This window comes from Corticium candelabrum, chromosome 20 (assembly GCF_963422355.1).
Source record: "Corticium candelabrum chromosome 20, ooCorCand1.1, whole genome shotgun sequence".
In the NCBI taxonomy this organism is placed as follows: domain Eukaryota; kingdom Metazoa; phylum Porifera; class Homoscleromorpha; order Homosclerophorida; family Plakinidae; genus Corticium; species Corticium candelabrum.
Genome location: NC_085104.1, coordinates 5,636,818 through 5,759,297, shown reverse-complemented (window position 1 = coordinate 5,759,297; position 122,480 = coordinate 5,636,818). Strand labels below are relative to the sequence as shown.

Below are 122,480 nucleotides of genomic sequence, written 5' to 3'. Positions count from 1 at the left end.
TAATTACTTGTGTATTATCTTATTATATGTGGCATTAGTTATATATAGGCTTTACCCTTTACACCAGCTGTTTGGTTTTTGTAGGAGGAATGCATGTCTAGAAGACCACACCTACACACTGACCAACCTAGGTCTACTAGGGTTTAGGGTTTTAAGAATCTTGCAGTATCATCGAGCTCGCTGGGCTCTAAAACTTGGAAGACTTGCAGTCTAATTGTTTTGGGTGCCATGTGTGTGTGTGTGTGTGTGAGTGTGTGTGTGTGTGTGTGTGTGTGTGTGCGTGCGTGCGTGCGTGTGTGCGCGTTTGGTTTTCTATTCATCATTTTGTTTTTGTCTCTCTAAATTTTGCGCGTGTGCATGTGTTCGGTCATGCAAACTCGGCCGCACTTACGTCTGCATGTGTATTTGTATTTGTATTTGTATTTGTGCGTATTTGTCCGTCTGTTTGTTCATCTGCTTGTCTAATTTCTTACTAATCGTTCTACTGACGGTCTGGTTTTTGTTACACACACACACACACACACACACACACACACACACACACACACACACACACACACACACACACACACACACACACACACACACACACACACACACACACACACACACACACACACACACACACACACACACACACACACACACACACACACACACACACACACACACACACACACACACACACACACACACACACACACACACACACACACACACACACACACACACACACACACACACACACACACACACACACACACACACACACACACACACGCACACGCACGCAGTGAGACAATTATACACCATCTATTTACAATATACCGCAACAATATCAATGCAATCAATTGTGTTTTCGCAACGAAGTTCAACATAATTTGCGTACATCACTAATGTGTCTGGTAATAAATTTTTGTATGTAATACAATTAAAGTTTACAAATTTTACTAGGGTTCACAAACACATACTGCAAGTATACGAATATACAACATCCAAAACAATACGCAATCTTTAAATTGCATCTATAAACGTATAAAAATTATCAATAACTGTATCTCTACTGTCAAGAAGTTAAGTTCTAAAGTCGTCGTAGTATACCAGAAAATCCCTTTCCAACATCAACAGAGTCTGACCAAAACGTGATGACCAATTCTGACTCTCCTGCTCGCAAATCCTTGGGTAATATTCGTCGAGTCGCCCTTCTGCCTCGACCGCAGAATACACGCGACTTTCCCTTCTGATCGATGACATTCAGTTCTAGGTAATCTCGGTCGTGACTCTGTGGAGCGCGTTCGCAATCTTTGAAGGAAGAGAGACCGTTTGAAGGATCACCCGAACGTTCATCGAAGTCGATGCTGTAAAACTTGACTTTGACTCTTGTTTCTATTTTAAAGTGGTATTCACAGACGGTATTTGTGTGGTAGCCGCTACTTCCAAATCTGTCACAAGCAATATGCTCTGGATAAAGATCTATTATACTTATTGATATAAATTAATCTTCTTACAGATCTGTAGAATTGAGAACTTGGTATTCGTTTGAAAGAGCTCTCCGCATGTTGGCTAGCGGTTTTCCCTTTTTAAGACTAACATTTCTAAAAGATATGATAGAGTAACAAAACGCAATTTGAAAAAGTAAGATGACTCTCAAACCCAAAGGCTCCAAAAGGCGCCCAATCCACTTTCTTTTCAACTCGATAACACTGCACATAACTGAGAACAAAGAAACGCATGTAAACCATGCAACCGCAACTATAGAACCGATAGTATAGACCGACCTTCCACCACCTGAGCTAGCTGCAGCGCTTCTTCGCATAAGCACTAAACTCAACTGCAAGATACCAGCAATAGCCACAATGAACATGACCGTCGACCGAAAGATGAGCAACAAACTTATGACTACTAAGTCGGCTCTCCAGCAAGATATATGAAAAACCACACTGTGCCCAAAATACATCTGTTTGGGTGAAAATGACGTCAACGCCTATCCAACAAGTGATAGGGCGTGCATCATCGCCTTCACACACAACATCCTCGTTCCAAACATACATTTCATTCTCTCTAAATAAAAGCAAAGGTAAATGACCTGAAACCATCTCCCATTGTGAAATCGCAAACTGTCCCTTCTCTTGAGTCTGTTGTTATACACGCCACACTTTACTAACACCGACATGTAGGCGTTTGCCTCTCTTGATATAGGAGTGTTACAGAGCAATACCGAGAAGACAACATGTACAATGTGATAAACATGCACAAAATCTAGAAAGGGTTTGATGTGGTTTACCTCGTTTTGCCCCTATTTACGACCGTCTGCATGTTTACGCATATAGTGATTACACGAAGTTCCTCTCCATAGGAGCGGCAATCATTGGAATGTGATGGGTGGTATGACACGTTTTAGGAAACAAGAGCAACAGGTCGAGATAGTGTAGGAACTCGACCACGTCCGGAGCCGCTGGTACCGTGCAAATAGCAAACCGCATGCAACAGGTGACCTTTGCCATCACAGATGGAAGAACGATTGACACAAGTAACCATCTCTTTGAAATGTACTAGGACCGTCGACGTCGTTAAATCGCAGTCCTGCATGGCGTTCGAGCTTCGATTCCTCCGTGAGTCGGTATACAATGGATCATAGATAACACAGAGTGGTGCAGAGCTATAGAGGCGGCTGTCGTTCGTGTAGAAGAGTGTTCGGTCTGCAAATTATGCGTCGCCGCTGCATTGACGCAAGACTGCCTACGCACCGCCCCATCTGATTGACAATCACGTGCATGTGAGCACCATCGTTTGCACGCGTCTCAATCAGGTAGAGTGTGTCGCTTAGATTGTGCGTACGTACTCTAGGCGTTTTGTATCTAGCTAGACTAACTAGAGACAATACAAGAATGCAGACACTAACAGCTACGGTCATTTATTTAGAATCAGGGGCGTAGCGTAATCTCTAGAAATGGGGGGATAAACTTTATGATGCTACGGGGCACACCTACTTTTATAGACACACCCACTTCTGTTGGCTTCTGCTATAGTAATTGACTGATACAGTAGAATCAGTAACAGATCCAGACTGAAAAAGGGTAATGTGTGTACAGCTTTGGTCCTCACACGTATTTACAGATTACAAAATTAATTAATGTTACATGTGTACGTGTGTGTGTGTGTGTGTGTGTGTGTGTGTGTGTGTGTGTGTGTGTGTGTGTGTGTTTGTGTGTGTGTGTGTGTGTGTGTGTGTGTGTGTGTGTGTGCGTGTGTGTGTGTGTGTGCGTGTGTGTGTGAGTGTGTGTGTGTGTGTGTGTGCGTGTGTGTGTGCGTGTGTGTGTGTGTGTGTGTGTGTGTGTGTGTGTGCGTGCGTGCGTGTGTGTGTAAATGGATAGAGATGAGACATCCTGGAAGTCAGAACCCCTATAGCGTCTATTCAACACCACGTCTACCGCAACTGAAATTTCAAAATTGAGGATTCTACTACCTCTTTATGAGACGAACCATGAATTACAAAGAAAGTCGACAGAACTAGCTCAATCTATGTGCATACATGAGTTATAGGTGTCAAAATTGACTGTAGAAGAAGCGGTTCAACTGTCTACTAGACACCATTCTATCAGAATGTCTCTAGGAGTTCCGTTTTGTTTCATATCCAAGTACACCATAAAAATTGTTTCTTATTTTTATTAATTAAACAGAAATTACCTTATTAAGTTAACTAATCAATGCTGAAGACGTCATGGTTTGTTCAATCCTAGCCTGATAGTCTACCCAGAAACAGGTTCATGTAAATTTCATTTATGGCTTTGTAGATCCTACACAGATTTTGCTGTTAGCTATGGGGCGTGCCTAATGAGACGAAAAATCTTGTATCCGCGTCTACTAGTGTGCGTGCATGCGTGCGTGCAAGTGTGTGTGCGCGCCCTTGACCCCATGCATGTGTGTGAGTTTTTGTGATTGTTTGTTGTAACTACTAAAATTACGTCGTTTTCAAAAGCAGCTGTCATTAGAATAGTATGCATGTAACTCGTTGTTAATAATATCGATGACCACAAGCATGTAATTGTATATATAGATGTGCCAATGACGCAACAACACTTCAGCCTTGCCTGCATGTTGATTTCCTGTGACTCTAACTATAGATAGTCTATACATACCCAAGATTATTTGTTTGGAATGTCTTTACGCATCTTTACTAAAGTCCGTTCAAAAGCGGGTGGGAGGCATGGTTAGAGAGATTAACGGCGGAGACTCAAGGAGCAACACTGCTGCATGATCAAGCACTAGATATAGTTACCACGTACTACAGTGACTTTCACTTACAGTATCTTCTCCAGTTCGTTGATGCAGCTATACTATAAATGTCCGATGGTATTGTAGAACTAACAAACAATAATTACACTCGTTAGCTTTACAAACAAGTAAGTGAGATATTTCAAACAGCGATTTAAAAGATCTGGTAGACGACAAAATGATAACAATGACTTATTAATTAAAATTAGATACAAACAAGTCTAGATCCTGTCGGTATTCTTTTTCGCAAGCATCTAAGGCGTTCGTATAGTTGCAGGAAGCCTAGACTAGCGGATCGATGACGGGTTGTTCTGTCTAGCGAACAGGCTCCACCGAGTCACGTGCGAGCAAGTACTAAATGCGTAGGTGCTCTACACTTCCTGAGATCTGAAATGTTTTCTACGCCTCTATACATTCTTTGAACAGACTCGCAATCTATAATAAGTAATAGGAGTGGCAAATAACATCCGACATGCAGAGTCTACCCATTAAAACGTATACGCCCTTACTTGCTTAGCCCCACCTCTAACCGCTCCCACATCATTCGTCGGATCCCATTTCTAGACTGTAGAATCGTACAGTTAATCTCAAATTCACAACATTAGTATTAATTAAAATTACTCTTACACTAAAATACTGAAATTCAAAAACATGTAAAAACAACATTTGACAATTTTGTATATTTACAATTATTGCAGCAGTTCAAGGCTCCATTTATATAACTGCAACAACGACTAGCTGGTAACAGTCGTATCTCTAGCATAGGATTCAAGTTAGTAAGGTAGTGTTGCGTGGAGTGCGAGAAGACTAGGATACAACTCGCGCTTCAAACGTCTAGCCACGCGAGACTAACTCTAGAGTTAGTAAAACTAAAGAAATTAATTTTAGCTATTTACATCGCATAAGTGTAAGCATAATATCTTAGCTAGGCAACCTCTACAACGTCATTTGATTTTGCATGGCACTATAGTCACGGCACGCGGCACCTATACCTAGCTTTAATTAACACACATGACAGCAAGTGCGTTGACTGTTGTTTCTGAATCTCTACTTTCAGATGGTGCTAAAGACCCAGAAAACAGCAATTTTAGAAAGTGACTTTAAATAAAAAGGACAAGACGATGTCCTAGCTAGACACTGTAGAATACGCTTGTAACTGTATCGAGTGCTGCACGTGACACGCACACTATATCTAGCCGGTGTACAAAAGTGTAAACAACAGTAACGGTGTGAACTCGCCCTTACAATAAACCATTATCGGCACTGTGTGTCTATATGCATGTGTACAGTAACAGCGCCAGTTTCTTCGGAGGCGTGGTTTGAAATCCTCTCCTGTCACCAACATGACTGCGTGAAACCATGATGTACCACAGACTTACAAGTAGTACAGTACAGTATATATCTGTAGTCGAGTAGCTGACACCAGTAACGTGCGCTATCTTAGTTAGGATTACATTCAACAAATCAGATCTAGAGAACTGTTGCCTAGAGCAAAACGTCAGTTGAAGCGTGGTGAACTCGTGTGGCCATCTCTATTTGTATAATTGACGTTCACTGAATTCTAAAAGTTCTAGAGAAAATGTTTCTAATTAACATCACTATTTGTCTACTTTGGTCACGTGACAACCTTCAGTCAATACATAGAATACTTGTTTGTATATAGCAATACTAAAGTTATGGGTAAATTTGATTTACAACTTGTATGTCCGTATTTTCTTCTTTTACTTTTACTTCTCACTTAGTGGTAGAAACTTTCAGTGTGTGTGCTCAGAGATAACGGTTCACTATTCGCTGTCTCCTGCAAATAAAAATATGTGCAATTGACTATAGATATTTGGACAGGAACTCAACATAGACAGAAACTTAAAAAACCTTGTTTTATAATTTAGATATTGCAAGTAAGCTTGTTTAATGAAATTTTAATAATTAATATTTTTGTTAAATCTCATTTTGGTTTTAAAAGGTTTATAAAGTAAATATAATTATAGGTCTAAAACGAATTGGTGATAAATAGATATTAGATTGCAGTTCGGGAGGCAAACAGGAGCAGACAAAGAGCGTGCAGGATAAACAAAAACAGACAAACAAACGAACAGACAGAGAGACAAACAGATAGACAGACAGGCAGATAGACAGACAGACAGATCACACAAGCAGGCAGACACACACAAACAAGCAAACAAACAAATAAACAAGCTGCACTCCAACTGTTTGTCTTGTCAACCTCAAAAGTGGCTATTGTCTTTTCTGTTTTTGGCTCCGGTGTTGTTGTTCCTATTGCAGAATCTGTAGGATACATCATTTGACAAGCTGCATTCGTACTCCTGGTTATAACCGATGCGGATTTCCTGTCCGTTTCATCCATTGCTTGAGAATGGTTGCCAGTAACTATTTGGTCATCCTTCAACGGCGGGAAGTTCTCGTTTCCAGCTATAGGACAAGACTGATTGATCAACCATTCCATTAGCAGTTCCATTTCACGTGGTTCGTCCGTATTCCCATCAATTTTTTTGTCGTCTAATAAAGACATATTTAGTCGATCCATAGATTCGTCCAATGCTCTCCAGGCTAAGAACAAAAATGCAATAAGGCAAGAAAGACGATAAAGTCTTACCAGGTAACTTACTTATATTGCCAATATCGCCGCGTGGTCCAAATTTCTCATTGGGAAGGTCGTTTCGATTGGGTCTTTTCCGTAAGTTGAGAAAATATCCATCAAATCCTTCACCGGAATAGGAAGCGTCCGACCAGAACGTTATTATGAGATGATTGTTTGGTACGTTGTCTTCTCGTATTCTTCGATTAATTTCCTTTTGCGGACGTCCACAAAACACGTTGTTTGGATGGTTGATGTTCAGAGATATGAAGTCTCTGTCTTTGAATTCGGCCCGACTGACGGCTTTGCACACTTGAAGGCGACCGTTGCCGTTTTTGTCGTTAACGCCGTTGTCGAGATGAATTTTCGTGAACTTCAGCTTGCTGGTTTTGCTGACGGTGAAGTGATATTCACATACGGTGTTCATTGGATATCCATCGCGTTTAAAGCTGCACAGAGAGATATTAGACGCAAACGTTCAATCTCTAAATGAGTAGCACAAACGTACAGCTCTCTAGAACTAATTCTTTGATACACATTAGACAAAGGTATGATGGGTGACATTTGGGCACCTTTCTTTGTAATCGTCCTAGCTACCAATCTACAGAAAAACAGATCTAGACTAACCGACCGTGTTTCGATTCATTGCCAACCCGTTTCACCTGAGCTCTGGAGTAAGAGTTTTTTCAGTATGCATCGTCACCTTGAAGCACTGGACATAACTGAAACGATTTAGACACGTCAATTAAACACGCCAACATGCACATGCCCATTACACTATACTTCTTGCCGCCAGTAGGACACACGAGAGCAAAAACGGTCGCCAAAAGTAACGCCATTTCTTTGAAAGCCATTTTGTAACTAGATAACACAAGTTTAACACAATTGTTAGTAAAACACAAACATTACCGATCACAAAATATGATTAGAAAGACAAGTGGCATATGACTTCACCTTCGCGTCATCTACCAAAGCCACTAGGGTCGTTTGACTCTCTACTAGTCCTACAATTTCCGGTTGTGCAATTTGCGTTTACGCGTTTCTAGCCAAGTTCAGTTAGGTAACAGGCAGTCGTCACCGTCTGCTGTTTGTGTTGTCATGTGATAATCAGTTCTCACTGTGCGACCAATCACGCTACTAGCACATTCCAGGCGCCACTCGATGTCGTCACCCGCAAAGAAAGCGGACGAGGAGACGAAATCTGAGCTAACCACTTGAAAACACGTATTTAGGGCTTTATCGGTGTCCTATTTAGGCAATAGTTAGGTCGCACAAACACGCCAGACGTGCGAGACAAGATTGCAACGATACTATCGCTATTGGACGTCCAGCTGTCGTTCTTCCTTATCTGGCGCCGAATCGTTGGCATCTAGTCTGAGTCGTACGCTGTGGCATCGAGTATTGCCCGTTGCGGACATTCCACGAGAGTAGGGCTTCTCCGAATGGTCATGGTGTGGCATGCCGTCCAACATGCAAAAGGTCCAACACTACAGTAATCGGAAAGTATCCGCTCTCTTCCTGATACAAACAGCACATGCCAATTCAACTACCAAAAGCTACACATCTAGCTCTAGCTGTATGGCTACTCCAATCTAGGGAGTGCGAGTCGGAAGTTGTAGTCTAGCATGTTTCTAGCTCAACGGGGCAGATGTCTATCCCTATCACCCTACTCATACTTACCGTTAGTAAAGCCGCTGTCCTCTGACCTGGAAGACCTCTGGTGGAAATGAGAGAATCCAAGATACTGAACGGAAACCAAACATGCGTTTGTTCTATTAGTGACGTGCGCCACATCCTGAAGAGACGCCGCCCATAAGTCTATAGCGTGCTATACCCGGACATCGAATACTTGGCAACAGAGTCGTTTTTAGATTTTTCGAAGCTACCGCAACTATGGACACCCTTGGTATAACGTCTGTAAAACTGTGCAAATTAATCCATCCATTAATTATTTAATAAAATAATTAAATTGCTGTAAAAATTAACTGCTAGATTAGGCTACTTTGCATAAATTATTAGGCTGTTGTGTATTCTGTACCTCTCGCTTGTGTACGCAATTTTTTCCATAAAATAAAATTATTCGTAGGCTAATGTTTGTCTTTGCACAAGCATAAAGGGCAGCGTGTCTTAAAAATAGAAAACGTAAAATTTTATGACGTAACCAAACACGCCCACTTTATTAATTAAATACATAATTTTATACAATCATGCGCAACTGAACAATGAGAAAATGGCAAATGCATCTGCAAAATGTCACATTGTGAGAAAAGTGTGCGTATACATGTAAAACACTAAGTAGATCTAACTATAAGCATGTGAGATAACAACGGTACCGAGCTACATACAAACAAATATACAAGTACTTTGTCACAGTCGGTAAATACACGTCAAAAGCTGGTCAACACGTACTCAGATACGTAGCCAGTGTACCTTCTTCAGACAGTTTGCAGTTCTGGTTACAACGTCATTATGAAACTTGCTCTGTAGTTTAGTAATAATTTCATTTGCGAACAGGGTCTTACCACTCTACGTGTGTCAAATATGATAATATAGCCTAATTGATATTATCACACTTCCTGAAATCTGTGGCTGACAATAGACTTAACTATTGCTGCTGCGAAGGACCATGACAATTAAGTAATTTATTAAGTTATGGTTTGTTGGGCACAGCAGACATTTTATTGTTAACTGTTTTAGATTGATTGCTGTGCTAACGTGTGCTTGTAACATACTTTAGCTGGCATGGTTGCCTATAACTTATCTTTTTTCTTTCTCTCTTTGCACTTTACAGAATCACTGTGTGCAATCTATAATTCCAAGCAGACAATTTTTTCAAAAAAATTACTTTTACCATTGAAATGCCGCAATAGCACAAACTTTGGCTATGTATATGTATATAGACGACTAATAAATTACCTATTTCTCATTTGAATCTACAAATAACAGACATCGATTACGTCTGAGATGCAAAAACAAATAATTTCTCATTTCGAATCTACAGCTAATTGTGCATAAACATCGATTATGTCTGAGATGCGAAAAGTCATCTTAGAATATTAGGATAAACTTATCTTTAAAGCCTACTAGATAAAGTTTGACGATGAATGAATGAATGAATGGCACCATCTGTCTCAAACGTTTCTTCCAGCCACTTTAAGAGGGATTGGTCCATCCGGTTAGCTGTCTGTCTCCAGAAAGAAAACGCAGAGATGATCCACAACAAGATCATCAGCATTGTGGACAAGACGTCAATTGGCCAGGAAACTGTTAACATTCCAACTGGACGGTTTTTCGGGTTTACCACCTTTGAAACTGCTTACTGCAAAACCAAAACATCTTCAATCCAGACTGCAAGCCATCAGAAAAGACAGACAGTTTCAGAATTTCCTACAGTCCTGCCATACCAAAGAAGACCGCGCAATGCTCATCAGTAGTGGGGGTTCTTTGGCTGGGAAATGGCTTGAGGCAATTCCTTGTTCGCAAAATTTAGTCTTACAAATGCTCAGTTTCGTACTGCAGCTTTTATGCGACTTGGAGTGTTCCTTCCCCAGCTAAGTAATATCAAGAAATTTGTCAACTAATGTGGTAAGGACGTTAATCAGAAATGTTACCATCGCCTGACATGCAAGTTTAGTGGTGGCTCCATTCATCGTCACCATCGCTTTCTGGACAGCTACTACGACATGCTGCGGTCTGTAGATTTCCGTTGTAAGAAAAAGGTCACGGCTCAATTCGAAGGCAAGCAATGCCCTGATATTGCAGTTTACAACTACTGATGGCAAGAAGTTGTTGCTCGACATCACCGTGACCCACCCATGGTCAAAGACTAACTTATCAGGTAGCAGTGAAAGAGCTGGATTTGCTTCAACTGCTAAGGAGAAAGAGAAAAACACAAAATACCTGACAAAGGCGTCTAACCTTGGACACCTTTTCCGACCTATTGCTATTGAGGTCTACGAAAGATGGGGGAAGGAGCTGAAGAGACACTAAAAGAAACTTTATTGCTGGCACCGTCTGTCTCAAACGTTCCTTCCAGCCACTCTAAGAGGGATTGGTCCATTCGGTTAACTGTCTGTCTCCAGAAAAAAAAACACAAAGATGATACACAACAAGATCATCAGCATTGTGGGCAAAACGTCAATTGGCCAGGAAACTGTTAGCCTGCCAGCTGGACGATTTTTTGGTTTTAGCTAAATCGTAGTAGGGGCTCTTGGCCCTGGTTAGTTTATTTTAGACATTTATCTGTTGTGATGGCAATATCTCTCAAATATATATATATATATATATATATATATTTTTTTTTTTTTTTTTTTATATGATATATTTTTTTTTTTTATAACCGCCCAATGGACGGAACACTACTGAAAAACACCACTACAAACACTTGCTACAGACAAAACATCTAGATGTTCAGTTATCATGCGAGAGTTGTATTGCCACAGTTTCACAGACAGTTGTTCATGAAGGTTAGTAATAGCTCGGCTGAAACTGTGACCTGTAGACAGAGTAGACTTCTTGGCAATAGACTTCAGCAGATCAAGACTATGTTCTGACCAGACTCCATATGACTCAACAACCAAAGGATAGAACAAGCAACCATACGAGGAAACATTTGAGTCGTGGCGTTCGTCTTTCTCCATTTCCCCAGCTTGAGCAGCAGCACCAGCCTTTACAGCTGCATTGATGACATGTGAGGGAGAAAATGAATTTCGCACTGAGATATCAAAATAAGCAGCCTTTCCGTTAGATATATATATATATATATATATATATATATGAAATGAATGAATGAATGAATGAATGAATGAATGAATGAATGAATGAATGAATATTGTAGACATATATCTGTTGTGATGGCAATATCTCTCAAATATATATAATGAACAAAATGAATGAATGCTGTTTAATTTATCCAAAGAAAACCTTCGGCAACACCGATCTTCCAGGCACCCTGCAGAAGACTATATACATGAGCAACAGAAGCTGTATAAAAATATTTACAACTAACACTAACACTAACAGTTATGCAATTAAGACTAATTAGGAAATGAGAAGCTGTCAAAATACTTTCTCAAGTTCATTGATAATCATTGACTCAATAATCGCGATAATTAACGCGGTAATCAAATCATTTAGCAAACACTGATAACAGATTGACGTACACAAAGAATGGAGAATAAAGTGGCACGTGACCTCAATTCGTCAATTCTTGTATAATGACATCCTGCCACCTATGCTCACCTTTAGTACCGTACAGTAAGTTATTAACGAAAACGCAGAAAGCTTGCTATTTCCCACCATCTGTACTACATGGCAGCAAATATTGGACTTAATTAATTAATTAACTTATAAGAGTTCGGTATCTACTTGTAAATGTTACATGAACAAAGCAAAGGTGTTCTTTGCTTAGTTAATTAATTGCATGTGAGACCACTCAGTTTACAAACATCCTAATTACCTAATTGGCTAAGTGACTGCTCCCTTACAAATATCTATAAAACATGGAGAGACATAGCAACTTTGTGAGCACACCACCGTGTACCTGTATACAAATACAACCCACCGCATATATTATAAACCTTTATATTATACCTTTACATTATACCTTTATAATATATCTTTATATTATACCCTTATAATATACCTTTATATTATACCTTTATAACATACCTTTATAGTATACCTTTATATTATACCATTATATTATACCTTTATAATATACCTTTATATTATACCTTTATATTATACCTTTACATTATACCTTTATATTATACCTTTATAATATAACTTTATACTAAACATTTATATTATATCTTTATATTATACCTTTATATTATACCTTATAATATACCTTTATATTATACCTTTATATTATACATTTATATTATACCTTTATATTATACCTTTATAACATACCTTTATATTATACCTTTATAATATACCTTTATATTATACCTTTATATTATACCTTTATATTATACCTTTATATTATACCTTTATATTATACCTTTATATTATACCTTTATATTATACCTTTATATTATACCTTTATATTATACCTTTATATTATACCTTTATAATATACTTTTATATTATACCTTTATAATATATCTTTGAATTATAGTGAAACACCTAAATTTAGTCTTTCTTTGCATGCTGATTGTCCGTTCAACAATCCAACATTAGATAACACTGGGATCCTGACTGCAACAGTTGTAGCAACTATGCATGTCCTAGATCCATTATAGGATCTAGTGAGACACAGCACAGCATCGTTAGAGCAACCAGAAATGCTAACCTAATATATAAGCAAATATAACAACACAATGCAAATTACTTTAAGTGTCCAACAGAACAAAGTCTAGTCCTCTAATTATAAAAAAACCTGTCCAGGATACGCCTGGCGCTATATTGTCATAATCTTACTGATATTTGTTTATGTAAATTATTAGCAGCTTTGCTAGGAGTTGTATTTGGATCCAGTCTGATCCAGGATTTGAAAAATGAAATGAGTTTCTCGCTGAAGGTTCGAAAAAAGCAGGACGTCCTAAAATATCAGGATGATACAAGTCACCGGGACGTTTGTTTTCTGCACTACAACATTGTTCAATTTTCAAGCCCTTATTGTCAGAAAGGTATGTGGCCGGTGATCGTACGAGTACGTCGCGTAAAGCAATTTAATCATTATATACATATGTCAAGCCCTAGACTCTACTTTACGTTGCGTCCAAAGACGCGAGGTCTTCTAGCTTTCAACAATGGCGTCGCATGCAGGAGCAGTTTACTTCAGAGCCATATATATATATATATATATATATATATATATATATATATATATATATATATATATATATATATCTAGGGCTCTGGTTTACTTAATGGCCTCGGAGTTCTACTGCTCGGCTGCGATGCCCGATACCGGCCGGTAAGCATACCACGGTACCGTACCGTATATACCACGTATAGAGTGCATGCAGCACTTCGCGAACCTGACTTCCAAAATTAACAGGCCATAACCTATACCAATCAATTTGAGGTAGTAATGATCTCTACATTATAGTAGTCCCCAGGTCGGACCGTCCCTCGATCTCTAGCCACGTTACTGTTTACTAGACCGAAGTCAACGGAAATTGTACTTGCATGAGCTAGAAATCTTAGGTGCAAGGAGCTATAGAGCCGTTCTAGTTCTAGGTATACTGAGTTATCTCTAATTAGCCAGACAGACACAGCAGCCAAAGTGTCGCAAACGCTTTCAACAACATAGGTAATATAAACATGAAACAACGCCCTCATACAGCGTTTACTCGGACAAAAGTACATGCATGTGTACTAGTAGAAAGTAGCTATGCTTAAATTAATTAAAGCCCTAGACGATTTAAAAAGGGAGACGACCAAAACTATGGACGTCCAGGACTCCTAGACCGATAGCTACGCATCTGCTGTGCGAAATGCTGTTTCCCGTGTGTACTCACCTAATTAGTAACATACTAGTTATATACCAATAATAATTGACCGCGAGAATTGTTCGACGTCCATAAACATTAGACATACATTGCGATTACTCGTAACACGTGTCATCTCGGTAGGATTCATTGGCGTGAAAAGCGAAACGTGGGCGACACGAAGCCACAAATTGAGGTCGGCGTCAGTAACTCACGGTACAGTAGAACTAGAATAGTGTACATGCAGTATCGAGCACTTTTTCGCATCACATGATTAGGAGCGTGTAAGAGCCTAGAAAGAGAGAAGCATGTCTAATCTTCTCCCTTTATATGCTCCTGCCATGTGTCAACAGACTGACTATCGTGCGCGTCGAAACAAACCAACTATGCAAACGGTATATATCTATATGTATACGTTGCTTGTAACTTAATTATAAAATTAACTACATCCCGCCGTTTCGTGCCATCCCACCTGAAGTACAAATTACGCGCCGCTGCAAAGATCTTACTTCTATACGTTATTATAGTCGAGCGACAGTTGCTCACGTAATTAAAATTGCTTACATCGAGATTAGATATGCTTAGTACGGAACAATTCACTGAACGTGAACTACAATATCAACGTGAATCTATGACGTCACCCTTACGGATTCGTTTCGTTGGAATTAACGTCACCCACACGCGGATGTTCCATTGGAGTATTTGGAATCTAGACAGCACAGTGCTTACAACACTAAAAATTCAAGTGTCTGATCACACAGCAAGATGCTCACCACAAAAGGAGGAGAAGACGAACGTTTTGAGTAAGATTGCGATTTTCCGGTCTTTTCTACTTGAGAGCTATAGGTTTGTTTTGTCGATACTGTCTCTGGTAACCGTGTCGAATGCGTGGAAGCCGATAGGGACGGATTAGTTGGAGTAGACGTCGTAGACGACTCCTCGAACGATGTCAGTGTGTGTGCAGTTCTGTTCGACGAGCTGGTCCTCGACGGAGTGCCGTCCCACAGCGCGTGGATTTCGGAGTCTATCGAGTATGACTGAGATTTCAACCACTCGATTAGTACGTCCATCCCATTTAAATTGTTCAAGCTCTCGGTTTTGTTATCAAGGACTTTCTCCAACATTCCCCAAGCTACAACGAACGATAACGATAAATTAATACAGTCACAGCGACAATAGTCTAGTTGTTTAGACATACATATGTCGAACGTGATTCGCCCGCACGCCGTATCATCGCATTTACTCGCATCTGCCGGTCTGTATCCTCTCGGTGGTCTCTGCCTCAAATCTACGAAATATCCGTCGAATCCGTCGCCGGAGTACGAAGCGTCCGACCAAAAGGTGATTATCAATTCCCTGTTGTTGCTCTGCAGCTTCTGCTGCTTCACCTTTCGATTGACCGACCGACTGGGCCGCCCGCAGAATACACGACTCGAGTGGACGGTATTCAGCGAAATGAAATCCCGGCTTTTGAACGACGACTCACTGACACGCTTACATTCACGGAAATTGCCAATGCCGGTCGCCGGATCGTTCGGTCCGACGTCGAGATGGATTTTGGAGAAGTAGACCTTGCTGATTTTCCGGATGATAAAATGGTATTCACAGATTGTGTTGGGAGGATAGCCGCTACGCCCAAAGCTAGACAACAAAGTAGGCAACGCAAAGGGAGATGAAGTGCAAGACAAACTATCTAGAGGTAAATATATATACATACAGCTCCTCAGAACTGATTCTTTGATAGATGTTAGACAGAGGGATGGGTAGTGTAACGTTGTACCCTTTCTTTGTGACTGTATGTGGGACAAATCTAGAGAAAGGATACACTAGCTTCAGTCGAGCACTTGGTATACGATGCATCAGTGTGTGTTACTGAGTCATGCATCCGTAAACATATCATACTTGAGATCGGCGCCGAGTCGATGCTTCGTTTCCACTTTCACCCTAAAGCACTGAACGTAGCTGCATGAAGATATCCAACCATGTGTTCCAAAGATGTATCTAGACCGCCAACTTTAGGATAGTGAATGTGTGCACTCACTTTTGGCCGTGGACAGCACAGAAAAAACCGAGAAGAACCGTCACGGGCAGGAACATCATCACGGAAACATTCGTTTCTACTAAACGGCACATAGTTAATGAATTCTATGCAACTAGGACCGAAAACTGGCAGTTACCTAGAACACAAGTAGAGTCGATGACAATCAGTTACACCTAGAGTATCAGATCAGATTAAGTATAGCAGAATAGGGCTGGGGTCTTCTACTAGTGACAGTTCCAAACGGTACTGTACCAGCAATTTCACCCCACCCAACTTTCGGTCACGTTTTCTAGTATCCAGATCCAATTCAAGTTACGAAACTCTCGACTCACACCTATTGCCTCTTGTGATGTTCTCACTCTCCGAGCTATTCAAACTGCTAGCGGTCTAGAGCGCCCTCGATGACCCAAATTTAGAAATATGCATGAGATAACATAAATGAGACAATCATCCGACTATTCAAAGTCTTGTTCGGCGTTTGCTCCCTAGAGCTTCAATCGCGTCAACGGCGTTTTCAAGTCGAGAACCCAAGCAAACTGTGCCAGACAAAAGAACGATACTATCTACGTAGTATCTTACATCCTTAGGTTAACAGTAACAAGACTGGCGCCGAATGAAATCGGGGCTGCAACCAACATCATTTCGCGCAGCAGTGTTCACGCTATCTATCTCAATTTACTCTACCAACTACAACCTCCCACACACAATCATCTCCTCTGACCGACACGTCGAGATTCAACGACGAAAAGTCGGACCCGGCAAACGCAAATGACTGCATCAGCCAATTGACTGAGTCAATTGACTGACCGCATCACATGGAAACTACATGGCGCATGCGAGGCATTCACTCCTATGAATTCGCATCCTAGAACTACCTGCACCCAGAGAGAGAGGAAAGAAAGCAAAGTCGCCACAAGAGAGCGTGCTATAGCTTGTCTGACGAATTCACTACCGATGACGATACCAATTGTTGGTGTGAAACCATCATCACGTTTGTTCATTCGGAACACTTCTTCCCTCACCCCACGCATACACACACACACATACACACACACACAACGAGCACAATGGGACAAGCAACGTAACCTGAGCGAGGTAGCTACGATAACCACAAGATGTCCTTCGGTCTGGAGTAGAAGACTTCTTACTCAAACGAGAGCAGAAGAGACAGTGACGAGAAATGATGGATACGTTGCGCTTTCTTCTAATCTGTTACTGACGTGTGCTGTTCTAGCCACAGTCACGCCCACAGGGTCTAACGCGCTATGTGAGAAACAACAGTTACGGTACGACATATTATTAATCAATTAATTAAACCAAGTCTTACAAAGATTTAGTCAATAAACACACGAGTGTGACAAAAATACGTCGTTGCTAGCTACTTTGTAATTTACAAGTGGCAAGATAGCAAACACTGACAGTCAAACTGCTCTACCATCCAGTATATGTTCAAGATCTCTTACAGTCATATAAACTCCACTCTACACTTACATTACTCGAGATCAGTGAGACATCTAGATGCTTGTTATATGAGTATAGATCGAGCAATGTTCTGAACTGCTTTCTTCATGACCATTCGACTTGAGTTATCCGCTAGAAACTTCTGCAGACCTGCTCCACCACCCGATGTGTAGCCCGAGTCTGCAGATGTTTTCTCATCCTCGCAACCGTTGGGAGATGAGCTTCTCTGGCGATGTCTCCTTTGACTGTATGGCACCTGAGACTGTAACCAAGAAATAGTCTGGACAGCTTTGCCTGCAGCATTGTCTAAATCTTCAATCACAATATGACTCTTTAGACCCTCTGGAGGATGGCCAAACATGAGTGACTGTAAATTGAACTGTCGTAATGCCAGCGATCGTCGTCGATCATCAACCAAATTGTTGGATATCTCAGAGCCTGTCCAGCCACAGCCCTTCTGAACACACTGGCATTGACATCCAACTTCATTTTCATGACGAGTTGGGCCTCCGGGAAATAGATCAGACACGCCTAACTCAGGAAAATCTCGGCAATCGTAGATTGGAATGTCAGAGAATGTATCGTCAGGCAAAACTCCTTGCTGTCTCGCTCCATCGTCACTCGTGAGATGACCGAGTTTGATTGAACAGTTGCAACATTTGCCCACTTCCTTTGATGTATTGCGTGTTTCAGGTGTGCGATCTCGTACTAATGACGTTCGCTTGCTAACATCAGACATTGCAGGCGAGGGACTCTTTGACCGTCTTATAGCATCGTGGTCTCTAATAAGTGCCTGGTATCCTTGTCTGTTGGGTGTCTCTCTGTCCTCAAGCTCACAGTCAAGTGGACCATCGTCAGCAACCCTCGTAACCGCACAGAGACGTTTGAGAAGAGCAGGAGAGATACCAGCATATCTGGCAGCTGTGGAAATACTAAATGGCAAATTATTGCTTCTAGTAGCCAATCCTCTTATCTGGTGAGTACTCGATGTCGGCCGGCTTCCTCCCAAGGTCTTGTCACTGTAAGTGTTTGCTGCTATTAGAGCTGGATCTGGAGACGATGTGTGGACTTTCAAGTGTTCAATTGTCATTGGAGAAGGTGGCTCAGATAGAACATCCACTTTGATAACATTCGGACAAACAGCCTGCACATCTTCAGAGGGAAACGACACATTATGTGATGAAAAAACCTCTGAATCGAGGCCAAACTCTTTGTCTCCAACATCAACATTTGCTTCCTGCTCTACAACTTCCTCCTCCACTTGGCTATAAAGATTTGTTTCCAAAGTCTCATTTTGACCCACTGATGGCATGTTTTCCGAAGTCGGTCTGCTTGAATTTGAGTCAGTTTGTCGACTGCTGGATCTCTTTTTAGTGACAACATGATGCTGTTTGGCCTTTTGAGGATCAACTTGAGGTGCTTTTCGACGAGGAGGAGATGGGATGTTCTGAGGACGATGAGGTTGTAATGTTTGCTGTGCAGTACATAACTCGTCAACTTCTTCTGTATCACGAGTATTTTTTGACTTTTTAGCTGAACCAAAAAGTCGGCGAGCAACAGACGACAAAAATTTCGGCTTTTTCCTCTTCTCATCAGAACTTTGAGACTGCAATCGACTAGAATTGCTACAAACATCATCATCATTAGTCTGTTCAGTGACATTCTTAGGTGTGGTCGTCTGGTGCCAAACTGCCGATCCTGATGAGTAACGAATCACGACTCTTCGTCCAGGACCATCTTGCTCCTGAGATCCACGCTGGGAACCACAGCCTAAAGGAACAGGTCTCAGTGCAGCGGACCGTCTGGACACCCACCTCGCCCAGTCCGAGTCCATGTTGTCATCATCATCATCATCATCAGTGCTTGAAATCGAAGTACTCGAGCAGCCTCTATGTCCACTATCACTACTATCCATATGATGCCTCACATGCCTCCTCCTCTTACTCTTGTCTTGTTGATGACCGTCTGATGAGGGATGGTCAAGCAATTCACCCTGCCAGGACACACGCTGCTGCTTTAAACCACCCAAAGTGAAATATCCTTTATCCGACTTCCCAGCATCTTTAGCACAAGCGCGCTCCTCGCACCGATATCCGGACCTCCGATGGTGGCGCCTCCGACTGCGCGTTGAACCTCCAGATTCCCTCTCCCTCCAATTCGAGCTCACTTGCGTCTCCTTCCTGCGTTGTCTCGCCTCAGCACTCTCGTGTCTCTCCTCCCTCTCCTCCCTGCTGCGTCTTGTCGATGATTCACCTGAAGAACGACTTCTCCGCCGCTGAGAGCTCCGTCGCCTGTGTCTGCCATGAGAGCGTCGACTGACTAGACTCTTTGTTTCCTCCTTTGATTCAATCAATTCCCTTCCCTTCAGCTTGCGGCAATCCGCTTCAGAGAAAGATGCAGACCGTTGCATGTCGCACAATCGGTCGTCTAGCTGGGGAAATGAACCTGCAAGTGCATACGAAAAGAGTGAATGCGAAGTCGCAAGTGTCAATGTTTTTAAGTTCTACAGTCTGAGTGGCTTGTTTATGTTACTAACTACACACGCCCCTAGGGAACACAATGCACTAGACAATCTGCATCAGCATACCCGTGTCCCAACCAAGCCACGAGTCCCTTGAGAATAAGGTAAAATCTGTCACGCACACGAAGCGCACGTCCCATTCAAACACCATGTCTGCATGCTAGAGAAAGAAATGGCGGCTACTTTGCTGTCACGCTAATTGCCCTACGTAAACGATTGCAACAAGATTGTGTCGCATGTCCATTCTAATAACGTAGACCACTAAGCCGGGACGCAACTCTTGACGCTACGTTGCAATTACAGTGTGTAAACTCTGCATATTGAGTACAACTAAATGCGACTGTCGCTGTTGTTGAACGAAGTCGACCGGCGTTTCATCACAAATACTATGATGGAGATACGGTTTCATACAACAGCACGACACTGTTAGTAGAAGAAAACCGCCACGTGTGTATACAGTATTCTTACAAAGAAAAAGGAATCTGATTCAACTAGCCCCTCCTCGTTAAGTCACTTCATACACCATTTATGACACGACGCAGCCTAGCTAATTTGGCATTATTTCTGTTCTAACGTCTTTAGCGGTCTTCCTATACGTCGAGGCAAACTGCGCCCTATTTTGTTCTACCTTCGGGTTAGACAGCCAACTAGACTAGTCATTAGAGCGACACCTCGCCGGCTGCAGCTTCATTGGCGTAAACAGTGTATAATGTTGTTAGGGGGCAGCGTTGACACAAACGCGCCTCACGTGCGGCGAGAAACATGGCACGTGGCACGGCTAATCGGACTGATGACACAACAGCTAAACACAACACAAGTTCGAAGGATTCGGTCCGTTATCACACAGTATGAAGTCAAAAGAACATCGAGTGAGCAACAGAAGTGGTCACTGGGAAACGCTAACTACCAGAGGAAGTTCCAGCCAAATTTTGCCGTAATTTTGGTAACCGCAAGCATTCTTGGGCTCCTAACATTCTCAAACAGATTCGCGGAAGACGAACAAGACGACTCGAATTCTCAGGTTGCACTATCCCGCACCCACCTAAAAATTAGCAACTTCAACACTCCTCACCTTGATGTAGTAGACGCAATGACGGATACTCAAGTGACTGCGAGAGTGCTAGGGGCTTGACGCTCTGTATTTAGTAAGAGTGGGAGGAGTGCGACAATTACATCATCCCAATTAGCAAGTGCGACTTGAAATACAAGCGTGGTGGCAATCGCCCTGCAACCAGGAAATGCCATATCCTGGAGTCGGGAAAGAAAACAGCGCCAGCGCAACGCCACAACTGGTTACCTAGTTGGCTTGAATAGGAGCCAGTTGTCTGCTCCTACGCGCCGGTATCGCATTGGAGACGTCGCTGGGCTCGCGTCCAAGACGCCTGTCATCTCACGTGGATAACTTAGAAGTAAAGGTGAGACACCAGACGCTGCCTCTGCAACAACGAGCCTCTTGACTGACACCTAAAACCAACCTCGATTCTCAAACCACACACTTCCTACCACTTAGCCTAACAAGAACTTCGCCTGTTCCTATAACCTCATAGTGCATGATAACCTGCTACATAGGCAATAACCCTCTCCCTTCTTGCTGGACCAAAAGACACAACTGGCAGGAACAGGACAGACGGTAAGACTGGACATGGTCACCACAAGAGCAGGAAATAGTCTGTCTAGCTGGCGTCATAACGCTCTAACCACGTTGCATCTCACCGGATGTGTCCCTGGTCCAAAGTGCAGCCTACCATTTACAACGCTTCGAGCAGAAAGAACAGCGGACACGCGTTATTCTCATTTCCAATAGAATCAAACACGCGTGTGCTCAAGCACACAGACACAGACACAGGCACACACACACACACACACACACACACACACACACACACACACACACACACACACACACACACACACCAAGTGTATGACAGACATCAATGCCATACATATTGAATAGCCACTCCAGACAATTTCAATTTCTCTAACAAGTCCTTTCAGTCAACCAATCTCTTATTACCACTGGGACTACTGTTTACTGCCCTACACATCTCCTGACCTTGTAAAATTCAGCAATGGATCAGATCAGCGCTCACAGCTATCCCAATCACTGACCACCTGTAGAATGCTACTGCCCTCCTGCTATTAGTGGCTACATATGTAGAAACTTAAAAACCCTTGAGGTGGCCAGCTAGAGTCCTCCTGCTGCACCCCTCTTCTTATTCAATTGCAAATGACCACAAACAAGATGGTGTTGGACAGGCCTAAATAGCAAGAGCAATCTACACCATCATCACAAAGGCTCATCAAAGCATTATCTCATTTGGTTCAATTAGTAACTAAACTTAGTAATTCAGAATGGGTGTAAGGATGTACTCAGGTGGAAGCTCTAGCTGGCTTCATTCCTGCAGCTGCACAGGCTACACACACACATAGAAGTAAAAACCAAACTGTGGTGTGGTCTAGATGCAATACGTCAATGCTACTACACACTACATAAACTTTCAACAGTAGGTGCAATTAAACCTCCTGAAAACTGATTCATCAAAAAATTTCAAATATCCTACAAAAAGCCCGTCACAATTACAGTACAGCATGACAACAACAAACACAAGTCTCAAAAATCTTACAAATTGACGGTCGTAATGCATCATCACCCAACATTAGAAGATACAGCTTCTACTGCAATGAGTACACCACCAACAAACTCAATCATCCCAATGTATAAACCACTCCAACAAAAGGCTTACAAAAGGTTTCTAAATGCAAGGGAGCCTGGCTTACATTAGACATCCAAATCAAATCCAGCTGACCGACAAAGGCAAGTCAAGACATGTAACGCATTGTTTGGAATACCAACAGCTGAATGGTGATAAGCGATCTCCTGCATTATAAGACAAGCAAAGGAAGAAGACCAGCAGCCCGGGTGCTTACCATCTCAAGCCTTTGTAAACTAAGATTGTTAGTAATTTGCAAAAGGAAACTCATTCACCAACACAAGACAGTATCCCAAATCTAGTCTCACCTAGTCACCACCAATCAGCCTGGCTGTCTCCACTCTTATCAACTGTATGCTTATTTACTGTCGTGCTTAGAAGGCTTATGTCTTTTTTTGCTTGAATGATGCTCACTGTGTCCCCTGCTCTGCTCCTTCCTGGCAGCACTGAGATGGATGTCAGTTGACTCTGAAGAGCACCAGTCACCTATCACATCCAATGACAATATCAAATAAAGTCACATATGAGAGTCTGGTTGTCTCTGGCTGATCACTGTTTCACTAATTAAGTTGGAACTACCACCACAAACTCATCTTCACTCTGATTCAACTAAGTAAACAATAGGAACAAGTGGTTGTAGTTGATGTCAATGAAATGGGGATCACATTAACAATTTGTAACAAGAACAGCAATGTCCTAATATCACTAACTTCTATTTGCTTTTGCCTCTTGACTAGATACACTTGTTCCCAACAGATCCATGTGTGCCTCTATCAGGTCCCTCATAACCTAACAAATCAATTATTCAAATCAAACTGAGACACACGGACACGTGGTTGGGTAACCTCTGTAGGTGTTCTCTTAGTAATATGTGTATTTCTCGCTCGATAAGACTGTCTGCGTCGTCTATAATCTCTCTGCTGCATCATCTTGTCTAGGAAACCAAACGGCTGGTGTGAAGACTCTCCACCCAGCTTTGTGCTCACTACACCATAGACCAGTTGACAATTAAACTAAATCAGGGCAGTCAACAAACTCCTTACCGAGCTCCTGAGCTTGAGCAGCCTGAGACTCAAGTTGTGACAAATCGAAATTTTGACACTCTATCTTTGACCTTGCAACCTATTCAGTCACCAACTTTCATACGATAACAAACCAAAAGCCTAAGATCTACACTATTTCACCTCCGCTGAAAAATCGTAAAGAGCTCTTCGTTCTGGCACAGTTAGTTGAAAAGTAACAGCATGGCCTGACAGAGCTGGCTCTTTATGCAGTTTCTCTTGATTTGTACTGAGCCTTGCCAATGAAGCCATCCACTCTCTTGGATCAGGTTCTGAGAAAACGTCCACATAATCAACCCAATAAAACTAATAATAATTGATCTATGTGTAGTGACCAGCAGGAGTTAACAGCCGCATAAAACTACAATGTGCTTATCATGCCCTGTCTATAACACAGACTGAGACAAGAAACATAGACACTAGAAATACATAACAATTTATTCTAATATTCTTATGACAGCAAGACTGTCATATTAATTGCTAGTACTTAAATACACACCATTACTACCTCTTCATTGACTAATGTATCCTAAATCATTACACTGCTGGTAGAAATATTTATGCCTACGATAGAATAAAAAATAACATCAAAGGCAAACAGACAAACAAACAGACATACAAATATGAACAAAATCCTACATGCAATCTGTGCTTAGCATAAATATTTCAAAAATCAATAACTGTCAGCCTTCAACTTATTTGTGAAAGAAAAATTGTGTGAGGTCAAAAATTCATTATTCGTATGGTATTAATATCTGCAATCAAAGCAAGTCTGTCCATGCCAATAACTTAATTAAGCAAAATGAATGTGCAGAATTTAATTATGCAGTGCATTGCAACCACACAAATCACATTATTTTTGTGCCATAAATAAATAAGTTCTACCATGCATACCGTATAAGATGAAACATTGGTGGAAATTTATTGACGGATTCCTAAAAATTGATGGACAAAGCATATTGGTGGATTACAGTTTGGCAGTCGGACAACGTTGTTTGATAACTGATATATGTCCTACCAGTGGTTATGGAGGAATTTGTGATTGACAGCTGTGTTTGTGGCTCACATTTCCCTAACTTGTTGGTCTCCAACTACTGCTAGTATACTCACGTGAACATGACAGTCCAGCTTCATCCATAGCCTCACGGCCTCATTCATAGGCACAACAGACGGCAAGCACGGATTAGCTACCATCTTGTGGCCTCATCTGTGTGACGTACCACCACATCACCCCATATGATGCCTGATCCACGTGGGTAATAAGGTCAACATATCCCGGCAAATTTTATATTAATTTACGTAAAATTAATGGCAGATTTTATATTACCAATCGCTAAAATCTGTCAATCCGACAAAATAAATTCCCGCCAATATTTCATCTTATACGGTATTCATCCAAACACAAATCCAAACCAATCAACCAACCTACTGTACCACTGCCGTAATCATGCCAACACTCTACCGCTCACAAAACAATATACCACTCAATGATTACAAGCTTACCAACTAATGTTTCTCTGGCAGCCATGTCTGCATTTCCCAAAATTCTTGCTGTCGCAATGTCTTGCTACAAACTCCAATCATAAAATAACCTACAGCAGCGGCCACAATTAACCAACTAACCTCGCTAAGTTGGTGACGTTTCAGCACTAACGCCTCAGCAACAAACCTCCACAACAGCAACACAAACTGCCTTGTTTCTAAACACACAAATTAAAGTAAAAAAATAATATCAGAAGTGACACCAAAACAAACAAACCTTCACCAAAAAACTGGGCAAGCACTGCCATGAGTTGATCAGGCTGACACGCTTCATCACACAGTCGCACATAAATGAAGTTGATCAAGTCAATCTCACCACTGGCTGTAAACCTACACAAAGAAACCACAGTGTACTATAACTATGATCAGACTATAAAACCATTCGTGACCAACAAGATTATGAATGCTAAAGCAGATTTTGTGTTATAGCCACATAATAAATAAATTCATAGACCACTAACTGATGCACAATTCTGTGACATCTGAATAGCAGTCAAAATCTACTGTGGTCGAATTCCAAATTGAGACTCTATTTAACTACAACAAATTACATCACAAAATCCTCTATATTAAAATAATTGACAAGTGAGACCCTAACCAAAGTGTGTATGTGTGTGTGCATGTGTGTGTGCATGCGTGTGTGCATGTGTGTGTACGTGCGTGCATGTGTGTGTGTGTGTGTGTGTGTGTGTGTGTGTGTGTGTGTGTGTGTGTGTGTGTGTGTGTGTGTGTACATGCATTACACATCCAGAAACATAACCTTCTTGCCATATAATCCTTAGTTTCATAAGTAACTTTGTCTACTTTGTAAAGAAACAGTCATAACAATAAAGTACAACTATCGAAAGCCAAAGTTGATGAAGTATCTACAGTGTACATGATCGACACCGATCCATCCAGGACAACACATACCCACCTATTTATCCACAAACTCAATAAATAAAACACTACAGTGACTTTCATAAAGCAAAAAATTTGCAATAATTGGTGCTAGAAGAACTTTGGTGCCCAATTGTTGTTAACCAACTTCTTCCTCTTTCTAACAATGCATAGGAGGGTACAGCAAAATTAAAACATTTCAGCTACTGCTGACCTTATTTATCATAAAACTACCAGTGCATTACATTTCTCATGTTACAGAAAACTAACTTCTTTGAATGATTGGCAGGAAGCTTATCAATAATCCATGCTTTCACAGTGTTTGCCTCAATTTCAGACACTGGCAGATTAATATGAGACAGAGGAACACGAGTCCATGAACTGATGTTTCTGCAAATGAATTGCTTTACAAGCACATGCTATAGTCAACAAAAGCAATATAAACCTACCGAATCTCAACAAGTGGGTCAGAAGATACACTTAATTCTGATGATGTTGTTTCTTGTAACGACAACATTGAACCTCTGCTCTTTGCTTGATTTAGTACTATGCCCTGACCACTCTTTGTCGAGCTTCCATTATTCTTGCTTTGCAGACTTCTACCAGTCCACCATTCACAAATTCACTGTCTACCACCAACACTGAAAATTCACAAAAATCCAACCTTTCAATTATCTTGTCTCTTAGTTCTTTTCCTACACACAAAACCAGACATGTAAACAAACAGACTCCACCATTATAATGCCAATATTTCAATTAATGCAAAACAGTAGTCATTGTCACCTAACAACTTGCCACTATATCCTTATCACTTATCAGATCACCTCCACCAATTATATTAGTCACGCCTACTAGCTACCTACCTACACACTGTACTAACCCCTGGGGTAAACAATCATTCCAATGAGGGGAGTAACAATTCAATAAAGTAGCAATTGGCTATCATTTCTATAGCCTAATTCATATCCTACTACACAAGCTGCCACTGTAAGTCCACCTGGTCATTGAAAAGAATTAAAATGCCACATACAAAGGGTAAGGCTTCAAATTTGCTTTCATACCCAAGTAACAGACTAGTGTAAACAGCCCATTTTAGAAGTGTATGGTTGTCATCACGTCAGCATGAGACCCAACCAATTAGATGAACTAGACCACAGTAAACATCATCACGTGATGTCCACATTTCTGTCTAAGCCACAGTCTTCATTGGTAGACATCATGTAGGGTTCACAGGTCAAAACTGGTCTAATTCAGCAATGTGTCATGGCAACTGAGTCATCAGAGCCGACATTAAACACCCACCAACAAGCTATGAAAGTGCTATTGGTATGTTTCATGTGGCGCTAATTCTGTAACAGGTCTCACAGAGCTTCAGCAGCAGACTGTAGAGTGCCACCTACACAGTTAATAAAATAAAATACATCCACGCAGTCTCTCTTCATGAAAAATATAGCTGAGTAACATACTAAAAACAAAAGAAATTGCAAATATCAGCTGATAGCATATTCCACAAATGGCTCAGAGGTCCGGTGTGTTCTCTCTACAAATCAGGTACATGCAGTCCTTCTGCAGGAGCTAAAGATAACAAATCTGTAATTTTTTTTATCAAAAACTAAGGTTTTAATTAAGCAACTAAATTTACCATCACTGAAGCACCAGACAACCCACCATCTAGCAATTATTTCTTGCAAGAATTAATCAGCCAAGACCAGAAAATCAATGGAAGCAGCTAACAACTACCTCAATATGAACTACAGGTTATAGTACAGCATAACGAAATGTAACATGCCAAAGTTAGTCAATAGCCATCATATTTTTTGCATACTCTGAGATCCAACAATACTAAATAACAATATAACTTTACTACACCAATTCAGCATCTTGTGATTGAGCTATTGTGCATCTCTTCCTCATCAATGACTAACATGTCCAGTTGCTAGTAAACTAGTAAATGACAATATATAATATGTGACTACTTTCTCGTGTTTGCAGTATGCAGAAGATGCTGATTCCTCTCCTTATTCGATAATGCTTCTTCAGGCAATCCCATAAGATGCCATCAAAATGGCATTGTCTGAGGCCATCTTCAAGCACGCATGCTACTGTCACATGACTAAACCTACTACAAACCAGGTTTAGAAAAATGAATTACAATATAAGTGGTTAGGTGCGCAGATGAAACAGGTCAATTTAGCTTAATTAAACCAGTTGTTAAACTGGTTCAAGCACTAGTGGAAATAGGGCCGTAATTCACAGCTTCCAAACAAAGTTTCAAGTTCACATCTGACAAAACATCAAATCCTTCCACAATGTTCACCAACAATAGCAAGTACACAGTTCAACTATTCCAGGATGACTGTAAGACAAGCGACTCGACTTTATTCTATAGTATTCCATCTACTGTAGTTGCCAACATCATACTACAGTAATGTTATTAAATATAGGCAATACATTGAATTTAAGTCTCTTAGCTACATACAATCACTTTGGTGTGGTCTGGTTGCAAAGTTGCACAACTACGTTGTTATTAATTCCCGTAAACTTGTTCTATAGTGACATAGTTTTAGTCCATGATGCACTAACGAGCCTAACACATAATACAAACATTCAACAGATGTTATCCAACTAGTCATCATTTCCTGCAATGTTCTCTCATGTGACACTGATTACCTGTATTTGTTGATACAACACTGACATAAGCAATTGAACGATGTTATTTAAAATGTCTCAAAACTTCCTTTGTGCCACGTAGTGATACAATAAGCTAATACAACCGTTAAATTACCTCTTATAATTCCAATAGCCCTAAACTTGTACTAGAATTTTAAAAACATTTTCTTTGAAAAAGAAATAGATGTAGAGATTGTATAAAAAGTAACAGAAACAAGGTCTATAGATAATATGAACCAAAGCCAGACATCATTATTGAATCCTTCCAACCCCCACAATCCCTACATTTTACATTATGGGGTTTGGAAGGATTCACTAATGATGTCTGGCTTTGGTTCATATTATCTATAGATCTTGTTTCTATTACTTTTTATACAATCCCTACATCTATTTCTTTTTTCAAAAAAGTTTTTAAAATTCTAGTTTGGTAAGTTTTAGGAGCGCAAAAGCATAACATACCTAGGGTGTACATGTCTTCATTAGGGCCTGTAAGACTTTTATAAGCATGTCTAAATTTAGTGTGTTTTCATTAGCATTAATTAAACCTGTTTATATGTAACAGCTTTTGTTAGACATGATTCAGAGGTAGTTTACTCAAGTGGTTTATAGGTCCTACAGGGTATACATACGGTACCATGGTATCCAAGCGCACATTGCACAAATATAGATCCTAACTTTTAGTGCCTTTGCATTGTTCTTTCTTCCGTGTGTGTATAATTGAATATGCGACGGCCGTTGGAATAGAACTTGGCTTAGTAGTCAAAGCCAAAGATTATCACATACGGGATATGCGTATAAAATGCTATGTGTACATAATTATTTGTCAATTTTGCTCCTGTATGCGACGCAGATCGCAAACAATTTCAGACTAGACCGGACAATGGCAAACATGATCAAATTACAGTTTTGGTGATAAACTCTTTCACAAACGCGTTTGGTGTAGCTGATTGGCTCTTTGTCCATTGTCTCTGGTTGCCATAGACAAGCAATCGCAAATACTGCTCCGAGATTGGCCCAAACTGTGCAATAGCATTGATGACGGTTGTTGGATCAAATCTGCTTGAAAGAAACACAATTTTTAATTAACATTGATTTCGGTTTCTCTAGCCACCAAAAGAATAGAGTTTGGATAATTCTAAAGCGTTTTCTCAATTTTCACAGCCGTAAGTAACATACAAAAAGAGATATCTGTGGAGAAGAAGAAGAAGAAGAAGAAGAAGAAGAAGAAGAAGAAGAAGAAGAAGAAGAAGAAGAAGAAGAAGAAGAAGAAGAAGAAGAAGAAGAAGAAGAAGAAGACGAACAACAACAACAAAATTGGCACATGGGCATCCGAGGTTAGCAACTATTTTCTAGGTTGTTACATGATGAGTGACCAAACAAAAATAGGATACAGTACAGGACGTACAAACATTTCATTTCATTGATTTTGAGAACTTCTAGTCTTCATTTATTATGTTTTCTAGGGGTGCAAAAAAAAAACAACCACACCCCACAATGCTCCAAAACCGGGGCAATCCCTACATACAGGGTACCACTGTACCCTGTGATACAAATGCCACTATTCAATAGGCTTCAAGTTGACAGATTGCACAACAATTTAACAGCTCCTTGATCATCAGCTTGCCACATAGTTGTTAGAATGTATCACTTGGTAGTAACAACCCCTATGTCTAATTAATCACAGCATATCAAGTTTCTATTTGATGTGTCTTTAGCAACTAGTAGTATGACTTTGACTAATTATGCACAAACAAGATGTCTGATTATACGAGACCAGCCATAATGCTTTCCAAAAACATGAATCAGGTATGAAATCCTGATTCTATTTTTGCCATCACAAATTTCCTTCAATCTATAAGCCCTCTCAGTACAAATGTAATACAAAAAGTATACTCTTGGTTTCTTGTTGAAGTTGAACATGATATAGTAGTCTCATACACACTAAACCCATACTACAGTTATCACTAGTCAATTACAATGTACATTGATGGTGACATAACATAATGTCTCCTAAATCTATAGCATCATCATAATCATCTGATTATCTTCCTCACAACAACTGACTATCTCAAACTTTGGAAAAAACAAGTAAAACTTAACCTGTCATCAAACTCTGATTGTCTTTTTCTATCTAGTACTAATATGATTCTCAATCACAACTAGATAAAGTGTGATGCATGCATATACCTGTAAGCAAACCAAAAAAGATTCTACATATAGGACCAGTGCTTGAGGGAAGTCGAATATATGAATCATCAATTCAGTAAATTCAACTAACGTCTACAAACATCCACCAGACTTGCAAGACATATTGTTTTGCCAAAACAGCAATAGTAATAATAACAAAAGTAATAAAGACAATTACATATAACTGACCACCCATTTTAAAGCTCATCAGCTCTTATCAATTAACAACACATGATGCACACAGTTTAAAAAAGTCTATTCTAGCCAAGTGATATCTTAATAATCATCTAGTCGCAAGAGCAGAAGGCATTGAAACTAATCCATGTATAACAAACATAACACCAAATCAATTTGCTCATTAAATTTCCTTGTCCGATACATGAATAGATCAATGCTATATCCCATTTGCTTTGCCTGAAGCAAAATATATACTTATTTGCTAATTGCATGCATAGCAGCCATATAAATATCAGCTCACCACATATTACCAATAACACTTGCTTAGTCAATAGATCTTGCAAATACAATAACAGCTGTCCAAACATATAGCTGCAGATCTGTATATATTTGACCGCTACTAAGATTACAAAAAAAACGTGACACATGGTTTTAAAGTTCAATTTGGTCATGCCTTCTACACCTATAATCAGATCCCTCTTACACTCAGACATCATGCACAATGCAGCCAAGGTCTAAATGTTGCCTTTTCACCTTTAATGCCAACTGCTTTGCATTTTGCAGACCATGCAAGGCAGTGATCAGACATTTGGAAAACATATTAGCTTGCTTTTCTTTCTTTCATAAGTACTCCGCAAGAGGAACAACTGGCACTAGTAAATTGTTATTGACACGCATTACACTGACACATGGTACTGACACTGTTATCTATCTCAGTAGAGTTAGCAATATATATATATATATATATATATATATATATATATATATATATATATATATATATATATATATATATATATATATATATATATATATATTATTGCATAGTTTTGAAAAGGGCATTGACTGATACAAAGCCAATATTAATTAATAAAACATAAGCATGAGTTCAGTGTGCACAAACAGTTCCTCCTGTATGCACTTGATGGCCCTATAAGCATGCTGCCAGTTGCAGTGGATACAGACAGAAACTGCCTATTTTGTGCTGCCAGCTATTTGAAATGTGGGCATAAGAAAATGCATCTAGAGCTCCAGAAGTGAACATCTATGGAGCTACTAAAGAACACTTTCTGCTATGCCCAATGCTGTGTGGATGTATTTATTGACGTACTAAAAATCAATAAAAGAATGTTGACAATAATAAGTGATGAACATACTGAGTTTAGTTCTAGATCACAACGATAACTGCATTTTCCCAAAATAATTATCATCATTATTCACTAGGTACATATTTTACTAATTATACAGTGCTTATGGCCAGTCAATATTAGTTAATGGCTGATCAAACTTCTACTGCCCATGAACAAAGGCTTGGCCTACACAGTGACAAAACTTACATATTTTACTAAAATATGCAGCAAATGTCAAAAACACATGGTCTCCAAGAATTGTTTACAAGATCAGCTACCGCATATAGCAATGCATCAAAGAGATGTCAAGACTAACCTCATGTCAAATCATGCAGGGAAAACACAACAAACTGTATTTTGGTTTCTAAACTTTGAATTATGCACAGAAAAATGTAAGTAAATCAGATGGTGAGAATAAGAATAAGTAAGAAACAGACGGCAAGAAACATAAACAAGTGACCACGCAATAGTGGGTCTTGCACAAGCACCTGCAACACTACCTTCTAGAAATGACAAATACGATCTTGTTAAAAAGTACTCTACATTCACTTGTCATTAGACAAAATCTATACAACATTGTCTAGCTAATCAAACTTCGCCAAAGGCATCTGGACTTACGTCCTTGCTCTATTGTATTATCCACCATCCTCTGACTCTATAACGCACACTTTTGAACTACCATTTCCAAAAACAAATGCATGAACTTGTACTTGACATAAAATAGCACTCAAAGCTTGCACCCAACATTTGCACCAAAACTTTGAGAACAATGAAACTATGCATCCAATGGTTGAAAGAACACCACAGACATGCCTATCACCAACCTAGTTTAAGAATGTTGTGTCAGGTAATAGCAGGAATCAATAACTCAGTAATCAGCAAGCTCATCACTATAGTTTTGATTGTACACTATTTACAGTTTGTAGCAAGCATTTCTTCGTTCAGCACACAATTCTTGTGGAAATGATTATCACATCAAGACCGGTGCTTGCCGCTATCCCTGAGAAGTAATGTTCAGATATTCCTGCAACGTTTTTGGCAATGCAAGTTCTCACTTGATTCCAAATTTCAACAAATCATGTATTCTAACCTTTTGACGTGCTTCTGGACATTGTATTTCAATAATAGTTGTCACACTACAGGCCATGTGACCCAAATAAGCCTTATAATATAAATTCCACAGCAATGCAGTCATGCAAGGCAGGTGTGTAGCATGTAATCATAGTCTATTTCGTACTAGGCTTTTTCAAATGATAGTTACAGGCTAAGACAATGCTTATGTGCATAAATGTGAAACCTATCAGAGGCCTTCACAGTAGACCAGCAGCATGCAAACTGAGATTAACCATCGTCACGAGCTAGTTCCAAAGTATTTGTATTGCTATCATTGCTTACATCCTAATTTCTCACATTGAGTGGTTCAATCTTATAAAAAGACACTATCAACATTTTCTTCACATTCCAGGGGCGTAGGAAGTAAATGAAAACCGGTCCGGCCTAGCGCGCGCTAGTGGGCTGGACAATGTAGCGCACGCTAGTAGATGGGCGGGACAACTTTAATTAACGAGAACTATAATGACAGTCATGTCTAATTCTAAAACTGATACTTATTGCTGCTCATAACCTTAATCGAACTTTTCAAAAATGCGAAGTCTGTGCTCACTACCAGCCATAAACTCATTTAAGCACGAACTGATCGACAAAGTGTCTGTTTTAGACAGACAACTACTTCGACAACTTGCTAGACTCCTAATCTCACAGGTCTGCTCCTGATAGATGCGGCGGCTCTGAGATGAACGGGTCTTTTTAGCGGCCTCGGACCTCCGTGCATTACCTGCACACATCTTAGCCTCGCATCGGCTAGGTCTCCGAGCCTGTACAGTACCTTCAACTGACGTCTGGAGAACGCAAGGCCGACGCACAAAGTACTGCATGAGCAGAAATATATTACTTATTTAATCGGCTATACCCTTAAAACGGAAGTTGATGCCATTGAGCGTCTGGCGAAAGTGCATATTTCAAAAACCGGTCCGGCCATGGCCGGACCGGTCGGACTGGACGCTACGCCCCTGCATTCCATGGTTGAATTTGTACATCAAGTGTTCAGAGAATCAGTTACTGACTACGCAAGCACTAAAAGAAAGGCTTCAATTGGCAAGAAATCTTTGATAGCTGGAAGTGTTACGAAAGACGATGACACGTACAGTCTACACTGAACTGGTGTGGGTGTGCATTCACATGAATCTATTGGAAAGTCTTAATTCAATATCCCGTTGAAGATAAATATAAATGTAACTGAGTTTTTCGAGAAATTAGCAGCACGTTTCCTGCAGAAATAGATATCGGGGCAGCAGAAACCTGAACGTCACGTGCAGTTACTTTCTCACCCAGATAAGTGGTTCCTGTATTGGCAAATTTGCATCTCGTCACGCAGCCATTTCGACAATCCTGTTAGACGCCATCACTTCGAAGACGTTACTAGCTGTGTTTGTGTAGGAAACAAGTGTAGTGAACATGGCAACTATTCGACGCATGTATACACGGGCAAACGAAGGTACATGTAGGCGTATATTTAAAAGGCCCAGATATGGTCAAAAATATCTTGCTGTTATCAACGTCGCCGGTAATAATTGTTCCGTGCGTACGGTCCAAAGTCAGGAATGGCCAGTATAAATTCAGTGGAATCTGATGCGTCATATTAGAGAAATTCATGCATGAGTGGAGACTGTGATTGGTTGTCCCACAAGAACTCTGGAAAATGATAACACCTTCACTGTTAAGCTCAACCGATTTGGTATACCGAGCAACATTAGGTAGCACTGCAACTTGCGGTTATTTGGAGACTAGCTCAGTGGCCCGTTCTCTGCACAAGCAGATTAGATTATTAGTTGTTAGTTAATTAATTTAATGTTGTATGCCAATTTATGTTGTTGTATGAGTATCCTGTTGTGACAATTTATCATTAAGTATCTCGTTCACATGCATTTTTACTCCATTCTGAAGAATTAGCAGCGGGACCGAATTCTCATGAAGAATTTCTTTAGGGTTATATCCCATTCAATGATATCCCCTCTGAGAAACTAACACAAATTCCCACATATACACTCCGATTGTTGGGCAAACTTCCGAAGAATCGCTTCCTCCTAGATGAGATCCCATTCTTTGCCCAGGCTGATTGGATTATTGATTGTTAGCTAACATCCCGTTGAAGAGTTATATATCAAGTCACGTGCAGTTATTACTCACTCGTAGATTACTTGACACACGTGCTGAATGACTTCGAATCTTACTTTTCTCGCGTTTTTTGGTAGAAATCAACACTCTCCATGTGTAGCGTTCGGTGCTGGAAACGCTTAGGTCAGATTCGGTGCAAATGCAATCAGAATTTGGAGAGAAACACGAGCACTACAGCAGCAGCTTCAATTGGCAAGAAATCATCGATCGCCGGAAGCGTTGAAAAGGACGGTGACGCATACAGTCCACACGGGACTGGTGTGGGCGTGCATTCAAATGAACCAAAAGGTGTACCATTCGCGTCGTCAAGGAATTTTTGCTCGAGTCGACTCCTCAAGAGGAGACACCGTGCACTCCAAATCCAGCCACGTCACCATCAGCCCGAGCAGTTTCGGCCAAATTTGGCAGAGATCAGACACAAAGCAGCTGAGATATGCGCGTACACACAGACAGACACATAGACAGCTCTCCTTTATATATAGAGATACAAGTATTGTTATGCTCGTGTCACAAGTATAAATCATCAACTAACAAGCAATGTCATAACTAAAATTTAAAAACTAAATCTATATGGGAGAGCTCTGTGTGTGTGTGTGTGTGTGTGTGTGTGTGTGTGTGTGTGTGTGTGTGTGTGTGTGTGTGTGTGTGTGTGCGCGCGCGTGCACGTCTATGTACTCGCGTATCTCCATAACGGCAAGTCGCAGCACCACCAAATTCAGCTCGTGCACGCTGAATCCATAGAGGTCGAAAGTGAAGCTGTTGTTATCTTCCGGATTTCTCCCGCAACGATACGATTTCCAGCCGATAAAACCCATCTCAGCTCGTGCCCAAACATCTCTGTAACAGCATATCAGATCTCCACCAAATTTAAACTGCCCGTTCCCGACATCGGATGGTAAGCGTGGAGCATATATTGTTTATTGCAGGCGACATCCATAAAAGCAAGATATTTTTGCATCTCCGGGTCTTGAAAAAACGCCTACCCTTCGTTTGGCCATGTAGACAAATCGAATTCCTGTCACTTTCGATACACCTGTTCCCCGCAACGCCAGCAACATATTTGAAGTGACAACACGACCTCAAACTAGGCCTTTGTTCATGTGGGTCCTGCGTATACATGCATTTACGTTTCGACCCTTGTCGTCTTACATCACAATCGAAGATGTCACAAGAGACTCGCTGGAAATCTCAAAATGGCACCAAAACAGACTAAAGTTTTCTCAATGTCTTAGAAACCGTACGATGCATAGAACCATGCACAGGCAAGTTTCTTTCAGCGTCTAGAGCAAAAGTGCGTCATTGGGAAAGTGCGCTAGACTCCATGATCTGTGACGTTTTAGGCCAATCGAACCCACCTCCACTCGTGTGCGAATTTCTCTGAGACGGCCCATCAGATCTCCACCGAATTTAGACTGCCCGTTCCTGACATCAGACGATACGTGTCATTTAGTGTCGGGATGTCGAAAAAGGCAAGATATTTTTGCACATATCCGGGTCTTTTAACTGTCTTCAATGAAATATAACTAACAATCAATAATCTAATCAACACGAATTTGTGAAGCGGGACACTCGGTTACATGTTTTGTCTTCAACGGGATATTAACTAATAATCGATAATCTCAGAACGAGATATCATTGAACGGGATATAACTCTAAATGAAATTCTTCATGAGAATTCTTCAGAGATACACTTCATAATAAATTAGAACGGGGTGAATGAGATATACTTCATGAATGCATACAACGATAAATATATTAACTACAACTAATAATAATAGAAATTTAATAACCATTAGTAATATTCATATCTAATATGCCCTTGCAGAGAACAGGGTGGTCAGCTTAACTTTATTAATTAGAACGTCTCATATAGAGGGACACTGTCCAGATGACTGCCTCAAAGGCCCTAACAACAGATAACCCTCCCATGCAAACTTGATTTCTGTAGAACAAAATCAAGTTTCTCCAAAACAAAAAATTGCTACAAGATGAAACTTCTTAAGTAGCACTGTACTTTACATTCTATGTTCTAATAAACAAAGATTCTTAATGATTTATGTGCACAGATTGTAAAGAGTTGCACTCAACTTTAGTGTGAGTTGTTTTCAAACAACGTACCTGTTACTATTGGCGCAATAAAGTATGCTCTTGCAATAGCTGTCTGGAATTTACTGCTTTCGTTGCACAATGTAAAGACACACATGATCTAAGTTTCCAGATATATCATGACATCTGTAGCATTCTCTGCTAGCGGAAGCCCAGCAGGTGTGGCAAGCTCACACACACACTCCTCTGCATGCAAATCTCACATTTTCCTAGCAAAATATAGTGATGCTCATGCATAGACATCAGAATCCCAATGGGACCTCACCAAACTTACACAACTTGCTGGATAATCTTCATCTGAGGAAGCATTCAATAACAATGACAATGTCTCATCCATAAGAAGTTCATAATTACAGAAGAACCAGCAAAAAGGGGGCATGACTATCAAGATACACACTAAAAGAGCACTTCACCGACTGACGCACGCGCAGTAAGGCCTTGGGCAGCGGACCGAACGCTTGCTGTGTTGCGTGGCGCATTCTTTTGGTCTTGCTTTCCGAGGCCAACTATGAGAGCACACAAGAGACGGATCTAGACGCTTCAGGTGACCCTAATAGTGAAAGAGAACAAGTTACAGTTCATACACGACTCAGTTGTTTGTACGTTGCAGACTCCACATGATCGACTTGAGCGACTTGCAATCGCTCGGTCTTTCGCACTTTCCTCGTGTTTCTTTCTACGAATGGAGGCCATACTACAGTACAAAACGGCTTGCGTGATGCAAAAACACACGGAAACGTGCAACACTGCACATAATCACGTGACACAAAGTGCCTTCATTCTACAGCCAAACCATCGCCGTATGTGTGCTTTTCGCCATCGATTGGAGGTGAGTCAGTGATGCGAAAGCACATTTTACTTTCGCCTACACAAATATCAAAGTTTACACGAAGCGGTAAAACAAAACCTACACATAATGGAAGTCATTTGAAGAAAACGTCTCGTACGATGTTTTTTGCATTATCATAATGCTCAGCTTTCAAGTTTGCTCGCGTGCGCCAGCTCAGGCTGGCTCGAATCAAGTACATCGTGTAAACGCATAGCGTGCTACGAAACGAGCCGTGCATGCTCATTTGGTACTCTTGCGTAGCCAGACCCCTTTCCGCCGCATCATACTTCCGTGCGAAAATAGTGCAATAGCATGGAGCGAGACAGACTCTGTGTCTTATCCAATTTATGGAGCGACCAAGATGAGGAAGAAGTTCAGTTTTTGAACTCCGCTGCTGCATGCACGCAATATTCGCCTGGCAATAGACCATGACATCTCGTATATGTCCTACACATTCTTGATATGACTGTTGTAAAGCCATAGAGAAAAACGTAAGCAGATTGGCTTCTGTCCATTGGAAACGTGAGCTAACGCAAGCTATGTCAAGCTCACGTAACTAATGCACGTTGATGACACACATTGGCTTCCTTCTACAGAGTGCGTCGTGTAAGCACAGGCCGGAATACTGGGCTGGCACAAGTTGGCGCGACTTCGCTCGACTTGGCTCACTATGCGTGCTCGTGTAAACGGGGTATAAAGCAACTTATTTGACTGTTGAGAACAAATTAGCATGAACAGAGCTACCATTCATTGACACTATCGGAAATAGAAGCCGCCTTCGAATAGGAACTGCCCTAGAATAAAAGCCACCCTTGAATAGAAACCACATGGATTTGTGACCTGAAGAAAATAGAAGCCGCTCCTTCTATTTGAGGAAGCACAGTACTCCTCAACAACCACTCCTTGTGGTCCCATTCACTCTATTCTATTCCATTCAGAATAGTATTTAAAACTCATTAGCCTTTAAATATAAAATAAATTATAAGAAAGCTACATCCACAGAACCTGTAACACTAACCTGTCTTGATTGTCACCACTTGTTTAGACTTTTGGTAGAAGAATTCGGAGCCTTCAAGTTTAACTGACATCTAAAAATCATTGTATTACCTATTAAGCACATGTCTTTAAAAAGCAACTCTGGTACAATAACAAAAGTTCCATTAATCTGCTGTATTCAGCATTTAGTTTTGCTAACATGTATTTGTGAATACCACAGAGGGAGATGTGGCTTAAATTAATAAATGAAATCCATTTGACAACACAGTCACAAAAAAGACCCACAGGCACTATAGTGTTTCATAGCATTCACTGGGGCTTCAATGAACAACTGTTCATTCTGATTGCACAATGCAAATAGAGTACTGTTAGAGATACTCAAGTCGTGTGTATATTATTGGCAACATATGTAAAATCCCCTGCTGCTGTTGTCTGCATAGTTGACAAACAGCCAGACATAAAATCATGCACACTGAAACATTTCTTTGACAATCAGTACCATGTTGTAGGTCTCTGTAATGCAGCTAAATCTACACTGAAATAGTAGCTCAATATATGCTGACTGATGGATTAAAGTGTCCTTCGAGTTGACTTATGAGAAGCAACATAACCTACTTGACGATTCTAGTGCGTGTGATATATAGGAAGACCCAGTGAATAAACATGTACCTACAATTGTAGCACCATCACAACCGCAAATTTTGTAATATGACCAAATAATATCAGATCCATGTGACATGCATATTCAGACTATTGTTGGAGTCAAGTCATAAGCAATGAGTGTCCACCACAAACTGCACTGAATAAAAATGAAACACAAAAAGTGTACCAGATCAATGAGTCACAGCATCAGCTAAAACAACAAGATAGGGAGTTAGGATGGCTTTGAGTACATTTACACTGCCTGCAGTTGTTAAATGTCTATGTAGAGCTAAACCTCCATTGCTTGGAAACTGATAAAAATAGTCCCACAGTAAACAAGCTCAAGCAGTATACATCAATAGCCCAGTTGCATTTACAGGGTTCTCCTCAGGATTTCAGGAAAGCGTAGCACTAACCCCTCCCCTAAGACTACGTCCATCCAATGATGTCATGACAAAGTCCCAATTGCAATACTAATCTATTATCAGTATATTAGACTTGCCGCTGAAAATCGCCTATACTAGCTGTTTACAGGCTGTCGGCTATCAGTAACCCCATTAGCTGGAAGGGTACGGACATTTAGCATGGACAACTGTTGAAGATAATGCTGTGACTTGCAACCATGCATTGACAAACCTGTTCACTAGTCTACTAAGTAGCAGTGCACGCTTGCTACATACACACTGTGACACAATTAAATGCATAAACACAATGACATACTATTTCAAACAATGACTGACTTCATATCCTAAGGTTGCTGCTAAGGTAGAGAGCAATAAGCAAAACTGTTCAATCTTACAAACTGTCTGCTGTATAATTAATTATGCTGACTCTGTTCAATATTGTAATGCGTCTGTTCCTCTTGGAAGCCCACTCCAGACATGCAGCGTTAAAGTCAAAGTCTTCTAAACAAGGACCTTCAATAGATAAACAGCAGCTGCACTGTGATTTTTGTTGCTCAGATGGTTTCTCAGAGGTGTCTTTATCCTATTCAGTGCAGAAAACCCCCTCTCACAGTCAGCAGTAGAAGCAGGGATTAGCTGGGCAATGGCTGCAAGGTTACAAATGTTTGGAAACACTGGCAAAAGGTTCTCTTTCTTCACAATTGTGGATCCATCATTTCTTGTGCCCCCATGGCTTGGTATGGCAAAGAATCAGATGAGGATGCGGCACAGCATTATCTGAATAAATTCCACTCTTTTTGTAACTTTTCTTTGTCTACAATGGTAGGTGAATAGTTATCAGCTAAGGTATCCAGGTGATCATTACCGAAGTCATCAGATCATACCTCTGGCCAGCTCCTGACATAAAAAATACTGCAGAGTAGATCGATGTCAGGAAAGCATCTCTTAATATGACACATTAAAGCATCAAGAAATGGGTCATATATACCTGCTTTGAAGGTATCAGCCATTACAGTAGAAATGTCAAAGGCATGGAGATCTTCTCCACTACTCTCTGAAGTGAAGAGTAATGTTGCCCAAGGGTGGTCTTCACTTTGTCCAAAGTAGCTATTACACCAATAACAAGAAGCTTCACTAAACTGTAGTCAAGATCTTTCCTTTGGAAAGCATGCGATAAAGAAGCCAGTGGTGGCAGTACAGTTGTGGCCAAAAGTTGTCGGACACCTTAAAAATATAGTTAAAGTGAAAGATATGGTTCTCACCAGAACTTGCACTGAACATTATGACCTGCTTACTCAAAGAGAGTATAATACACCAATATTTTTATCAGATCTAGGGATGACAAAATTAAGGCCTGTCCACACTGGCAACTGGATTGCGATCCGATCGCAATCCAACCGCAATGCTGTCCACACTTGCAACTTGATCGCGATCGGATCGCAATCCGATCGCAATCCGTCCGATCCACATCGCGAGGTGGATTCGATCGCGATCGGTCGAATCCAATTAGAAATAGTGGGCGTTACCTTCATGTACGCTATGCGTGTAGTCGGAACATCTAGCACTCCTCACTCGTCTTTGTTCTCGCTCACCTTACGTCGCTGTATCAACGCTTTCTACAAGCAAAGAAACCACACATACACATCGGTCATCAGTCACGTGATAGCGAAATGAGGCGGAGGTATCGTTTTCAAAGTGCAGTGTGGACGCTCGCTATCCCGATCGGATCGCAATCCATTCTGGTCTAGTGTGGACAGGCCTTTACTTTAACCTGGTATACCAATTATTTGACCAATAGCTACGTATTCCATTACAGATGTGTTTGTCGCCATCTAGAGAATAGTCTATAAAACTATATTTAAAACCACAATCTTATTGCACAAGTGAAGCTATAAATCTAGCAGAAGTTTCTGAGCAATTTGACTCATACCAAGCTCACGATGGTCAAGACACTGAACTACACCGAGGCGGAGAGGATCAGTATCCAGGTGCTGCATGAGGAGGGTCTCAGCAGCCGCCAGATTGCTCGCAGGGTTCATAAATCCCCTGCTGGCGTTGCAACCTTGCTCCAGAAACTCCGTCAAACCGGTAGTGTGAGGGACAGGCGCCGCACTGGACGGCCACGGGTCACCACCGCTCGAGATAACAGGAACCTGTGCATGATGAGCTTGCGAGACAGGAAGAAAACAGCAGTAAAATTGCACCAAGAATGGACTAATGGTGACGCTGTGACTGCTTCCGTCAGAACAACTCGCAGAAGGTTGCTAGACCATGGTCTAAGGTCATGCAAGGCCCGAAAGAAGCCACTCATCAAACCTGACCAGAAGAGGAAGAGGCTGGCTTGGGCTCGTAGGCACAAAAATGGACTCAGAGACAGTGGAACCGTGTGTTATGGTCTGACAAATCCAGTTTCCAGTTGTTTGCAACTTCAGGGAATGTGAGGGTACGAAGAAGGCCCGGATAAGAGTGGAACAAAGACTGCATCATTCCCACAGTGAAGCATGGCTCGGAATCTGTTATGGTCTGCGGGTGCATGTCAAGTTCTGGAGTTGGAAGGCTGACTGTCTGTGATGGAACAATCAACTCTGAGAAGTATCAGGCTATTCTCCGTGATACAATGTTACCTGCAGCTCGTGAGACGTTCCAGAATGGCAAGAACTACACATTCCAGCAGGATAATGCTCCACGCCACACCTCAGTCTCAACAAGACAATGGTTCCAGACCAACAATGTTCCTGGTGATGGACTGGCCTCCGCAATCACCAGACATGAACCCAATTGAGACCCTGTGGGGCAACCTAAAAATAGCTGTCTGACATCACCAGCCAACCAGCAAGGCCCAGCTGAAGGCTGTACTCCAGGACGTGTGGCAGAGGATAGCTTCTGAGAGGTGCCAGGACCTGGTGAACAGCATGCCGACTAGGATATCAGCTCTGATCCGTGCCAAGGGACTGTGTACAAAATAATAGCAATTATTACTACGATATTGCTAATTTGTTGCTGTTATTCTTATCTCTAATGATGTCTTTTCCTACGTTACATGTTACTCCATATATTTAATGATTCTGTTTTGTTAGTTTTTGGGCATAATTGATATTTATAATAAAAATATTGTTATCTCAAATTATAATTGTTGTATTGAATTTATTACTGAACTATAACTGCATTTCTAACCAAATATGACCAATTTACATAAAACATGACATGTGTCCGACAACTTTTGGCCACGGCTGTACATCAGAGAGCATGAGAAGCATCGCAACCAATCTGTATGACTTCAAAAATGTGGACTGTCCTAGAGCTTGAGCATCATGACGCTCTGAAACCTCTCGTTCCAAGCTGGTAATAACTGCAGGCAGGCATCGACAAAGGTTACCAACAGCACGGTCATGAGACAACCACCTAACGTCTTTTGCCTGTGTCAGTTTCATTTGAGGCTCATCTAGCACATCTTGTATTTCCTTCAGTCCAGCAGTACCAACAGCAGAATTCTCATAAAATCGATACAGCTGATCCAGGATAGCTTTGAACTTCTTCGCATAAGGTATTTCATTGGCAGCTTGACCAGCTGCTAGCTCTAGCCTATGGGCAATACAGCGGTTGGCAGTAACCCAGGGTGATCTACTTTCAATAGTATAGCAACACCACCACGACCCCCAGTCATCACTGCCGCTCCCTCACTCCCAAAAGCCACAAGTTTGTGGTCAATATTAAGTTGCTCTCTGTCACAAAGCTGCCTAAGTACCCCAACAATAGTCTTGGCACTCCCATCGGAAACTTCTGACATGCCAATAAATGCTGTTTGGATCTTTCGATCTGAATCAAAATAGCGTGCATACATAATGACTTCCTTGATAACTGCAATGCCTGTTGTTTGGTCACACATTACGGCAAAATACGGTGATGCCCTCAGCAGTCAAAACATTTGCTACTGATAGTGCTACCCAATGACATGACTACTTCCTGCACAAAACGTTCAGACGTGTAGTGAGCGTTACCGCCCAAGTAGAGATCATTCAGATACGTGGCACCCAGAGATTTGGCAAGTTCAAGTAGTGGCACATACTTAGTGGCGTGGGGTATGCCTTGTTTATGTAGCCAATACAAACACTTCATGACCCCAACCATAGCTTTCTTTCCGCACTTTCTACAGCTGCAAACGCTTCCTGTATCCCTCCATCTTCTCTAGACATGCAGAGACTAGCTTCCAGCATATCAGCTGCATTATGGCACTTCGACGTTTCATGTCGTTTTAGAGTTACTTGGTCATTGTTGTACAAGGGAGGTCTACCCATAGTGCCCTTCCAACAACCGACAACTTTGGACGACGACAATGTTTTCTGCACAGTTGGGACATCATGCCTTGGCAGGCGGGCGTCTCAATGAGCTGCACCCAGGGGAACTCCTGACTCCGTGCTGGTTCAAAGCCAGATAAACTGTGATAAGAACGCTTAGGTGGAGGCGCAGTACAGGCTGGGTCACTGTTCTCTTGGAATGAATCTCTGCTTTCACCTTCGAGAGTTCCATGCTCTTCTAATTGACCGCCAATTCTGGCTCTAGAACGTGCTGTGAAATATGCTCGTATATCTGCTGACATAAATTATTATTAATGTGTGACTGGTACCGCTAGATTGACGGGTGCCTGTGCCACTCGAAAACTACAACAGAATACAAACTCTGGAAGTGAAAGCAAAACACGTTACCGTAGAAAAACTGCGGCGGCGACTTTGAAGTGGCACAGCCGTTGGAATCTGACTAGAACTATTTTTGCAAAGTGGTCAATCAATGGTCCTATTCAGTATTGGCCTTCTTCAAGCCGCCTGATTAGCAGGTAGGTTCTAAACATGCAAATTACATCATTAAGATTTACATTTCATTCACATGCACTTGCTATCCGGTATCTGGAGCGTATCTAGACAATCTCAAGTCAGTGAGCACTGAGAGTGAAGTAGAAATTCAAGCGTAGCGCTGTCAAACACCCTGGGGAGAACCCTGCATTCACGCGAGCTAAAAGCCCGGTTCACAGTACGACACTAGCACAGTGTCCTGGATGCTGACAAGGACGCTCACATCAGCGTCAGCGAAGACGCTGGCACTGTTCCATTTACAGTACTGCGTCTGACGAGCATCCATCGCACAAAGAACACACTGCCACAGTGGTCTGGCACTGCAAAGTAACCACGTGTGTACAATGTACTCGCGACAGACAGGGACGACAACGTTTTGCTTTTGTTGCTGCTGTGCCATAGTCCTAAGCGTTCTATTTCATCCTTAGGTCCTTGTTTTTTGACTGAACTTGTCAAACACATGGGGAAAACCACGCAGCAATGCACACACTCAATGAAAACTTCCAGCGACGAATCAATGATCAATGCCATGTGAACAAATAGAATATCCCAGATACGACCAGTTGCTTTGACTGACTTTCGATTGGTTGAAAACGAGCACATGATGTCATCAGATGCTGAATCACTTCCAGCTAGGACGCTCCATTACAACTTCTCTATTCCAGCGTCGAGGATGCTGACAAGTTCACAGTGTGACGCTGACTCTCGCTCATCATCAGCGTCCAGGACGCTCGCAGAACGCTCGCAGGACGCTCGTGCTAGTGCTGTACTGTGAACCGGGCTAAACTGACCACCCCGCGTGTGGAGGACATCCAGGACATCTTCGATAAGGTGTAAACCTCTTCTTCTCAGTTATCATGACATATTGTTACGTTCCAACAGCCAACGCCGCTACAATGCTAAATTGCAGTACAGTGATGGTCAAGACCCTTACGGAATTCCCCTTAGCGAGTTGTCCAAGAACGTCAACTTGTGACTGAGCAAGTACCTGCATCCACGTCGGATGAAATTTCTTCTTTGAAAGCAAACCACTTTAAAACCGAAATGCTGTAGAGTGCTGCCAGTTCCTTCTGAAGACAGTCCAATGGCTGCTTTAGCTTGTCAACATCTTCAGACGACAAGTATGTCTGCACTAGCGCTCTCCTAGACTACGTTGTCTTCAGTTTCAATGTCGCTTGCAATTTCGCTTGCATACACACTGCAATCAAGTGGAGGAACAGTTTCGTAGTCTTCTTTCACAGTCTCTTTGCATCCCTTCGCTGTACTTCAAATCCGGATTTGTTTCATCTTTTCATTGCAGAAGATTTCAGCTTATGAAGTGATTGGAACAAACGCGTGTGTACTTCAAATTGCTCTCTGTTTCAGGTCTTTTCTGTTGATAGCAGTGATCCATGTCCCCGTACAATTCTGTCAATTTTCAAAATTCCTCGCATTGACCGTCACAATTGCTGGCAAACGGAAAGAAACTAATGTTTCTGTCACAATCTGCACGAGTGCCACAACCCACAACAGGACAGAAGTTCATCATTGCGATATTGAAGTCCCGAATGTCCTCCAGCACTCGTGCAGGTGAATAGGTTCACGCCTACTGCAACCGATCTACTACGGGCAAATTCTATTTACTGCCATTTCAGGTGCTAATGCATACTCAAATGTTTTCAAGCACTAACGAAAGCACCCATCCTTGGTTAGAGGTCCTTGGTCTGGTGTTTTTCATGTCACGCTCCATATTGAAAAGGCCAAAAGCTGTTCAAGAAGTGAAAAAAGGGCAAACATAATGGTGTTGACAATGCTCAACGATCATTGGATCTTTTATCCATCCCTTAGGCATCTCTTAGTAAGGCACCCTTTAGCAACCCTGTCTGCACCTAAAAATTTTCTTGGACACTCCAATTATTGCCGAGCGTAGCGAGGCTTCTAATCCGAGTCGCACAACAGAAAGGGGCGTGGTCTTATATGGCTCTCCATCGAGCTCTTGGTATATATGTGTGTGTGCGTGTGTGTGTGTGTGTGTGTGTGTGTGTGTGTGTGTGTGTGTGTGTGTGTGTACACAAATCTCAAATTTCTCCTCCCCACGACCACGTTTCATGATAGGACCTACCTTAAAAAATCGTTTCCGTGTCCGACTACAGATGAGTCTAAGAACGATTCGTTTAAGTGAGCAAACGGCGACGAAAAAGCTTCATGAACTTCCGTCGCCCCATCCTTTTGTACTGTAGCTAGGGATTGTGTGTACTTGACAACCAAGAAACACCTTTATTAGCTGAATGCCACCTACAGTCAACTATTCACACGTCCCATACTACAATCAATTTCTATGTCAGTAAATACCATACCACTGTCATTACAACAAAATCGAACTGAGCGCATACCTAGACTGTACATTTCAATTGTCTTGATCATGATCACAAAACGACAACTACCTATACCAGGCCTATATACGTAATCTAAACTACTAGGAAGTTTGCATGTTTACTTCCATGACAGCTAGGGTTTCAACAAATACGAAGGGCTCAAAAAATAGGTCGTCAAGTCGTCATTTGACGAGTTAAATTTTACAATTACAACTAACGTTCTAGTCTAGGTCATCATTTGACGACTAGAGCAGACCAACGCTAGTTTATAATGGCTTGCAGGTGGATAACTGTACTGTACTAAAACATGCGCCGCTTTGATGCTCACATTCGGACATTTGTGGTACAATGACATGTACGTGTAGTATGTACTGCCAGCAGTGCGCCGTATGTTGACAAACTGTTCATATCCCGGATAACAAAACTGGGCGTGCAAGAGCCATCTCAGAATTCCAAAAAAGGCATGAGTATGTGACAAGGGAGCAGTAGAGACAATGGTAATCCTGTAGGTCAAAATTAGTAGATATGATTTTAGTAGCAAGAAACGGACAACTTTCGCAATGTGATATGTGGAAGTCTGGTTAAAACTCCGCCTTGTTTTGACAAAGAGAGGTGGTATGCGTTTAATCACTAATTCAATTAGCTATCACTATTGTCTTCCTTGCCTCAGTGAAGATGTCTAGCTCTGTAAAATCTAGCACATCGTATCCATTGACTCAGCGGTAATGTGTGTGTCAGTTTCATGCCATTGTGGGAATGCTGCGCTGTATGCTTACACTGCACTGAATTCTAGAAGGTCGTACAAAATGTACACACACACACACACATACTAAACACTATGATTGATATCAACATGACAGCCTAGACTAAGATTTTTGACGACCTAAGAAATTTTGAAACTCGTCAAATGACAACTAGTTGGATCGATTTTTCGAGCCCTGAAATACGTATTGTCTAGCTAGGACTCGGCGTTTCAGTAGATGGTCTGAAAACTCCGTTGGACGTGTTACTCACAAACGCGAGGCAGCTACAGATACCTTACAACTAGTTAGACTCTCCTGTGTGTAGTATTACAGTAACACATTACAGTGCCTGTTTCCCAATGCTGCTGAAAGGACCCATGGAACTAGATGCCCGCTTCCTAGGTAGGCATCCAGAGAGATATTTGTTTTTAATTAAGGGATCTAATAAAGTCGCCTCCTGGAATGATCAGAGGAGCAGTATATAGGTCCTTTGTAATATATGTTCAAGCTACCCCTACCACAAACACATAGCAATTCTCAAATTTGTAAACGCTCTAAAAATAAACCTCCCATCACATGTAACACGTGACGAAAGCAATACTCGATGGTAAGCAACTGATTAGCCATTCTTTACATGTTCCTGGTGTAACCTACCTCGACATCCGGGTCTATGCCCATACTTCTCAATCTGCAACGTTCTTCATGAACTTCTGAGCGCCTAATAGGCACACGGTGGCCACTGTTATAAGGACAAACAAGCGTTTCCTCCTACCAGAACAACATAAGAACGCGAACACACAATTGGAATGACAACTTGTCAAAACCTACATCAGCCAGCTTCTTTGCGTTCCATCCCAGTTTCTCTGCGATGGCCTTCAAAGACTGATCAGTTTTCACAATAAAAGAGCCCAAATTGCGCAAGAAAGCACTCCGTTCCATCATGAATATCAACTAGAGTAACTGGCCCTAGCGCGCTAACCAAACATAAAAATCAAATTCAAAGTGCAATTAAATTTAAAATTGCTACGTTTATAGCATACGCTAACATAAAGCCTTATAGAATGAGGAGATAAACAATATCCAAACTCTACAAACTCAAACACATCTCTTTGTACCTAGAAGTAACATTAAAGGCATCAACACACCTTCACAACTCAAACTGTACACATAAACAAGTCTGTACATTTAGAATCTCCTTTTCAGTTTTCGTCCTAGACGGTAGATACCATAGGCTGAGAGTATAACCGGACTTGCTGCCACTACGACTCCAGCGACTCCGACAGCCAAACCAGCAACTACAGGAGTGGCAGCGACTGTACCCGAGAAAATGGCACCTCGCGTCAACTTTCGTTGAACTGGCTTATCAGGTTTGTAATTGTATTTGCATCCGAAAATGCTGTATCGACTGTAGTGATCTCCTACCCATCCGAAGCTGATCATACGTTTGCCACAACGATAGCAGAAGTCACACTGACATCGACTACACGTCATGTGATCACAACCGGTCGTCCGTTGGATGCAAATATGACACTTTGGACATCGTTGAGCATTGGCAATGCCATTATGTTTGCCCTTTATCCACTTCTTGAACAGCTTCTGGCCTTTTCGAAATTGTCGACAAGACAGTTTTTCGTGCCACGGAGCGTGACATGAAAAACACCAAACCAAATCGCAAGCAGGACACACGACCTTGTGCTCATTGCTTGACTCTCTCTTGCCCTTTGTTTCAGTCATCGGCGTGGTCTTCTCTTGTCTATTGTATTCATCCCACTTGAGGATAAACGAGCACCTGGGACACGTTTTCACTCCTGGTTTCCCTTCACAGTCGACAAGAAACTGCTCATATTTCGAAACGAGATGAGTAGGTAGCAGCATTTTCATTTCTTCTCTCGAAATGAATTCGTCACAATCAGGACATGGGCACTGAACTTTCGGTAAGCCTTCCTCCACTCTTGTTGTTACAAACTGTATGAGGCAAACCTCGCAGACATAATTTCCGCAACAGTCGCGTTTTGGTATCTGTCCTTCGTCATAGCAAATGATACAGTGGGTCGAGTAGACTTGGTCGTCTTCATAGTCTGATTCCCAGTTGTCTAGATAAAACATGTGACGGGCAATATGATGTTCGTCCTCCTCGTTTTCGTCCATCTGACTGAGGGAGATGGCGCTCGACGTGTCAGAGCCACGAGAGTCGTCGACTGCGTGACAAAAATCGTGGAAATGGGAGTCGTCAGTAGCCAGAGGCGGAAGTTTGGAAAGAGCTTCCTTTGTGGAATTCTGCTGAACGTCTTCAACTTCTGATATGCTGAGTGTGCTCATTATTGATAGTGAAAAAACGACAGCGAACTGCCGTGATCCGATAGCTGACGAGTTATGGAAAGTGTCGTTAGCACTCCACCCTAGTTATAACTAGACGTCACCCCTTGTTGCTAATTTGGGAAATGCAACGTCAGGTTTTGTGAGTCAGGAAATGATGTCATCATCCCACTGTGCAGTCTAGTCTCTACAGCTTTCTGAAATGTTTTACGTTTTGATAGTAAAATTTTTCATCTGGTATACTTGTAATTGTAATTGAAAGACGTTTAATTCTTCCAGAAAGAACAAGAGGAAAGATCACGTGACATGATCTTGAGGCTTGGTTGAAGCACATCCCGGATGTGAAATCGAGGATCTAGTGGACTTGCACGTGCACGGTGGATAATTCACGTGCACGTATGGTCCACGCTCGCGTGAATCATGACTAAGTGTGTTGCTAGGCTAACAGGTCGTATGACTTGCGCTTTCTCTGCGAGCAGTTATCGCAGTGGGCGAGCCGCAGTGGTTATAGAAAAGAGAGCCGGAGCCCCAATAGGGGGATTGTTAGTTGCTACACGCCGTGTTCTTTGCAGAAATCGACTTTCTCGAGAAACAGTTGACTCCGGGAAAATTTTTACGTGATGCAGTGATCATCATACAAAATGGCAAATGTTTGTACATTTTGTTAATTAATATTGATTAATTAATTAATTAGAATAAAGTATGAATTAAAATGAAAGCACATAAATTTAGATATTTATGTTAGTATTTTGTTTAGAATTTAATTTATAAAGTTTGATGTTTAATTTCAATCTAAATATGCTAGTAGATTTATAGTAAATTTATAAATAATACCAGTACCTGTACAGTAGAAGGCAATAGTATCACTGTGGTTACAATGACATTAATTTATGATTGGTTGATATTTACAGGTGGTAGTGTACATGCATTTTAAATATTTGTTACAGACCATACAAGATAAATGAGGCTACACAATACTTTTGATTGGATAGAAGCAACGTTGATAAATTATTGCCAGTACCATACATAAATCCACAAATTTTTGTATGCTCTTATTTTGTATGTTTTGTACATTTCTGCCATTCAACACTGTCTCTTCTAAATATAACATACTGCTGAACTACAAGCAGTTTGTAAAAGATTGGTCAGATTGTTCTTATTATTAGATGGTGACACATTAGTTGTATGAAGCAAGGACAGAAAGGAGTTTCATGACAGTTAGGCAATTAAAGTGTGTTAAAGCCTACATCGTACGGTAAGCTGCATGTTCTATACATACTTACATGCATGCAAGCATACATGCATACATACATGCCCTGTGTGCACATGTGTGTGTGTGTGTGTGTGTGTGTGTGTGTGTGTGTGTGTGTGTGTGTGTGTGTGTGCATGTGCAGGTGAGTGTGTGTGTGCACGTGAGTGTGTGTGCACGTGAGTGTGTGTGCACATGAGTGTGTGTGTGTGTGTGTGTGTGTGTGTGTGTGTGTGTGTACTTGTGTGTGTGTGTGTGTGTATGTGTGTGTGTGTGTGTGTGTGTGTGTGTGTGTGTGTGTGTGTGTGTGTGTGTGTTGTATTGTATTGTATTTTGTTGCATGTTGTCAAGTGTACATGTATTCGTACCGTTGCCAGGATTATTTTTGGAGCATATTGGGCCAATACACATAGCAACGGGAATGCAATACACCTAACAATACCCGTGTATTGTAATGGTACGGGGACTTTTTATTGTTCTCTGTTCCTCCCTTGGGGAGTTGACACGTCAATCAATCAATAAATGGGATATTATCAAATAGTCTTTTCATCTTATAATTAGCTGTAGGTGGTTGTAGACTCTGATCATGCAGTACTTTTTTGTTGGCATCTAATTTTCTGACAGCAGACTGGTATCTTTGTATAAAAGCTCTGCCTCCGTCATTGGCATGTACTTTGTTGTATTCTGACACTTCGAGTGTCAGTCAGCTAAACATTTCTTCGCCATTCTCTGGGCCAATGTGGTTTTCCCTCCACTTTCTAAACAGACGTTGAATTTCTTGGCAGTTTGGGTTAACTGACCTGTCTGCAAGAATGTGTTCTAAAGTTGGAATATCATGTTTGAGTTGCAACTGCTTTGTATATTCATGCCTAGAGGCAGCTGCTGAATTTCCTGTCTCGAACAGTGTTAAGTTTTCTTGCTTGACAGCATCAGCAACAGGTCTAAAACTCAATACATGACCGCTGTCAACAGGATGATTATAAACGTAGTGCAGGTCAAAAAGACATCGATGGTTTGGATGACTTGAAATTTTCTGGTTGTCAATGGGGTAGAGACGTACTATGAGTGTGCTGGGACAGTTTGTATTTTCGTCTCTAGTAGATTTTTTGGAAAATATTTTGTCCTACTGTTACTTTGTTTTGAGAGTTGCAACACTGTTGGTTTTTTCCGCTTATGGTGACAGTGTCAGATAGTCTTGAAGAGGATTTTGGTACCAGATATGTGGCTGCCTCTTGTGATACAATAGTTTGTCTTGGAGAGGTTTTGAAAGTCTTCTATCCATTTCACTGCACCACTCTGATTGTGTACATTTGTCCATGCCCTCAAAGTAAAACTGTGCTTTTCAGAACCTAGAAATGACTCTGGGGTGTGTTCGACATAATTTTCAATAACGTATTCATAGTCTACCGGAATGATATGAGCTGGCAGAGCCTCTTTGTCGCTGATATGGTGTGCCGGTCTGTTTGCAATGTTTCTATTGTTTGTCTCGATCGTTGGATTCAGCTTAGCTTCTTCATCTACAACAGTGGAGTTAGTGGACACAGTACTTTTTGCCTCTCTGTTTGAACTGTTGGTACTGTTCATTTTGATTGCCGTAGAATCACTATCACTCAGACTGGTCGCCTCAACATGAGTAGTAGCTGTACTTTGGTTGGCTATAGTTGGGGATGACATGTAACTTGTGCTTGAACATGCTACTTTGGTGGTCTGTTTCAAAGTAAGGCTAAGTCTGTGACTTCTAATATGTCTGCTCGGTGTAGTGTGTAGGAGAGAGTTGCTACCTTCAAATACAGACTTGTCTACGATGTTTTGAATATTCATTTTATCACTGAGTAGCCAGACTACTAAGACATTTCTCAGGTAGTGTGCATAAGCACTCAGGTGAGAATACAAACTGAGCTTTGGCCTTGCCTTATGGAAGCACAATTGTGGAGAACAAATATACTGCCAAATATCACTTGGACAAAATGCTGCGACAGCTGCAAATATGAAGGCAATAACACCACACAGTGAAGAGCATGTCTGCACTGGAAAATTCAAGCACTGCCTTGAGCATATATGCTTTCCATTGGCATCAAACAATGGCCTGTGCATGGCTGCTACATGTTGAAAAATCCCGATTCGTTGATCTAGAGCACTGCCAAGGTGGGCAAATGCTTCCTTTGTTTCCACCAATAAGTTAGTGGGAATAGGGTAGCCCAAAGGATCCCCGTAATAGGAAGTTTTTGCGGTCACATCAGTAGCAAGTACAGTCCAGTGATTTACACTCATGAGTTTATTTGATGCAACAGCAGTTTGTGTGACTGCGTCAATTTGTACATTCACAATGAGGAAAATCAGTCGAATGGTGTTTCTTCCATGAAGAGCTGACATTATGGATTCTCTCAACCTGAATTTGTGAAACTCTGACAGGACAAGGCAAAGGCAGTCTTGTGAAGACCGATTGAAAAGATTGGCCAGACTCTCAACCACTTCGTCTGTCAACCATCTACTGCATGCCAGTTTAGACAGCTGATGGCTGGTTAGATCACCACATGCTGTTGCAGATGCTGGCTTATTTGATAAGACTTCTTTGAATGTATGTATTAAGTTAGGATCAAGTGGCTCAAGACTCAAGGTTTTAGGGATGTGGCAACTCCGATCGAACCATTTGTTTTCTTGAAGTACCTGTAACAAAAAGAAACTGTGCAAAGAAACTGAAATGTGCAATTGAGTCACGTGAGTTTTATCCCGTCTAAATATAGCGAATTCTGAAATGCTGGGATCCATTCAATGTTGTTGACAATGATCATATTTAGATGTCACAAGAGGTGTCCAACTCCAAATTGCATTGCAATGTTGTAAACTTGGTTAGTTGACCATTTGTGCCTACTTTTGCATTGTTGTATAGAAGAAAATCATAGGAAGAAAGACCAGATCGAGACCTAATATTGAGACTATTTCTGAATTTGTAAGAAACCGGTGCAAAACCAAGGTACAATTGTTTTCATATATGCACAATCACTCAATCACTGCTATATTTAACTGCTTTTGTTTTCACGTTTTAGAGGACTGGGATGCAACAAGCATTATCTCAAGTGCAGGCAAGACATAAGACCAATTACAAATGTTAGCCATTGTTGTTAACAATAGGACTGTAGAGCTTCTGCGTAAGTGTTTGCCATTCTGTATTTGTAAGTATTTGTTGTGATTTGTTGAAGAAAAACGTTCTTGCATTAACTCAATGCATCATGAACCCAGTCTCATAATGGGGCAACTTTCTTCTCCTTGATGTCTGATTATTCAACTCAGGGGTGTACCTGGCACATTTAATGGGTCGGTTCTAAGAATCTTTCTGTGCTCTAGTGGACCTCCCAGTCAGTACAACATGCTCTGTTTTAATGAATCTATTTATTAATTACCAAGTCTATTGGAAGACATTGGTAAATATGAATAGTATAAATGTAATGCTGATGTATACATTTGCACATTACGCAGCAAGGAGTCTTGGAGTCTAAATCTGCTTACATCGATCTAGCTACATCTGGAACTTGGGACCCTGGCCAGCACTTCAGCAGTTACAGCTTCTATATCTGGTGCAAATATTGCATGCAGAGTGGTCGTGTACAGAGGTACGAGCAGACCTCCATTTGATGTCGGTCAGTTCATTTGACTCCCCCCCCCCCCGAACCCCCATAGGTACGTGCCTGCAACTGCTGTTCTATTCATTAGTTCATGTGTTGTTAGTAGGAGATATTTGCTTACCATAACACATGACATTACCCAATTGCAGAGTGGAAAATATATTTCAGGTTTGGACACTGTAACCTCTATTACTGAGAACAGCAGCTATTTTCATAATTTACAAACAATGCCTAGGAGTAGCTGTTGAAGTTTCTGTTGTACAGCTATCAAATAGATGATGACATAGACTCTAAGAGTATCAGGTTTTGACACACAAATGTACCTACATGTATCTACAGTACCCTCCCTACACCATTCATTTCCTCAACCGTACAGAAACCGATGCAATGTTCTAAGTAGCAGACTATATGTACTTTTAAAACTTGGTAAACAATAAATTAAACTGGTACACCACTATCCCAGCTTCTATGACTAATAGTCAGTACCTGAAATGCAATTTCTTTGGCTTCATGCATTGCTGCAAACTCATGAATCCCGTGATTGTCGTAAATTCCAGAAAGGAAGCCTGCAGCGTAGGTGTTGTCTTGATTTGTCTGGTGATGACTCAGTAGTTCCCGGAAGTTGGCTAGATAGGTTTCTACAAGCTGACTTGCTAGGCATCATCGTGCTTGTGTGTGGGAAACTGAACTGGGTCGTTACAGGAACGTTGACGATCATTCCTCTTTCTGTATTGACATTTGGGGAGTCAAATGCAGCACAGTCTCGTCTGTTCAGAAGATCAATAGTTCTCTATGCAAGTGTGTAATATTAATTCATGAACAGAAGCAATTCAAAGCTGTACCTGTTGATGCCTACCTCCCTTTTGCAGAACAAATCTAAAACATGAGGCAGTTTTGAAGTCATACTACAACAGACGGTGACTGTAAGGTGCGAAACTCTCTCGCTCACACAGATGTTCATGCGATTTGTGCACGTGAATTGTCTACTGTGCATGTGTAATATATATCTGGGGTTTGACATCCGGGATGTGCCTTAACCTTGTCCAAAAAATCACACACACACACACACACACACACACACACACACACACACACACACACACACACACACACACACACACACACACACACACACACACACACACACACACACACACACACACACACACACACACACACACACACACACACACACACACACACACACACACACACACACACACACACACACACACACACACACACACACACACACACACACACACACACACACACACACACACACACACACACACACACACACACACACACACACACACACACACACACACACACACACACACACACACACACACACACACACACACACACACACACACACACACACACACACACACACACACACACACACACACACACACACACACACACACACACACACACACACACACACACACACACACACACACACACACACACACACACACACACACACACACACACACACACACACACACACACACACACACACACACACACACACACACACACACACACACACACACACACACACACACACACACACACACACACACACACACACACACACACACACACACACACACACACACACACACACACACACACACACACACACACACACACACACACACACACACACACACACACACACACACACACACACACACACACACACACACACACACACACACACACACACACACACACACACACACACACACACACACACACACACACACACACACACACACACACACACACACACACACACACACACACACACACACACACACACACACACACACACACACACACACACACACACACACACACACACACACACACACACACACACACACACACACACACACACACACACACACACACACACACACACACACACACACACACACACACACACACACACACACACACACACACACACACACACACACACACACACACACACACACACACACACACACACACACACACACACACACACACACACACACACACACACACACACACACACACACACACACACACACACACACACACACACACACACACACACACACACACACACACACACACACACACACACACACACACACACACACACACACACACACACACACACACACACACACACACACACACACACACACACACACACACACACACACACACACACACACACACACACACACACACACACACACACACACACACACACACACACACACACACACACACACACACACACACACACACACACACACACACACACACACACACACACACACACACACACACACACACACACACACACACACACACACACACACACACACACACACACACACACACACACACACACACACACACACACACACACACACACACACACACACACACACACACACACACACACACACACACACACACACACACACACACACACACACACACACACACACACACACACACACACACACACACACACACACACACACACACACACACACACACACACACACACACACACACACACACACACACACACACACACACACACACACACACACACACACACACACACACACACACACACACACACACACACACACACACACACACACACACACACACACACACACACACACACACACACACACACACACACACACACACACACACACACACACACACACACACACACACACACACACACACACACACACACACACACACACACACACACACACACACACACACACACACACACACACACACACACACACACACACACACACACACACACACACACACACACACACACACACACACACACACACACACACACACACACACACACACACACACACACACACACACACACACACACACACACACACACACACACACACACACACACACACACACACACACACACACACACACACACACACACACACACACACACACACACACACACACACACACACACACACACACACACACACACACACACACACACACACACACACACACACACACACACACACACACACACACACACACACACACACACACACACACACACACACACACACACACACACACACACACACACACACACACACACACACACACACACACACACACACACACACACACACACACACACACACACACACACACACACACACACACACACACACACACACACACACACACACACACACACACACACACACACACACACACACACACACACACACACACACACACACACACACACACACACACACACACACACACACACACACACACACACACACACACACACACACACACACACACACACACACACACACACACACACACACACACACACACACACACACACACACACACACACACACACACACACACACACACACACACACACACACACACACACACACACACACACACACACACACACACACACACACACACACACACACACACACACACACACACACACACACACACACACACACACACACACACACACACACACACACACACACACACACACACACACACACACACACACACACACACACACACACACACACACACACACACACACACACACACACACACACACACACACACACACACACACACACACACACACACACACACACACACACACACACACACACACACACACACACACACACACACACACACACACACACACACACACACACACACACACACACACACACACACACACACACACACACACACACACACACACACACACACACACACACACACACACACACACACACACACACACACACACACACACACACACACACACACACACACACACACACACAAACAGGAAGACACAGACAGACAGACAGACAGACAGATCCGAGTTACTTCGAGCAATTCCTCCTGGCAAGATTTTTACTGACTTGCTAGAGGACACTAAGAGACTACAACAAAAATTAACTCGTCAACACATGTCTTTTGCTACTGCCCACATGGTAGAAAACACTGCTTCGCCCAGGGAAAAGGTGCTGGCTCCTGGCTTAACACGATTCCAGAATCAGCAAAATTCGCACTCTCACCTTACGAATTCCGTTTGGCGTGTTTGCTGAGATTGGGTCTATCTTTGCCGGCTGTCAGATGGATTGAGCAGTGTGATTGTGGAACTGCATTAGACGAAATGGGATACCACTTGCTGACTTGTAAGAAGGGTGGTGGGCCTGTTTGGTCACACGATTCGATAGTAAGTGAATGGGATGACTGTTTGCGGCAGCTGCAGATTCACCACAAAAAGGAACCGAGGGACAGATACAATGATAGCAACAACAGACCGGACATCGCTGTCTTTGATGTTGGCTCTGGTGCCAATGTAGAACTAGATGTAGCCCTTTCACATCCATGGGCATCGGACATTGTGAGTCAGGCTGCTGAGAAAGACGGGGCAGCAGCAGCAAGAAGAGAGGACAGGAAGACAAAAAAATACAGTGAGCTAAAGCTCGCTGGAATGTCTTCAATGAGATTTGTTCCCCTCGTCATGGAACACTTTGGTCGCTGGGGTGAAGAAGCCACAAAGTATCTACAGGAACTATCTCGCCGATCATGTGATGATGCTGGCAACAATAACTGCAATGAGTTTATGTGCTTTTGGCGAAAGCGGTTTTCAATAACACTACAGCGGTGCAATGCAAAGACAATAGCAAAAAAAATTTCTATTCTTACCTTTAATAGTTGTAACACTGTAGATGACTTTGTCACACAATTTTACATACATTAGGTATAGATAGCAGTATAGTTGTAGTGGCCGCATAGAGCCTGCTTAAACTCACCTTCTCTTCATTAGCCTGTAGTAGTGTTCATGTTTGAAATATATGAGGATTGACAGACAGACAGACAGACAGACACACAGACAGACAGACAGACACACACACACACACACACACACACACACACACACACACACACACACACACCCTCACCTATCGGTTTTGTTGGTGTGAGTATCTGCCCACTAACAGTCAAATTTGATGTTCCTTTGTTGTCTGACTGGGCTGATAGAGACGTCATCCCTTCCTTTACAACTCCAACTGACACAAGAGACAAGTTCTCATTACTGATATTTAGCCAAGCAACACACAAGAGTGATTCTCACGAAAATTTGGCGTCTTCGTGTCCTGTGCTTGAACCAAGTTGGTAGAAGCACGAACAGACGGTCTGACAGCAACTGAAACAAATACAAAATGTAGATCTTTACTGTGGCGGGATGGAGGGATTGTACAGGATTAGTGTCTTCTTTCATTCATGAATCTGTCAGCCAATCAACTGTCTGTCTGTCTGTCTGTCCATCAGTCTGTTTGTATGTCCATCTTTCTGTCTGTCTGTCCATTGTTTGTCCATCTTTTTGTCTGTTTGTCTACTTGTCAGTCCATTGTTTGTCTGTCTGTCTGTTCATCTGTCTGTTTGTATGTCCATCTCTCTGTCTGTCCTCTCTCTCTCCTGTCTGTGTATTGTTTGTCCATCTTTTTGTCTGTTTGTCTACTTGTCTGTCCATTTGTCTGTCTGTATGTCCATCTGTCTATCTGTCTGTCCATCTTTCTGTCTGTTTGTCTACTTGTTTGTCCATTGTCTGTCTGTCTGTAAGTCTGTCCATTGTCTGTCTGTCTGTCTGTCTGTCTGTCTGTGCATCTGTCTGTATGTATGTATGTCTATATCTCTCTGTCTGTCCTTCTCTCCATCTGTCTGTCTGTCCATTGTCTATCCATCCATCCAAACATCTATAGATAAGTGCCATTTTGTCCGTCCCATCCGTACGTGGAAGTTACGTCATGCTGTACAGACAGTTAAGTAGAGTCAGAACAGGGTGGAGGCTAGTCACTTTGATTCTCCATCTGTCTGTCTGCCTGTCCGTCTGTCCATCTATCTGTCTGTCTGTCTATCCATCTGTCTGTCCATCCATCCAAACATCTTTGATTCTCCATCTGTCTACACGCCTTCCCTTCCATCCAATCAACTTCCCATCATCCGTCTCTTTCCCTCTGTCTGTCTATCAAGTCCAACCATTTGCCCACTTGTCTGTACATGCTGCTATCCCCTAAACTCTCCCATTAACACGTCATACCAACTGGTTGTGTCGTTTCCAACTGATTCCCCAAAGATTCAACAAGATTCCAACTGATTCCCCAAAAGGACGCCAGCTCCTTGCAGGCGTAGCTCTTGGAAAAGATTGCCAACCCATTAGCTTCTATAGCAGTCTTCACCAAAAGTCAGATGAAGAGTACTTGCAGTCCCTCTCTGTTGATATTCAATGGCATAATGAAGACATACGGCATTCTTTCAAAGAATCAGCCATGCTGGACGATGATCTGTTCCAACAGAAAAGGCAGAAAACAACCATGAAGGAGACTGAAATACCCAGTAGTGGTGAAGACAAGAATCAGACAATCGAGACAGTCAAAACAAGTCTCAATGAAGTCATGGTTGACCTAGAAACTGGACTTGCCCCCAACATGACAAATAATGATGGGTATCTGACAGCTGTTAAAAAGTTTTGTGAAAACTACTGGAAATGTCGAGGAAAATCAACACATCCACCGACCAAGCAGCAGCGTTTGGTTTCAGCATTACACACTTTTGGCAGTCATACAGGGATAACAAAGCACAGGCAAAGAATTCGGGTGCAGCCTACAGCCCTCAGCAGACAAAAACACATGAAAAATTCAAGCTCTGTTCCTGCAAACCTGGCCGCCCCAGTGTGTTTAATAGTAGGAGATCAACTCAAACAACTCCTTCTGTTAGTAGGTATGTGACGCCGAAGCAAATACAAAAGATAAAGAGACAGCACAGTCTGTCTGCCAGTATTCAGCAGAACAGCAAAAATGCTTGACAGAGTTTATTATAAACTTTATACTTAGAAAGCATGTTTACTATAGATATACAATGTAAGGTATAGATTACGTGTAAGCCCATGCAATGTTCCTGAAGAACTAAAAAGTTAATCTATGTCTACGTGACTATACGTACCGTAGTCTAGCTACTAGTAGTCTGCATATTTTAATAGATAGCTAGCTGTATTACGTGTACACCAGTTTGAAGAGGTCTCTGGTTGAACAGCTGAAAGTTGGAACAGCTCCTTTTGCGGTGCAAGTGCACTGACGCGGATTTCTGCTGAATTATGAACTAAGAAAAATAAGTTATCACAACGTAAGGTAGATGAAACGTCTAGCCTACCTGCTATAGCTACTTTGTGCGTATGTGCTTTGATGGCCCCCAAGTTCGAAAATTACGACGCAGCTACCGCTTCAGCAACGTCAATGGTGTGGCGTCGCAAGGTGCGCAGTAGTCAACGAACCCAAACAACAATACAATCATGTCACGTTCCTTCTGCCAACGTCACGTGCAGATTACAAGATATACGTGACGTTTATCCGGGTACTGAAGAAAGTGGGCCCCAAAAAAATTCACAAGACCGAGAGCTCGAAGGGCAAAGAAATATAATTGTTCTTGCAACCAAAAATAGAAATGAACCTTCAAAAAGTGCTACGGCCATGGCCGTAGCGCCGTAGCCGTTTCGCCGGGGCTGATCTAGGGTTTCGGATAAGAAGGCGGTAAGAAGACGTGACTCTAGCTAGACAACTTAAAGTTTTGCGGTCCTTGGTGGCTAAAGCTTTGGGCACCCTTGTAAGTTTATGTTGTTTCAATAATAAATGATGCTACTGCATGGCACAGAATCAGACTTTAATTAATGTGTTCTTTTATCTCAGACCCAGATACTGTACTGATCTCTATGCCAATATTAATTAATAAATTGCCATTGATGTATTTACAATGCACAAATGGGGCACGAGTCTGCAACGTAGTCAAGAATCTGCATTTAACCTAACCAATTAAATACTATCAGGGCAGTAGCCGGCAGTTTGGAAGTGGTCTGGTTAAATATTAGCAAGCAAGCACAGACGGGCATGTGCAGATAGTGACAGAATGCAACGTCTTGAGCGTCATCATGTCGTAGTGAAAAGGCGACCAGCCATAACACCATGCATTGGGTATCTAGATAGCTATGCAGAGTAAGATATATTACAGAGTTAATTCTTAGACTCCCAGAAGGTTTTCCTAGGAAACAAAGAGTTTGTGCATTGGGTCTGTGCAGTGTACGATGCAGCACACGGTTAATTCTATAGACTCCCAGAAGGGTCTCGTAGGAAACAAAAAGTTCATAGGCTGATGAGGCATTAGAGGGAGGTGACTGAGAAGCAACACCATCTGGTTCCACTTACTATATGCTATTCTGAAACCAGAATGAACAAGTCCACAAGCTGCATACGCGTTCAGATCTGTGGAGCTGCAGGCACTTGATATGAGACTGTCCTATAGTGATTAAGTAAAAAATTATTTCATCAGCTATGCCCTATTCCGGAAGTTGCCGGGAATGGTCTGTTGGTGAAGCTACAAATACTGAAAAGTCCAGTTGAAACCGGATCAACCAGACCAGTGGCTACGTCCCTGTATAGTGTAGTAAAATCAAGGTCAGTTTTCCAATATATATAATGACAGTGTACTGTATAAATTTAGAACCTGCAACATAGACATAACTTACCTATGTCATTTCCACACCTGCCAATAAAAATTGCCTTTTAACTAAAAGAAGAGAGACAGCACCAACAGCGTCTAATGTCAGAAGACAACATGAGACTTGCTGCAATTAATTAAGTGTCAGCATGCAGCCCATGATAGAGGGTGTCATAAGACAATGGCTTGTATGTCTTCAAAGTTGCTGGCTAAAACAGAAAGTTAGTAGACAACGTCTAGTCCAGAAATGTTGTAAACTTCACTGATCTCAGAGTTGCCAAGTTCGCTGATTGCTCGATATCTGCTAAAACTAGTTCAATGAGTTTACTTTACAATATCTAGCACAGCAAGCCATCAGATCGAAACCTTCAGAACAGCAACCCAACAGTATAGAAAGAATCAGTATGCTGTTTTCTAACACTAATAACCTCTAAAAACATTACCGAATACATTGTTTATCACTAAATTTACTACTTCAAATGTTCAAATAAGTTCACTTCTTACCAGAACTACGAGCATTACTTGTTGTTTCAAGAGAATGTAAACAAGCTGTAGACAGAGATGCTAGCAACAAGATTACTGCAGTTCCAATAAAGAAAGGTTTATAGGTGCCAAAAGCTGAGTAAGTCTGCTCGATAGCAATAGGTCCTAACAGACCAGCTGGACCAGCAATTACACTGAGCACGCCACAAGCTGTACACCCAATCTTATTTCCCATTATTTGGTAAGTAAGACCGACTTCAAGTGTTTTCACGGCAGGGTATCCAAACATGTACATGCACAATGTCACGATAGCTGCAGATTGTGTCCAAACTGGACCTCCTTCCATTAGCCATGGCAATACGAACAAAACCAATGCTTGAGACGTTAAAGAAATCCACCATGCTCTCTTTAGACCAATGAAGTCGCCCAAACAAAGGCAGGTCAGTCGTCCTATTGTACATGATCCAAAAACAGCTAATGTTAGCAGCATCAGTGGAGGATCTTTGCTCTTCCACAATGCAGATAAAATTCTGGCAAGTGAAGAAAAGACTGCTGTCCCAGTAAACACGTTAGCAAAGAATCCAAATGAAATTATTAGCATTTGTTTAGTTGCCAACTGACTGATAAGTCTGCCATAAGTATCTTGTTGATATGAAAGCAACTTGGGAAAGACATCACCATGGGGATACTCCAGGAATGGTATCCACAGCACCATTAATGTAAATACAATAAAACCAGTGAGAAACAGCATGGTGTTAGCCCCAAGCCTCTCTGAATCAACTAACTGAGAGAATCCAAGCAAAACAAGGCCAAATACTATTGATCCGACACTGATACCCATATCAAACACACCTCCTGAGAGACCAGATCGGCGAGGAAACCAATGCACTAGCATTTCTCCCATTGTTCTCATGGCCAAATCAGCACCAAATCCAAATAAAGTAAATGACCCAATGAATAAAACTTGCCAAGCACCAGAAGTGTCACCAATGCAGAACGAGACACAAGTACCCGCAAACAACAATGCACTGGTGCAACAAATGAGGCAAACAACCGCAAACAACTGTAACCCTGCCTTTCGAATTAGAACGCTTGGAGGTCCGCTCAAAGTCCAGCCCACCGCTAGAGCTGACGCTCCATAGACCGCTGCAGACGAAGACCAATAAGGAGAACAAGTTGCAGACACGGGTTGAATAAGAAAACTGGTTGCCATCTGAAATCCAGCCGCCAACCCTGTCACTAAACTACCGCTTGTTAGTAGAATAGCTGCGCACCTTTTGCTGCGGCCACTCCCTCGTTCACTGGCTGGAGACGAAGGAAAGAGTTCCTGCCCTAGCAACTCTACTGAATGGTAATCTTCAGCTGGAAAGCCACTGATGTGTCCCAGAAGAGCACGTCTCTCCTCCATCCGCTGAGTAGCTCACACGTACAGCCGCCGAACCGTTTCCGCTAACGTGTAGTGAAAAAAGGTCTAGTTATAACACTTGATATCGGTGCAGACACGTGCTCGTAATATTAGCTAAACCCGTTTGATATCGACTCGCAGCAGTTAGCTGTTTGATTCAAAGGTATGTTGACTAGGCATGAATAGAGCATGGTAAGAAGCCTCTCACATAACTTAATCAAGTTCTTAGTAAACTTAGATAATTGCCGAGCGTAGCGAGGCTTCTAATCCGGGTCGCACAACAGAAAGGGGCGTGGTCCTATATGGCTCTCCACCGAGCTCTTGGTGTGTGTGTGTGTGTGTGTGTGTGTGTGTGTGTGTGTGTGTGTGTGTGTGTGTGTGTGTGTGTGTGTGTACACAAATCTCAAATTTCTCCTCCCCACGACCACGTTTCATGATAGGACCTACCTTAAAAAATCGTTTCCGTGTCCAACTACAGATGAGTCTAAGAACGATTCGTTTAAGTGAGCAAACGGCGACGAAAAGCTTCATGTTCCATTGCCCCATTTTTTTGTATTGTAGCTAGGGATTGTGTGACAACCAAGAAACACCTTCAGGAGATAATGCCATCTACAGTCAACTATTCACACGTCCCATTCTACAATCAATCCTTTACTACACTGTGCTGCATCTAACACTGTTGATAGTCAATGTTTGCTGATATCAATTTCTATGTCAGTAAATATCATACCACTGTCGTTACAACGAAATCGAACTGCGTGCATACCTGGACTGTACATTTCAATTGTCTTGATCACGATCGCAAAACGACGACTACCTACACCAGGCCTAGTTAGATACGTAATCTAGACTACTAGGAAGTTTGCATGTTTACTTCCATGACAGCTAGGGTTTCAACAAAAACGTATTGTCTAGCTACGGTCTGAAAACTCCGTTGGACGTGTTACTCACGAACGCGAGGCGCCTACGGATACCATACAACTAGTAGTAATAATAACTAGTTGTACGGTATCCGTAGGCGACTCGCGTTCGTGCTAGGAAGACCGGATTTTTGGTTTATTAATTAATTAAACGCTTTACTAAAGACCAAATTGTCATGCCCCAGTGCAGTCCTATCTCAATTAGCTTCTCTTGTTTCGTAGGAACAACTCAAAGACTACAGGCAAAGGAAGCTAATTGAGATAGGATTGCACTGCGTGCTTACCAATCTGGTCTCTAGTGAAACGTCTAGGAAACCAAATCCGGTCTTTAGATAGCCGATTTCTGGCTACGGGGCGCACAGCGACATCAAAGGCTGTTCACCAGACCCATTTTTTTCGCCCGGAAGTATATATGACGCGGTGGAAAGGGGTCTGGCTACGCGAGACTAAGCACCCTAAGGCCTGGTTCACAATATGACGCCGACGCTCAGTTGAGCGTCAAACTTCAAAGAAACCGCCTCGACGTCGGCGGCATCCTTTGATGTTGACGCCGACGTCGACGCTGGAATAGGATTCATTTCTATTGTCGACGTCGAGGTCGACGTCGACGTCGGCGTCAATATTGTGAACCAGGCTTAAGGTGCTCCCTTGTTCCCTTCGTTATGACACAACTTGAAATCGTGGCACGATTTCAAGTTTGCGTGGGTGTGCCTGCGCGTACGCGGTGAATCGTGAGCGGGCACCTTTAAAGAGATCGTGCGTGCGGGGTGGGAAGTAGGCGTTTCCTGTAGTACCCGTACTTGCCACCATTTTAGAGGGCAAGCTTTCGTACTCGGCTTGTACGACATTTCAAGGACGTTCGACTGTGTGTTAGCTTAGATACTACGGCCATAATACTAGTTGCGAAAGATTTAATGCAAATTTTATCGGTGAATTCGCGAGTTTGACGTGATTTCCTAGTCTGATGGTCCAGTGCACTAGAGCTAACTTTATCTTGAATTCTTAGAATAGAGATTATGAAACAGAGTTCTCCTTATTTTAGAAGCCTAGATACGATGGAGGCTCAACTGAGAACGGAAGAGCCAGAAGTCATTTCCGACGTGAATCGGGATGTTCTATATGATAAACACACCTATATAGTCCGTATACATGAGAAGAAATGAAGGTAGGTCTCTGTATACTATTTAATTAATTAATTGCCGAGCGTAGCGAGGCTTCCAATCCGGGTTGCACAACAGAAAGGGGCGTGGTCCTATATGGAGCTTTGTGTGTGTGTATGTGTGTGTGTGTGTGTGTGTGTGTGTGTGTGTGTGTGTGTGTGTGTGTGTGTGTGTGTGTGTGTGTATGTGTCTGTGTGTACACACAAATCTCAAATTTCTCCTCCTCACGACCACGTTTCATGATAGGACCTACCTTAAAAATCGTTTCCGTGTCCAACTACAGATGAGTCTAAGAACGATTCGTGCAAGTGACCAAAAGACGAAGAAAATGCTTCATGAAGTTCCGTCGCCCCATCCTTTCCTATTGTAGCTAGGGACTGTGTGTACTTGACAACCGAGAAACACCTTCAGGAGTTGAATGTCACCTACAGTCAGCTATTCACACGTCCCATACTACAATCAATCCTTTACTACACTGTGCTGCATCTAACACTGTTGATAGTCAATGTTTGCTGATATCAATTTCTCTATGTCAGTAAATACCATACCACTGTCGTTACAACGGAACTGAGTGCATACCTAGACTGTACATTTTAATTGTCTTGATCACGATCGCAAAACGACGACTACCTATACCAGGCCTATAGACGTAATCTAAACTACTAGGAAGTTTGCATGTTTACTTCCATGACAGCTAGGGTTTCAACAAATACGTATTGTCTAGCTAGGACTCGGCGTTTCAGTAGACGGTCTGAAAACTCCGTTGGACGTGTTACTCACGAACGCGAGGCGCCTACGGATACCGTACAACTAGTTAATCAATATTCGAACTTCAATTTTTATTGAGACAATTATAAATCATTGTGCTACAGGCCTGGAAAGGAATGTTAGACGGTGACAATTTCATAATTTCATAAAAGCAAGATGGATTAACCAACTGAGGCTTCACCAATTCTGCTTCAACGATGACCTTAAATTTTGTAGTGGTGGGGAAACAAATTTTTAGAAGAGAAAGGTCTGTTCAATGTCATAGGCTATAATTTATTTGTTTATGTGAAGCAGCTTTACATATTTCTCTCTAGAATAGGTGACACCAGCTCCCGTTCAAGACATCGAATTCTCTAGAAATGCATCCCAGAGAAAGGAGCAGAAAGTAGTGAAAAGCACTAAATCAAGCCACATTCCCGAACCTTCAGAAGCAGAATTAGATACATTCTACAAAGCATTAATTAAACGAAGTCAAAACGAAGTCAACTATATATACGTAAGTTGAAAATCACACCTGACCACCCTATGCTGCTGCATTTGTTGTTGAAGACTCTTCACGCTCAAATTAATTAATTTAATAAAGTAATAGCTGATTATTATTACTATTTGACGGAGAGGCTTCTAAAATAAGGAGACTTCTGTTCCATAATCTTTTAGTCTATTCTAAGAATTCAAGACGAAGTTAGCTATATTGTACTTGACCATCAGACTAAGAAATCACGCCAAACTCGCGCATCCATCGGTACAATTTTGCTTCAAATCTTTCGCAATTAGTACTATAGCCGTATTATCCAACACACAGTCGAACGTCCTTGAAATGTCGTACAAGCCGCCGTCGCAAAAAGAAATACCTGCTGAGTATAATGGCGGCAAATACGGGTACTACAAGGAACGCCTGCTGTCTCTCTTTTTTAATTAAGAAGATCATTGATGCTAGGGGATAGCAACTGGCTTCCGCCTATTGCTCGTTATATCATTGATATTAATTTCTTTTGTTAATGTTAACGCTTGGGTACGCGCCTGCCTGATTATTGTCGTCGACTTTCATCCAGTATTAGCAATAGAAAACTGAGAACATGAGAACTGAAGGGTACACGTATACCGCTGGCGCATTTAATTAATTAATGGGTTGGTTTTTTCAGTGCGCTAAAAAGTGGACCTCCCATCAGTTCAACGTGCTCTAGTGTAATGAATCTATCTATTAATTACCAGGTTTATACTGGAAGACATCGTTATCTAGAGATATGAAATGTAATACTGATATATACACTGCGCATGCACGCCAAGGAGTTTTGGAGTCTACTGCATGTAGATCTGCTTACATCAATCTAGCCACATCCTGGGACGTGGGACCCATGCAGGCCAGCACTTCAGCAGTTACAGTTTCTACATCTGGTGCAAATATTGCATGCAGAATGGTCGTATACAGAGGTACGAGTGGACCACCGACCGAAGTGGGTCGGTTCGTTTTCACATGCACACTCGAACCCTCCCTAACTTAGCACGACAAGAAGCTGTTCCGATCATGCGAAGACGTTGTTGCGGATATGCATCTGGTGGCTAGTATCAACTAACACAAAGTGTTTGGTAGTTTCAGTGTCACAATAATTGACTCTTCAATTGTATACTGAATATAAAACTTTGATATGCATAATTAGCTCTTTTCTTTAAAAGCAGATTCCTGCAGAAATTCTAAAGATAACTTCATGAACGAGCATGCCAATCCCTAGACAGTCTCAACTTTCTAACTGTGCAATACCATGCAAGATCACCTCGAAGGCCTAAGAGGCTAAGCCAATGGAAGTCAAAAGGGGGAGGGGCTGGCTGTGCGAGACTAGTTTCAAGAGACTGCTAAGAAGAAGCAGCATTGCATGACCCCTATAGAAAATTTTCTTTTTGGACTTTGTTGCCTCTTCAAAAACCGTGAGCAAAAGAGGTGGGACTCTCGATCCAACCGTGCTCTATTCACGGATCACTAATGATTTTTCGTACGCATCATGATAGTATAGACTTGCAGTTCTATATTCTTGAAAGTTCTTTGCATTACTCTTAGTCTACAGATCGTGATTTCAAGAGGAACAAACAAGTTTTTTCTGAAGTTGTCTCACTTGGGAAGGAGCCTCTCAGACTGCAGATGCAATCTTTCTAGTACGTTCATCTGCGTCTTTAATTTCACACAACTGTTCGTCCTTGTCATTGACATTGGATAATATTTCAGTACTCCAATCTTCGGCATCAAAGTTCGATCGCGAGCTATTGCCACAACTAGCAAACCTATCACAGCAGTTTGAGGTCTGAGAATCTGTTGCTCCTGTTATTTTTCATCTTCCATTTCTGCATGGGTCACTTATCTAGTGAGATAACGAAATTGCGACCTCTGCAATGTTTGAATAAATACCTCGGTCTCCAACTAAACTTCCTTAACCTCCAGCTATAGTACACTTCTTGGGGCTTCCAAACAAGAATAATGACCGGTCCACGGAGACATTGCAGACTTTCCCAATGCACGATACAGCAGATCGGCTAATTGTACTCGAGTCGGTAGCCTCCCTCAATAGTAAAGATAGACCATGCATAACCCCAATATGGTAGGTTTGCGCATGGCCATAATTCTAGCCAAATGCATGACAAAACGACTATAGCGATTGGTCTTCCAGTTTTGCAGACCAAGTGGTTTTAAGTTATTGCTACGTTATTACTTACATAAATCCGTAAATAGATTGACTACTAGTGAGTAGGTCATTTAGATAGGATGCTCATCTTTAACTAAAGTTTTGTAGCTAGCGTAACCGTAGCTACACCCCATAGCTTAATTAATAATAGTCACATTTCTAGACCCTAAGAAGAGTAGCTGTTACACAGGCCGCGTGCATGCATGCATGCTACTCTGCACCTGTCGACCGACGTCAACAGTCTTCACTTCCTGCTATAGTACACCTGCTATACAGTAGAAATCTAGAACGCCTACCGGACAGAAACTAGAAGTGTGACCGATGTGGTGAATATGCATGGGCAGCAGACCCGAGCACTAATATTCTAGAGACAAGATCTCACAAAACGTCTAGCTTTCTCTACATCAGACTACGTATGAGAGTGCACGTGCGTTACTCTAGACTATAGCCTAACCCTAGGTTGCCTATTGTCTAACGAAGACGAATGATGGCTTACCTGTCGATTAGAAGAAAAAAGTACCACTCGTACTCCACCAATCTTCCACTTGCTATAAACAAATGACTAGACTAGATGCATCCCATGCAATAGATAGACTGTCCAATGAAGGAACTCGGATCTCGCCGCGTCCTCCGTAGCAATATTATTGTAGTTGTTCTCTAATTAATTATGCATTTTGTCTATTTTGGAACAGCGTGTTGGCATTACTAATCAAAAGGATATCCATAATATCCCGACGATCTGAACCATATCGTATGCCAATGTGACTAGACAAACACATGTAGCAGAGGCGTGGGAATTTAATAGCATCCAGGTTTGGGAGCCCAACTTCAATGCGCGGAAACGGCATTGTATGGGGTAACTTGAATGTAACCTCCGTCGACCGATTGTCGCACATGCGCATTGCACTAACGTCACTAAGTCTAAAGACGAGTACTACCGGTAATGATTCATAGATTTCCACTGTTGTCTAGTGGACCTCCTCGTTTTCTTTCACTTGCAGCTGGTTTCACGATGACCCATTATAGATAAAGTGACCATACTGCGCATGCTGATTGGGTGCCCCGTGGCCCGTGGTTTCTACGCTTAAATGCATGTGTAGCTAGATACATGTAATTACCTAAAGAAATGTGACTGTTAGGTTGCGAGACAAAATTGCACCAAAACTCTTTCAAGTTCAACATTGAGATTGTAAACCGGGTCACGTGAGTTTCTGCCTTTGTAGCGCGCGACTGCGCTCTCACATCAAGCTCTGTTTACTGTAATATCCCAGTGTCGAGATTCTGATGAAATTGTTTCATGCCATTCTTACTTGAGGATGTTTATGGTCTCCGATACAGCCTACTACCGGTCTAGATAGTGGCGTCACTAAATTATGGATGTGGCCTTTTCAACACTTGACTCTTATTAGTGCTAACCCCAGCAGCCGTGCAGCCTCTTCAATATTGAACGTCCAGCGACGTCACTGTATACAGCTCAACTTTCTGTAGAATCAAGGTCAGTTTTCCAATATATATAATGACAGTGTACTGTATAGATTTAGAACCTGCAAGTTAGACATAACTCACCTATGTCATTTCCACACCTGCCAATTGTAGTATATATATATATATATATATATATATATATATATATATATATATATATATATATATATATTATAACAGTCGTAAGCTACGTTCCAGATCAGCACAAGCTATCACACCCTATCAGTCTATGCTATGCTCAGGCTCTAATGAAACAGCAATCCAACAAGTGCTAACAGTCACTTATCTAATTACCTAAGTATAAGACACCCCAACGTACGCATGCACACCAATCTATGTACCAGTCTACCACACTCCTCTCTCCTTAGCTTTGTCTATATCGGAGGGGTTACTGACAATTAACTCGAACTGGATAACGTCAATCAGTTCCACTTGATGTTCCTCTTACTTCGGCTGTAGCTCCCTCAGCAAGAGATGGTGTGGCTATTGTAACAGTCTCACTGGACTAGTAGGTTCTGTTTGTCCTGTCTGTTCAAGTGTTGGTCGTGGATTAGAAGTAATATCTGTAGTTGCTTCAGTATCCGCCTCATCTGATGTCTCTATGACAGCAGGTACACTCCTTTCATCTCGTCTCCTGATATGTTCGATATGAACATATCGGAGGTGATTGTTCACGTCCACCATGTAGTTTGTTGGTCCCAAGCGCTGTAGGATGATTCCTGTCAGCCATTTCCCTCGGCCATCTTGACGTGTGTTGAGGACTGCCACTGTGTCTCCTGGGTTGAGATTTCTAACGTATTTTGTTGCTTCTTCGTATCTCTCACTTTGCCTGTCTCGAATTTGTCGTCCACTCTCTGGTTGTACTAATGTCAACCGTGTTCTCAGCTCACGTTTCATCAGTAGTTCTGATGGTGTCTTCCCAGTGGTAGTGTTTGGGGTTGTTCGATATTTCAACAACAGTAACAAAATCTGATGACTAATTGACCGATCTGGTGGCCTCATCTTCAGAGACTTCTTGAGCTCCTGCACGAACCGTTCTGCCTGCCCATTCAAAGTAGGGTGATACGGAGGTGTCCTTTGATGTCTAATCCCATTCGCTCTCACGAAGTCCTGAACTCTCTCTTGCCACGAATTGAGGCCCGTTATCTGAAACTAGCCTTTGAGGGATTCCATGGCAGCTGAATGACCTCCTCAATGCTTCCACTGTCTGAGTCGAAGTGGCATGTATTCCAAGCTCGTGGACTTCCGGCCACTTGGTAAATGCATCAATTACCACAAGGTATTGCTTTCCCTTGAACTCTGCAAAATCCACATGAAGGCGAGTCCAGGGTGCATCTGGGTAGATCCATGGATGTGACATCACCTGAGCCGGCTTATTCCATATACTCTGACATGCTGTGCAAGTCTTCACTACCTCCTCTAGATCTTGGTCTAGTCTTGGCCACCACACGAAACTTCATGTCAGAGATTTCATTCGACAGAGGCCAATATGACCTTCGTGAATCTCTTGTAACACTGTGCCTCGAAGCTTGGGTGGAATAATTACACGATTCCCCCACAGTAGACACCCGGCTTCAATTGTAAGCTCATCCGCTCGTCGTGCATACAGCAGTAACTGCATACTTACATTAGGCTTCCATCAACGCAAAGTGTACTCGTAAACTTGTCGTAGTATGGAGTCTCGCTGCAGTTCCTTAGCAATATCTTGCGCTGTAACAGGTAACTGCTCACAATGATCAATAGCATAGATTTGCTCATTGGGATCCACTACGTTGACTGGAATGGGTAGTCTCGAAAGTAGATCAGCTTCTTTGTTGCTCACCCCTGATGTGTATTCCAGGTTGTATTGATAAGCACTTAGAATTAGTGACCAACGCTGTAGTCGAGCCGCTGCTAGAGTAGGTACTCCCTCTTTCGGACCCAATATCTTCAACAGTGGTCGATGGTCAGTTACAAGTGTGAATGACCTTCCCACCAAATACTTATGGAATTATCGCACTCCAAAGATGAGTGCCAACGCTTCTCGTTCCAATTGAGCATATCCTCTTTCTGCCGTGGTCAAGGTTCGTGAAGCTAAAGCGATTGGTTGCTCACTACCGTCTGACAGTACATGTGTGAGACAGGCCCCCACTCCATACGGTGAAGCATCGCAAGCAAGACGTACCGGTTTCTTCAAGTCATAATGCGTCAAGAAATCCGATTCCAACAAATTCTGTTTGGCTTGCTGGAAAGCCTTTGCTTGTTTTGCACCCCATTCCCACAATGTGTTCTTCTGCAGCAGACTATACAGTGGTTGTAGCATGGTTGAGAGATTAGGCAAGAACCTTCCATAATAATTCAATAGGCCTAAGAATGCCTTTAGCTCGGTTGTGTTACTTGGCTCTGAAGCTTGTCGTATTGCTGCCAGCTTTTTCTCAGCCGGTCTAAGTCCATGCTCATCCACAACATAACCAAGGTACTCAACTCTAGTTTTCTTGAACTCACACTTTTCCCTTTTCAGACGAAGTCCTGCTTGACTCAGTCTTTTCAAGACTTGATGAAGATGTTCGTCATGTTGTTCTTCGGATTGGCCCACAATCAGAATGTCGTCTAAATAACAGGACACTCCTGGCATTCCCGTAAGAACGTTGTCCATTGCTCGCTGCCAAATTCTGGGTGCAGTCGAAATACCAAAGGGCATACGTGTGTACGCAAACAGGCCCTTGGCAGTGTTGATAGTCAAATACCTTTGGCTGCTTGCATCCACTCGCATCTGCATGTAAGCTTGTTTCATATCCAGACGTGTAAAGAACTGTCCTCCTGCTAACGATGCAAACAAGTCTTGTGCATCGGCATTGGATAATTGTCCATCTCCAGGTAGGGGTTAATTGTTACCTTGTAATCGCCACAAATTCTGATAGAATTATCAGCCTTTCTCGCAATGACGATAGGTGCTGCCCACTCACTGTTTTCCACTGGCTGTATAATGCCCTCTTCCTGAAGTTGATTAAGCTCCTCCTCTACCTTCTGTTGTAAGGCATAAGGCACTGGGCGTGGCCTATGGAACTGTGGCTTGGCATCTGCAGACAAAGTTATCTTGGCTTGATAGCCTTGCAAAGTACCTACTCCCTCTGCAAACAACTGAGGAAACTTCTCAGGTACATCAAAAACTCCACTATCAACTTTGAACAGAGAAGCCCAATCAAGCTTGAGGTTTGACAGCCAATCTCGTCCCAAGACTGCTGGCTTATCACTCACATCCACTACAATCAACCGCTCCATGGATTGTTGCATTCCATACTTGATTGGTGCAACAGCTTCTCCTTTCACCTTCAATCGTTCACCACTATATGACTGAAGTTGGGCAGTGCTCTTCTTCAGCTGTATGTGGAATAGAACTTCACTATACATCTGGGTTGGTACAACACTCACTGAAGCTCCAGTGTCCACTTCCATCTCCACATTCCTGCCTGCCACCTCTATTGTCACCTTGACCCCGCCTCTACCAGACAAAGAACAAATGAGGCTTACATCTTCTGCATCTACTTGATATGTAGACTGAGTCTTCGGTTTCCTTTTTGTACGCCAAGTGCCCTCCGTGCTATCTTTCGCGTTATCTCGTTGCTTCTTCCGACATGCTTTAGCGATATGGCCCTTCGTCTTGCAGAACAGACACGTGTAGTTTTTTAATCTACAATTGTTGGGTCATGACCATGATCACTGCAACGATAACATGCCTTATCCAAAGCACGCAACAATACCGATTGGCTGCGGCTGCTTGTGGTCGCTCTCTTGACAGCAAATGCCGGCTCCAATGTCCTGGAATGTCCACTAGCTGCATGTCGTGTCGACTCCCCACGGAGGTGTTGTGTCTCTGCTCTGGCTGTCTCTGCAGCTTGTGCAATCCGCAGAGCCTTTTCCAGCGTTAGCTCTTCCTCAGCTAAAATCTTCTGCTGTATATTCTCGTGTAGCAACCCACAGACTAATTGATCACGTAATGCAGTATTGAGCTGCTCACCGAAATGTTTGGCGAGGCGTCGCAGCTCCGAAACGTAAACAGCAATATTCTCGCCTTCCCGCTGCATTCGCTTATAAAAGCGAAAACGCTCTGCGACGACGATAATTCTCGGTTCATAGTGGTCCTGCAATAGCTTGAAGAGCGCATCCAACGATTAGTCTTGAGGAGCCGCCGGTCGTACCAAATTCTTTAGTAATGTGAACGTCGTTGTGCCCATCGACGTCAGAAGAACAGCTATCTTCTTGTCGTCGTCCGTGATTCCATTTGCCGTGCAATAGAGCAAGAATCGTTCTTTGTAGTCTTCGACATTATCTACGCCCGCGTTGAACTCGCAGAGTTTCCCGTGTCGAGCCGCCATCCTCGTCGCCAGTGTAGTATATATATATATATATATATATATATATATATATATATTATAACAGTCGTAAGCTACGTTGCAGATCGGCACAAGCTATCACACCCTATCAGTCTATGCTCAGGCTCTAACGCAACAACAAGTGCTAACAGTCACTTATCTAATTACCTAAGTATATGACACCCCAACGTACGCATGCTCACCAATCTATGTACCAGTCTACCACACCAATAAAATTGCCTTTTAAAAGAAGAGAGACAGCACCAACAGCGTCTAATGTCAGAAGACAACATGAGACTTGCTGCAATTAATTAAGTGTCAGCATGCAGCCCATGATAAAAGGTGTCATGAGACAATGGCTTGTACGTCTTCAAAGTTGCTGGCTAAAACAGAAAGTTAGTAGACAACGTCTAGTCCAGAAATGTTGTAAACTTCACTGATCTCAGAGTTGCCAAGTTCGCTGATTGCTCGATATCTGCTAAAACTAGTTCAATGAGTTTACTTTACAATATCTAGCACAGCAAGCCATCAGATCGAAACCTTCAGAACAGCAACCCAACAGTATAGAAAGAATCAGTATGCTGTTTTCTAACACTAATAACCTCTAAAAACATTACCGAATACATTGTTTATCACTAAATTTACTACTTCAAATGTTCAAATAAGTTCACTTCTTACCAGAACTACGAGCATTACTTGTTGTTTCAAGAGAATGTAAACAAGCTGTAGACAGAGATGCTAGCAACAAGATTACTGCAGTTCCAATAAAGAAAGGTTTATAGGTGCCAAAAGCTGAGTAAGTCTGCTCGATAGCAATAGGTCCTAACAGACCAGCTGGACCAGCAATTACACTGAGCATGCCACATGCTGTACACCCAATCTTATTTCCCATTATTTGGTAAGTAAGACCGACTTCAAGTGTTTTCACGGCAGGGTATCCAAACATGTACATGCACAATGTCACGATAGCTGCAGATTGTGTCCAAACTGGACCTCCTTCCATTAGCCATGGCAATACGAACAAAACCAATGCTTGAGATGTTAAAGAAATCCACCATGCTCTCTTTAGACCAATGAAGTCGCCCAAACAAAGGCAGGTCAGTCGTCCTATTGTATATGATCCAAAAACAGCTAATGTTAGCAGCATCAGTGGAGGATCTTTGCTCTTCCACAATGCAGATAAAATTCTGGCAAGTGAAGAAAAGACTGCTGTCCCAGTAAACACGTTAGCAACGAATCCAAATGAAATTATTAGCATTTGTTTAGTTGCCAACTGACTGATAAGTCTGCCATAAGTATCTTGTTGATATGAAAGCAACTTGGGAAAGACATCACCATGGGGATACTCCAGGAATGGTATCCACAGCACCATTAATGTAAATACAATAAAACCAGTGAGAAACAGCATGGTGTTAGCCCCAAGCCTCTCTGAATCAACTAACTGAGAGAATCCAAGCAAAACAAGGCCAAATACTATTGATCCGACACTAATACCCATGCCAAACACACCTCCTGAGAGACCAGATCGGCGAGGAAACCAATGCACTAGCATTTCTCCCATTGTTCTCATGGCCAAATCAGCACCAAATCCAAATAAAGTAAATGACCCAATGAATAAAACTTGCCAAGCACCAGAAGTGTCACCAATGCAGAACGAGACACAAGTACCCGCAAACAACAATGCACTGGTGCAACAAATGAGGCAAACAACCGCAAACAACTGTAACCCTGCCTTTCGAATTAGAACGCTTGGAGGTCCGCTCAAAGTCCAGCCCACCGCTAGAGCTGACGCTCCATAGACCGCTGCAGACGAAGACCAATAAGGAGAACAAGTTGCAGACACGGGTTGAATAAGAAAACTGGTTGCCATCTGAAATCCAGCCGCCAACCCTGTCACTAAACTACCGCTTGTTAGTAGAATAGCTGCGCACCTTTTGCTGCGGCCACTCCCTCGTTCACTGGCTGGAGACGAAGGAAAGAGTTCCTGCCCTAGCAACTCTACTGAATGGTAATCTTCAGCTGGAAAGCCACTGATGTGTCCCAGAAGAGCACGTCTCTCCTCCATCCGCTGAGTTGCGCACACGTACAACAGCCGAACCGTTTCCGCTAATGTGTTGTGAAAGGTCTAGTTATAACACTTGATATCAGTGCAGACACATACACGCAATATTAGCTAAACCCGTTTGATATCGAGTCGCAGCAGTTAGCTGTTTGATTCAAAGGTATGTTGACTAGGCATGCATAGAGAGCAAGGTAAGAAGCCTCTCAACAACTTAATTAATCAAATTCTTAGTAAAAAATGTATATAATTAACTTCCGAAGGTGTTAGCTACAAATGCTTTGTAGTGGTTTTCTTTTCTAGATCCCCCTAGCTAGAGGAACTGCACTATGCTCTTGGGTGCGATAGAAAATATTATTATTATTTAATATTACATGCAATTATTTAATATTATATTATTATTATTATTATTATTATTATTATTATTATTATTATTATTATTATTTAGTATTACATGCAACCAAGAATGCTGCATTGCAAACCCAGAGCGTGTTCACACAGACATCTAGACTAACTATGATTAGGCTAACTATGATTGAAAAATTGGCCTAATTGAAACATGAGCCAAAACAGGTGGCGGTACAATCCTTCTTTTCAATTTCGCTACTGCTTCTTCACATGTCGATGTCCAGACCCAAGGCACGTCTTTCCTCAGAAGTTGTCTTAGGGTGTCGTTGTATCAGCATAACCCTCCATAAATCTAGAATAGTATCCCACTACTCCTAGGAATGATGCAAGCTCTTTCGCATTTTTTGGGATTGGAATGTTTACCATTGCTTCAATTTGTGAATGAATTGGTTTATGCCACTGGCATCGATTCTGTAGCCCACAAACTCGATTTCTGTTTGCCCAAATGAACACTTCTTACTATTTAATGTTAGATGGTGGTCTGCTAGCCTTCCTAGAGTTTTCTCTAAACGGCAGTCATGTTCTGCATTGCTTGAGCCATGTATTACTATGTCGTCCAAATATAGAGTCACTCCTTCAAGCCCTCTCAAAACTTGCTTCATAATCTTTTGGAGTGCACTAGGGGCTGATGCCAAGCCAAAGGGAACTCGTCAAAATTGATACACCCCATCATGAGTAATGAACGCAGTAATGCTCCGACTGCTCGTCCAGAGGAATCTGCAAATAGCCTTGAGATAAATCCAGTCTGGAGAATACAGTTGACTCATTAAATTCTGACATTAACTCTTCTAGAGAAGGAAATGGATACATGTCCAGAATAACAGCCTTGCTTACTTGTCTTAGATCAAGGCCTAGTCGGATATCCCCTGACTTCTCTTGTACAATCACCACATTCGACATCCAAGGGGAGGTATCAATGTGCTCAATAATTCCTTCTGACAACATTCTACTGATCTCCTCAGATACTTTTTTCACAAAGACAAAGGTATACGACGCATTGTCTGTCTCACTAGAGTCACATCTTGTCGTAGCATAGGCCGGTGTGAAAATTTTTCTACTTTGCCCAGTCCCTGAAAATGTTGCTCCATTTTGTCTCACCTTGCCATCTACCATTAGTAACTTCTTTTCATTTGTCATAGTATCTACAATTTGAAATCCCAGTCTATCGAATAAGTCCACACCCATTAAGTTTGCTCCCTTAGTTGTAACATAGAATGAGAAAGGAGAGGATTGCCTACCAGCAAAGCTTACCGATAATGTCACTTGTCCCAAGACAGGAATAATTGATCCTTCATATGCTGATAGGGTAGTTGATGGCCCTAATGATAATCCCTTGAATTTTTGTTGAAAAGTCTGTTGATTAATCACTAATACCTTGTCACCCAAATCCACAATAAACTGCATTTCAACACCCTCTATGTGACAACTGCAGGTTCTAAGTTTCCCTTGACTGCTGTTAATACCATTGACCACTTCACTGTTTTGCTTAGATAGACAACATCTAGCAAAATGGTTGTACTTGCCACATTGTTGGCACCGTTTGCCTTTTGCAGGACATGTTCTACTGCCTGTAGAGTGGCCAGAAAATCCACAATTACCACACAGATTTTGCCTCTGCTTAATTAACCTCAAGAGACTGCACTTGCTTTTGCTGCTCAGTCTGATTGACACCTCTTGGATGGAATTCCCAAGGGAACCTCCTGACAAACTTTGCGGGTGTACCTGTGTGGAATATTCTAAGGATTCGCCCACAGTCCTAGCCATCTGTTGTGCTTCCGTCAAAGCATTTTCTACCCTGGCTGGCCAACTGACTCTCACAAATGACTGCCCACCCGATTTCAACAATTTTTCTCTAATCTTGCGAAGAATATTTGTTTCTTCAATTAGATGGTCTCTCACCATTTCATTCTCCATAGTCCCAAATTTACACTTCCTTGCTAATTGTCTCAAACATGCCACATATTCTTGAACCAATTCCCCATATTGTTGTTGCCTTTGCCGGAATCTGAACAAGCTACTGGTATGTTCGTGTGAGACCCAAAATGGTCACCCCAAGACTTCACCGCTGCCTCATATGTGTCTGATGTCACATCCAGTAAAGTGAAAACTCGCTGTCTCTCAGTTCCTGGACAATGAACCAATACTGAGCTTTTCCTAGCCAAAATGTTATGTTTGTAGAGATAGCCACGAGTGTAACATACACGTATAACACAATTCTGTTAGTTATTATAAAATCAAAACAGGACAACTCAATACCGGGCCGTAAATGACTGACCGCTAAACCCACGCTACCGCTTTAATTAACTATCTGTGGAGTTCACACCGCTAACTATGATTAGTAAGTCACGTGGGCACGTGAGTGTAATTAGTCTCGACAGTTTCATCCGTCATATCCGGCAAGAATTCGTGTGAACTGTCTTGACGAATCCATTGCTCTAGGTTGTGAAGAGGGAAACATTTAGTTTGCTTTCTCTAGCAGCTCCTTCGGGGACGGCAAGAAGTCGTCACATGTACAGGCACGCACGTAGTAGACATATGCCTGCGCTTCCGTATACGTCGCCATGTTGTTGCTGCGTTTGTATGTTTAATTAAACATACAACACCACATCAGAAACATCGGCGACACGCTCTTCTTTGTATACTACCTCACGTGCCAAAGTCACGTGCGCCACTAATACAGTTGTAATACTACTCTCTACAGCGTTAGAACGGCGTTAGAATGGCGCTACACTAATCAAGATTAGGACCGGTGTGAACGAGTGGCGTTAGTGCACTAACGCCAAACTAAACAAGTAGGCCCGGTGTGAACACGCTCCCACATGCACTCTCTTACCAAGCTAGCCATTGTAAAGCCTGGTTCACAATACACCTCGCGTCGCGACGGGGCGTCTCGCGTCAAAGGAGGCCGTGTCCAACGCGACGCGCTGGAATAGGAAAGAATCCTATCCAACACGTCGCGTCTCGTCGCGTCGGAAACGCTCTCCTTTGGCGCGAGACGACGCGAGGTGTATTGTGAACCAGGCTTAAGTTCAACTCTCAAGTTCTTTTGTAAATGTAGTAATATTTAATAGATCTAGAAATTGATTGAAGAGAGATTTATGGCGCCCCTTGATCTAGCAAAAATATCTATTTCTGGACGGCACCTCAGTTAGCTAACTTAGGATGGCTTAGTTCCATACAATCTTTCCAGCAGCATTGGGAAACAGACAATGTATTTCATTTATGATTACTGTACTACGCTTAAATATTAGACTAGACACACTTAAGTGTAAGACTCTCTAATTACAAGTAATTTGACATTTCTACATTAGGACACCTAGAGAGATATTGATTCAGATAGTATCATCCACACATGTAACAGATCTCTTTGGCAAGGGTCTGGTTGACACTATGACAGCGTGACGGCATGAAACATGTAACATCATAAAGTATTTTTTGCAGTTACTGTATAGTAAAGCACCCTTAGAGATGCCAACACACGATTTACTGCGCACGCGCAGCAGACACACCCACGCAAACTTGAAATCGTGCCTTTATGCACACATTATCCGTTTACCATAAGCGATGGCATCCGGACAGACATGAACTTTGAAGTTGTAGACTAGCTTATCAGTGTACCAACGCATAGCTACATCTGACTTGCAGTTGTTGAATCTCTGTAGAAGAAACACTGCTCATCGTCTCAGATTCGCCTGTCGCTAGCCAGCTCTTGTAGCTATCATGTAAAGATAGATGCGCGATCTGCGCAACCGGCGGCGTCCAGCGCCTCTCCATGGCTTCCTTCGGATGTCATCTCGCGATGCTCTGTGCTCCACCCATTTCCGGGTCACATGTAACTAGAAAATGATCGAGAAAGCGCTTTGTCGTACATAAAGAACCTAACACACTTGTCGTTAGCTTTCTCGAAATGTCGAGTACGAGTAGCGAACTGCCGTGGCGGACAAGAACGATTCGCATTCCTCTCGGTATGCGTGGACCGTAGTCTCGCGTAGCCAGACCCCTCACCGCCGCGTCATATATACTTCCGGGCAAGAATGGATTTGGTGAACAGCCTTTGATGTCGCTGTGTGCCGCGTAGCCAGAAATCGGCTATCTCTACTAGAAAGACCGGGGTTTGGTTTCTTAATTAATTAAACGCTTTACTAAAGACCAGATTGGTATACCCCAGTGCAGTCCTATCTCATAGCTTCTCTTGTTTCGTAGGAACAACTCAAAGACTACATGCAGAGGAAGCTAATTACCCGAGGCCCGGATTTCCGGGCTAAGGGTATAGTAATCGTTCGATGACCGAGCGACCGAGCGACCGAGCGACCGACCCTATATATAATCGATTAACGCAGATGCAAATGAAGCTATTCCGACCAACAGACGAGAAGAGGTATCATTACCGACCAATAGACGAACGTGGTGACATCATGAGGCTCCACCTCTCTTTGTTTGGTAGCTGCTACTAGGCAACAACTAGACGTCTAGCTAGAGAAGCGGCACAAACAACGAGACGGTTAGAAAAACTGCACAAAATACGAGACGTTTAGTGAGCTGGAAATCGGTGGTGAGTCGCTTGTTTTGCTCTACATTTGCAACATATGTTTCCCACCAACAAACAAACAATGATCGCGCCCAGCAAACCTATCACAGCAGTTTGAGGTCTGAGAATCTGTTGCTCCTGTTATTTTTCATCTTCCATTTCTGCATGGGTCACTTATCTAGTGAGATAACGAAATTACGACTTCTGCAATGTTTGAATAAGTACCTCGGTCTCCAACTAAACTTCCTTAATTAACCTCCAGCTATAGTACACTTCTTGAGGCTTCCAAACAAGAATAGTCTAGCCCATGCCATGCTAGGTCCCTGTTCTAAACCTCAACAGACACCCATGCAGAGAAAGAGACGCCACCTTTTGGAAATCTCTTTGCAGCACAGAACTCAGATCTAACACAAGGACAGAACACAGGAGGTCGTAGTTGGATTAGACTTAAACGCAGTAAATGATAAATTGCAACTCACCTCGGTATCCGGTGCACCACTGGAAGTCCACGGTGCTGTGTCAGATTCGGTCCTATTGGGTGAGTGGGAAACAAAACAAACGTTTATAGTAGCAGATATCCAAGCCAGACTTCATTGACACCTTGTCAGCGCATACCTTGCAGCAACTGATGTAATTAAGCTTGAGCTCAAGAACAGTGCGAAGCCGTTGTTCCTAATGGGCCTCCCCCCTCCCTTCCCTGCAATAAGCAATGATAGAGGCAGTTTCCCGTCGTAATGACCGGTCCACGGAGACATTGCAGACTCTCCCAATGCACAATACAGCAAATCGGCTGATTGTACTCGAGCCGGTAGCCTCCCTCAGTAGTAAAGATAGACCATGCATGACCCCAATATGGTAGGTTTGCGCATGGCCATAATTCTAGCCAAATGCATGACAAACGACTATAGCGATTGGTCTTCCAGTTTTGCAGACCAAGTGGTTTTAAGTTATTGCTACGTTATTACTTACATAAATCCGTAAATAGATTGACTACTAGTGAGTAGGTCATTTAGATAGGAAGTCCATTATTAATTAAAGTTTTGTAGCTAACGTAACCGTAGCTACACCCCATAGCTTAATAATAGTCACATTTCTAGACCCTAAGAAGAGTAGCTGTTACACAGGCCACGTGCATGCATGCATGCTACTCTGCACCTGTCGACCGACGTCAACAGTCTTCACTTCCTGCTATAGTACACCTGCTATACAGTAGAAATCTAGAACGCCTACCGGACAGAAACTAGAAGTGTGACCGATGTGGTGAATATGCATGGGCAGCAGACCCGAGCACTAATATTCTAGAGACAAGATCTCACAAAACGTCTAGCTTTCTCTACATCAGACTACGTATGAGAGTGCACGTGCGTTACTCTAGACTATAGCCTAACCCTAGGTTGCCTATTGTCTAACGAAGACGAATGATGGCTTACCTGTCGATTAGAAGAAAAAAGTACCACTCGTACTCCACCAATCTTCCACTTGCTATAAACAAATGACTAGACTAGATGCATCCCATGCAATAGATAGACTGTCCAATGAAGGAACTCGGATCTCGCCGCGTCCTCCGTAGCAATATTATTGTAGTTGTTCTCTAATTAATTATGCATTTTGTCTATTTTGGAACAGCGTGTTGGCATTACTAATCAAAAGGATATCCATGATATCCCGACGATCTGAACCATATCGTATGCCAATGTGACTAGACAAATACATGTAGCAGAGGCGTGGGAATTTAAGCATCCAGGTTTGGGAGCCCAACTTCAATGCGCGGAAACGGCATTGTATGGGGCAACTTGAATGTAACCTCCGTCGACCGATTGTCGCACATGCGCATTGCACTAACGTCACTAAGTCTAAAGACGAGTACTACCGGTAATGATTCATAGATTTCCACTGTTGTCTAGTGGACCTCCTCGTTTTCTTTCACTTGCAGCTGGTTTCACGATGACCCATTATAGTTAGAGTGACCATACTGCGCATGCTGATTGGGTGCCCCGTGGCCCGTGGTTTCTACGCTTAAATGCATGTGTAGCTAGATACATGTAACTGGAGAAATGTGACTGTTAGGTTGCGAGACAAAATTGCACCAAAACTCTTTCAAGTTCAACATTGAGATTGTAAACCGGGTCACGTGAGTTTCTGCCTTTGTAGCGCGCGACTGCGTTCTCACATCAAGCTCTGTTTACTGTAATATCCCAATGTGGAGATTCTGATGAAATTGATTCATGCCATTTTTACTTGAGGATGTTTATAGTCCCCGATACAGCCTACTACCGGTCTAGATAGTGGCGTCACTAAATTATGGATGTGGCCTTTTCAACACTTGACTCTTATTAGTGCTAACCCCAGCAGCCGTGCAGCCTCTTCAATATTGAACGTCCAGCGACGTCACTGCATACAGCTCAACTTTCTGTAGAATCAAGGTCAGTTTTCCAATATATATAATGACAGTGTACTGTATAGATTTAGAACCTGCAAGTTAGACATAACTCACGTATGTCATTTCCACACCTGCCAATAAAATTGCCTTTTAAAAGAAGAGAGACAGCACCAACAGCGTCTAATGTCAGAAGACAACATGAGACTTACTGCAATTAATTAAGTGTCAGCATGCAGCCCATGATAGAAGGTGTCATAAGACAATGGCTTGTATGTCTTCAAGTTGCTGGCTAAAACAGAAAGTTAGTAGACAACGTCTAGTCCAGAAATGTTGTAAACTTCACTGATCTCAGAGTTGCCAAGTTCGCTGATTGCTCGATATCTGCTAAAACTAGTTCAATGAGTTTACTTTATAATATCTAGCACAGCAAGCCATCAGATCGAAACCTTCAGAACAGCAACCCAACAGTATAGAAAGAATCAGTATGCTGTTTTCTAACACTAATAACCTCTAAAAACATTACCGAATACATTGTTTATCACTAAATTTACTACTTCAAATGTTCAAATAAGTTCACTTCTTACCAGAACTACGAGCATTACTTGTTGTTTCAAGAGAATGTAAACAAGCTGTAGACAGAGATGCTAGCAACAAGATTACTGCAGTTCCAATAAAGAAAGGTTTATAGGTGCCAAAAGCTGAGTAAGTCTGCTCGATAGCAATAGGTCCTAACAGACCAGCTGGACCAGCAATTACACTGAGCACGCCACAAGCTGTACACCCAATCTTATTTCCCATTATTTGGTAAGTAAGACCGACTTCAAGTGTTTTCACAGCAGGGTATCCAAACATGTACGTGCACAATGTCACGATAGCTGCAGATTGTGTCCAAACTGGACCTCCTTCCATTAGCCATGGCAATACGAACAAAACCAATGCTTGAGACGTTAAAGAAATCCACCATGCTCTCTTTAGACCAATGAAGTCGCCCAAACAAAGGCAGGTCAGTCATTTTATTGTATATGATCCAAAAACAGCTAATGTTAGCAGCATCAGTGGAGGATCTTTGCTCTTCCACAATGCAGATAAAATTCTGGCAAGTGAAGAAAAGGCTGCTGTCCCAGTAAACACATTAGCAACGAATCCAAATGAAATTATTAGCATTTGTTTAGTTGCCAACTGACTGATAAGTCTGCCATAAGTATCTTGTTGATATGAAAGCAACTTGGGAAAGACATCACCATGGGGATACTCCAGGAATGGTATCCACAGCACCATTAATGTAAATACAATAAAACCAGTGAGAAACAGCATGGTGTTAGCCCCAAGCCTCTCTGAATCAACTAACTGAGAGAATCCAAGCAAAACAAGGCCAAATACTATTGATCCGACACTGATACCCATATCAAACACACCTCCTGAGAGACCAGATCGGCGAGGAAACCAATGCACTAGCATTTCTCCCATTGTTCTCATGGCCAAATCAGCACCAAATCCAAATAAAGTAAATGACCCAATGAATAAAACTTGCCAAGCACCAGAAGTGTCACCAATGCAGAACGAGACACAAGTACCCGCAAACAACAATGCACTGGTGCAACAAATGAGGCAAACAACCGCAAACAACTGTAACCCTGCCTTTCGAATTAGAACGCTTGGAGGTCCGCTCAAAGTCCAGCCCACCGCTAGAGCTGACGCTCCATAGACCGCTGCAGACGAAGACCAATAAGGAGAACAAGTTGCAGACACGGGTTGAATAAGAAAACTGGTTGCCATCTGAAATCCAGCCGCCAACCCTGTCACTAAACTACCGCTTGTTAGTAGAATAGCTGCACACCTTTTGCTGCGGCCACTCCCTCGTTCACTGGCTGGAGACGATGGAACGAGTTCCTGCCCTAGTAACTCTACTGAATGGTAATCTTCAGCTGGAAAGCCACTGATGTGTCCCAGAAGAGCACGTCTCTCCTCCATCCGCCGAGTTGCTCACACGTACAACCGCCGAACTGTTTCCGCTAGGTCTAGTTATAACATTTGATATCAGTGCAGACACGTGCTCGTAATATTAGCTAAACCCGCTTGATTTTGATTCGCAGCAGTTAGCTGTTTGATTCAAAGGTATGTTGACTAGGCATGAATAGAGCATGGTAAGAAGCCTCTCAATAACTTAATTAATCAAGTTCTTAGTAAACCTAGATAATTGCCGAGCGTAGTGAGGCTTTTAGATTCGGGTTGCACAACAGAAATGGGCGTGGTCCTATATGGCTCTCCACCGAGCTCTTGGTGTGTGTGTGTGTGTGTGTGTGTGTGTGTGTGTGTGTGTGTGTGTGTGTGTGTGTGAGTGTGTGTACACAAATCTCAAATTTCTCCTCCCCACGACCACGTTTCATGATAGGACCTACCTTAAAAATCGTTTCCGTGTCCAACTACAGATGAGTCTAAGAACGATTCGTTTAAGTGAGCAAACGGCGACGAAAATGCTTCATGTTCCGTCGCCCCATTTTTTGTATTGTAGCTAGGGATTGTAACCAAGAAACATCTTTAGGAGTTAATGCCACCTACAATCAACTATTCACACGTTCCATACTACAATCAATCCTTTACTACACTGTGCTGCATCTAACACTGTTGATAGTCAATGTTTACTGATATCAATTTCTATGTCAGTAAATACCATACCACTGTCGTTACAACGAAATTGAACTGAGTGCATACCTAGACTGTACATTTTAATTGTCTTGATCACGATTGCAAAACGACGACTACCTATACCAGGCCTAGTTAGATACGTAATCTAGACTACTAGGAAGTTTGCATGTTTACTTCCATGACAGCTAGGGTTTCACAAATACGTATTGTCTAGCTAGGACTCGGCGTTTCAGTAGACGGTCTGAAAACTCCGTTGGACGTGTTACTCAAGAACGCGAGGCGCCTACGGATACCGTACAACTAGTTAAATCAATATTCGAACTTCAATTTTTATTGAGACAATTATAAAGCATTGTGCTACAGGCCTGGAAAGGAATTTTATACGGTGACAATTTCATAATTTCATAAAAGCAAGATGGACCAACCAACTGAGGCTTCACCAATTCTGCTTCAACGATGACCTTAAATTTGTAGTGGTGGGTGTAGTAGAGTAAGGGACTTGGGACTACCCCTAATACTCATTAGCATACTGATAGAATATGCCATTATATAGTACTGTGGCATGTGGTTAGCCAGCTGTGTGTAGTCTGGTGTAGTATTGCGTAGACACTGTAAGCGAGCTGCAATAGAACCGATATATAGTCGGTAAGGACACAACAGTGGCGACGAGGATGACAAGTGCAGCCGCGAATTTGAAACACGGGTTGTTGGGCGAATTCCGAGCAGGAGTAGAAAGCATCGACGAATACAAGGAAAGGTTCGAGCTTTACTGCCTGGCAAACGCAGTACCGATAGGAGACGAGCACGTAGCTCGTAGGAAGGCAATCTTTCTAACGTCTGTGGGTGCATCGACCTACAGTTTGTTGCGGACCTTGGTACGACCTCGCCAACCGCAAGATTTGGAGCTTGATGACATCATTCAGTAACTGAGAAATCATTAAGAGCCAAAGAAGATTGTCATAGCAGAGCGATTCCGTTATTACAAGAGACAACAGAAAGAAGGTGAGACTGTTACGGTGTTCTTGTCAGAATTGCGTTGTCTAGCTAAACACTGAGTTCGGAGACAAGTTGTCAGTTGCGTTGAGAGACCAATTCGTGTGCGGATTACGAGTAGAAGCCCTACAGCAGAAAATTCTGGCGGAAACTGACTTAACACTCGAGAAAGCGGTACGAATTGCGCAGCTTTGAATCTGCAAGACAAGAAACGATAGCTTTGCGAGGAGACACGCGCAGACACGGATCAACAACAGACACGAGACGGCATTTAGCATGCAAAGTAGTAGCAGTGGGAGGTCAAAGACAACACAGTCTGATGTGAAAGTATGCTACAGATGCAATGGCAAGGGCACGTTCCTGATAAGTTGTCAGATGACTATTTATGTCACAAGAAGGGACATATCGCAAAAGCCTGCCGGAGTAAGAAGCAAGGCGATTTCAAGAACAGGAGCGGAGCAACGGGTACCAAGAATACAAAGTACCAGAAACAAGCCACGTTACAAGTGGAAGAAGAGGAAGTATGTTCACTTTATGGTTTGGGAAGTCAGGATGCAATCAAAGTCAATATGACTGTAGCTGGACGAGAATTAGAGCTGATTGTTGACACGGGTGCAACTATTACCGTGATTCCAAGGAGACCTATGAGAAACAACTATCTCATGTCAAACTCCAGAGCAGCAACGTGAAATTACAGTCATATTGTGGACAGACATTGTCTGTACGCGGAGAAGCTGTAGTACCAGTACGCTACGGAGGTCAAGAAATACAGGTAGAGTAGTTGTCGTCAATGCTGCAAATAAGTCAGCAGTGCTTGGCAGGAATTGGTTGTCACAACTCAAGTTGGACTGGGCATCTTTATTTAGCTTGAATTTCCTGGATCCCCTACAGGAGTTTCCTGAGTTATGCAAGGAAGGAATGGAAAAGCTGCAAGGAGTGCAAGCAAAAATTACTTTGAGTGCCAATGCAAGGCCAGTCTTTCATAAGGCAAGACCAGTACCATTTGCGTTACAAGCTACAGTGTAGTCTCGCGTAGCCAGACCCCTTTCCGCCGCGGCCTCCCCGGCGAAATGGGGTCTGGCTACGCGAGACTAGCTAAAGTGGATGCTGAAATCGATCGCTTAGTCAGAGGAGTACTGACACCTGTAGAACAGAGCGAGTGGGCTTCACCTATAGTAGTGGTGAGGAAATCTGACGGCAGTATCAGATTGTGTGGCAACTACAAAGTAACCATCAATGAATATTTGGAAAATATTGAGTATCCCACACCAAATGCTCAAGATTTATTCGCTACTTTAGCGGGTGGTCGACGATTTACCAGGCTTGATCTAAAGCAAGCTTACCAACAAATGGAAGTGGATACCGGAAGCCAACAGTATTTGACTATAAATACTAGGAAGGGTTTGTTTACTTATACCAGAATGCCTTTTGGTATACGAACAGCACCGAGTATTTTCCAGAAGACCATGGATATGATATTGTCTGAAATACCAGGAGTTTGTTGTTTTTTTATGACATACTGATTGTCGGTTCAACTGATGCTGAGCATGATGCAAGAGTGAGGCAAGTATTACAACGCCTAAAGCAAAGAGGAGTCCAGCTAAAGAAGGACAAATGTGAATTTGGTCAGTCTAAGGTGACATACTTAGGTCACAGGGTAGATCACGAAGGTCTGAAACCTACAGAAGACAAGGTCAAGGCTATCAGGAAGCACCTGAGCTAAGGAATGTGACTGAGTTGAAGGCATTTCTGGGGCTGTTGAACTATTACAGCCATTTCTTACCAAATCTGTCAAATACTCTACAAGCATTGTATGAGTTACTTCAAAAAGGAAAACAGTGGAGATGGACAAGGAAACACAGGGCCGCATTCAATGCAGCAAAGAACAAGTTATTACAGTCTGGTTTTCTTACGCACTATAATTTGTCTCGACCAGTCGAGCTCAAATGTGACACATCCCCATATGGAATAGGAGCCTGTTTGAGTCACGAGTTTGAGGATGGATCGGAGAGACCGGTAGCATTTGCTTCACGGACACTGTCATCAGCAGAAAAGGGCTACGCCCAAATAGAGCGTGAAGCACTGGCAATAATTTTCGGCGTTCGTCATTTCCACAAGTTCCTCATTGGCCGAAGATTTACACTAGTGACAGATCACAAACCTTTGGTCAAAATTCTGGGACCTAAACAGGGTATCCCGGCGGTAGCAGCAGCAAGGCTGCAGAGGTGGGCACTAATTTTAAGTGCATATGAGTACACCCTGGAGTATATGGCTGGAGAGGAGAATAAGGAAGCAGATATGCTGTCCCGACTGCCAATGGAAGTGAATGCCGTAGACCCTAACCAGGAATTGTACCATGTGGATTGCTGTGAAAATCTACCTTTAACAGCAGCAGAAGTAGCACAAGAGACTAAAGCAAATCCAATTTTGAGACGGGCATACCAGTATACATTGTCTGGATGGAACTGGAAAAGTCACATGGATCCAAGGTTACAACCCTACTCACGACGGTCAGATGAACTTAGCGTTGAAGAGAACTGTTTACTGTGGGGAACACGTGTGATAATACCGCAAAGATTACAGTCAAGAGTTCTAGCAGATCTTCATGAAAATCACCTGGGTTCAAATCGAATGAAAGCATTAGCTAGATCGTATATCTGGTGGCCGAGTTTGGACATGACGTTGGAAGAATTGTGCAAGAAATGTGAAGTTTGCCAAAGTCAGAGGAATAAACCGCCTGCTGGTATTCCTCATCCATGGATGTATCCCACAGCACCTTGGGAGAGAGTTCACACGGATTTCGCAGAGTTGGAAGGTCAACATTATCTTATTATGATTAACGCTTATTCGAAATGGTTGGAGGTGCATGAAATGGGCACTAGTACAACGGCTAGTAGGACAATAGAGGTGATGAGGCGAGTTTTTACTTTTCATGGCATTCCAAGACAATTGGTGACAGATAATGGTCCACAATTCAGGTCAGTAGAATTTCAGGAGTTCATGAAGGGAAATGGTGTCAAACACCAACTCACCCCTCCATATCACCCATCGAGCAATGGACAAGCAGAACGAGCAGTTCAAATTTTCAAGAGATCTATGGAGGCACGACCTAAAGGACGTACTATTCAACATCAAATATCTATACTACTGCTGCAGTAGAGGTCGACTCCAAATACCTCAACAGGAAAAACGCCATTCGAATTGCTAATGAAGAGAGTCTTACGAACAAGACTAAGCCTTGTTAAACCTACAGTTGGCGGAGAGATTCGAGACAGACAGGAGAGCCAAACAGAAGCTGCATCCAGAAATCGTGAGATGTTACCTGGAGAATCAGTGGCAGTATGGAACCCAAGACAAGAAAGATAGTCGGGGACGGTGACTCTCTGGAACAGTAGTTCAGAAACTGGGACCGAGCAACTATCTTGTAAATGTGAATGGTCAGGCTAGGTATGTTCATGTAGACCGTATATTACATCGTGATATCAGAAGTTTTCCACAGGATGTACATCAGGAGCAAACTTCCAATACTCATGATAGTACAGCGACTACGATGCCACCACAAGCTGGGAGCTATTCCGAAGTCAGTGCTGAGAAGACAATCTCATCAACAGACTCTACCAGGGAAGACTCAGTACCAACTACTCCTAGCCACCCTGAGTTAACAGAAACACAGTCAGAACGGACTGATAACATGCCAACAAAGAAACCAATTGAAAAGTCAACAGAGAGAGAAAATCGATGATATCCCACAAGGAACAATAGAAGACCCCAGGGGCGTAGACACAATTCTAAAACTGGGGGGCTTAACCAAGAGGCCTAATTGTGCTTTTGCGCATGCGCCCAGTGCACGTTCATCACCCGACTGCATCCGTATCACAATGTCTCTGATAGCGTGGCTGCGGAAAGCGCAACAACCGGATGGAAGTGTAACTAACTATCCCACTGGCATTGACCATGAAAGCAATGTCTCAGGTGAAGAAGACGCCCAAGAGCACGCCCAAACTAGCAACGTGGCTGGACCAGCCTCTACAAGTTCTGAAAGCGGCCACCACTCTCACCAGCCCGACGCAACTGATGCCTCCGAGACAAGACCGGTTGCTGGCGCCCAGCCTCAGCCCACCTTGATGCCTTGGAGTCCTCACCAACCCTTGCTGTCCTTCCCATATCGCACATTTGCTAAGCAGCAGCGAGCATTCTGTTCTTCTTGGTATAGAAGATACCCGTGGTTGCATTATCAAGAAGCAGATGACAAAGTCTTCTGCTTCTACTGCCAGGTGGCGGAGAAGAAGGACTTAGGCTCAGTTGCTCTGCGCGCTGGGAACTTGGACGATAAATTCGTGAGAACTGGCTTTACAGACTGGAAGAAAGCACTCACTAAATTTGAAAAACATCAGAAATCAGTCTTTCATCGTGATGCTATGGATATGGTGGTTGGCAAGGAACAGAATGTTGGGCAAATGCTAGGGAAAGGTTATGCAGAAGAAATGGTTGAGAATAGGAATATGTTACAGATAATTATTAGTTGCATTCGATACCTTGCTCGGCAAGGTCTCGCCATGCGTGGTCGGTCTAAACCTGAAGGTAGTGTCGCTCTTGAAAGGGATTCCAACTTAATGCAACTCCTCATTATGCGTGCTGAAGACAATCCGAGGCTCTGGAAATGGTTAGACAAATGCCAGGCCAAGTTCACAAGCCCCTGTATACAAAATGAAATTCTCAGTATCATGGCATTAATGATTCTGAGAGATGTTGTTAGGAAGGTATCGGGAAAGTGGTACACTATCATGGTAGATGAAACTACAGATTTGTCCAATACTGAACAAATGGTCTTCTGTCTTCGATACGTAGATGATGATCTGGAAGTCCATGAGGAAGTAATAGGGCTGTATAGCTTAGACTCAACTTCTGCTGACTCTATACTAGCAACAGTTCAAGATATCCTGTTACGCATGAATCTAAGGATTGACCATTGCCGAGGCCAGTGCTACGACGGCGCTAGTAACATGGCAGGAGCGAAGTCAGGCGTTGCAAAAAGACTAAATGATCTAGAGCCCCGTGCGTTGTACACACACTGCTATGGTCATGCATTAAACCTAGCGACTCAGGATGTGTTGAAAGGTATCAAGGTCATGCGAAGTGCTCTGGAGACCGTACATGAAATTACTAAGTTGATAAAAAAATCACCCAAACGTGAAAGCATCTTCAAGAAGTTTAAAGATGTTGTCACTGCTGGCTCTCCAGGACTACGGATTCTTTGTCCTACACGATGGACGGTCAGGGCTGAGGCATTAACGTCAATATCTGAAAACTACACTACACTTCAGATGACTTGGGATGTGGCAAAAGAAGCCACAAAGGATACTGAGATGAGAGCTAGAATTGGAGGAATCGCTTTGCAGATGGACACATTTGACTTCGTTTATGGTGTTGAACTTGGAAGAAAGCTGCTGAACATAGTGGACAACCTGTCCCGATCCTTACAGAGTTCTACTATTTCAGCATGCGAAGGCCAAAAGCTAGTCAGTACTACAACAACAACTATCCAGTCAATGAGATCTGATGAGTGCTTTGATATATTTTGGAAGTACGTTGAACGCAAAAGATTGTCACTTCAAGTGCCATCCCCTACCCTTCCACGACGTAGGAAAGTTCCAAGACAATTCGAGGTAGGAGAAGGTGCAACAGTACATCCAGTAGAAGTGAAGGAGATCTATCGAAGGGCTTACTTTGAGGCCATTGACTTGATTTTAGCAGCAGTCAAAGATAGATTTCATCAGAAAGGATTCAACATGTTACAGAAATTAGAGACAGTTGTAACTTCTCTTCAGCAACCCCAGCAATCGGAAGCACTGAAAGAGATTGTCAATTTTTATGGTGATGATTTCAGTCACCCAGACCGACTTCAAACACAGCTCACTCTTCTTCATGCAGGTACTGAACAGCCACTGACGGATGTACGGTCTCTGGTCGTATACCTCAAATCCTTAAGCAGTGCAGAAAGACAGTTTTTTTCTGAAGTCATCAAAGTAGTCAAGCTCATTCTGGTAATGCCGGCAACAAACGCCACAAGTGAAAGAAGTTTTAGTGCTCTCCGTAGACTCAAGACATGGCTACGTTCTACAATAAGTGAATGTCGTCTCAACTGGTCTATGATACTCCATATCCATAAGGACAAAACTGATGCATTACCAATAAAAGGTGTTGCGAATGAGTTTGTTACACGTAATGAAAGCAGAAGACGACTATTCGGACACTTTGATTAAACTCTTTTGAATTAGTAAATGTAGTGTTGTGTTGTACGCGTACTGCCTATCCCTTAATGTATCAAAGATTTGAAATACAAGTCTCAAATTCTGGGGGGGCTTGAGCCCCCAAAGCCCCCCCGGTGTCTACGCCCTTGGACCCCCAAGAGATATCGAGAGATTTAGCGGAAGGGAGTGTAGTAGAGTAAGGGCTATGGGACTACCCCTAGTACTCATTAGCATACTGATAGAATATGCCATTATATAGTACTGTGGCATGTGGTTAGCCAGCTGTGAGTAGTCTGGTGTAGTATTGCGTAGACACTGTAAGCGAGCTGCAATAGAACCGATTTAAAGTCGGTAAGGACACAACAGTAGGGAAGCAAATTTTTAGAAGAGAAAGGTCTGTTCAATGTCATAGGCTATAATTTATTTGTTTATGTGTGAAGCAGCTTTACATATTTCTCTCTAGAATAGGTGACACCAGCTTCGTTTAAGACATCGAATTCTCTAGAAATGCATCCCAGAGAAAGGAGCAGAAAGTAGTGAAATGCACTAAATCAAGCCACATTCCCGAATCTTCAGACGCAGAATTAGATACATTCTACAAAGCATTAATTAAACGAAGTCAAAACGAAGTCAACTATATATACGGTATGTTGAAAATCACACCTGACCACCCTATGCTGCTGCATTTGTTGTTGAAGACTCTTCACACTCAAATTAATTAATTTATAATAAAGCAATAGCTGATTATTATTACTATTTGACGGAGAGGCTTCTAAAATAAGGAGACTTCTGTTCCATAATCTCAGAGGGGGTTCACCGTTAGCAGTTATTTATAGCATTACTAATTTTCTCTTTTCTAATAAAATTATATGAAATTATTGAACCACGCCTATTGGAATAAAGGGGGTTGCAACCCCTGAACCCCCGCTCTGGATCCGGCCCTGCTCTATTCTAAGAATTCAAGACGAAGTTAGCTATATTGCACTTGACCATCAGACTAAGAAATCACGCCAAACTCGCGCATCCATCGGTACAATTTGCTTTAAATCTTTCGCAATTAGTACTATAGCCGTATTATCTAACACAGTCGAACGTCCTTGAAATGTCGTACAAGCCGCCGTCGCAAAAAGAAATACCTGCTGAGTACAATGGCGGCAAATACGGGTACTACAAGGAACGCCTGCTGTCTCTCTTTTTTTTTGTGTCACCTTTACTGCAAGCCCAGTTAGTGCGCGAGTAGACTGAAGGATCCTTTTTCAGAAATGTAGTTTAACTTAATTAAGAAGATCATTGATGATAAGGGATAGCAACTGGCTTCCGCCTATTGCTCGTTATATCATTGATATTAATTTCTTTTGTTAATGTTAACGCTTGGGTACGCGCCTGCCTGATTATTGTCGTCGACTTTCATCCAGTTTTAGGAATAGAAAATCGAGAACATGGGAACTGAAGGGTACACGTATACCCATGCAGGGGCGTCTAGCTGGCGCATTTAATTACTTAATGGGTCGGTTCTTTCAGTGCGCTAAAAAGTGGACCTCCCATCAGTTCAACGTGCTCTAGTGTAATGAATCTATCTATTAATTACCAGGTCTATACTGGAAGACATCGTTATCTAGAGATATGAAATGTAATACTAATATATATACACTGCGCATACACGCCAAGGAGTTTTGGAGTCTACTGCATGTAGATCTGCTTACATCAATCTAGCCACATCCTGGAACGTGGGACCCATGCAGGACAGCACTTCAGCAGTTACAGTTTCTACATCTGGTGCAAATATTGCATGCAGAATGGTCGTATACAGAGGTACGAGTGGACCACCGACTGAAGTGGGTCGGTTCGTTTCACATGCACACTCGAACCCTCCCTAACTTAGCACGACAAGAAAGTGTTCCGATCATGCGAAGACGTTGTTGCGGATATGCATCTGGTGGCTAGTATCAACTAACACAAAGTGTTTGGTAGTTTCAGTGTCACAATAATTGACTCTTCAATTGTATACTGAATATAAAACTTTGATATGCATAATTAGCTCTTTTCTTTAAAAGCAGATTCCTGCAGAAATTCTAAAGATAACTTCATGAACGAGCATGCCAATCCCTAGACAGTCTCAACTTTCTAACTGTGCAATACCATGCAAGATCACCTCGAAGGCCTAAGAGACTAAGCCAATGGAAGTCAAAAGGGGGAGAGGCTGGCTGCGCGAGACTAGTTTCAAGAGACTGCTAAAATTTTCTTTTTGGACGTTGTTGCCTCTTCAAAAACCGTGAGCAAAAGAGGTGGGACTCTCGATCCAACCGTGCTCTATTCACGGATCACTAATGATTTTTTGTACGCATCATGATAGTATAGACTTGCAGTTCTATATTCTTGATAGTTCTTTGCATTACTCTTAGTCTACAGATCGTGATTTCAAGAGGAACGAACAAGTTTTTTCTGAAGTTGTCACATTTGGAAAGGAGCCTCTCAGACTGCAGATGCAATCTTTCTAGTACGTTCATCTGCGTCTTTAATTTCACACAACTGTTCGTCCTTGTCATTGACATTGGATAATATTTCAGTACTCCAATCTTCGGCATCAAAATTCGATCGCGAGCTATTGCCACAACTAGCAAACCTATCACAGCAGTTTGAGGCCTGAGAATCTGCTGCTCCTGTTATTTTTCATCTTCCATTTCTGCATGGGTCACTTATCTAGTGAGATAACGAAATTACGACCTCTGCAATGTTTGAATAAGTACCTCGGTCTCCAACTAAACTTCCTTAACCTCCAGCTATAGTACACTTCTTGGGGCTTCCAAACAAGAATAATGACCGGTCCACGGAGACATTGCAGACTCTCCCAATGCACAATACAGCAGATCGGCTCATTGTACACGAGCCGGTAGCCTCCCTCAATAGTAAAGATATATACATGCATAATAGTCGACGTACAGTATTAAATTAAGGTGCTGGATACGGTGTATGGTCATGCTATACAGTTCCGCATGATAAAACTACATACGTGCATGTACTATACGTCTACAGTATAGAAGTGCGTCACCGTGAAAGCGTGTTGTGGTGGCGGAGTACGAGATAATGCATTGCCAACAAACGAACAGACATTTATCCATTTTAATATTATAAATTATAAATTATGGTTATTTGTATCACAAATCCTACGTCTGCAGTCAACAAATAGTTGATATTTATAACCCCGTTACAAGTTAGACACTCATCGCCTTTATTAATTTAATTTAATAATATGCTTAGTGATCGATTGTCTAACCATAACTTGCTCTTTCCAGACAACAACTCAAATAGGTCACTGAGTCGAAATATCGTCAAAAACAGTACTCGTAGTTTCGTCGCTAACTCGTACCTTCAAATACAAAGTTGACAACTGATAGTTCAGTACTTCATTTACTCTCAATCACCTCGTTTTCCACGGATGTTTGGTCTGATGTTGTAACCCGGTCTATATCTTCTTCCGTATCCGTACAGTATCCTGCTGTGTCGCTCGAGTGGAAGGCACTCCGTCTGTTGAAGTCATTTGCCTGTGGTGATTCTTTCTCGACGTTTTCCGGGGACGTCGTTTTGTGTTGAAACAATGGATTAGCTACAGTAACTCTTTGCTCCCCAGAAAGCTACAAGTAGAATATGTGAGTTTACTGCAAGAATTTGTCTTGTAGAAAACCGCATAACAGACACACATCATTTTAGTTAAAAAGGAATATGCCGTATTTGTTAAAGGCCACTACTAACTAACGGTTTTAGAACCGGCCGACGGCTTTACGACTGTCTGCAAGGCTTTGAGATGGTCTGGGACTAATCTAGATAATCGCTTTCTATTTCTTGAACTGCCTCAAACATCTTTTTCTAAAGTTTACAATTTTACTAAATTTATTGTCAACGCTGCCATGCAGCCATTGTTTCTTTGTTAACGGCTTCCAAATCAGGCGAATTTTTCAATAAATTTAGCTAAGCTGACCATTTTATATTAGGTTAAAATCCGGCTGGCCGGCTTACGGTTTACAAGCGAGCCTACAGTTATAAATCCGTCTCCAACATATAGTACACTCACTATATATTTGTTGTCGCTCTAGATCACTGCTAAGAAAATAGCTCTAAACATCGGTTTTACTATCAGTCAATCAGTTTGTAACTTTCATGATTAACATTCTGTCTGCCTGTGGAATCTCAAAGCTAAGATATCGATCATTTTAGATACACTGTCTCTAGATGATAACGTACATATATATATTATACCAATACAAGAAAACAGCTAACAATGATCTACGTTATCATCTATATATACGACATATATATATATATATATATACATAGTTATTGGTGTTAGCTGTTGCCCTTCTGTGTGTCCGCTTTTGTGACTCTTCGTCTATCCAGCTGTCGTACTACGAGCTATATAAAGCGTCCATATATGATTATACTTTTTCGCTGTCGTTACCACAAATACACATACACGCAGTCCAACAAGCTAAAATACCCAATTAGCAGTTGTAACGTGTTCACCATCCAGCCAGTCATCGACGTATTGAGTTGGGTTGACAGCAAAGGCAGATTCCTGAAGCTATTTGACAATGGTCAAAATCATAGTACACACACACACCACAACTAGTGAAAACTAAGAAAACCTACTGTTAGTTCAACAGCTGTTGTTTCTTTCTTTTCCTGGTGTTCAGCAAGATTTCCAAGCTGATTTGTAAGTACACACAAATTGTGATTTCCCGTAGACCGTCTCCAACGAACATAGACACAAAGAGACACCCAAAGAAAGATGACGACGACGAGTAGACCGATCCCAAGTGTCATGGCTACCACCTCCTGAGAAGGCATCGTGTTGCCACTTTAATAAACATTAGAAACAAATGCTTTAGTTACTGCTCTCTGCTAGTAGATAGTCACAGGTGCATGTCTTACTCGTTTTCTGATATATTTATGGAAGGAACTTTTGTGCAGGTAGAATTGTCTACTGCCATGTAGCCATCAGAGCAATTGCTCACGCATCTTCCATCCGGCATTTGGTGTGAGACGCACCGAGTACAGTTCCAAGCTGAGATATCATTGCAGCCACCCATGCATTGAGCATCACAAGAGAGACACTCTGGTTTTTCAACATCGTAATGATATGTGTTCTCCGGACACTCACTCAGACATCGCCCTTTGAAATAGTGACGTGGACAAGAAGATACACAGCGCGATTGACCGTCAAGATCGGACAAATTGAAGTGTCTACATCTGATACAGTCGCTGGCATCCGGTCCGTAGCACCCATCACATTGAATGTTGCAGTACACGCAATTTGAAGCAGCTGGTGTTACATTTCGACTCTCGGGCAAAGCAGAAAGCCAGTGGCTTGCATCGAATTGCTGCCTAGTGCAAGACTTCGCCTCGTACGCAAGAAGCAGTAGCAAAGCAACCTGTGAAGTAAGAAAATAATTAATAATCAGGTGTATCTTCATTGCAAGCTGGTGCAGTTGTGAAATAAATTAATAGAGATATTTCAGTGTCGTGAGGGCGACCTTTCTTCGAGCTTCTTCATGAAGAAAACTTGTGGGCGTTACCCAGTTCATTTTTGTCTCTGATTACCCAACAAGCCGGTACAGACAACCAGTCCCATGCAACTTACTGTAAATGTTTGGGCCATGCACACTAGAAATTAGAGACTTTGTCTAGACAGCAATCACTATGCTCAAACGGAGCATGCAGCTAGAGAACGGCATATTTAATTGCTAATGGTGCCGATTAGCTAAAGCCTAATTAATTGTAGACTTGCCTGTTTAAGCCGTTGACTAAATGATGGTGATTCACGTTCCATTGATTTGGTAAACACCTTGGAATTTTCTGAAGGCGTTCCCCACAGTTGTACCACGTGAGCAACTCAATGTTACAAACGTGACACAGACCTAGGCAGAGTTGGGACGTATACTTGCACCTACAAAACAATTAGCTAGATTATCCTGCCAGAGACCCTTTCGTATTTCGGTATACGCATACCTACCTACATGTGACAGTGTCATATGTACCTCAGATTCAACTTACACATAAACAAATTCTCTATTACCGTAACAACTAAATGAATAAACGCGGCTCCCGTTAAACGGCACAGCTCTAAGAGTATATTAGCAAATAAACGCCGCGGCGTTAATTCAAAGAAATACGGTACTTACAACAATATCAAACCGTATACCTCTAACTACAATTGTTTCGTTTAATCAGCTAAATACAGATTTTGAACCGCTACCCAAGCAGTTGTAGAACTGGACGACAAGTTCTGATTCTAGAACTGGATGGCAAGTTCTGAAACTGTTCCATTTCGTTGTTGACTTGGACGGCAGATCCTAAAGAGTATTGGGTGTCATGGTGTTTTCCGGCACACCATCTTTTTGCGTATCGTGCCGGCCGTGTTGCATGCATCTTTAATTCTGAGTTCTCTGTCCTAATTTTTCCGATGTATACTTACCGCGTCAGATGTCTCAATAAATCTGCTTGCTATACCGTGAGAACAAGCAGATTCGACGATAGCTCGTGGCTCGTCTACTGCACCGTGGCCGCAGCACCGTGGCCGCAGCACCGTGCAATCTTTCACCGATTGCATGCAGTCAGCTTTTTCAGAGGATACCGACACGTCCGAAAGATGACATAACCATACATGCAGCCAAAGAAAACGCCAAAGGCTGCATGCGCAGCAAGGTTTCTACAGATGCGATAATATTGCACGGATATAATTAACTGACTATATTGCGGTCCTGTGCTAGGCCATGCATGCATGCACCTGGTTTTTGACCCATTATATAATACATTAGAATGGCCGGAGACCGCTTATTTCGTCGCCAGATCTTTGTTCAAAAACGCTATAAACAAAGACATTTATAACGGCCAACTGCTGGCGGCTTAAAACATCACTGATTCAGTCACCGAATCAGCTAGGAACTCTAACATACTCCCGCATGGGTTAGCAACTCGTCTTGACTTGCTGAACCTACATCGTTAATTAAACGTATACGAAGCAAACTAACTGTTCCAAGAAGCCCCGGGGCCGTTTATTTCACTCAAAATGGTTTCATCTCTATTGATTGTGCATGGTATACGTACCACTATAGCTAGGCACCGGATTGTCTTCGATCAGAACGTCATGCAAAGCAAGAGTTCCATTCCGAATCCAACCAGCAAGTTAATTAAAAGCGTGCACGACCTTTGTTGACAGTCTCTCCACTTAGTTTGTCGTGCTGCAATCACAAATGGTAAAGATGAATCAAACTGCTCTATGATCAGTTCTAGTGTGCAGACTGTTGGAAATCCATCTTGATATCTATATGTTCAGCGGCGGCGGAGCGTCTTGCAAGTTGGGGGGGGGGCAAGCCATGAAACCCGGAACATTAGCAAATTAAGCACGAACAAATACCTCTTAAACGAATCTACGTACGGATATATATTGTGTATATAACATTGAAACAGTAGGTTCAGATATAGACTATATCTTTTTAGCGATATGGTATACTGTCTTGAACTTTATAACTATACTAGGCTCATCATGCTTGGAGACACTTTCTCAACTTAACCAGCGATCTCAAACTGCAATAAAAAACCGTTTAATCCAAAATGTCTTTTTCTTGAATCATCTGGTAAAACAAAAATTTGAACAATAACACCTAAATCTAACTCATCAGTAATTTCCTTATACACGGCTCCTCCAATTATGTCACAGGACATTTGTGTGCATGACCGTCTCTAGCTAATTTAACTAGATATAAAAGTTATCGTTAATTAAACTTCGCATATTATCTCTCCATCAAAATGTATTTACTTTATTACCTTATTTTTTCAGTAACATAACCGTACAATAATATGTATATCAAACTGTCAGTTCTTCATACCTTAATTAATTTCCAAAAACCACTACCATAATTAACCAAACTAAATCTTCAAATATTGTTTGGACCAACTTTGTCACTGCACAGTTTATAATTAATATCTATTAAACCCACTCCACGCCTTCAAAAGGCTTCTAAGTTACGTTCAAAATTCTGTTGTGACAGTGTGTATACTATTCAACTGATCATTCTTTGCTACGACAGCTCATTAAATCAACAAGAATCAACTAAATCAGTCTGCAACTCGCCAGCACCACTCTGTCAATACAATAATTGCTGACACACAACACTGTAAAATTGACGCCAAACCCAGAATTGAGGAAAGTGACGAAAGCTGAAAGCAGCAGTCAGTGCTCCTCCTGCAGGTGACCCAACAGCACCAGACAAAAATGTAGTTCCCAAACATATTCCAGACACCCATCCATTCAGAGACATGTCAGATTTATATCCTCGATTGACAGCACAACTAATAATAATTGAAGCTGCAGTTGTCCAGACTAACGCAAATGAGACCCCTATCACAATTATCGATGCATACACAAACCACGGACGGGGAGATAAAAAAGAAAAGAGAAAAGATGGGCCAACAAATGTCAATCCACAGCTGAGAAAGAAGAGACCAACCAATTGCATTATGATTGGTTTCATTCGATTTCCAATAATCCCAACAAGAAGAGTAGACACTGCATACACCCCCCCCCCCAAGAATAAGAAACACAAGACCAATGTGAGTCGAACCCCACTTGAATTCATGATCAAGATAAACAGCCAGAGACGTATTTATTACAGCCAAGCACAAGCCAGCAACAAAGACAGCCAAACATATTGCTACAACTAATGGAACTTTCAGTAAGGGTCATTTTGATACAGTTGATCTAGTATTATCTTCTCCATCACCCCCAGAATTTCCGTTGCTTCTCACACAAGAAAGAAACAGAGTGCAGACTGACAAAGCGACCGCAGTCACCAAAAACGGCAATAAGAAATTGCCGTGTGAAAACAGAACACCTCCAATTGGCGGTCCAGCAAGAAACCCCAATCCTGCAGCTTGTTCTATGAGAGCCCAAGCAGTAGACTTGTTTGAGAACATTGTCAAAACAGAGCCAGTGAAATCGTATCAAACGCAGCTTCTCCGAAACCCATAACAAATCGGATGAGAGCACTGAGAGCGATGAACGTCGCCCAGTCTCCAATTCTGTCAACGAAGCCAAACAGTAGAGTACATCCGGCCACCAAGAAGGGACCAGAAATAAGCAGGAATCTTGGGCCAATTCGGTTTCCGTACGAGCCAACAAAGAGAGAACCGACTAGACCTGATAGCTGTATGATACCTATAACTATTCCTACCTCTGTGTCTGCCTTCGAGCCTTTTTTGCTGCTGCTACTGTCGGATAGAAAGAAGTAAGCAGAAAGATGCAAACGTAGCTGAAGAAAGTGGAGATGATGATCACGGCCACTGTGACGAAAAACCGCAGCCTTGGCACATGCAAAGATAGCTCATCGTCACTTTTAGCTTCTGCCATTCGACCGGTTTCGGTGTGTGGACCGTTGCCTCCGTTGTACTAATAATTAGTACAACCAATGTAGTACAGTGTACTAAAAATAGTGTTCATATGTGCATCGCTCCCCCCCCAAAATGCATGACGCGATGAAAGGGTCTGCCTACGCGAGGCTTTACGGCCGATGTTAGGGAATCCGAGGGCTCCAACCCACAGCTCTGAACCCTACGGTCTTTGTCATAAATTCTTCACAATACTTTTTCGTTTCTCTATAGTTATGGCGGAAGCACCTCGTGTTACCGGCCTGTCGCCTAACCAGGGACCCCCTGGGACCCGCGTTACTATCCGCGGTCAGAATCTCGGTCATAATGCTTCGGATGTAGTCGGTAGGACAAGGCCCAACAATTTATTTCCTATTATGTATTTAGCATATTTTGCTTGCAGATTTGACTATTTGCGGATATAATTGTGTGTCATGGGCTGAATGGAAATCGCCAATGAAGATCTTATGTCGTACCGGCCCTGGTGTGGGCAAAGGCGAAATTATAGTTACCACTCGTTCTGGTGGAGAGGGCACGTGCACTGTCACTTTTCGTGGTTACATGGAGAAGATTGGTATTTAGTATATTAGTAATAATCTAGTGGCATTTAGAGATATGGTTGTCTGTTTGTGTGTTTGTCAGTGTCTCTGACAGTTTGTTTACTTGTTTTTGTTTGTCTGTCTGCTTGTCTATTTTCAATACATGTATTTCATACATCAGAGCTACTGTACTGACGCTAATTTTTTGTAGTGCAGTAGGATGTCAGTTATCCAAAGACTTTGGGACTCGATCTTGTTCATAACTTTGAATATTTTGGATAACTGATGTTAACTCTTTTGGCGCAAAAGGTTAGGTGTCCCTGGGTCTCTGAGGCATGCAGACTCATTTAGACCGAATCCATGTGTATTGAACAACAATTGCACAAACACCTAACCTTAACTGTACTCTATAAGGTAATGATGAGAAAGTAGTTTGCCATATAATGTTACTACCTTGACATTCAACTTGTTGTGCATGCGTGTAACAGTTTATAGCACATACTTCTAGAGGGTGTCTGATGCACTCGGCATTTGGTTAGCTGATGCTTTTGGATAACTGGTGTTCGGATAACTGACATCCTACTGTCCTTGTTTGATATTTTGACTTCAAAATGTTTAGAGTCTGAAAAGTATTTTTCACAGCTTTTTTAAATTAAAGGGTAACTGCAATGTAAAAATCTAAATGTTTGTTACATTTTTTGTTAGTTCTTAATGTCTATATAAAAAATTTATGTTTAAAGTTTACATTTCAAGATATGGAGGCACAAAGTTCCTTCCGGTTGATTATATCCCGTATAGTAGGCTTACACACCGTGACGTATTTGGAGGAACGAAGTGGCTCTAGCACATGCAAGGCAATAAAATATCTTACAAGAGGTAAACCTCTGGTTGCCTGCTGGCTGCAGTAATGTGCTCAGAAAGAAAGAGTGGCTTTGGTTCGCTTTTCCACTGGTGCCAAGATGTGAAAGAAGTAGGCAGCACGAGTGAAACAAGCGAGAAATCGGTGGGATGGGCCAATCGCACATTCAGACCCGTGTAATGCGTACGCTGTACTCTTAGCCGGAATGTTTCGAAACGGAGGGAAACGTTACTATGAACTTTAGGCTTTTACTCAACCTAAACGGAGACTGAAGCCTGAAGCCTCGAGCTGCATGGGCTAAATAAGCCATTGAGACAATTGCAACATGACAATGTACGAAAAAGTTAATAAATACAGAAAAGAAGAAAGGTTGAAAGAAAGCATGATAAATGAAAGATAAGTCCTGTAGAATTCTAACAGATAAAGTTTGTTGAATATATGCACTACATGGGTCTGAACGTGTGATTAATCCATCCCACCGATTTCTCACTTGAATCACTCGCACTGCCCATTTCTTTCACATCTTGGCATTACTGCAGAAGTAAATCAAAGGCACACTTTCTTTCTGAGCTCATTACTGCAGCCAGCAGGCAACCAGAGGTTTACTTCTTGTAAGACATTTCTATTGCCTTGCATGCGCTATTGCCACTTCTGTTCCTCCAAATACGTCACGGCCTAAAGCAACTTTGCGCCTCAATATCTTCACGAATGTAACTTTAAGAATAGAAATTTTATTTTGGGGGGCATACAGATGCTAAAGGGGAACTCACACACAAAAAAAGCAATTTGCTCTTGAAAAATAGCCTTGTATTCGAGAAGTGCAACGGTACCCTAGTTGCTAGCCAAATCGACTCCGTAAAGGAGAAATTGCGTTTCAAATGCTCCCAGACGAAGTAGTTGCGCAAGGCATGACGTCACTGAAGGTCGACCTGGATCATTTTATATTGGAAAATCTTGATTAGTGCAAAGTGACTCTCTACATCAAATTGCTTGATTGGAGACAACACTTGAACATTCACTTTCACTGTGAAGCTTTGTAGCGATGAGAGGATAACGCTGGAAGCATTCATTTTGACTTCTCCTGCACATACAGTAGATCTGGAACCTTGAGGATACATCACATCAACTTCCGCTTTGACTGTACTGCTGTAAAACGCCTGGAACATGTAGGAAACTACAATGCTCTTACATCTGTCATAACCCTTACCCTAACCCACTTACTAGCTCTGCGTTGAAATCTCTCTCAAAGCAATCCGACTGAAACTGATCTACGCTTACTCTGGAATGTGATCTGACTGCCTCCTTTTTAGCCTCAAACGCAGAATCCACTCTCTCAACCATGCTCGATTGAATGGAAATCTAAACAGACTTCTTTCTCCGTTCCTGGCACGTTTACGGCATACTTTTGATGAACCTTAGTTATCTCAAATCAGAGTTAGAAAATTTAAGATCGACTAAGAGTCGTAAACTAGGAGAGCACGGCAAAGCGGAAGTTGATGAAGTGTTTCCTTGGAGTTCCAGACTTACACGCATGAGAAGTCTTAGTGAATACCTCTAGCATTTTTCTCTCATCACTAAGAAACTACACTTACCTCACAGTGAAGATGAATGTTCAAGTGTTGTCTCCAATCAGGCGATTTGATGTAGAAAGTCATGCCGTGCTATTCAAGATTTTCCAATACAAAACGATTCAGGTCGACCTCCAGTGACATCATACCTCGCACACATCGTCATCTGGGAGCATTCGAAATGCAATTTCTCCTTTATGTAATTGCTTTGGCTGGTAATTAGGGTATCATTGAACTGCTCGAAGACAAGGCTATTTTTAAATGCAACTTGTTTTTGTGTGCAAGTTCCCCTTTAAACAGCTAATGAAAAATGCAATGAAATATTTTTGCTTTTATCTGGGTACTTTGTATTGCGTGCATTAAACATGCTGATGAAACAGAAAAGCACCTATATAGGTCATCATTGGCCACAAACTATGACACTGACCAGAGGCAGCACAGATCTCTAGAATTGGGGAGGCCAGCTGCTGGGGTTTAACATACATACCAGTTAGTGTTTATATATAAATTCATAAGCACACAGTTTGCTTGTATGCAAACAAAATTATTGCTGTAATCTTTCCTGACTCTGAAACAATCAGAGTCTTCAAATGTGTTGTTGATACAGGACCTACTGAAGTGTCTGCCGTCTGGATAGATGAACCTGATCTAGAAGGCAAAGACAAACTGCACATGTTGAAACCAAGAGACCCTCTTGGATATGACCATGTTTTGTATGTTTTGCTTATTATTTAGTGTTTTGTGTGTTTCATAGTTGAATTTTTTATTTTAGAGAGATTCCGTCAACAGAAGATGAGTTGGAAGAACTGTATCCTGACGGTACTGGTGAACTCACATCAGAGAACTTTATTGCCGCATGGTATTTGTTAGAATACCACAGGAATACAAGGTATATGCTTGCTATTTTGTGCCTTGTGCGTTTTCCCAGTTTGTTTTTCTTCAGGATTGTATTAGTATTGTTAATGTCACTACCGTATTTCTACGAATAGTGCCCCATGCTCAAATAATGTCCCATGGTGATCCTATAACAAAATAATAATGCCCCATGCTTGATTAGTGCCCCAATGGGGTAGTATTCAAACCCAGTTATATGCATGCGTGTCTATCAATGTGTACGTTTGAGATGAGAATCACTGACTGACAATGCAGATTCAACCTATGCAACAGACAGGAATACGAGTCAAGTGCAGTGAAAGTATCCAGGATACATAGCAGTAAGACTGTAACATTAGATTAGGTAGGTTGTCCGTGTTATTTGTGTAGTGCGTTGCATTGTTGCACAGAAACAATGCAACAGTCTTTGTGCTTGTGAAATAATAATGCCCCATGTTTCAGAAATATGAAAAATAGTGCCCCAATCGCAGAAATATGGTACAGTCGCGTGTCACTTATCCGACTTCCTTGGGACTGGACCCTGATGGATAAGTGAAAATATTGGATAACTGAAGCTGTTACAAACTCAACTGTTGTTCATGTTATACGGCATTTTTTCCACATTAGGTTTACTGAATGTAGATGTAGAATGAATATAGATGTAGATGAATGTAGAATACAGCAAGAAGAAACACTTCCACTCACTTTCAAACTTGTTTCAAGAAACAACTGACATGCACGTGGATGTACATGTACCTACACGTACGCAGCTGATCAGCCACATGATCACCCACATGACAATCTTGACCTGTCGGATAACCGGTGACAATCTTGACCTGTTGGTGACACGAGACTGTATTTGTGTTAGGAACGTGTGAGTGTAGTGCATCATGTTTGTTGTTTGCTTATCTGCCTAGTCATGTGTGTTTGTCTGTCAGGTATCAGTGTGTGTGTGTGTGTGTGTGTGTGTGTGTGTGTGTGTGTGTTTGTCTGTTTGTCTGTTGTCTGTTTGACTGTCTATGTGTTTGTATGTATGTATGTATGTATGTATATCAAATTCATTTATTTCTTGCAAATGCTACAGTACAAACTCTAATGGTACATGTAGTGCAACAATAACTACTCTAGTATGAAGTCCAGCTACGACTGGAAATGTACATAACTAACATGCTACCATAACTAGCTAGGGTTTAATGCAGATTACTCTGTCAGTTTTCTGTATGTATCTATCTATTGTCTCTGTATTCTCTTTTTGTCTACTATAGTATATGGTTGAGACTGTGTTGACGGTCAGTATATCCTTAAATTTATACATCTGTGTATATATATATATATATATATATATATATATATATATATATATAAAGGATAAGATCATATTTATTTGTTTGCCTACCACTTCCTCACACTTGGCTTATTGTTACTTGAATTCTCCAGACGTGATTAACGAATGAAAAGCAACGTAACGAAGTTAGTTTCAATCCCATGGTCGACCCGGGAGGTAGCATGCTTAATTCATATACAATAGAGTCTGCGAATCAATACTGCATGTAAGTAATTTGTAACCGGGCGAAGACTGCGCAATGCAGCTAGTATTGAAACATAATTGTATCGTAATATGAATTATGGGAATTTAATGATTTAGTAATGTTGTGTAGCTTTTCCGAACTGCAAGAAGGTTTGAAACATTTGAGACATGAAGTGGCACAGAGAAAACGAGGTCCAATTGCTTTTGTGAAGCGAAACATCAACACGTTTATTGACTGTCATGACACGCTCACTGGTATGCATCAATTTTATAACTATCTCTATGGAGGTTAAACTTGTTTGCAACATCTTTTTTCTACTTTAGCTGTACATCAAATGTTATTGGAGAGTGAGAGTAAAAGTGAAGGAGGCTCAATTACCTACAAACTAGAGACAATAGTTGAAGGTGTTATTTATATTTTATTTTGTCTATAATGATTCCCTATCATAGGTGTAAATTAAGATGTTCCTTCTGCAGTTTATGTAAATGATTTGTGGTAATAATTTAAAGTAGGCATACTTTTCAAGCTGCAAATAATTATGGTAATAATGGTAATCTGTCCCTTGTGTGTGTCCCCCTACTGAACTTTCAACCCATTAAAGTCATGTCCGGTTGACTGCACATCAAGACATTGGCATCTTTCCTCTTGGTGATTTCATTTATATATATATATAAGCAAATATAACAACATGATGCAAATTACTCTTAAGTGTCCAACAGAACAAAGTCCTTGAACAAAACCTGTCCAGAATAAGCCTGGCATTATATTGCCATACTCTTACTGATATTTGTTCATGTAAATTATTAACAGCTATGCTATGAGTTGTATTATGAACAGTAACTGAGCGAGGTGCTATTATTTTCAGTGTTTCTAAACTAAGACTTGGCCCAATAACCAAGACTTTCCACAACTAGTGGTATAAATGAGCAACCAGATTTCAGGACTTTGTCACCATGTTTTATATCTTTCTCTCTGCAAATCCAGTAAATCCAGCTGATCCAGGATTTGAAACGGCATGTATCTAATGGGTTCCTCACTGAAACGTCAAAAAAAGGTAGGACGTCCTTCTAAAAATCAGGATGATACAAGTCATCGAGATGTTTGAAGTTTTCTGCACTACAACCTTGTTCAATTTTTGAGCTCTTGTTGTCAGAAAGGAGATAATGAAAGAGTATGTTGCGTAAATCATCATGGCGTTTGATCCTAAGACTTCGGTTTCCACAACCTAGTAGATGATCTCCAAAGACATTGAGAATGTGCCCACCAAGAACACCGGAAAACATTTGGTGGAGGAGGGAAGAGTGGTATACCAAGAAGACCCGAATAGCAATCACAAATTCCTCTCTAGACATGGATACGCCAAGTTTAGGGTTGGGGTTGCCCAGTGCCATGATATATATAAGAAATCTTGCTGAAATTTGTGTTGCAATGGTTGATAGAAGTACTTGGATTTTGTAGATAAAGTTTGTTGCATAACTATTAATAAATTTAATTATTTTTTAGAGGCTGGGGACAGTGCCGACAAACTGTTTGCCACTGTGCTACGACGTAAAGATCGTGCTGATGCAACAAGAAATGCTTTAAGTGTTCTCCAGCGATTTCGTTACTTCTTTAGTCTCCCACGCACAATTGAAAGGAATATAGAACAGGTGAAACGAGCCCACATGTAGATGTGTTTATGCAACATGTAAATGTGACTGTTATTTCCAGGAAGAATATGAAGTTGTTATTAATGGATACGAGAATGCAAAGTCATTGATCCAAGACAAAGAAGTGCAAGCTTTCAAAAGAGGTGAAACACCTTGTTTTGCTTCTCCAGATAACAGTCAATGTGATTGGCATGTTCTTTTGCAACAATCAGTATTGCAATTTCTGTGACTTCTTGAGAGTGTTTAAGAATTTTGTATTTGATAGTTTTGGAAGAAGTGGAGAGTTTGGTAGGGAAGTGTCGAGACAAGCTGAGAATGAAACTCGAGGAAAATCCTTCAACACTAGGTGAACGGAAAAGGCTGATAAGGTAATATAGAATACTGAATTGTTGACCAGAATGTTATATTGTTACTTAACTTGTATGGTATTCTAACAAAATACACTTACACCGTGTGTTTGTTTGTCATTTGTTTGAAGTAAAACAAGATACACTCTTATAATGCAAAATATAATTTGAACAATTTGTTTGTAGTTGAAGATGGCAGTGTACAATTATAATTCTCTAATTTTTATGGCATCTATGTGTCATAAACTTTGTTCTAAATAGTAAAAATAAGATAGACACACAGATTGACTGCCAGTCGGATTGAAAGGACAGAGAGAAGAGAGAGACAGAACAGGCAGTCAGATGCCCAGACAGCAATGAAAGCAACTACTGATATTTATAGAGATCAATGACACTTGCAGTTTAGTCAATTACTGTAAACAACAAATAGTTCATTATATAACAATTTTGTCAAATTTTACCAGTTGCCTGACAGCTCTGCCAATGAACCGATTGGGGCCTTAGCTGTTTCTCCCATTAAGTAACTACTTAGTAGGGCATACAATACCTTTTGCAAGTTGCGGTTTTATGGTACTACGTACATGCTGGTTTAGCAATGTGTTAAACAGAGTCTGGTTGATACTGAAAGGTACATGTGGCGTACTCCGGCCATCTGACAGTAGCACCACGCAGGCACAAGTGCTATCACATTGCCTACTACAGTAGTAATGACTTGAGTGTGCGATAGAGTACTAGATAGGACAGTGTTGTTGTGACTTGGACTCCATTGCAGCATACACAAATTGTGTCTTATGTTTAATTTTGTGAAAATTCAATTTGAGAAAAATTAGAAATTGTCCAACAGAATATTTATATAATCTCAGATATGCACTTGGATCGTAGCTCATCCGATTATGATGAGAGTACTAAAATTTTAATGTACTGTGTGTAACTGGTTTTTTGTGTGGTGCTAAATTTGTGCTCTTTCTGGGGTTTGGCCAGTTTTTTCATATGCGTAGTTTAAATTGTGCAATGCACTTATACATATGCCAACAAAATCTAGGAACGCATGCACTTCAAAGATAAAGAGCTATACTAGCAACGTTCCTGCTACCTATTTGTAGGCGTGGTGACTGAGTGTAACGAGTGCAGTGATAAATTCATGCGGTTGGCCAAAACTACCCAAATTGCACGAATAAATCTATAGCTCACATAGTCGGTTATACGGTATTACTATGTCTCAGGTACTCTGGCCATCTGACACTAGCATTACTACAGTACTAACACATGTGTTGCTTAGTGGTACTGACTTGAGTAGATAGTGTTTTGATTAAACGTCGCTCTTGAGTAAACACCACATTTCAAGGAATTCCAATAGATCTAGCAAAATCTATTGCTAGAAGTTTGAAGGGAAAACGTACTTTTACGACTTCTTTGGAGTCATACGGGAGGCAAACGTTTCTTTAGACTACCCGGAAACTGTTACAACATGACATATCAAAGTGTGAAATGCATACCAGTATGGTAAGTGTTGTTCTTGTGAAAAGATGTCAAACATGCAGGGAGTACACATCCACACTCTTAAAGCACGGACAGAGAGCAACAATAAACGCTGCTTTTGAATTAAACGTTGAAGTTTGAACCCTAGCTAAAATAGACACTTTGCCTTGGACTCCAGTGCAGTGTGTTCAACAATGCGTCCCATTTTGATTTTGTCAAAAATTTGTTTTACAAAAGATTGTGTGACAAACTGTTTGTTGTTTGCAGTATAACCTTGGATATTTATTATGCAAACTGAGATCATAGTACATCAGATTGTGATGAGAATGCTATTTATGTTATTTCTAACTAACCCAGGTACATGGTTGAGTTGGGGTGTGAAGGCAACCCAGCATGGGACTGTCTTCTCAGTCAACATCGTTGGATTACAAAACTGATAGAAAAATGCAAGACTGATTACCAACCTCAAAAAGGTAGACATTTGATATCTTTTTTGTATGCAACACACACACACACACACACACACACACACACACACACACACACACACACACACACACACACACACACACACACACACACACACACACACACACACACACACACACACACACCTTACTCAGTCATCAAATTCCAGATGAACGTGCTGCTACTGACGATGGAGAGACAGGAACACACGGAAGAGCTCATGCAATGTCGTTCAACAGCACTGGCTCAAAAGGATCAGGTGGAGTGTTATGGTAATTGTCAGGTACGACATAGCACTGATTGGTATGTGTCTATATGTTTAGGTTCTGGATCTCTCAGTCCTCAACGAATGCTCAGTTTTAGCAGAGGCTCTTCACTTGGTAGGACAGGCTCAGGTAATGGGATGTGTCCTCTTTAATAGGTATCTGTTAATGGAGTTGCCTTTTGATACTGTGATTATATTGATTTGATTAGTCATATGGATTTGTTTGTCACCTGGTTGTTTCCTTGCCCATTTATTTGTCTTCACATTTACTTATATTCTAGTTGTTTGTCAGGTTTGGTTCTCTCATTTTGTGTGTTTTATATGTGTACAGTGTGTGGTTTATATGTGTACAGTGTGTGGTTTATATGTGTACAGTTTGTATTTACCGTAATTAAGTGATTATTACCCCAGGGCTCAAGTAAGCCCCCATCTCCTACTGTGGCCAAGGCTAACATTTTACACCCTCACCCCTTAGTCCTCTAATTAGTGCTAATCGGCACTTTCTACAGTGACTGTTTCTTGATTTCCGCCTGTAGAAAAGCTGGCATTGTTCGAGTTCTGCATGCCTGTCGAGCACGGGTTGAAGGTTTTGATGTTTAAGCGTAAATCAATCACTTCTGCCAATTAACAACATTAGGTGTCAATTTTTGGAAATGTCCCATCCAATACTTGACCTTTGACTCTGGCCAATCATTGGGATGGGGTAATAATCAAGTGAGTATGGCATGTACGTTGTGTGTGTACATGACTGTGTGTATGCATGTATGTAAGTGTAGTTTTTAGAATGATGAATTACCTGTTGCCACGTTTGGCTTTTGCATTGAGACGTGATTGATGTGCAAAGTGAAGGTATTGTCATGTATCGGAACATTTGGAAAACTAACAATGTTGATTAAGTCTGAATTTTGAGTTTATCCATCTGTGCATCTGTCTGTCTGTCTGTGTTTGTTTATTTGTTGTTTGTCTCTTTACTCGTCTGTTGTTTTCTGTGTTTTTATTGATGTGAGGAAAGTGGTCTAATGTAGTAGTCTGAAATATTATATAGTGTATTATATGTGTAGCTATTTGGTGCAAAGTTGAGAGCTCAATGCCAATACGTATTCAGTTTATTGAAGAATTGTGTGACCTCATGTCTGCTCCTCAAAGTATTCCAGACTTATGGCAACTGGCACAGGCATACTTTTCAGAAAACTTAGTTGAAAATCTCATTGTAACTGCAGACACATTGCAAGAACAAGAAGAGAAATGCAACGTTTGTAACACATTATTACCCTACTGCCAGTGTATGTATTACTTCGGCCTTGTATTGCGTTTATGCAGTCAATGTTGCAATCTCTTCTAAACTACTTTGCCGACCTCCTACGACTGACATTTTTTCCTACATACTGGGATGAAATGTCAGAAGATCAACATGCACAACTTGGCTCATGGACACCATTTAAAGAAACAAAGCAGGAAGCAGCTGGTGCTTGGCTTCCGTTTTGTGTAAGACACGTCAGGTACTGATTCTAGTGTCGATTACTTTGTATGTCTAGGTGTCGGTATGTGTGGTGTATAGATCTTGCTTCAGCTCTCTGTCTCGGCTTCAGCTCCCTCGTGAAGTGTTAAATTCTTTCAGACAGTTCGTAGTTGACTTGAGACTGCATTGCACAAAAAGACTGTTCGAACAATCTATTAAAGGCGAGTTGTGGCAGTCAGTGAAAGCTGTGATACATGCATTGGTTGATTGTTAGAGGATTAATCCAGAGTAATGGGACAGGTGGGTGGGTGACCGGGGAGACAAAATAGATTTGAAATTTACTCAATAGGTTGATGGGCAGATGGACATATGGATGGATGGACAGATGGAGGAACATAGATAATTGACATGTTGCATTTGGGTTTCGCATAGAAAGAACAACCTGTAGTACACAGTTGTGAAGGGTCACTCATTCTATCATTCAATAGACATCAATGGCTTGAAAGCCAGAGAAGATTGGCATACTGAGATTGACGAGTGTGGATGCATTACCAGTTTGGTATGTTGTCCTCTTCTCGTTTCACACAGTTGTGATAGTGTTTGTTGTAGCCTGTACTGTTTGAAAACATTTGTATGGAAGTATTACTTGGAGTTAAGGAAGTGGTGATTGACAGCAAACCAGGAGAAAATTCAGTAATGCCACCTAATTGTAATGTTCTTATGAGTTTGTGTTTTGACTGTGCTGTTGCATTGTATTAGCGTTCCTATCATGTGCAGGCATTACAAAGAGAGGCTGCAGAGCAACTGACAGAATGCTTTCATGTTGATATGCCAGACTGTTTATTGTGTGCCTTGTTTGATTGTCATTGTGTTTGTTACCAGGTGTTTGTTGATGTGCTTGATGCCTTGGCATTTTATCAGGAAAGTGGGGGGCCAACACACAGGTAATTATGAATATTGATTTGTACTCATACCAGATTTAGTTTTGGTATTATTTGTTTTTCTCTGTTTTTCCTGTGTGAGTGGCCTTGTGTTTTGTTACAATCTGTGTAGCACAGTGGAGTGAGGTTGTAATGGTTTCATATGTGTTTGTTTGTGTGTGTGTGTGTGTGTGTGTGTGTGTGTGTGTGTGTCTGTCTGTCTGTCTGTCTGTCTGTCTGTCTGTCTGTCTGTCTGTCCTTGTCTGTCTGTCTGTCTGTCTGTCTGTCTGTCTGTCAAAACTACACAAACAAACGGACCCTTAGGCCCTACACATACAATCTGTATATCTATAAAAGTCTGATCTGTCTGTCTGTCTGTAACATCAATCACGCCAAAACTGCCGGGCCGATCCCCACAAAAACGTGCATGAAGACTGCTTCCACACCACAATGCAAACGCACGCTTTGGTATCTAGACGGTCCTCTGTCGAGGAGTCCATCCCCAAGTGAAATCTCACCAGGACGTGACCGTGGTGCAAATTCCAGGTGTTCCACCATACAACTTGATGCTTAAAATCGGTGCACCCATTATGTTTTTGAGAAACCTGGACCCTCCTAGGTTATGCAATGGTGCAAGGTTGGTTGTTCAGACAGTACTCACCAATGTCATCAAAGCGACGATTCTAACAGGCAGTTTCAAGGGTGAAGACGTCTTTTTGCCACGCTTACCAATCATTCCAGCAGACACTGTATTTAAATTTAGGAGGCTTCAGTTTGTCATTAGACTTAGTTTTGCAATATCAATTAACAAAGCTCAAGGTTAGTCTTTCAAGGAAGTTGAACTGAATTTGACAAATCCTTGCTTTTCGCATGGACAGTTCTATGTAGTGTGCTCGCACGTTAGGCACGGAAAACGTTTACATTACTTTGCACCAGAAGGCAAGACTAGAAATATTGTGTACAAAGAGGTTCTATAGTCTCTTCTCTTTATTATACATAGGTATGGTGAATAAGTGTTATTTTTAACACATTGCATATGTAAAACTATGCAACCTAGCTCCACCTGTCTGATGTTACCCGGGCAACGTCGGGTTGAGATGCTAGTGATTTAATAATTTGCAACTGTAGTGTTCATTCTGTGAATGATATATAACTTGTCTGCTATAACTTTAGCAAGGTTTCTCTGCAGTTGAATGGAGATGAGAGATCTCCACTTGGTCTTGAATTGGGCCTTGTTTTTCTTCCCCTCATCATCTCTTGACGACTTGGCCAGCTTGTTCAGATAGTTGGAGGCTTGCATCCCCCAGCGAACAAAATGTTCAAGAACCAAGGGAAAAAGAGATGGTTTGATGCCTCCTGGAAGAAGCCCTTGGTTGTGTTTAACCTTTTTTCTGTCCTCCTTCCTTGATGCCACGATACCTGCTGTGCTTAGCAGCCAATAGACGATATTTGGGGGTGGAGCTTCTAGGGCATGCGCAATCTCGAGGGTAACACACACCTTCGCCGATCTCACTGTACACAAAGTCCACGTTTCCGGGTCTGCTTCTGGACCGTGGATCATCTTGCCGTTGACTAGGCTTTGTAAGTAAGTTCACTACTTACCATTTCATGCATCTTGTGAGAGGCTTTGCCTGCGTACAGACGCGTAGGAAGCCATTTCTTAAGTACGGCTTCTCGAGGGTAAGAGACTGCTGTTCAAGCTGAAGACGCCTGATTCAGACTCTGAACAGGTACACATGAAGTGGAAGCACAGACTACTCATTGTCTAGTGATGGATTAGTTTTAGCGAGTGAAATCTTGCCACCTGGGAACCAATTTGGGGTAACCAGACATGTAGGACGTTCCGCGTTGTTTCTGGGCAGTCTAGCTTGCTTCTGTATATATGTGATTGGTCAAGTCGAAGATGTTACTGTGAAAACTTGCACTCGATAGGTACTGACGCAGATCAGAGTACAGTACATGTACACTACAGTACAGTCTGTATATGAGCACTAGCTGCCAGCCTACAAGTCCCAGCAACAGTTATGTGTAAAGTAACACAACGCACGCACTAACTATTCCATAGCTGTAATGTCTACATCAGAAAGCAGAGGCTGTTCAACCTCATTCACAGGTGCAGTTGATCAAGACATGTATGTAGTCTAGTGATCCTATAGAAGTGAAGATGTTGGTTGTCGAAAATGTCACTGAGGCTGAAGCTGATGGTTTACGTGGGATAACTGAACAGGAAGCAAATGAAATAGTGGAACTTGAAAACAAGATTAGAGTTCTCGAGTAACACCTTGCAAGGAACCGCTCAACACACTGCTACATGATAAAATCAAGTTTTACACAGGTTTTGTGCCGAAAATTGTGCTTGATACAGTGTGGAGTTGGATTGAACCAGCAGCCAAGACTATTACTCTGTATAACAAACAAAGAATCAGGCTAAGGTACATCAAGTGATGTAAGCTCATGAGGTCACCGCCTTCGATGAAGGGTTGACTAGGCTAGACGAATTCTTGCTGACTCTAGTTCAACAAGATACAGTGTTTTCACAGTTCCACAGTTCAGGAACACTAGATGGGGGAAACAAGTAGTTCTATTGATATAATTCAGCCGCACAGTGCGTCACGTTCAGTTACCTCGAATGGGTTCCCCTACCGCAAAATCTTCACCTGATAAAACTTCCATCCCTAGGCAATGAGTAGTGTGTCTTTCCACTCCACGTGTATCTGTTCAGAGTGTGAATCAGGCGACTTCAGCTTGAACAGCAGTCTCTTACCCTCGAGAAGCCATACTCAAGAAATGGCTTCTTATACGTCTCTATGCAGGCAAAGTCTCTCACAAGATGCACGAAACGGTAAGTAGTGAACTTACTATGCCTAGTCAATGGCAAGATGATCTACGGTTCAGAAGCAGACCCGGAAACGTGGACTTTGTGTACAGCGAGATTGACGAAAGGTGTGTGTTACCCTTGAGATTGTGCATGCTCTAGAAGCTCCTCCCCCCCCAAATATCGTCTATGTTGGCAAGTCAGTGCACCAGGGATGGTGCTAGAGAAATGTCTAGTTCTGTGTCGTGGCCAGTTTGGGGATTGATACTAGCAATGTCTGGTCTGTTGTCGTTGTTGAGGTATTGATGAGTCGGTTCTTTGCTGTGGTGGAAGTTCAGTTCTGTCAAACAGTCTGACCAGACATGCACGATAGCATTGTGTGTTCGAATAGGGCCCCCTCCAGTTTTGCATGTGACCAGGTGGTAGCCTTCTTGGTCAAAATCTCTGCCACAGTCACATCGTCCTGTGGATTGTGGTATCTTACAGCCCAACCTGATCAGCGTTGCCAAATTAAATTCTTTGGAAGACAGTGCAAGTGCTGAAATGGATGGGACTGCAGATAACCAAGCTCCTGCACCCTGTCCTTGCAGTGATCGAAAGCGAAATCTATCTCTAGATGTACTGAGATGATCCATAAACTCTTGTACCTTGGATTTGTGATGGTTTTCTCTGAGCCTGTGCTGCAACTTGATATGATTCATGACCAGATCTGGCAAAAATTCATCTGTAGGAAGAGAGTTGTAAAGGTCGTAGCCAATTGAACCAGCAGGCTGATTGCTGATTAGTAAATTGGCGATTGCCTCTTTCATCATTGGAAAACACTGAGGTAATGTGAACATTGTGTGAGCCCAGCTTGCGAGGAAGGCAAAAGGAGCTGTTGTGACTGCAGACATTAAACCAAAACTACCATCCCTGATAGGCAAAACAGCTTGAAGCCACTTTGGATCTTTGTGAGTAAGCCTCCAAATATCTGATGAAATGATGCTCTTGTCTGGTTGTCGTGAATTTCTGCAGCTTGAAGGAATTGTCTAGGAGCAACAGTTTTGGCCAGACTGTTAATTCTGGGAACGTGACTATCTGAGA

The 122,480-nt window shown here is 42.0% G+C and overlaps 16 protein-coding genes and 1 long non-coding RNA gene across 20 annotated transcripts; 3 read left to right on the top strand and 14 right to left on the bottom strand.

Moving 5' to 3' along the window:
- Positions 1–862: 862 nt before the first annotated feature.
- LOC134195601 (uncharacterized) lies at positions 863–2,677 on the bottom strand. 2 transcript variants are annotated; one of them, XM_062664651.1, is made up of 6 exons: positions 2,285–2,677; positions 2,087–2,189; positions 1,779–2,017; positions 1,654–1,713; positions 1,509–1,595; positions 863–1,442 (listed from the first exon to the last, which is right to left on the bottom strand). In XM_062664651.1, exons 3-6 carry the CDS (start codon positions 1,955–1,957, stop codon positions 1,082–1,084), a joined length of 687 nt encoding a protein of 228 aa, XP_062520635.1. In that variant the 5' UTR covers positions 1,958–2,017; positions 2,087–2,189; positions 2,285–2,677; the 3' UTR covers positions 863–1,081. The 2 variants fall into 2 exon arrangements, with proteins under 2 accessions (XP_062520635.1, XP_062520634.1); XM_062664650.1 differs by having other exon boundaries at positions 2,087–2,677.
- Positions 2,678–5,796: 3,119 nt separating this feature from the next.
- LOC134195530 (uncharacterized) lies at positions 5,797–8,660 on the bottom strand. The gene is made up of 7 exons (XM_062664565.1): positions 8,552–8,660; positions 7,655–7,732; positions 7,534–7,593; positions 7,380–7,472; positions 6,902–7,320; positions 6,500–6,843; positions 5,797–6,073 (listed from the first exon to the last, which is right to left on the bottom strand). Exons 2-7 carry the CDS (start codon positions 7,723–7,725, stop codon positions 6,014–6,016), a joined length of 1,047 nt encoding a protein of 348 aa, XP_062520549.1. The 5' UTR covers positions 7,726–7,732; positions 8,552–8,660; the 3' UTR covers positions 5,797–6,013.
- A 6,038-nt stretch (positions 8,661–14,698) lies between these two features.
- On the bottom strand, positions 14,699–20,500 carry LOC134195311 (serine/arginine repetitive matrix protein 2-like). Its single transcript, XM_062664321.1, has 8 exons — positions 17,441–20,500; positions 16,491–16,527; positions 16,355–16,433; positions 16,216–16,275; positions 16,031–16,123; positions 15,512–15,954; positions 15,087–15,445; positions 14,699–15,022 (listed from the first exon to the last, which is right to left on the bottom strand). The coding sequence occupies exon 1, from the start codon at positions 20,223–20,225 to the stop codon at positions 17,880–17,882; it is 2,346 nt and encodes a 781-aa protein (XP_062520305.1). The 5' UTR covers positions 20,226–20,500; the 3' UTR covers positions 14,699–15,022; positions 15,087–15,445; positions 15,512–15,954; positions 16,031–16,123; positions 16,216–16,275; positions 16,355–16,433; positions 16,491–16,527; positions 17,441–17,879.
- Positions 20,131–27,681, bottom strand: LOC134195312 (uncharacterized). 3 transcript variants are annotated; one of them, XM_062664324.1, is made up of 13 exons: positions 27,591–27,681; positions 27,194–27,224; positions 26,979–27,128; positions 26,800–26,919; positions 25,868–25,980; positions 25,732–25,808; positions 25,612–25,675; positions 24,232–24,380; positions 24,091–24,169; positions 23,893–24,032; positions 23,758–23,836; positions 23,356–23,533; positions 20,131–20,260 (listed from the first exon to the last, which is right to left on the bottom strand). In XM_062664324.1, exons 3-12 carry the CDS (start codon positions 27,044–27,046, stop codon positions 23,406–23,408), a joined length of 1,017 nt encoding a protein of 338 aa, XP_062520308.1. In that variant the 5' UTR covers positions 27,047–27,128; positions 27,194–27,224; positions 27,591–27,681; the 3' UTR covers positions 20,131–20,260; positions 23,356–23,405. The 3 variants fall into 3 exon arrangements, with proteins under 3 accessions (XP_062520308.1, XP_062520306.1, XP_062520307.1); XM_062664322.1 differs by having other exon boundaries at positions 27,194–27,643; XM_062664323.1 differs by lacking the exon at positions 20,131–20,260 and adding an exon at positions 22,565–22,594 and having other exon boundaries at positions 27,194–27,643.
- Positions 27,682–39,861: 12,180 nt separating this feature from the next.
- Positions 39,862–49,790, bottom strand: LOC134195886 (U11/U12 small nuclear ribonucleoprotein 48 kDa protein-like). Its single transcript, XM_062664974.1, has 3 exons — positions 49,677–49,790; positions 49,503–49,616; positions 39,862–39,950 (listed from the first exon to the last, which is right to left on the bottom strand). Exons 1-3 carry the CDS (start codon positions 49,788–49,790, stop codon positions 39,876–39,878), a joined length of 303 nt encoding a protein of 100 aa, XP_062520958.1. The 3' UTR covers positions 39,862–39,875.
- Positions 49,791–49,839: 49 nt separating this feature from the next.
- On the bottom strand, positions 49,840–51,255 carry LOC134195885 (E3 ubiquitin-protein ligase RNF217-like). The gene has a single exon (XM_062664973.1). The coding sequence runs from the start codon at positions 51,165–51,167 to the stop codon at positions 50,034–50,036; it is 1,134 nt and encodes a 377-aa protein (XP_062520957.1). The 5' UTR covers positions 51,168–51,255; the 3' UTR covers positions 49,840–50,033.
- Positions 51,256–53,598: 2,343 nt separating this feature from the next.
- LOC134195452 (uncharacterized) lies at positions 53,599–55,381 on the bottom strand. The gene has a single exon (XM_062664474.1). It carries the CDS (start codon positions 55,180–55,182, stop codon positions 53,599–53,601), a length of 1,584 nt encoding a protein of 527 aa, XP_062520458.1. The 5' UTR covers positions 55,183–55,381.
- An 891-nt stretch (positions 55,382–56,272) lies between these two features.
- On the bottom strand, positions 56,273–63,525 carry LOC134195658 (uncharacterized). Its single transcript, XR_009972410.1, has 6 exons — positions 63,360–63,525; positions 62,251–63,308; positions 61,285–61,356; positions 61,112–61,219; positions 56,879–56,912; positions 56,273–56,826 (listed from the first exon to the last, which is right to left on the bottom strand). It is a non-coding gene; the product is annotated as an uncharacterized LOC134195658 (long non-coding RNA).
- LOC134195837 (uncharacterized) lies at positions 60,172–61,050 on the top strand. Its single transcript, XM_062664923.1, has one exon. The coding sequence runs from the start codon at positions 60,316–60,318 to the stop codon at positions 60,907–60,909; it is 594 nt and encodes a 197-aa protein (XP_062520907.1). The 5' UTR covers positions 60,172–60,315; the 3' UTR covers positions 60,910–61,050.
- A 1,407-nt stretch (positions 63,526–64,932) lies between the features above and the next one.
- Positions 64,933–66,587, bottom strand: LOC134195841 (uncharacterized). The gene is made up of 2 exons (XM_062664928.1): positions 66,455–66,587; positions 64,933–66,393 (listed from the first exon to the last, which is right to left on the bottom strand). Exon 2 carries the CDS (start codon positions 66,391–66,393, stop codon positions 65,191–65,193), a length of 1,203 nt encoding a protein of 400 aa, XP_062520912.1. The 5' UTR covers positions 66,455–66,587; the 3' UTR covers positions 64,933–65,190.
- Positions 66,588–73,775: 7,188 nt separating this feature from the next.
- On the bottom strand, positions 73,776–75,595 carry LOC134195787 (uncharacterized). The gene has a single exon (XM_062664866.1). It carries the CDS (start codon positions 74,590–74,592, stop codon positions 74,074–74,076), a length of 519 nt encoding a protein of 172 aa, XP_062520850.1. The 5' UTR covers positions 74,593–75,595; the 3' UTR covers positions 73,776–74,073.
- Positions 75,596–76,392: 797 nt separating this feature from the next.
- Positions 76,393–77,945, bottom strand: LOC134195451 (uncharacterized protein K02A2.6-like). Its single transcript, XM_062664473.1, has 3 exons — positions 77,769–77,945; positions 77,307–77,711; positions 76,393–77,229 (listed from the first exon to the last, which is right to left on the bottom strand). Exons 1-3 carry the CDS (start codon positions 77,943–77,945, stop codon positions 76,393–76,395), a joined length of 1,419 nt encoding a protein of 472 aa, XP_062520457.1.
- A 146-nt stretch (positions 77,946–78,091) lies between these two features.
- LOC134195808 (uncharacterized) lies at positions 78,092–80,006 on the bottom strand. Its single transcript, XM_062664892.1, has 2 exons — positions 79,874–80,006; positions 78,092–79,812 (listed from the first exon to the last, which is right to left on the bottom strand). Exon 2 carries the CDS (start codon positions 79,810–79,812, stop codon positions 78,610–78,612), a length of 1,203 nt encoding a protein of 400 aa, XP_062520876.1. The 5' UTR covers positions 79,874–80,006; the 3' UTR covers positions 78,092–78,609.
- Positions 80,007–88,325: 8,319 nt separating this feature from the next.
- LOC134195450 (uncharacterized) lies at positions 88,326–89,608 on the bottom strand. Its single transcript, XM_062664472.1, has one exon. The coding sequence runs from the start codon at positions 89,286–89,288 to the stop codon at positions 88,326–88,328; it is 963 nt and encodes a 320-aa protein (XP_062520456.1). The 5' UTR covers positions 89,289–89,608.
- Positions 89,609–94,763: 5,155 nt separating this feature from the next.
- LOC134195655 (zinc finger MYM-type protein 1-like) lies at positions 94,764–97,333 on the top strand. Its single transcript, XM_062664716.1, has one exon. The coding sequence runs from the start codon at positions 94,835–94,837 to the stop codon at positions 97,217–97,219; it is 2,385 nt and encodes a 794-aa protein (XP_062520700.1). The 5' UTR covers positions 94,764–94,834; the 3' UTR covers positions 97,220–97,333.
- A 2,973-nt stretch (positions 97,334–100,306) lies between these two features.
- Positions 100,307–106,177, bottom strand: LOC134195449 (uncharacterized). Its single transcript, XM_062664471.1, has 7 exons — positions 105,985–106,177; positions 105,397–105,584; positions 102,134–102,633; positions 101,852–102,059; positions 101,700–101,783; positions 100,630–100,839; positions 100,307–100,574 (listed from the first exon to the last, which is right to left on the bottom strand). The coding sequence occupies exons 1-7, from the start codon at positions 106,175–106,177 to the stop codon at positions 100,518–100,520; spliced, it is 1,440 nt and encodes a 479-aa protein (XP_062520455.1). The 3' UTR covers positions 100,307–100,517.
- A 611-nt stretch (positions 106,178–106,788) lies between these two features.
- LOC134195448 (exocyst complex component 2-like) lies at positions 106,789–118,728 on the top strand. The gene is made up of 20 exons (XM_062664470.1): positions 106,789–106,972; positions 107,031–107,201; positions 110,201–110,306; positions 110,366–110,482; positions 112,125–112,249; positions 112,319–112,399; positions 113,499–113,644; positions 113,706–113,787; positions 113,910–114,012; positions 115,828–115,943; positions 116,108–116,197; positions 116,262–116,333; positions 117,265–117,455; positions 117,524–117,702; positions 117,762–117,883; positions 118,151–118,221; positions 118,272–118,355; positions 118,422–118,484; positions 118,545–118,606; positions 118,716–118,728. The coding sequence occupies exons 1-20, from the start codon at positions 106,864–106,866 to the stop codon at positions 118,726–118,728; spliced, it is 2,103 nt and encodes a 700-aa protein (XP_062520454.1). The 5' UTR covers positions 106,789–106,863.
- Positions 118,729–122,480: the final 3,752 nt, after the last annotated feature.

What these genes read in the sequence shown, in the direction of transcription:
- LOC134195311 (XM_062664321.1), bottom strand. Translation starts at nt 20,225, where the DNA reads ATGCAACGGTCTGCATCTTTCTCTGAAGCGGATTGCCGCAAGCTGAAG.
- LOC134195655 (XM_062664716.1), top strand. Translation starts at nt 94,835, where the DNA reads ATGTCTCTGATAGCGTGGCTGCGGAAAGCGCAACAACCGGATGGAAGT.
- LOC134195449 (XM_062664471.1), bottom strand. Translation starts at nt 106,177, where the DNA reads ATGTTCTCAAACAAGTCTACTGCTTGGGCTCTCATAGAACAAGCTGCA. An exon ending in ACGTTACAACTGCTAATTGG is followed by an intron (nt 100,840 to 101,699) that starts GTATTTTAGCTT and finishes TTCTACTTGTAG; the next exon opens with CTTTCTGGGGAGCAAAGAGT. An exon ending in AAACATCCGTGGAAAACGAG is followed by an intron (nt 100,575 to 100,629) that starts GTGATTGAGAGT and finishes TTGTATTTGAAG; the next exon opens with GTACGAGTTAGCGACGAAAC.
- LOC134195601 (XM_062664650.1), bottom strand. Translation starts at nt 1,957, where the DNA reads ATGTATTTTGGGCACAGTGTGGTTTTTCATATATCTTGCTGGAGAGCC. An exon ending in GCTAGCTCAGGTGGTGGAAG is followed by an intron (nt 1,714 to 1,778) that starts GTCGGTCTATAC and finishes CTTTGTTCTCAG; the next exon opens with TTATGTGCAGTGTTATCGAG. An exon ending in GCGCCTTTTGGAGCCTTTGG is followed by an intron (nt 1,596 to 1,653) that starts GTTTGAGAGTCA and finishes CATATCTTTTAG; the next exon opens with AAATGTTAGTCTTAAAAAGG.
- LOC134195787 (XM_062664866.1), bottom strand. Translation starts at nt 74,592, where the DNA reads ATGAGGCCACCAGATCGGTCAATTAGTCATCAGATTTTGTTACTGTTG.
- LOC134195448 (XM_062664470.1), top strand. Translation starts at nt 106,864, where the DNA reads ATGGCGGAAGCACCTCGTGTTACCGGCCTGTCGCCTAACCAGGGACCC. An exon ending in TAATGCTTCGGATGTAGTCG is followed by an intron (nt 106,973 to 107,030) that starts GTAGGACAAGGC and finishes TTTTGCTTGCAG; the next exon opens with ATTTGACTATTTGCGGATAT. An exon ending in AACAAGAAGAGAAATGCAAC is followed by an intron (nt 117,456 to 117,523) that starts GTTTGTAACACA and finishes GCGTTTATGCAG; the next exon opens with TCAATGTTGCAATCTCTTCT.
- LOC134195886 (XM_062664974.1), bottom strand. Translation starts at nt 49,790, where the DNA reads ATGATGGAACGGAGTGCTTTCTTGCGCAATTTGGGCTCTTTTATTGTG. An exon ending in ACGCAAAGAAGCTGGCTGAT is followed by an intron (nt 49,617 to 49,676) that starts GTAGGTTTTGAC and finishes TTGTTCTGGTAG; the next exon opens with GAGGAAACGCTTGTTTGTCC. An exon ending in GCATAGACCCGGATGTCGAG is followed by an intron (nt 39,951 to 49,502) that starts GTAGGTTACACC and finishes AATGATTTTTAG; the next exon opens with ATGTCAGTTAAACTTGAAGG.
- LOC134195837 (XM_062664923.1), top strand. Translation starts at nt 60,316, where the DNA reads ATGGGATACCACTTGCTGACTTGTAAGAAGGGTGGTGGGCCTGTTTGG.
- LOC134195841 (XM_062664928.1), bottom strand. Translation starts at nt 66,393, where the DNA reads ATGGCAACCAGTTTTCTTATTCAACCCGTGTCTGCAACTTGTTCTCCT.
- LOC134195451 (XM_062664473.1), bottom strand. Translation starts at nt 77,945, where the DNA reads ATGGCGGCTCGACACGGGAAACTCTGCGAGTTCAACGCGGGCGTAGAT. An exon ending in TCACATTACTAAAGAATTTG is followed by an intron (nt 77,712 to 77,768) that starts GTACGACCGGCG and finishes AAGCTATTGCAG; the next exon opens with GACCACTATGAACCGAGAAT. An exon ending in TGTTGCGTGCTTTGGATAAG is followed by an intron (nt 77,230 to 77,306) that starts GCATGTTATCGT and finishes CTGTTCTGCAAG; the next exon opens with ACGAAGGGCCATATCGCTAA.
- LOC134195885 (XM_062664973.1), bottom strand. Translation starts at nt 51,167, where the DNA reads ATGAGCACACTCAGCATATCAGAAGTTGAAGACGTTCAGCAGAATTCC.
- LOC134195452 (XM_062664474.1), bottom strand. Translation starts at nt 55,182, where the DNA reads ATGGATCCCAGCATTTCAGAATTCGCTATATTTAGACGGGATAAAACT.
- LOC134195530 (XM_062664565.1), bottom strand. Translation starts at nt 7,725, where the DNA reads ATGGCTTTCAAAGAAATGGCGTTACTTTTGGCGACCGTTTTTGCTCTC. An exon ending in TGTCCTACTGGCGGCAAGAA is followed by an intron (nt 7,594 to 7,654) that starts GTATAGTGTAAT and finishes AAATCGTTTCAG; the next exon opens with TTATGTCCAGTGCTTCAAGG. An exon ending in AGACAATAGCCACTTTTGAG is followed by an intron (nt 6,074 to 6,499) that starts GTTGACAAGACA and finishes TTTTATTTGCAG; the next exon opens with GAGACAGCGAATAGTGAACC.
- LOC134195808 (XM_062664892.1), bottom strand. Translation starts at nt 79,812, where the DNA reads ATGGCAACCAGTTTTCTTATTCAACCCGTGTCTGCAACTTGTTCTCCT.
- LOC134195312 (XM_062664324.1), bottom strand. Translation starts at nt 27,046, where the DNA reads ATGTTGTCGTTACAAGAAACAACATCATCAGAATTAAGTGTATCTTCT. An exon ending in AACGTCACCAACTTAGCGAG is followed by an intron (nt 25,676 to 25,731) that starts GTTAGTTGGTTA and finishes TGGAGTTTGTAG; the next exon opens with CAAGACATTGCGACAGCAAG. An exon ending in TGCCAGAGAAACATTAGTTG is followed by an intron (nt 24,381 to 25,611) that starts GTAAGCTTGTAA and finishes ACGTTTTCTCAG; the next exon opens with AACCTGATCCAAGAGAGTGG.
- LOC134195450 (XM_062664472.1), bottom strand. Translation starts at nt 89,288, where the DNA reads ATGGAGGAGAGACGTGCTCTTCTGGGACACATCAGTGGCTTTCCAGCT.